This window comes from Mustelus asterias, chromosome 14, assembly GCF_964213995.1.
Source record: "Mustelus asterias chromosome 14, sMusAst1.hap1.1, whole genome shotgun sequence".
Taxonomy (NCBI): domain Eukaryota; kingdom Metazoa; phylum Chordata; class Chondrichthyes; order Carcharhiniformes; family Triakidae; genus Mustelus; species Mustelus asterias.
The window spans coordinates 9,761,055-9,905,233 of NC_135814.1; the positions used below are offsets into that span (position 1 = coordinate 9,761,055).

Below are 144,179 nucleotides of genomic sequence, written 5' to 3' on the forward strand. Positions count from 1 at the left end.
CGCCAACCCTCAGTATGCCTATGTGGCATATCCTGACGGGCGAGAGGACACTGTCTCCATTAGAGACCTGGCGCCCGCAGGGGACGTAGCAACCCCTGTCGCTCCTATTCCCCCAGTCACAAATCCACTACTCCTCATTACTTCCCCAGACGTGGCGCGGTCAGCACCGGGACCAGTGCATAACACTTTTACTCCCATGTACAGCTTGCCTGAGACTCGGAGATCGGCGCCACCATCATCATCACCACCACCACTACCACCAAACGTTGAAGGATCCCCTGCACCATCGCCTCACCAGGGCCGGCCGGCCCGGGAGTCCTTGAGGGGACAGCCAGACGTTACTTTAAGAGCGCCACCACAAGCACATGCTCCGTTTTCGCAACCGGTGTTGAAGAGATCGGCACCTGCTCCGGTTTCGCAACCGGTGTTGAGGAGATCGCAGCGTCGGTGCGGTCCTCCAGACCGTCTGGACTTGTGAATCCTGTGACTTTTCTGTTATTGTCTGTTATATGACCTGTTTTTCGTCCACCCCGCCACCTTTTGTTCTTAAAGGAGGGGTGAATGTGGTGAACCATCGTTGGTTCACCACTGGGGTTTGTTACCATGTTACTGTTGGGCTAGGGTGTTATTACTGTGGGGGTTGTACTATGTTGTTGGGTTAGGGTGTTTACCTGTTATGAGAGTTATCGTGGCACATTCCAGTGGGGTCCCGCCTCCGGTGGCAGGGTATAAGACCCCCTGCTCCGGCAGGACCCCTTCAGTCTGAACTGGTGTATTCGTGTTAGTAGTTCCCTTGTTACTTTATTAAAGCCTTCAATACCGAAGCCTTGATTCCATGTGCTTATTGACGCGCATCACAGAAGGAGGCCATTCGGCCCATTAAGCCTGCACTAACAATCTCAGTAAGAAGTCTCACAACACCAGGTTAACCAACAGATAACCACTCCATCCGACGAAGGAGCAGTGCTCCGAAAGCTTATGGTATTTGCTACTAAATAAACCTGTTGGACTTTAACCTGGTGTTGTGAGACTTCTTACTGCGCTTACCCCAGTCCAACGCCGGCATCTCCACATCATGACTAACAATCTCACCCAGGCCCTATCCTTGTAACCCCACATATTTACCCTGCTAATCCCCTTGTCACTAGGGTCAATTTAGCATGGCCAATCCACCTAACCTGCACATCTTTGGACTGTAGGAGAAAACTGGAGCACCTGGAGGAAACCCACGCAGACATGGAGAGAATGTGCAAACCCCACGCAGATAGCGACCCGAGGCGGAGTTGAACCCGGGTCCCTGGCGTTGTGAGGCAGCAGTGCTAACCGCTGTGCCACCGTGCCGCCCAAATGGCCTCCTCCTGCGCTGTCACAATTCTGCGACCCTGTGAAGTTTACACCAGTGTTCCTGCTTGCTTCTGCTACCCTGGTCCTCCTTGGTGCCAGAGGTTATGGGTTTGGAAGGTCCTGTCAAAGGTTTCTTCCTCCTTGCTTTTCAAGAGCCCCAGGAGAAGAGGGGAAGTAATTTGATGGAACCTTTCTGTAGAAGCCCTGGTTTATAGATTAATCTCTCAGAGCCCAGCTCCGAACCTGCGCTCAGCTGCTGCAACGGTTGGGAATCTGTGGGATATGAGATGCGATCTAATCCAACAAAGTTCATTTTATGTTTGATTAATGGTGGTTTGATATTCTTTTTCATAACTGCAGATGTTTTCTGTAACAGCTTCTGTCCTGAACTCCCAGAAGTGCCAGATTGGTATAATTAAGGAAGAAGTGAGACTACGCTCCAATTAGATCTGACTACAAGCCTGAAACAAAGGCAGGCATGTAATTAAAGTGGAGAGAAAGTCAAAGGGGAGAAAGACTCTGCTCAAAGAATTCTCTGTACTTTATTGAAAAGAAACAGCCAATCACTATTTTTGAAAAGGCTTGAAAGACCTGCATTTATATAGCACCTTCCACGAGCACAGGGCTTCCCACAGCCCTTCATAAGCTAAGCCTCAACCCACAAAACCGCAGCCCGACACTGGCTGGTGATGGGACCTTCCTGCCCGCCCCCCCCTCCGCAGTCAACGGGTTTGCTCACTGTTCACACACTCCATCGCTGGGGAACCCGCTATAGGGAATTCGGTGGGACTGGAAGATCCCGCCGCTGGGAACGGCTGGAAAATGTCGGCCAGAGTTAACATTCCGAGTTGAATCTGATTCTTCTGCAGAGTCCAATTCAGAAGAAGAGATATTTTCAATTCAAAACCTTAACTCTGTTTCTCCCTCCTCAGATGCAGTCAGACCTGCTGAGCTTTTCCAGCATTTTCTTTTTTTATTTCTCCCCTTTGACTTTCTTTCCACTTTAACTGCATGCCAGCCTAACACTATACCCTTTTGGACTGACCAGCTTGGTCTGCGGTGTTGCTACTGAGCTATTCATGGTGATGGACATTCTGCACCCTTGCCACCCTCAGAGCTTCCTCCAAGTGATCTTCAATATGGAGGAGCACTGATTCATCAGCTTTGCAAGTGGGGGGTTGGGATGTGGAGGTATGTGGTGAGCAACAGGAGATTTCCTTGTCCATGTTTGATCTGGTGCCATGAGACTTCATGGGGTCTGGAGCCAATGTTGAAGAGATTGAAGCTTGTCGCTCCTGACTGCATACCCACTGTGCCATTACCTCTGCTGGGTCCGTCCTGCTGAAGAGACAGGGCATGTCCAAGGATGGAGATGGCGATGGTGGTGTCTGGGACATTGTCGGTAAGGTGTGGTGAACCATCGTTGGTTCCCACTGGATAGTACTGAGCCAGGGGCTGGCCAGTACTACAAGGATGTACATATGTTACTGTTGGGTTGTGCTATTGTTGCTGTTGGGGTTAGGGTGGGGTTGTTACACCTTTGTACTGTAGTGTTGTGGCACATCCCAGTCGGGCTCCGCATCCTGGGAGAGGTATAAGAGTCCCTGCTCTGGCCGGGACTCCTTCAGTCTGGGATAGTGTATATAAGTACTGGCTGCTTCATTACAGTAAATAAAATTGATGCGCTACTCAAACACGAGGCCTGATGCTTGGTAAATGAAAGGCTTTTATTTACTGTAATGAAGCTGCCAGAACTTATGTACACTATCCCAGACTGAAGGGGTCCCGGCCAGAGCAGGGACTCTTATACCTCTCCCAGGAGGCGGAGCCCGACTGGGATGTGCCACAACACTACGGTACAAAGGTGTAACAACCCCACCCTAACCCCAACAGCAACAATAGCACAACCCAACAGTAACATATGTACATCCTTGTAGTACTGGCCAGCCCCTGGCTCAGTACTATCCAGTGGGAACCAACGATGGTTCACCACATAAGGTATGATTCCATCAAGCTGTTGTTTGGTTACTCTGTGCGATAGTTCCAAAAAAAGTTTTTTTAAAGATTAAAGGAAGCTGGTAAAAGAGGTGGAGGAGTAGCATTGTTCATCAAGGATAGTTTAACGGCAGCGGGGGGGATCTGCATACTGAGGTAATATGGGCTGAAGTTAGAAACAGGAAAGGAGCGGTCACGTTGTTAGGAGTTTACTATAGGCCCCCAAATAGTAATAGAGATGTGGAGGAAGAACTTGCTAAGCAGATTATGGATAGGTGTGAGGGTCACAGGGTAGTTGTCATGGGGGACTTTAACTTTCCAAATATTGATTGGAACCTTTGTAGGTCGAATAGTTCGGATGGGACAGTTTTTGTGCAGTGTGTGCAGGAGGGGTTCCTGACACAATATGTAGATAGGCCAACAAGAGGTGGGGCCACATTGGATTTGGTACTGGGAAATGAACCGGGCCAAGTGTTAGATTTGGTTGTGGGAGAGCACTTTGGAGATCGTGACCACAATTCAGTGTCTTTTGTTATAGCAATGGAGAGGGATAGGGCCGTACGGCAGGGCAAGGTTTATAATTGGGGGAGAGGTAATTATGATGCGATTAGGCAAGAATTAGGGAGCATAAGATGGGAACAGAAACTGTCAGGGAAAGGCACTAATGAAAAGTGGAACTTTTTCAAGGAACAAATACTGTGTGTCCTTGATAGGCATGTCTCTGTCAGGCAGGGAGGAAATGGCCAAGTGAGGGAACCATGGTTCACAAAAGAGGTGGAATGTCTTGTAAAAAGGAAGAGGGAAGCTTATGTAGGGATGAGGAAACAAGGTTCAGATGGCTCGATTGAGGGTTATAAGTTAGCAAGGAATGAGCTGACAAAGGGGCTTAGGAGAGCTAGGAGGGGGCATGAGAAGTCCTTGGCGGGTTGGATCAAGGAAAACCCCAAGGCTTTTTACTCTTATGTGAGGAATAAAAGAATGACCAGGGTGAGGTTAGGGCCGGTCAAGGACAGTAGTGGGAACTTGTGTATGGAGTCAGTAGAGATAGGAGAGGTGATGAATGAATACTTTTCTTCAGTGTTCACCAAGGAGAGGGGCCATGTTTTTGAGGAAGAGAAGGTGTTACAGGCTAATAGGCTGGAGGAAGTAGATGTTCGGAGGGAGGATGTACTAGCAGTTTTGAATAAACTGAAGGTCGATAAGTTCCCTGGGCCTGATGAAATATATCTTAGCATTCTTTGGGAGGCAAGGGATGAGATTGCAGAGCCTTTGGCTTTGATCTTTGGGTCCTCACCGTCCACGGGGATGCTGCCAGAGGACTGGAGAGTGGCAAATGTTGTTCCACTGTTTAAGAAAGGGAATAGAAATGACCCTGGTAATTATAGGCCAGTTAGTCTTACTTCGGTGGTTGGTAAGTTGATGGAAAAGGTCCTTAGGGATGGGATTTACGACCATTTAGAAAGATGCGGATTAATCCGGGATAGTCAGCATGGATTCGTGAAGGGCAAGTCGTGCCTCACAAATTTGATAGAATTTTTTGAGGAGGTAACTAAGTGTGTTGATGAAGGTTGGGCAGTTGATGTCATATACATGGATTTTAGTAAGGTGTTTGATAAGGTCCCCCATGCTCGGCTTATGATGAAAGTAAGGAGGTGTGGGATAGAGGGAAAGTTGGCCGATTGGATAGGTAACTGGCTATCTGATCGAAGACAGAGGGTGGTGGTGGATGGAAAATTCTCAGACTGGAGGCAGGTTGCTAGCGGAGTGCCACAGGGATCAGTGCTTGGTCCTCTGCTATTTGTGATTTTTATTAATGACTGAGAGGAGGGGCTGAAGGGTGGATCAGTAAATTTGCTGATGACACCAAGATTGGTGGAGTAGTGGATGAGGTGGAGGGCTGTTGTAGACTGCAAAGAGACATAGATAGGATGCAAAGCTGGGCTGAAAAATGGCAGATGGAGTTTAACCCTGATAAATGTGAGGTGATTCATTTTGGTAGAACAAATTTAAATGTGGATTACAGGGTCAAAGGTAGGGTTCTGAAGACTGTGGAGGAACAGAGAGATCTTGGGGTCCATATCCACAGATCTCTGAAGGTTGCCACTCAAGTGGATAGAGCTGTGAAGAAGGCCTATAGTGTGTTAGCTTTTATTAACAGGGGTTGGAGTTTAAGAGCCATGGGGTTATGCTGCAACTGTACAGGACCTTGGTGAGACCACATTTGGAATATTGTGTGCAGTTCTGGTCACCTCACTATAAGAAGGATGTGGAAGCGCTGGAAAGAGCGCAAAGGACATTTACCAGGATGCTGCCTGGTTTGGAGGGTAGGTCTTATGAGGAAAGGTTGAGGGAGCTCGGGCTGTTCTCTCTGGAGCGGAGGAGGTTGAGGGGAGACGTAATAGAGGTTTATAAAATGATGAAGGGGATAGATAGAGTGAACGTTCAAAGACTATTTCCTCGGGTGGATGGAGCTATTACAAGGGGGCATAACTATAGGGTTCATGGTGGGAGATATAGGAAGGATGTCCGAGGTAGGTTCTTTACTCAGAGAGTGGTTGGGGTGTGGAATGGACTGCCTGCTGTGATAGTGGAGTCAGACAATTTAGGAACATTTAAGCGGTTATTGGATAGGCACATGGAGCACACCAGGATGATAGGGAGTGGGATAGCTTGATCTTGGTTTCAGATAAAGCTCGGCACAACATCGTGGGCCGAAGGGCCTGTTCTGTGCTGTACTGTTCTAAGTCTAAGCCTTATTTATTAGTGTCACAAGTAGGCTTACATTAACACTGCAATTAAGTTACTGTGAAAATCCCCTAGTTGCCACTCTCCGGCGCCTGTTCGGGTACACTGAGGGAGAATTTTGCATGGCCAATGCACCTAACCAACACATCTTTAGGACTGTGGGAGGAAACCAGAGCACCCGGAGGAAACCCATGCAGACACGGGGAGAACGTGTAGACTCCGTACAGACAGTGTCCTGAGCTGGGAATCGAACCCGGGTCCCTGGCGCTGTGAGGCAGCGGTGTTAACCACTTTTGCCCAAATTTGGCGCAAGTACCCAGGTGATAATAAGGAGGACTTTGCAGGGTCGAAAGGGCGGAGGTTTCTGGTTGTCGTTTCCGGTGCTGAGGTCAATGCCGGGTAGTGCAACTAGATTCATTCCTTTTTCAGCAGATGGGAGCAGAGGCAAAGATTGTGACAGCCGTCATTGTAAACTTTCAGAGAATAGGAAGAAATTATGCAGTGGCCCTGAACACCATCAATGTGAGGATAAAATCAACACTTGTCTGGGAATGCAAAGTAAAGTGTACAGGCAAACTATTCTTGTTTGACAAAGGAAATGAATTTATAAGGAAAACTGAAGATACAAACAAAGACACGGTGGCACAGTGGTTGGCACTGCTGCCTCACAGCGCCAGGGTCCCAGGTTCAATTCCGGCCTCAGGCCACTGTCTGTGTGGAGTTTGCACGTTCTCCCCGTGTCTGCGTGTGTTTCCTCCGGGTGCTCCGGTTTCCTCCCACAGTCCAAAGACGTGTGGGTTAAGTTGATAGGCCATGCTAAAATTGACTCTAGTGTCAGGGGGATTAGTAGGGTAAGTGTGTGGGAATAGGGCCTGGGTGGGATTGTGGTCGGCGCAGACTCGATGGGCTGAATGGCCTCCTTCTGTACTGTAGGGATTCTATTTTTCTCCCCACCTTTGGCAGCACAGAAATAAGCAAAAGGACATAGCAAAGAGGCAGAGAGGGCAAGCGAAAATAAGAATGCTGTATTAAAATGGAATAACAAACAAATACTAAATGGGTACTGGCCTGGAGTCAGGAGAAGTACAAGCGACGGAAGATTGCTTTTGGGCTCAGTACCTCAGTGAAATCACAAGTGGCAGATCTCAGATCGACTTAGTAATGATAAGTGACCTTGGCAGTGTGCAGTAAATGGAAGTCATGGGGCTTCTGGATGATAGTAACGGCAAACTGATTAAATTTGATGTGATTTGGGACTTGACACTGCCAACGTCTAGTTACGCCATTTCCAGAGTCAGCCATAAGGGCACGACGGAAGAGTTACATTTGATTGACTGGTGAAAATTGTTTTAAGACCTCAGTTGAGGATGGACAGAATATCACCAAAGATATACTGAAGAGCACTGTGGGGAGATAACACAGAATTACGCAGAGTACACAGCGCAGAAACAGTCTCGGAGATTGTCTCTGTGGCTCACGCGGGCACCCAACAGCTGCCAAAATAAATTTGAAATTCAAGCTGGACATGGGCCTGAAATTGACGGAACTTGATGACTATCGCTGAGCCGCACTGCCGAACCACTTCCCCCACTTGACACCCATTTGGCACGAACACAAATTGTTGAGAGAAAGCTATGGGTTGGTGAGGAGACTGATGGTAGAGCGGCAGTGGCTGTGGGGAGGAACAACTGAACGATGGTCCACAAGTTTGGACAAGAGTTTCTGGCGTTAAATTCGGAATAGAATCACAGAATGATGCCGCACAGATGGAGGCCATTTGACCCATCGTGACTGTGCTGGCTCTTTGGTAGAGCGGTCCCACTGCTCTACACATCCCTCTGAATTTCTTTTCTCAAGCACCTATCCAATTCCTTTCCGAGGGTGGCATGGTGGCACAGTGGTTAGCACTGCTGCCTCACAACGCCAGGGATTGGGTTCAATTCTGGCCTCGCGTGACTGTCTGTGTAGAGTTTGCACGCTCTCCCCATGTTTGATTTGATTTGATTTATTATTGTCACATGTATTAACATACAGTGAAAAGTATTGTTTCTTTCGTGCTATACAGACAAAGCATACCGTTCAGAGAGAAGGAAATGACAGCGTGCAGAATGTAGTGGTACAGTCATAGCTAGGGTGTAGAGAAAAGTCAACTTAGTGCGAGGTAGGTCCATTCAAAAGTCTGATGGCAGCAAGGCGTGGGTTTCCTTCGGGCGCTCCCGTTTCCTCCCACAGTCAAAAGATGTGCGGGTTAGGTGCATTGGCCATGCTAAATTGCCCCTGAGTATCAGGGGGATTAGCGGGGTAATTACGTGGGGATAGGGCCTGGATGGGATTGCTGTTGGCGCAGACTTGATGGGCCAAATGGCCTCCTCCTGAACTGTAGGGATTCAATGAAAGTTACTATCCAATCTCCTTCCACCATTCTTTTCAGGCAGATCAGAACAACTTGTTGCGTTGAGAAAAAAAAAGGTTCCTCGCGTCACTGCTGGTTCTTTCGGTCATTACAAAGAACAAAGAACAAAGAACAATACAGCACAGGAACAGGCCCTTCGGCCCTCCAAGCCCGCGCCGCTCCCTGGTCCAAACTAGACCATTCTTTTGTATCCCTCCATTTCCACTCCGTTACCTTAAATCTGCCTCTTCTGGCTTCCTAATACTTCCACCACTGTCATTAAAAAATTGGATTCATCAAGGCTTTGCAAACTAATCAAATAGGTATCTGAAAATGGGGAGTGGCGTCCGTCCGGGTTTGGGACTGGAGTCACTTTTGGTCACCACATGTACAAATGACTCGAATGTCAGTCTAGAGGGAGTGGTGCCAACGTTAGCAGGTACTGAAATAAGAGGCACAGTTAATTTTGTTGGAAGATCAAAGCCAGCTGCAGAGAAATATTAATAAGATGGGGGAATTGGCTATGAAACTGCAAATGAAATTCAATGTCAGCGAGCGCGAGGTGTTGCATTTTGCTAAAAGAAATAGCAGAATTAATTAGATTGTGAATTAAGTAGATACGGTGTGGGTGTGAAAGAGGGATTCAGGGCTACAAGTTCACAGGACATCGAAGGTAACGCCTCAGGTTAGGCTACTAGAGAAAGAAAACTAATGGAATTTTAAATTTTATCACAGGAAGGATAGAGAATCAAAGGCAAGTGATAATGATGAACCAATATGAAGCTTAAATAAAACATCAGTTACCACACTGCGTGCTCCAGCTGGTTTAAGGTGATTGCCAACAGAACCAGCGGTGACAAGAGGAAGTGGTGGAAGGAGATTGAATAAACTTTTCATAGGATCCCTACAATGCAGAAGGAGGCCATTTGGCCCATCGAGCATGCACAGATCACAATCTCACCCAGGCCCTATCCCCGCAACCCCACATATCCACCCTGCTCGTCCCCCTGACAATCAGAGGCAATCTTCCATGGTCAATGAACCTAACCCGCACATCTTTGGAGTGTGGAAGAAAACCGGAGCATCCGAAGGAAACCCACGCAGACAACGGGGAGAATGTGCAAACTCCACACAGACAGTGACCCCCAGGCCGGAATTGAACCCGGGTCCCCGGTATTGTGAGGCAGCAGTGCTAACCACCGCACCGCCTCTTTTAAAAGAGAATTGGATAGGGCAATTGAGAAAAAACATAGAGGGCAAAGGAGGTAGAGCAGGGCAGTGGGGTAGCTGTGCCAAAGAGCCAGAACAAGCACAATGGGTCAAATGGCCTCCATCTGTGCTGTATATTTTGTTTATATTCATTCATGGGATGTGGGCGTCGCTGACTGGACCAGCATTTATTGCCCATCCCTGAGGGCATCTAAGATGCTGTGGCTCTGGAGTCACATAGAAACTAGAAGCAGGTGTGGGCCCTTCGAGCCTGCTCCGCCATTCATTTTGATCATGGCTGATCATCAAATTTAATATCCTGATCCCATTGAAACACACGTAGACCAGGACGGGTAAGGACGGCAGATTTCCGCCCCTAAAGGACATTTTTTTCGACAATCTACAATTGTTTCATGGTCATTTTTAATTCCCGATTTTTTATTGAATTCGAATTTCACCATCTGCCTTGGTGGGATTCGAACCTGGGTCTCCAGAGAATTACCCTGGGAATCTGGATTACTAGTCGAGTGACAATACCACTGTGCCACCACCTCCTCTCCCTCTTCAAGAAGTGAGAATCCAATGCAGTCTCACTCAAGTGATGCTCATTTGGAAGAAGTACAAGCGTGCAGAAGACCAGGCAATGTGCTTTCTGTTTGTTAGGGAAACATTTGTTACTGGGCAATTTCGAAGAAATTAAATTTATCTAACTCACTTTACAACTTCAGGAAGTTGCAAAGAACTTGTGCCAACTTTTGAACAATAACTAAAGTTGTAATGACTTTACTTTACCACGCACTGCAATGTGACAAAGACCAGACTATCTGCTTTGAAAGCAATGGAAATGTTTTCTTGTTTTTGATATCAGCCCCGGGACTCTGGAGGTAACCCTCCTGTTCTTCATTCAAATAATAACATGGGATCTATAAGATGGCACAATGGTTAGCACAATGGGTTCACGGAGGATAGTTGGAGGGAACGTAGTGCAAATTTGGACACAGGCTTCATGGATGACTTCAGGTCAATGGACGGTAGAATCATAGAATCCCTACAGTGCAGATGGAGGCCAGTCGGCCCATCAAACCTGCACTAACAATCTCACCCAGGTCCTATCCCTGTAACCCCACATATTTACCCTGCTAATCCCCCTGACACTAAGGGTTAATTTAGCATAGCCAATCAACCTAACCTGCACATCTTTGGACTGTGGGAGGAAACCGGAGCACCCGGAGGAAACCCACGCAGACACGGGGAGAACGTGCAAACCCAACACAGACAGTCGCCCAAGGCTGGACTCGAACTTGGGTCCCTGGTGCTAAGAGGCAGCAGTGCTAACCACTGTGCCACCGTGCCACCTTGAAGGAGAATGAAGTAGGGGCGGCACGGTGGCACAGTGGTTAGCATTGCTGCCTCGCAGAGCCAGGGATCTGGGTTCGGTTCCCGGCTTGGGTCACTGCCTGTACGGAGTTTGCACGTTCTCCCCGTGTCTGTGTGGGTTTCCTCCGGGTGCTCCGGTTTCCTCCCACAGAGCAAAGATGTGCAGGCTAGGTTGATTGGCCATGCTAAATTGACCCTTAGTGTCGGGGGGATTGCCTAGGGTAAATGCACGGGGTTATGGGGATAGGGCCTGGCTGGGATTGTGGTCAGTGCAGACCCGATGGGCGAAATGGCCTCCTTCTGCACTGTGGATTCAGCCAGGAGCGAGTTGCCATCGTCAAGTTTAGAGGCAACAAAGGCATGGATGTTTCGACAGCAAATGAGCTGAGGCAGGAGCAAAGGCGAACGGTACGGAGGTGGGAAAGGGCCCTCGAAGTGGCCCTCCCCCAAAGGTGTGGCTGCAAGTTAATCAAATACGACACTGAGATTGCAACAGCCCAGTCGGGCCTCAGACAGTTGCTAAGGTAACACCTTAAATCTCACTGAAACATCTCAAAATGTTTCGCCCAATAAGCTCAGTAAAATGGCCCAGAATATTACACCGAGAGATGAGAGGGAGTATATACTGTGAGCGCTCGGATGAACTGGAGGAGTAAAGGACAAGGGAGGAAAAAAAGAACATCCTTTTAAAATGAAAGATCTGGTTGAATGAATGTTGTCTGAAGCTCTTAGCGGTGTACCAAAGCTTTCGGCTAACCACAGCAGGTCACCACAAGCTGACTGCAGCTGAGTGTTAAATGTCCTTCAAACAATGGCTACCAGTTAACGGCAGAGCAGCAATCCAAGAAAAATATAAAAGACTTCCTCTGGAACGAGGCTCAAAATCAACATTTTTAAATTCTGCTCCTTGGGCACGTGAAGCTGGAATTACAGCCCGTGGAAAGCCGCTTTCTGACTGAAATTCATTTTTAAAAAAATCCTGACTTTTCAATCAGGAATTAGAAAGCGGCAATGAACTGGAATATCGCTTTTATTTAGGAGCTCATCGCGTTCCTTTACGATTATAGCCAAAACAGACCCAAAATATTTCTGGAGCCGGAGGCAGATTGTAGATGTTGAGAATGGGATGGCACGGTGGCACAGTGTTTAGCACCGCTGCCTCACAGCGCCCAGGGACCCCAGGTTCAATTCCAGCCTCGGGTCGCTGTCCGTGTGGAGTTTGCACATTCTCCCCGTGTCTGCGTGGGTTTCCTCCGGGTGCTCCGGTTTCCTCCCACAGTGCAAAGATGTGCGAGTTAGGTGGATTGGCTATGCTACATTAACCCTAGTGTCTGGAGGATTAACAAGGTAAATATGTGGGGTGACAGGAATAGGGCCTGGGTGGGATTGTGGTTGGTGCAGAATTGATGGGCTGAATGGCCTCCTTCTGTACTGTAGGGATTCTATGATTCTATGAATTGCCCTCTCAGGAGGTAGGCGCTACACCGATGCAGTCATTTTAAAATGCCTCGGCAAAATTACAGCACTCAGCTTGACCATGCATTCAGCTGTTACCCATATCTGCTATCAGAGACATAGAATCCCTACAGTGCAGAAGGAGGCCATTCAGCCCATCGAGTCTGCACCAACAACAATCCCACCCAGGCCCCATCCCCGTAACCCCCATGTGTTTACCCTAGCTAGTGCCCCTGACACTGAGGGGTAGTTTAGCATGGCCAATCCACCGCACATATTTGCACTGTGGGAGGAAACTGGAGCACCCGGAGGAAACCCACGCAGACATGAGGAGAACATGCGAATGCCACACAGACCCGAGGCCGGAATTGAACCCGGGTCCCTGACACTGTGAGGCAACAGTTTTAACCACTGTGCCACCGTGCCGTCCATGAGCTTTGTGAACACTGAATGATACTGACTGATGTCCTCTACATCACTAACCTATTATTAGTGTGGTCTGAGCTGTTGCTAATCAATGACACCTTTACGTTTACCTTGGGGGAGGATGAATTGTGTCTCGGGTGTACATCACTTCTACATTGGGCATTGCCTGCTCAGAGTGTAACCGCTAATTCATGAGTGGAGGTCCCTTCCACAGCTGGCACAAATGAATAACGGCTGATGTTTTTCAGGCGATCCCTCTTTCCTGCCACCTGGTCAATTCTTTTGCCCTCTGCTTTGTCCACGCCCTTCCTTCCTGTTTGTCCCCAGACACGCTAAGCAGCAGCAAGGACTTCCCATGCATCAACGGTGCGGCACGGTGGCACAGTGGTTAGCACTGCTGCCTTACAGCTCCAGGGACTTGGGTTCGATTCCCGGCTTGGGTCACTGTCTGAATGATGTTTGCACATTCTCCCCATGTCTGCGTGGGTTTCCTCCGGGTGCTCTGGTTTCCTCCCACAGTCCAAAGATGCTCAGGTTAGGTGCACTGGCCAAACTAAATTGCCCCTTAGTGTCCCGGGATGCATAGGTTAGCGGGATTAGCGGCGTAAATATTTGGGGTTAATGGGATAGGGCCTGGGTGGGATTGTTGTCGGTGCAGACTTGATGGGCCAAATGGCCTCCTTCTGCACTGTAAGGATTCTATGAACTCCCATCCTGGTCAACTGCAAGTCTCACTCCGGACAACCTTGTGTCACAGATGTGGGTAACCTGTTGGTCTTCTGCTGATAGCAAACCCACCTTAGAGTATGTCCTTGGGGACACAGGTGTCATCCATTTGGCTAATATGACCTGGACAACGGTGTGGCACCTGACTCAAAGATGGCAAACATGCTGCATGTGGATCCCTCCATGCTGTGAACCTCCACATTAAGCACCTTGTCACGCCAGGACATCATAGAATCCCTACAATACAGAAGGATGCCATTTGGCCCATCAAGCCTGCACTATCTGACAGAGCATCCCACCCAGCCCCTATCCCCGTAAACCACGTATTTGCCCCTTAACCCACACATCTTAAGACTTTAAGGGACAATTTAGCACAGCCAATCCACCTAACCTACACATTTTTGGACTGTGGGAGGAAACCGGTGCACCCGAAGGAAACCCACACAGACACGGGGAGAACGTGCAAACTCCACACAATTAACCAAGGTCGGAATTGAACCCGGGTCCCTGGCACTGTGAGGGAGCAGTGCTAACCACTGTGCCACCGTGCTGCCCAATATTCATCTGAGGTAGCTGAGGTGGAAGCTGTTCAGTTGCTTTTCTTGACTGGCATAAGTTGCCTCGCTACTGTAAAGGACGCTGTTGAGGACTCAAGGCTGGTACACACAGCGTTTGTACTTTTGGTTAGTTTACAGTTGGTCCATACTCAAATTCTCAACTCTGAGCTGACAGCTGTGGTCTTGGCAATCGTGTTGCTGATTTTGGCACCAAGGGGCAACTCGCTGGTAATATTGATCCAAGGTATGTGAAGCTGCCAATGACCTTCAATGTTGTCAATGTTGATGGATGGCGGAGCCTGTTTGTCCTGGCCCATAACTTTAGTCTTCCTGACACTGCTCGTCAACACAAACTCCTTACAGGCCGAAAGGAGCCGATCGACAAGCTGCTGAGACTGAGCCTCGGAATGGGATGGCAGCAACTTGTCATCAATGAATCCGTACAGTGCAGAAAAGGCCATTCGTCCATCGATTCGGCACTGACTCTCAGACAGAGACTCAGACTGCCAGACCTTACCCAGGCCCTAAGCTCACACATTTACCCCGCTAATTCCCCCTAACCTACACATCTTGGGACACTAAGGCACAGTGGTTAGCGCTGCTGCCCCACAGCGCCAAGGACCTGGATTCGATTCCTGGCTTGGGTCACTCTCTGCCTGGAGCTTGCACTTTCTCCCCATGTCTGCGTGGGTTTCCTCCGGGTGCTCCGGTTTCCTCCCACAGTCCGAAAGACGTGCTGATTAGGGTGCATTGGCCGTGCTAAATTCTCCCTCAGTGTACCCGAACAGGTGCCGGAGTGTGGCAAAGAGGGGAATTTCACAATAACTTCATTGCAATGTTAATGTAAGCCTTACTTGTGACTAATAAATAACCTTTACTTTAAGGAACAATTTAGCATGGCCAATCCACCTCACCGACACATTTTTGGAGTGTGGGAGGATACCGGGGCACCCGGAGGAAACACACGCAGTCACGGGGAGAACATGCAAACTCCACACAGTCACCCAAATTGAACCCAGGTCCCTGGTGCTGTGAGGCAGCAATGCAGACGACCGCCCATCACCCAACAGCAATTCATGGACTAGGACATTACACGCGTTGGTCTTGGCGCACAGTCTTGGAAATTTGAACAGCTTGCCATCAGCGCAGGAATCCAGGTAGACACCCTCAATGGCAGCGTGGAGAATAATATGCCGGAAAGAGAGTTGGTGCCAGGGCACAGACCTGCTTTACCCGCTGCTGATGTTAAAAGCCTCCAATGATGGTCCATTGTAAGTGCTGAAACCAGCTTCCCATCCATTGACTCTGTCTACACTTCCCGCTGCCTCGGCAAAGCAGCCAGCATAATTAAGGACCCCACGCACCCCGGACATTCTCTCTTCCACCTTCTTCCATCGGGAAAAAGATACAAAAGTCTGAGGTCACGTACCGACCGACTCAAGAACAGCTTCTTCCCTGCTGCTGTCAGACTTTTGAATGGACTTACCTTGCATTAAGTTGATCTTTCTCGACACCCTAGCTATGACTGTAACACTACATTCTGCACTCTCTCATTTCCTTCTCTATGAACGGTATGTTTTGTCTGTGTAGCACGCAAGAAACAATACTTTTCACTGTATGTTAATACATGTGACAATAATACATCAAATCAAAATCGAAACTGTGCATACTCTGGCAGAAGGAAGAATGAAGAGGTGATCAGATTGAAATAGAGGAATCTGAGGGGGCTCTACAGGTTAGATCCTGAAGGATGTTAGCCCTTGTGGGAAAATCTAGAACTGCCTAAAAATATAGAGTCTCCCATTTAAGACTGAGGAAGAATTTCTCCCCCAATGAGCAGTGGAGGTTGGGTCATTGAATCCATTCAAGACTGAGTTAGACAGATATTCTGATTGACATGAGTAAAGTAAAGTTTATTTATTAGTGTCACAAGTAAGGCTTACATTAACACAGCAAGGAAGTTACTGTGAAAATCCCCTAGATGCCACACTCCGGCACCTGTTCGGCTACACTGAGGTAGAATTCAGCATGGCCAATGCACCTAACCAGCACGTCTTTTGGACTGTGGGAGGAAACCGGAGTACCCGGAGGAAACCCACGCAGACACGGGGAGAACATGCAGACTCCGCACAGACAGCGACTCAAGCCGGGAATCGAACCCGGGTCCCTGGCGCTGTGAGGCAGCAGTGCTAACCACTATGCTACTGCAGGGAGTGGGCAAGAAAATGGAGTTGAGCCCAAGATCAGCCATGATCGTACTGAATGGAGGAGCAGGCCAGACGGACAATATGTTCTATTCCTGCATGGCACTGTGCCACCATGAGAGTCAAGGGTTATGGCAGACAGGCAGGAAAGTGGAGTCAAGTCCACAATCAGACCAGCCATTGCTGTATTGATTGGGGTGGGTGGGGCCGGGGTGGGGAGGGGTGGGGGGGGAAGGTGTTGTTGTGCAGGTTCGAGGGACCAAACTCTCCTAGTGTTCTGCTTTTTTGTCTTTATTCTTTCACGGGATGTGGGTGTCACTGGAAGGGCAGCAATTATTTCCCATCCCGAATTGCCCGTGTACTGGGTCACTTTGCTGTTTCTTACGGCAGTTAAAAGTGACAAGAGTGAATTACATTGCTGTGGGTCTGGAGTCACATGTAGGTCAGACCGGGTAAGGATGGCAGATTTCCTTTCTTAAAGGACATTAGTGAACCAGATGGGTTTTCACAATGATTTACTATAGTTTCATGGTCACCGAGATTAGCTTTCAATTCCAGGTTTTTAAAAAATTAATTGACTTGAATTCGACCAGCTGCCTGTGGTGAACCATCGTTGGTTCCCACTGGATAGTACTGAGCCAGGGTCTGGCCAGTACTACAAGTATGTATATATGTTGCTGTTGGGGTTAGGGATGGGTTGTTCTACTTGTTGCTGTTGGGGTTAGGGTTGGGCTGTTACACCTTTGTATTATAGTTATTGTGGTACATCCCAGTCGGGCTCCGCCTCCTGGGAGAGGTATAAAGGTCTCTGCTCTGTCTGGGACCCCTCATCTGGGATCGTGTATATAATTAGTAGCTGCCTTGTTACAGCAAATAAAAGCCTTTATTTCCTGAGCATCAAGCCTCGTGTGTGATAACGCGCATCAATTTTACTTGCTGTAAATAAACTCTCATCGAAGAAAAAAAAAGAGAGTATGGAGCAGATACTGAAGCCTGAACGCCTTACACTAGATCCACGTGCGGTGGGCGCCTCTAACACCTTCGACCACTGGTTGAAATGTTTTGAGGACTACCTGGCAGCCTTCGCAGCGGTCACCACAGATGATGACAGACTCCGGGTCCTCCATGCGAGGGTAAGCGACACTGTCTACCTCGCGATCCATGCGGCCACCGACTACACAAAGGCCCTCGAGCTTCTTAAGAAGCGTTATATTAAACCGCCCAACGAAATACACGCTCGTTACCTCTTAGCCACTTGACGACGGCAGTCCGGTGAAACGATGGAGGGATACGCGAACGAGCTCCTACAGCTAGCCAGGGGCTGTAACTGCAAAGCAGTGTCGGCAGAGCAGAATGTGAACGACTTCGCTCGAGATGCGTTTGTGGCGGGAGTCGGATCATCGTACATCCGACTCAAACTACTGGAGAAAGGTAACCTTGACCTCACCCAGGCAATAGAACTAGCGGAGATGCTGGAGACGGCCTCCAAAAGCCTAGTATTGTATCCTGAAGACCACGTGGAGACAACGTGGCAGGAGCAGTCGCCAATCCCTCCTCGTCCCTCGGGTTCGAAATGCTCCGTAATGGCGTGCTCACACTCGGGCCAGACGACGGCAGCAGCTCCGGGCGGCCCGCGGTGTTACTTCTGTGGGGGAGCGAAGCATACTCGGCAACGGTGTCCCGCTAAAGCTGTGTTGTGCTCCGCCTGCGGTAAGAAGGGGCACTATTCGAAAGTGTGCCGATCTAAATCTGCTTCTCGGAACAGCAGTGCGGCCTGCGATTCCTCAGAGCCCGGTTCTTTGTCGTCGACATCGTCGAGGGTTTTGTCCACGTGCGAGGCCAGGACGACGTCATTATGGTCGACGGAGTCGGAGATGTGTGACCACCAGGGGTCGCTGAGTTTGACGCCATCACCCACGTGCGACCTATGGGAGCGGCCATGTTGGTCGGCACCGACCGAGAACGACCAGCAGGGGTCATCCTCGTCGATTTCAGCTGCCTGCAGTGGCGCTCATGAACCAACGGTGGCGTCGATCATCCTAGACCAGGCCAAGCTTCATAGACTTGACAAGTCTATGATGGACATTCAGGTAAACGACCACTTGATTTATTGTCTGTTTGACAGCAGGAGCACTGAGAGTTTTATCCACCCAGACGCTGTGAAGCGGTGTGGACTCCGGATTCAACCTGTCAAACAGACAATTTCTATGGCATCAAGGTCCCGGTCTGTCACCGTGCTAGGGAGTTGCGTGGTAACTTTAATGGTGCAAGGCACAGTTTACGAGCGTTTCAAGCTCCTGGTGTTGCCGCACCTTTGCGCGCCAATACTTCTCGGACTAAACATCATGGTCCACTTGAGGAGTGTAACCCTACAGTACGGTGGGCCACTCCCTTCGCTTTCAGTGGGAGAACTGCAGCCTCCAAATTGCCTGTAGTCTCTCAACGGTGAAGATCACCACACCCTCCCTGTTCCAGAATCTTGTGCCAGGCTGCAAGCCCATTGCGACTAAGAGTAGGCGTTACAGCGCTGAGGATCGGATCTTCATTCGATCTGAAGTTCAGCGGCTACTCAAGGAAAGGATAATACAACCTCGCGCTAGTCCGTGGAGAGCGCAGGTCGTGGTGGTCAAGAGTGGGAACAAATCCCGGATGGTCATTGACTATAGTCAGACCATTAATAGATACACGCAGCTGGATGCGTATCCCCTCCCGCGCATATCTGACATGGTCAATCAGATTGCGCAGTACCGGGTGTTCTCCACCATAGACCTCAAGTCTGCCTACCACCAACTCCCCATTCGCCCAGAGGACCAACAATACACGGCTTTTGAGGCGGATGGTCGCTTGTATCACTTTCTCAGTGTTCCCTTTGTGTCACCAATGGGGTCTCGGTCTTCCAGCGTGCAATGGACCGAATGGTGGACCAAAACGGGCTGCGGGCTACCTTCCCGTACCTGGATAACGTCACCATCTGCGGCCATGACCAGCAGGACCACGACACAAATCTCCTGAATTTCCTACGCACTGCATCTCGCCTGAACCTGACCTACAACAGGGAGAAGTGTGTGTTTCGTACGCGCCGTTTAGCCATCCTCGGATACGTGGTGGAAAACGGGGTCATTGGCCCTGATCCAGACTGTATGCGCCCCCTCTCTGAACTTCCCCTGCCCACTAGTGCAAAAGCACTGAGAAGATGCTTAGGCTTCTTCTCTTATTATGCACAGTGGTTTCCCAATTACACGGACAAAGCCCGTCCGCTCATTAAGTCCACTTCTTTTCCCCTAACACCAGAGGCCCGATAGGCCTTTGATAAACTAAAAGCCGACATCGCGAAAGCTACAATGCACGCTGTTGATGAGTCCATCCCCTTTCAGGTGGAGAGCGATGCATCTGATTTCGCCCTGGCCGCCACACTTAACCAGGCGGGCAGGCCCGTCGCCTTTTTTTCCCGCACCCTCCAAGGCCCCGAAATTCGGCATTCAGCTGTGGAAAAGGAGGCCCAGGCCATTGTGGAGGCCGTCAGGCACTGGTGCCATTACTTGGTGGGAAAACGGTTCACCCTGATCACGGACCAGCGGTCCGTGGCGTTCATGTTTCATAACACGCTGAGGGGCAAGATCAGGAATGACAAGATCTTGCGGTGGAGAATTGAACTCTCCACCTATAACTATGACATCATGTATCGTCCAGGGAAACTCAATGAGCCCTCGGATGCCCTCTCACGTGGAACATGCACCAGTATACAGGAGGACCGTTTGCAGGCTCTCCATAATGACCTATGCCATCCTGGGGTCACTCGGCTCTACCACTTTATAAAAGCCCGCAATCTGCCCTACTCGGTGGAGGACGTCAGGTCCATAACAAGAAGCTGTCGGGTATGCGCGGAATGCAAACCGCACTTTTACCGACCTGACCGGGCACAATTAGTCAAGGCCACTTGTCCCTTCGAGAGACTGAGTGTCGATTTTAAGGGCCCCCTTCCCTCAACAGATCGGAATGTGTACTTACTCAACATCATTGACGAGTACTCTAGATTCCCTTTTGTTATTCCCTGCTCTGATACATCCGCTGCCACGGTTATCAAGGCATTCCGTGATCTTTTTACCCTGTTCGGGTACCCCAGCTACATTCACAGCGACAGGGGCTCGTCGTTCATGAGCGATGACTTGAGGGAATACCTGCTCTCATACGGGATTGCCTCTAGTAGAACCACGAGCTACAACCCTAGGGGTAACGGACAGGTGGAACGTGAGAGTGCTACAGTCTGGAAGGCTGTCTTACTGGCGTTGAAGTCAAAAAGCCTTCCAGTCTCCCGTTGGCAAGAGGTGCTCCCTGATGCGCTCCATTCCATATGCTCACTCCTGTGTACGGCAACCAACGCTACTCCCCATGAGAGGATGTTTTCATTCCCTCGGAAGTCTTCCTCTGGGACCTCATTACTGTCTTGGTTGACGTACTCAGGACCTGTCCTCCTGCGGCGACATGTAAGGGCCCGCAAGTCTGACCCGTTGGTCGAACAGGTCCATCTCCTCCACGCCAACCCTCAGTATGCCTATGTGGCATACCCTGACGGGCGAGAGGACACGGTCTCGATCCGAGACCTGGCGCCAGCAGGGGACGTGGAAACCCCTGTCGCTCCCATACCCCCTGCTACAAACCCCATAACTCTTGTTTCCCCTCCGGACACGGCGCGGGCAGCATCGGGACCATTACTTAACCCTTTTACTCCCGTGTACAGCTTGCCTGAGTCCAGAGGATGGTCGCCACTTCAGGGCGTGTCGGAACTCCATGGATTACCATCACCTCAGAGTCAACCGGCCCGTGAGTCTGTGGAGGAACAGTTGGACATCGCCTTGGGGAGAACGCCACCGCGAGTGCCTACTCCGGTGTCATCGCCGGTATTGAGGAGGTCACAACGACGGTGCGGTCCCCCTGACCGTCTGAACTTATAGACTGATGACAAATTATTCTGTTTTTTTTGTACCCCGCCGGCCTTTGTCTTCAAAGGAGGGGTGAATGTGGTGAACCATCGTTGGTTCCCAATAGATAGTACTGAGCCAGGGTCTGGCCAGTACTACAAGTATGTATATATGTTGCTGTTCGGGTTAGGGATGGGTTGTTCTACTTGTTGCTGTTGGGGTTAGGGTTGGGCTGTTACACCTTGTATTATAGTTATTGTGGTACATCCCAGTCGGGCTCCGCCTCCTGGGAGAGGTATAAAGGTCTCTGCTCTGTCTGGGACCCCTCAGTCTGGGATCGTGTATATAATTAGTAGCTGCCTTGTTACAGCAAATAAAAGCCTTTATTTCCTGAGCATCAAGCCTCGTGTGTGATAATGCACATCACTGCCACACTGGGAAAGGGATGCATTCTGTAAGGAGCTGAGACTGGCATAGATCAGCCATGATCGCATTGAATGGTGGGGCAGGCTTGAAGGGCCTGGTGGCCTCCTCCTGCTTCTATTTCTTGTGTTCTTGCATGTTCCCACAGCATTAGCCTGGGCCTCTGGCACTAACACAACACCACCATTGCCCAAGCTCTTCTGTTCTTTTAGCACACACCCCCACTCCCCCCCTCCCACCCCCACATCCCCACGCCCCCAGCTCCGCACTCCACGCTTCCACACCCCACACTCCACATCCCTACCCTCCCCCCCCCCACACCCCCAGCCTCCAGCCCCACACTCCCCATCCCCACAACAGCCACTCTTTAGAAAACACTCACCTATCCATAAAACAAGTGGCAACACAGGTGGCCAAGGTGATTAAGAAGGCATATGGCATGCTTGCCTTCATGTGGAGATGCTGGCGTTGGACTGGGGTAAGCACAGTGAGAAGTCTCGCAATACCAGGTTAAAGTCCAACAGGTTTATTTGGCAGCACTAGCTTTCAGAGCCTCAAGCTCCTTCTTCAGGTGAGTTCTTCACCTGAAGAAGGAGCTTGAGGCTCCGAAAGCTAGTGCTGCCAAATAAACCTGTTGATCTTTAACCTGGTGTTGTGAGGCTTCTCACTATGCTTGCCTTCACCAGCTGGAGCATTGAGTACAAGAGTTGGGAAATCGTGTTGCAGCTATATAAAACCCTGGTTAGGCCGCATTTGGAATATTACATGCACTTTTGGTCACCACACTACCAGAAGGACGTGGAAGCTTTGGAGTGAGTGCAAAGAAGGTTCGCCAGGATGTTGCCTGGTCTCGAGGGTGTTGGCTCTGAGGAGAGGTTGAATAAACTAGGATTGTTTTCACTGGAAAGACGGAGGCTGAGGGGAGACCTGATAGAGGTCGACAAAATTATGAGAGGCACAGACAGGTGGATAGTCAGGGGCTTTTTCCCAGGGTGGAAGTGTCAACTACAAGGGGGCACAGGTTCAAGGTGAGAGGGGGAAAGTTTAAGGGAGATGTGCGAAGGAATTTTTTCACGCAGAGAGTGGTGGGTGCCTGGAACGCGCTGCCAGAGGAGGTGGTGGAAGCAGCCACGTTAACAACATTTAAGAGGCACCTGAATGGCTACATGAATAGTGAGGGAACAGAGGGATATGGACCGAGTAAGGGCAGAAGGTTTTTTTTAGTGTTGTTAGGGCTTGGAGGGCTGAAAGGCCTGTTCCTGTACTTTTCTTTGTTCTAAAAAAGGCTATGTTGCATTAAACACAATACAAAGGAGTAAAAATGCTGTAGTTTTAACGTAAGAGGGCCCAAGTAATAGGACCGACTCCCTTTTCTCCCCAGTCACTATACGAGCCTAAAATCAAGAGTTTATGATATTAGCACATGATACGCTGTTGTGATGTTCCTCAGTCTGCTATTTGGGCAGATGCACAGTTGCATTAATCCATTATGAGTAAACAACCCTGTTAAAGCGGCAGCAGAGAGCTACCATTGGTATGTAAAGCAAAGACCACATACAGTAACTCGGAGGTTATATTCCTTTTTCTTTATGTTCTGCCAACAGATTAATAATAGCTATTCATAGCCATTAACTACAAGCACTTACACCATTCACAATGATAAAACAGCATAAAAGCTAAATACTGTGGGTGCTGGATACCTGGAATGAAAGCACAAAATGCTGGAAGAACTCAGCAGGTCTGGCAGCATCCGTGGAGTTTTGAGTCCAATTTGACTCTTCTTCAGAGTTGGAGAGGTAGAAATGTGAAGGGTTTTATACTGATAAAAGGGGGTGGAGCAGGTGGAGAGAATGGAAGGTCAGGGATAGGTCAGAAGTCAGGAGAGGTCAAATCAGAGAATCATAGAATCCGAATGTGCAGAACAGGCCCTTCGGCCCATCGAGTCTGCACCGATGCATGGAATGCCCTGACCTGCCCACCTAATCCCACTTGCCAGCACTTGGCCCATAGCCTGGAATGTTACAGCGTGCCAAGTACTCATCCAGGTACTTTTTAAAGGATGTGAGGCATCCCGCCTCCACCACCCTCCCACGCAGCGCATTCCAGACCCTCACCACCCTCTGGGTAAAAAGGTTTTGCCTCAAATCCTCTCTTAACCTCCTGCCCCTCATTTTTAACTTGCGTCCCCTCGTAACTGAACCTAAGGGGAACAGCTGCTCCCTATCCACCCTGTCCACGTCCCTCATAATCTTGAACACCTCAATCAGGTCACCCCTCAGTCATCTCTGCTCCAGAGGAAACAACCCAAGCCTATCCAACCTCTCTTTATAACTTAAATGTTCCATCCCAGGCAGCATCCTGGTGAATCTCCTCTGCACCCCGTCCAGTGCGTTCAAATGACAAAGTAGTCATGGACACAAGACAAAGGGATTGGCAATGATAGTATTAAAGACGCAATTGTTAAAACCGGCATAAAGGTCAGCCCTGTCTGAAAGCAAGATAGCAGAATGCATTAATAGCGGAATGAGAGTTAGCGCTTTCTGTAAACAAAGCATTAGGACAAGATACAGACTGGCACTTTGGGAGGTGGGAGTGGGGCGTGCTGTAAAAAAATCAGAATGGAGGATAGCATTCAGGGTCTGAAGTTGTTGAATTCGTGTTAAATCCAGAAGGCTGTAAAGTACCTAATCAGAAAAAGAGGCACGGTTCCTCCACTGTGCGTTAGGATTCACTGCAGCATTACAGGGTAATGAAGGGTAAAGTACAAGGGAGGACTCCAGTGGTGGTCTCTCAAAATAGGAAGGGCTTGGTGACAGGTGTGAGAGGGGAGGGGAGTGGACAGTTAGAAGAGGGGTCACCTGTGGTTGTCCCACTCCAAAACAGGTACATTGTTTTAGATAGTGTGGAGGAGTGTGCCTCTCCAGGGGTAAGACACAGTGACCAGGTCACTGGCACACAGTCAGGCTCTGTGGCCCGGAAAGGGAAGAGAGGGGTTAGGAGAGCGATAGTGGTGGGGGATGCATCAGTTAGAGGCACAGACAGGAGATTCTGTGGGGGCGAACGGGACTCCAGGATGGTAGTCTGCCTACCTGGTGCTGGGGTCACGGATGTCTCCGAGCGGATAGGGGGCATATTAAAAGGGGAAGATAAAGAAACGGATGTCATTATACACATTGGTGGAAATGACGTAGATAGGAAGAGTAGGGGGGTCCTAAGAGAGCAATTTAGGGAGTTGGGAAATAGTTAAAAGGTAGGGTCACTAGGGTGGCCATCTCTGGGCTGCTCCCAATGCCTCGTGCCAGTGAGGCTAAGAATAGGGAGTTGGTTCAAATGAATGCCTGGCTAAAGGACTGGTCCAGGAGGGAGGGCTTTATTTTCATAGACCAATGGGAGGTTTTCAGGAGAGGATGGCACCTGTACAAGAGGGAGGGGTCACAACTAAGTTGGAAGGGCACAAATATCCTGGCTGGGAGCTTTGCTAGTGCAGTTCGGGGGGGTTTAAACTAGTATGGCAGGGGGGTGGGGATCAAACTATTAGGTCTATAAGTGTGGTGGCTGGGGACGAGCTTGGGGCTGGGACAAGGCTGGCAAAGAAGAAGAGCACTCTGGGGGAGGACGACCTCACTGAGCCTGGGGGTCTGGAGTGCTTATACTTCAATGCAAGGAGTGTAGCAGGTAAAACAGACGAACTTGGGGCCTTAATGCGCACGAGGAATTTGGATGTGGTTGCGGTGACAGAGACTTGGTTGAAAGAGGGGCAGGACTGGCAGCTGAATATTCCAGGGTACAAGTGTTTTAGGCGAGACAGAGGAGGGGCCAAAAGAGGTGGGGGAGTAGCGGTATTGGTTGGAGAGCATATTACAGCGGTGCAGAGGGAGGACAATTCGGAGGAGTTGTGTAGCGAGTCACTCTGGGTGGAGCTTAGAAACAGGAAAGGCGCAGTCACTATGTTGGGGGTGTACTACAGGCCCCCCAACAGCCCAAGGGAAGTGGAAGAATGGATATGTCAGGAGATATTGGATAGGTGCAGGAAATATAGGGTTGTTGTAGTGGGAGACTTCAATTTCCCTGGTATAGACTGGAAATCGCTGAGGGCAGGGACTCTGGATGGGGAGGAATTTGTAAAATGTGTACAGGAGGGTTCGTTGGAACAATATGTGGACAGCCCAACTAGAGAGGGGGCTATACTGGACCTGGTACTGGGGAATGAGCCCGGTCAGGTCTTCAAAGTTTTGGTTGGGGAACATGTGGCAAATAGTGACCACAATTCTGTTAGCTTTAGGATAGTGATGGAAAAGGATGAGTGGTGTCCCAAGGGTAAGGTGTTGGATTGGGGGAAGGCTAACTTTATTGGGATCAGGCAGAAATTGGCAGCTCTTGATTGGGAGAGGTTGTTTGAGGGTAAATCCACATCTGGTATGTGGCAGTCTTTTAAGGAACGGTTGTTAGGGCTACAGGACAAGCATGTGCCTGTAAAAAAGAAGGATAGGAAGGGTAGGATTAGAGAACCGTGGATAACCAGGGAAATTGAGGGACTGGTCAAAAGGAAAAGAGAGGCGTATGTTAGGTCCAAGCAGCTAAAAACGGAGGGAGCTCTGGAGGAGTACAATGAAAGTAGGAAAATACTCAAACGGGGAATTAGAAGAGCAAAAAGGGGTCACGAAATGTTCTTGGCAGACAGGATTAAGGAGAATCCCAAGGCATTTTATTCATACGTTAGGAACAAAAGGGTTGTTAGGGAAAAAATTGGACCTCTCAGGGACAAAAGTGGGGAATTATGCTTGGAGCCCAAAGAAGTAGGGGAGATCCTAAATGAATACTTTGCGTCGGTATTCACAAAGGAGAGGGATGTGTTGACTGGGAGTGTCTCGGAGGGGAGTGTTGAACCGTTGGAGAAAATCTCCATTACAAAGGAGGAAGTGTTAGGTTTGTTAGAGAATATAAAGACTGACAAATCCCCAGGGCCTGATGGAATCTATCCAAGGCTGCTCAGGGAGACGAGAGGTGAAATCGTTGGGCCTCTGACGCAAATCTTTGTCTCGTCACTGGACACAGGTGAGGTCCCAGAGGATTGGAGGATAGCCAATGTGGTCCCGTTATTTAAGAAGGGTAGGAAGGATAACCCGGGTAATTATAGGCCGGTGAGCTTGACGTCCGTGGTGGGGAAGTTGTTGGAGAAGGTTCTTAGAGATAGGATGTATGTGCATTTAGAAAGGAATAAACTCATTAACGATAGTCAGCATGGTTTTGTGAGAGGGAGGTCATGCCTCACTAACCTGGTGGTGTTTTTTGAAGAAGTGACCAAAATGGTTGACGAAGGAAAGGCCGTGGATGTTGTCTATATGGACTTTAGTAAAGCGTTTGACAAAGTCCCTCATGGTAGGCTAGTGAAAAAGGTTGGATCCCATGGGATAAAGGGGGAGGTGGCTAGATGGGTGGAGAACTGGCTTGGTCATAGGAGACAGAGGGTGGTAGTGGAAGGGTCTTTTTCCGGCTGGAGGCCTGTGACTAGTGATGTACCGCAGGGCTCTGTATTGGGACCTCTGCTGTTTGTGATTTATATAAATGATCTGGAAGAAGGAGTAACTGGGGTGATCAGTAAGTTTGCGGACGACACAAAACTGGCAGGACTTGCAGATAGTGAGGAACATTGTCAGAGGCTACAGAAGGATATAGATAGGCTGGAAATTTGGGCAAGGAAATGGCAGATGGAGTTCAATCCTGATGAATGCGAAGTGATGCATTTTGGTGGGAATAATGTAGGGAGGAGCTACACGATAAATGGAAGAACCATAAAGGGTGTAGAGACGCAGAGGGACCTGGGTGTGCAAGTCCACAGATCTTTGAAGGTGACGTCACAGGTGGAGAAGGTGGTGAAGAAGGCATATGGCATGCTTGCCTTTATAGGACGGGGCATAGAGTATAAGAGTTGGGGTCTGATGTTGCAGATGTATAGAACGTTGGTTCGGCCACATTTGGAATACTGCGTCCAGTTCTGGTCGCCACACTACCAGAAGGACGTGGAGGCTTTGGAGAGAGTACAGAGGAGGTTTACCAGGATGTTGCCTGGTATGGAGGGGCTTGGTTATGAGGAGAGATTGGGGAAACTGGGGTTGTTCTCCTTGGAAAGACGGAGGATGAGGGGAGACTTAATAGAGGTGTATAAAATTATGAAAGGCATAGATAGGGTGAACGGTGGGAAGCTTTTCCCCGGGTCGGTGGTGACGTTCACGAGGGGTCATAGGTTCAAGGTGAAGGGGGGGAGGTTTAACACAGATATCAGAAGGACATATTTCACACAGAGGGTCGTGGGGGCCTGGAATGTGTTGCCGGGCAAGGTGGTGGAGGCGGACACACTGGGAACGTTTAAGACTTATCTAGACAGCTATATGAACGGAGTGGGAATGGAGGGATACAAAAGAGTGGTCTAGTCTGGACCAGGGAGCGGCGCGGGCTAATTGTTCCTTGTTTCTCGTTTCAAGGCTTCATTCTATGATCATCTTGCTGGTGCCAGTACAGAGCGAGACTGCGGATAGTTGGGAACCTGTCTCGGGGGCAGGGAATTCATATGGTGTTCGTGGAAGTGGAAATGACTAGGGTTGGGAAGCATTTCCCGATCAGGGCCATTGTGATCTCCTGGACTCGTTTCGATCGCCTCAGGGGGTCGGAGAGGAATTTCCCAGATTTTTTTTCCCCATATTGGCCCTGGGGTTTTTCACTCTGGGTTTTCGCCTCTCCCTGGAGATCACATGGTCTGGAATGGGGGGGTGGGGGTGAGTTAATAGGTTGTAATGAACAAAGCATCGCAGCTGTGAGGGACAGCTCGGTGGATAGGATATTGGTATGTAGATAGGCTGGAAAATTGGGCGGGGATCCTGGATTCAGGATTCAATCCTGGACCGGGGAGCGGCGCGGGCTTGGAGGGCCGAAGGGCCTGTTCCTGTGCTGTATTGTTCTTTGTTCTTTGTACAGCAGGTCAAGGACAAAAATGTGGGCGTGAGGGCAAGATTGTGAATTGAAATGGTGAGTAGCAGTAATGTCAGGGTCATGCTGTGGGTTTAGTGATTTATTATTGTCACATGTATTAGTATACAGTGAAAAGTATTGTTTCTTGCGCACTATACAGGCAAAGCATACCGTTCATAGAGAAGGAAAGAGAGAGTGCAGAATGTAATGTTACAGTCATAGCTAGGGTGCAGAGAAAGATCAACTCAATGCGAGGTAGGTTTCCTGCAAAGTGGCCACCAATGCCAGTCTGGCATTGTACCACAAAGCAGTCAGCTGGTCAGAATCTTTTTCCCAGTGTTGTAATGTCTAATACTAGGGGCATGCACTTAAGATGGGAGGGGAGAAAGTTCAAAGGAGATGTGAAGGGAAAGTTTTTTTTACACAGAGCGTGGTAGGCGTCTGGAATGCGCTGCCAGGGTCGGTGGTGCAGGCAGATACAATAGGGGCGTTTAAGGGGCTTTTAGATAAGCACATGAATATACAAAGAATAGAGGGATATGGACCAAGGGCAGGCAGATGGGATTAATTTAATTGGGTGTCATGAGCTGAACATAAGAGCATAAGAACTAGGAGCAGGAGTGGGCCATCTGACCCCTCGAGCCTGCTCCGCCATTCAATAAGATCATGGCTGATCTTTTAGTGGACTCAGCTCCACTTACCTGCCCACTAACCCTTAATTCCTTTACTGTTCAAAAACTTATCTATCCTTGCCTTAAAAACATTCAACGAGACCACCTCAACTGCTTCACTGGGCAGGGAATTCCACAGATCAGAACCCTTTGGGTGAAGAAGTTCCTCCTTAACTCAGTTCTAAATCTGTTCCCCCCGTATTTTGAGGCCACGCCCCCTAGTTCTAGCTTCACCCGCCAGTGGAAACAACTTCCCTGCTTCTATCTTATCTATTCCCTTCATAATCTTATATGTTTCTATAAGATCTCCCCTCAGTCTTCTGAATTCCAATGAGTATAGCCCCAGTCTACTCAGTCTCTCCTCATAAGCCAACCCTCTCAACCCCGGAATCAACCTAGTGAATCTCCTCTGCACCGCCCCCAGTGCTGAAGGACCTGTTCCTGTGCTGAACTGCTCTATGTTCTATGATCCATCGTGTGTGCCCCCACGTTCCTGAAGCCTATCGTATCACAACCAAACATTTCCTACACCCTTCAATTCCTCAGCCATGTAACTTCCTGGGAGGAGCAAGGAAAGAAAAAACACAGGACTAATAAGAGAGAACAAAAAAAGAACCTCGAAAATTCTTCCCTGAATCATTTCCGAAAGCAGTCCAGATTCCATTCACGGTGTGTTTGTTAACTGTTAATCCACTCACCAGTCTCTCCTGTGCCAGTTTGCATTTTAAAAGTGGCGATTATCTGCTTGCAATTTGCCTGCACTTAACTGAGCCTGATGCGTCATTCTCCATACTTGACTCCTTGAACTAACACATCTGACTGGAATATTCAACGGAAGTATACAGTCGTCTGCCAGGGATGAGCTTGTGAGGCGTGGCAATGGACAGGGTGGATAGGGAGCAGCTGTTCCCCTGAGTTGAAGGGCCAGTTCGGCAAAGCAGCCAGCATAATTAAGGACCCCACGCACCCCGGACATTCTCTCTTCCACCTTCTTCCGTCGGGAAAAAGAGACAAAAGTCTGAGGTCACATACCAACCGACTCAAGAACAGCTTCTTCCCTGCTGCCATCAGACTTTTGAATGGACTTACCTTGCATTAAGTTGATCTTTCTCTACACCCTAGCTATGACTGCAACCCTACATTCTGCACTCTCTCCTTTGCTTCTCTATGAACGGTATGCTTTGTCTGTATAGCACGCAAGAAGCAATACTTCTCACTATATACTAATACATGTGACAATAATAAATCAAATCAAATCAAAAAAGTTATGAGGGGACACAAGTTAAAAGGAGATTTAGAGGGGATTTGAGGAAAAACTGTTTTATTCAGAGGGTGGTGACGGTCTGGAATGCGCTGCCTGGGAGGGCGGTGGAGGCGGGATGCCTCACATCCTTTAAAAAGTACCTGGATGAGTACTTGGCATGCCATAACATTCAAGGCTATGGACCAAGTGCTGGCAAGTGGGATTAGGTGGGCAGGTCAGGGCCTTTCATGCGTTGGTGCAGACACGATGGGCTGACGGGCCTCTTCTGCACTGAAGAATTCTGTGATTCTGTGATGAGTTGTGGCTTAGTTGACAGGTGTGGCTTCAGGCCCCTCTCCACTTGGAGCACAGGAATCTAGGCTGACCCTCAAGTGCAGTACTGAGGGAGCGCTGCACTGGTGGAGCTACCAAATTTCAGAATAGGCTTTAAAAGGAGGCTCTTCACACCTGGATGTAAAAGATCCCTGGGTCAGGATTCGAAGGAGGGTGGTTAATGCCTCGATATCACAAAGGCAGACAACCTGGTCATTACCACGTTACTCCTGTGGGAGCTTGCTGTGCACAAATTCGCTGCTGCGTTGCAAATGACTACGCTTCAGATGTTTCAAATAGTTGTAATTCTTCATGTTCGAGTTCACAAGCATCCCCAACTTGACTGACAAAGCAAAAGGTGTCAGTGCCTGGAGAGCGATGAGAATGCCGGGTTCTGCATGTATCTGCTACATGGAGTGATTGAGGGAAACAGCATTCAAGGGAAAACCCTATAGGGGAGACAGGAATAGAAGGATGTGTTAATGGACTGAGGTGACGAGAGGTGGGAGGAAGTTCTGTTGGAGCATAAGCAATGACATTTTGGCTAGAGTGGCTTGTTTCTGTGCTGTAACCTCATGTAATTCTGAGTAAAACTTAGCAAAAACAGAAAATGCTGAAAAATCTCAGCGGGTCTGGCAGCATCTATGGAGAGAAAACAGAGCCAACATTTTGAATCTAGATGACTCTTCATCAGAGCTGGAGACAAGAAAAATCAGACAAGATTTACAATGTGAGGATGGGGGAAGGGGGTGTAATTGATAGGAAACAGTAAGTAGTCTCACAACACCAGGTTAAGGTCCAACAGGTTTATGTGGTATCACAAGCTTTCAGAGCACTGCTCCTTCATCAGGTGAATGGAGAGTTGGGTTCACAAATAGGGCATATATAGACAAAGATACAATTGCAAGATAATGGTTGGAATGCAAGTCTTTACAGGTACAGACAATGTGAGTGGAATCTCCACATCATTGATAGGAAAAGCACAGACAAAAAGACAAAGGGAATGTAAATGGTGATGATAAATGTAGGAATGGTGCTAACAGCGTCCATTAGGAGATCAGAATGTGTAAATGGCAGAACAAAGGTAGAATATAGGAATATGGCAGATGGCCCTAGTGGGGGTGGGGGGAGGGGGGTGGAACAAGATGGAAAGTGGGATAAAACTTAACAGTTAGTTGAAAGCAAAAGGATGTTTTTAAACACACTTTCAGTTAACACATTCAGCAAGGAAGGAAAAAAAGTGACCCATGAAAGGCTCAATGCATCGATTATGATAATCTGGCCACTCAAATGCAAAGAGTCACTTCAGAAAAATGCAATGAAGCATTTTTCCCTGATTAATTTCACTACTTGCACTTAGAATCAAAGAATTAGAAAATAGTAAGAAGTCTCACAACACCAGGTTAAAGTCCAATAGGTTTATTTGGTAGCATGAGCTTTCAGAGCGCTGCTCCACTCATCAGGTGAGTGGAGGTACAAATGTGTTAATGGACTGAGGTGACGAGAGGTGGGGGAAAGTTCAGTTGGAGCATAAGCAATGGCATTTTAGCTCGAGTGTACCTGTTAAGACTCGCATTTCAACCATTATCTTGCAATTGAATCTGTGTTTATATATGCTGTGTTTGTGAACCCAACGCTCCACTCACCTGATGAAGGAGCAGTGCTCCGAAAGCTCGTGATTCCAAATAAAACCAGTTGGACTTTAACCTGGTGTTGTGAGACTTCTTACTGTGTCCACCCCAGTCCAACACCGGCATCTCCACATCATGAATTAGAAAATAGTTTGACAGTCGATTAAAAGGTTAGTACATTACAAAAATTTGTATTAATGTAATAAAATTCTTTGTGGCAGATGCATCACTGAAATTTGACAGCCAAGGTACATAAGGATGTACATAATCATTTGGCAGCACAGAAATTGAATTCTGCTGGAAAAGAGACGTGCTATTGGAGATTTTCATCTTGCACTCATCAGATAGTTTGCAAAAGTGCCAATAGTAAAGGGAACATCAATTTATACTGCATGGGAAGACACTGCTGATTGGTTGTGTTATGGACAGGAGTGGGTTTAATTTAAGCCATCCGTTTTTCTCCTCTCACTATCTGTCATGATAAGCAGTCTCACAACACCAGGTTAAAGTCCAACAGGTTTATTTGGAATCGTGAGCTTTCGGAGCGCTGCTCCTTCATCTGGTGAGTGGAGAGGTAGGTTTCACGAACACGGCATCTATAGGCAAAGACCCAATTGCAAAATAAAGGTTGGAATGCAAGTCTTTCTGGGTAATCAGGTCTTTACAGATACAGACAGTGCGAGTGGAGAGAGGGATAATCACAGGTTAAAGAGGTGTGAATTGTCTCAAGCCAGGTTAGTTAGTAGGATTTTGCAAGCCCAGGCCAAATGGTGGGGTTACATGTACCAAGGAGTGGTACATTGGCAAGATCATGCAGATGCTACGACAATGGATGAATGGACAGCGCGTGACAATCGCCAGGCAGGAGTGTTCCATTCCAGTCGGGGAACACTTCAGCAGTCAAGGACATTCAGCCTCCGATATTCGGGTAAGTGTTCTCCAAGGTGGCATTCAAGAAACACAACAACACAGAATCGCCGAGCAGAAACTGATAGCCAAGTTCCGCACACATGAGGACGGCCTCAACCGGGATCTTGGGTTCATGTCACACTATGTGTAACCTCCACCATTTGGCCTGGGTTTGCAAAATCCTACTGACTGTCCTGGCTTGAGATAATTCACACCTCTTTAACCTTTGATTATCCCTCTCTCCACTCGCACTGTCTGCATCTGTAAAGACTTGATTACCTGAAAAGACGTGCATTCCAACGTGCAATTGTGTCTCTATTTATATATGTCCTGCTTGTGAAACCTACCTCTCCACTCACCTGATGAAGGAGCAGCGCTCCGAAAGCTCGTGATTCCAAATAAACCTGTTGGACTTTAACCTGGTGCTGTGAGATTTCTTGCTGTGCTCACCTCAGTCCAACGCCGGCATCTCCACATCATATTTGTCCATGAACCGAAAGGTATTTTTGATTTCCCACACAAGTGGTAACTTTCCCAACCCTTAAATTTGGAGGTTTCCAATTCTCTATGAAGAACGTGCGCAGTAAACTTGAGATAAGATGAAATTAAAGTGTTGGTTTATTTCACACACCCACAAAACGCGGGAAAAGGTTTTCACAATGTCCACCCCTAAGGGAGAGGAAGGGGTTCAGGTCCAGGCCCACTCAAAAAGTACAAGTGATGGTTTACGTGAACTTAGAATCAAAAGACTGATGGGGGTGGGTGGGTTTCCTCAAAGGGTAGGTTCCAGGGTGATCAGTCTTTCCAGACTTCCACAAGGCAAGAAGGCATGGAGAGTTGATTTAGTCTTGAAGGCACCAGTTCCAATGTTCCAGTAATTCACAGTATAAATGAGGGCCAGGTGATCGTACCTGACAGAGCTCTTTCTGCTGTTACCTGCTACATGGTAGGATGGAAACTGTGACAGGCTGTTTGCCTGGAGTTAGTTTTCTATTTGACTTCCAAAGAGAAAAGTGAGTATAGAAACATAGAAGATAGGAGCAGGAGGAGGCCATTTGGCCCTTCGAGCCTGCTCCACCATTCATTACAATCATGGCTGATCATCCAACTCAATAGCCTAATCCTGCTTTCTCCCCATAACCTTTGATCCCAAGTGCTATATCCAGCCGCCTCTTGAATACATTCAATGTTTTGGCATCAACTACTTCCTGTGGTAATAAATGCCACAGGTTTACCACTCTTTGGGTGATGAAATGTCTCCTCACCTCTATCCTAAATCATCTACTCTGAATCCTCAGACCGTGACTTCTGGTTCTGGACTCCCCCACCATCGGGAACATCCTCCCTCCATCTACCCTGTCGGGAACATCCTCCCTCCATCTACCCTGTCTAGTCCTGTTAGAATTTTATAAGTCTCTATGAGATCCCCCCCTCATTCGTCTGAACTTCAGTGAAAACAACCCTAACCTAGTCAATCTCTCCTCATACATCAGTCCCGCCATCCTCAGAATCAGCCTGGTAAACCTTCGCTGCACTCCCTCGAGAGCAAGAACATCCTTCCTCAGAAAAGGAGATCAAAACTGCACACAATATTCTAGGTGTGGCCTTACCAAGGCTCTGCATAACTGCAATGGTACATCCCTGCTCCTGTACTCTAAACCTCTCGCAATGAAGGCCAACATTCAATTTTTATAAAATCCAACAGCATATTAATTTAAAGGTATTCAGATCGCACAATTCTCAGTCATGTGATAGTGTGGTTTTGTGGTGACTAGCAAGGCCCCTGATTGAAACTCATTGTGTTTTGGATCAGGTAATGGTTGGGCCAATAACACCACATTGGATATTAAGGGTCACAAATAGCTGTCTTTGTCCATAGCAGGGATCCACATCTTGTCTGCTAAACCATTGTTTTAGCTTAGCTGTGTTTATGCAATGCAAGAAGGAGTGCGACATTTCAGGAGGTGTTAGCTTTTGTTCACTTGCAAATTGCTCAGAAACTTCCAGAAGCTAGCATCTGATCAGCTGGAGCCATTTTATCAGCCCAGCAATTGTCCATTTTTGAAAATAATTTTATAACATTGTATATATACTGTTTCTTTCCCATTGCAACCAGTTGACAAGTAGACTCTGATTGGTAAAGGTATTGCTATGGAGAATACATCAGGGAACAGTTAACTGTCAAGCTTTTGTTCAAATTTAAACCAGGCAGGTATGAATTTCTTTCTGAAATAAACTGTTGGATTTTATAGTCAGTTTTCTGTTTGACCTCTGAAGAGGCTGCTTTGCAATTGAACGAAAGCTTGGCAGTTAACGGTTCCCTGCTGCATTCTCAATGGCAACACCGTTGCCAGAGTCCATTTGCCAACCAATCAGTATTCTCTTCTTATGCAGTATAAATTATTGTTGCCTTTACTATAGGTATTCTTGCAAACTGTCCTGATGAGTACAAAGTGAAAAGTTTAAACAGCGTGTCTCGTATTTCAGCAACAGGCAAGGATACCTTAGGGCAACTGGCCAAAAACCTGGTCAGTTGTAGGTTTCAGGAGTGTCTTAAAAGGAGAGGCAGAATGGTGGAGGTGAAGGGAGGGAGTTCCAGAACTTGGGGCCCAGGCAACTGATTACATAGCCGCTGATAGTGAAATGATTAAACCCAGGAGTGCACATGAGACCAGATTTGGAGGACAGCAGATACGTCCGTGGAGTTTTAGAACTACAGGAGGTTATAGACAGGGAGAGGCTAGGCTATCGAGGGATTTTAAAAAGAACAAGAATGTGAATTTTAATATCAAGGCTTTGCTTGAGCAGGAACCAACACAGGTCAGTCACAAACCGATGGGTGAACTAAACTTAATGTGACCTAGGATACAGCCAGCAGTTTTGGATGGCCGCCACATTATGAAAGGTGAAAACTGGGCTTAGAACACATAGAACAGTCAAGACTAGTGCTAACATGGATAAAGGGTTAAGCAACAGATGAGCGAAATGAGCTAGGTGAGGCAATGTTGGAGGTTTGATTTGATTTGATTGATTATTGTCACATGTATTAACATACAGTGAAAAGTATTGTTTCTTGCGCTATACAGACAAAGCATACCATTCATAGAGAAGGAAATGAGTGAGTGCAGAATGTAGTGTTGCAGTCATAGCTAGGGTGTAGAGAAAGATCAACTTAATGCAAGGTAGGTCTATTCAAAAGTCTGACAGCAGCAGGGAAGAAGCTGTTCTTGAGTCGGTTGGAAGAAGGTGAAAGAGAGAATGTCCAGGGTGCGTGGAGTCCTTAATTAGGCTGGCTATTTTTCTGAGGCAACAGGAAGTGTAGACAGAGTCAATGGATGGGAGGCTGGTTTGCGTGATGGATTGGGCTACATTCATGACCTTGTGTAGTTTCTTGCGATCTTGGGCAGAGCAGGAGCCATACCAAGCTGTGATCCAACCAGAAAGAATGCTTTCTATGGTGCATCTGTAAAAGTTAGTGAGAATTGTCGCTGACATGTCTAATTTCCTTAGTCTTCTGAGAAAGTAGAGGCATTGGTGAAAAGAGGCAGTCTTATTGATACTACAGATATCCAGTTGGAATCGCAGCCCAGGGTCAAAGAGAAGACTATAGGTGCAACTATTTGTCGAAGCTCAAGACAATTGCCAGGATGGAGTCGGTGAATAGATAATAGCTTAGGTCTTCCCAACATTTCGTTTGGAAACATTTCTGCTCATGCAATATTGAAATATGCAGTATTTCTTAAATAATAATTTGAGAGCTGTGAGCCTCATTCACTACCCTTCCCTTAATTTCTTTTCTAAATTTTTTAGTCCATCCTTAAAGTTACAAAGCCAATGCTCAGAGTGGATTGGGCAGACCCAAGCCCACCCCTTGCTGGCTCCCAAAAACCAAGTTCAAAATCCAATTGAATCCAAGAAAGTTCCGGCCAATTGCAGAGTTGAGTGGCACTGCGGTGAGGTAGATCTGGGTGTCGTAGCCTACAGGTGAAAGCTGATGCTGTTTTCCAATGACGGTACCAAGGGTCACTATGTAAATAAGCAGGTGGGGCGCGGACAGAAGGGGTATAGGAGCAGAAGAATCCATTGCAAATGATTCACTGGTTAGGATTGGATAGGCATAAATCGAACCAGATGAGTGCAGTCGCACTCAACTGGACAATGGTGGAAGGGCATTGGATAAAGATGGAGTGGTCAACCATGTCAAAAGTCCAACAGGTTTATTTGGAATCACGAGCTTTTGGAGTGCTGCTCCTTTATCAGGTGAGTGGAGGGATAGGTTTCACAAACAAGCATATATAGACAGAGACACAATTGCAAGATAATGGTTGGAATGCAAGTCTTTACAGCTACAGACAGTGCGAGTGGAGAGAGGGATAATCACAGGTTAAAGAGGTGTGAATTTTCTCAAGCTAGGACAGTTAGTCGGATTTTGCAAGCCCAGGCCAAATGGAGGGGAGTACATGTAGTGTGACATGAACCCAAGATTCCAATTGAGCCATCCTCAAGGATCTTGGGCTCGTGTCACACTACATGTAACCCCCCACATTTGGCCTGGGCTTGTAAAATCCTACTAACTGTCCTGATTGGAGACAATTCATACCTCTTTAACCTGTGATTATCCCTCTCTCCATTCATACTGTCTGCCCCTGTAAAGATTTGATTACCTGAAAAGACTCGCATTCCAACCATTATCTTGCAACTATATATGCCGTGTTTGTGAACCCAACTCTCCACTCACCTGTTGAAGGAGCAGCACTCTGAAAGCTCGTACTGCCAAATATACCTGTTGGACTTTTGACATGTGTTGTGAGATTTCTTACTGTGCCCACCCCAGTCGAACGCCGGCATCTCCACGTCATGTCAAAAGTCTGCAGACAGATGAAGATGAGGAAGGATAATTTACTACTACCATAGTTACATCCGATGCCATTTGTGACTGATGTGCCATTTTAATACCCTGACAGGAGCAGGCTGGAGGAATTCAAACATGGGAGAAGAGATTGTCGGTCTTTGCGGAAGAAAGGGTGGTTGGAGATGGGCCAGGACTTTGCAAGGACAGTGAGTTTAAGGTTTTTTTTAAAAAAAGGGTGACGATGGCAGATTTGAAGAAGGTAACCAATCAGCTACATTGGAGCCAGGAAAGGCAAGTCAAGGAGAAAATGAAAGATCAGTGAAACTAGAAATGCAATTTTAGGACTAGGACAGAGAGGAACCTTAAGACCGGAAGATTGGGCCAATGGGCTAGGAGAAAGGGAAGAAAGCAGCAGAGACCACTGAATGGCTAATCTCAATCTTAGTGACAAAGTAGTTCTGGAGATCTTCACACCTATTGGAAGTGAAAGTGGATGAGGTGGGGAAAGGGGTTTAAGAACATCTTGCTCAATATACAGGTGAGTATTGAAAGCACTGTATCAATGAGTTGGAGGTGGGATGGGGTTTACAGTCAATTAAAAGTTCCCTGAAACACTACAGCAAACACAACTCATGACTGAAAGTACAGCAAAGTCTCCCAGTAAAAGTAGGATTACTTCTCCATCAAAATGCAATCAGTGGAAGGAAGTTATATCATGCAAATTGTGTGTGCAATATCAATCCCAGTCACTTAATGCACTAATCAACAGGATAATTACATCTCCATTCTGGCCAAGAGTTGTGGTGTCACTATCTAAAGAAAACTTACTTGATTGTTTGTAATAGGCAGGGTATGGACCATACCCAACCAGCTTGTCCTTACAAAACCCAAACAAAACTCTACTATTCGATGACAATGCTGAACAACCTCGAGTGAATCATAGAATCCCGACAGTGCAGAAGGAGGCCATTTAGCCCATTGAGCCTGCACCAACAACAATCCCACCCACGTTCTATCCCTGTAACCCCACGTATTAACCCTGCTAATCCCCTTGATACTCAGGGGCAATTTAGCATGGCCAATCCACCTAATTCACACATCTTTGGACTGTGGGAGCACCCGGAGGAAACCCACGCAGACACGGAAATTTATACAAACTCCACACAGTCACCCGAGGCCACTGTGCCACTAATAGCTACACGGAATTCCAATTTAAGAGATTCAGTTAAGCTCGTAAAGTGGCTCACTTACTGTTGCTGGTAGGGACATACATTCATAGGCAGGGATTTGTTCTCTGCACACTAAATAAATCCGTTCAAGCTTTGTGCCTTTTTTAAATTACCCAGTAGCGTGGATGTCCATAGTTTCCCTGCTGCTTTCTCCGTGCAATGCTTCAGCCAATCAGTGCTAACTTGCCAATGAACGAGCACCCTTTCGCCCGCACTATAAATTGTGATCATTTGAAATTTGACATTCTTGCGTTTGTCCTGACGAATGCAAGATGAAAAGCTTCAGCGGCATCTTCCTTTTCAGTAATATACATGTTCATGGATTTTTCCATTCAGATTGGATATAAGTGATTCAGAAACATTGTGCATTTGATAGAGGTGTGAAGTCATAAGGCTTACATCAACACTGCAATGAAGTTGCTGTGAAATTCCCCTCGTTGCCACACTCTGGCACCTTTTTGGGTAAAACTACCTAACCAGCACGTCTTTCGAACTGTGGGAGGAACCGGAGCACCCGGAGGAAACCCACGCAGACACGGGGAGAATTTGCAAACTCCACACAGACAGTGAGCCAAGTCGGGAATCAAACCCAGGTCCCTGGCGCTGTGAGGCAGCAGTGCTAACCACTGTGTCACCCTAATTCATATGTATATGGCACATTAGTTGCAAAACTACCATGATCTGGTAAACGTGAAGCTGTGATTTAAGAACCCTCACAAGTCCATAACAAGATAGCCAGCCAGTGTAAAATTCTATTATTGGGAACTTCTGTGCAGTGGGATTTGTTGTTCCACCCAAAAGAGATTAAAATGTCCTTCGTAAAGCATAATTTTTCCACTGCTTCCGTGGTAACAAACATCTGCTCATCTTTACTTGTATCGACTCCCAGTCCATGACTTTCTCCCTAATTTCTGCATCATCAACCAGCATCATAGTCTCCATGAACACTGCATTCATCCAACATGGCTTTTTGTGCATCCCTCACTTCCTTTGCTCCAGCACTGGCTGTCAGCTAAGCCCAAAGCTCTGGGGTTCCCTCCCCAAAGCTCTTAGAATCACGACAGTACAGAAAGAGGCAACGTGGCCCATCGCGTCTCCACCAACAACAATCCCACCCAGGCCCTATCCCCGTAACCCCACTTATTTACACAGCTAATCACTCTAACCTATGCATCCCGGGACACTAAGGGGCAGTTTAGCATGGCCAATGCACCTAACCCGCACATCTTTGGAGTGTGGGAGGAAACCAGAGCACCCGGAGGAAACCCACGCAGACATGGGGAGAACGTGCAAATTCCACACAGACAGTGGCCCAAGCCAGGAATTGAAGCCGGGACCCTGGAACTGTGAGGCAGCAGTGCTAACCACTGTGCCACTGTTTAGCTTCGCGAAGCACATTTCAGATGCTGCATAAAACCTAATTCTTTGACTAAGCTTTGGTTACCTGCCCAAATGCTTTCTCCTTTTGTTCAATGTCAATTTTCTTCCTGATTTTGCTCCAGTGCGGGTGCTTTAAGATGATTACTTTTCTTTTAATATTCTTTTAAATAGAATATTAGTTGGATACAAGGTTGGAAAACAAGTACAGCGATGACTCATTCATGCAACAAAATACTGGACTGTGTTGGCACAAGACCCCACCTATAGCAATCCTCCCTGGTTTATGATCTAATTATATATCCCAAACGGCCTGATCCTTCAGCTGCTCAGAACAATAAACATGAACAAAGATAATATTTCACCCACCTGCCTCCTGTGCACTTGAGACAATGTCAGTGATTAGTAAGACTGTAATGTCGAAGTCTACACTAGAACTGCGTTTTGTGCATGGGATCCCTTGAATTAAAGTGAGGGGAAGGCGTGGATACATCTTCCCTACCGAAGGGGCTAATCAGAGAATCCCTTCGTTGCAGAGGGAAGCCATTTGGCACACAGAGTCTACAATGACTCTCCGACACACCCAGGTCCCTTTCCTGTAATCCCACATATTTATCCCGTTAATCCCCCAAACATACACATCTTTGGACACTATGGGACAATAAAGCATGACTAATACCCCTAACCTACACATCTTTGGACTGTGGGAAGAAACTGGAGCATCCAGAGGAAACCCATACAGACACTGGGAGAATGTGCAGACTCCACACAGCTCCACCCAAGCCCAGACTTGAACCTGGGTCCCTGGCGCTGACCACAGTGCTAACCACTGTGCCACCATGCTGCCCTTAATGATAAAGCAAAGACCAGGGGATTTTGCCCTGAACCACATATCCTTGACAGTGGAGTGGCGAGAGGGAAGTAGCTTAATCTGCAAAGAGGGTGACAAAATGGTGAGTCTTGAAATTTATAATTACAACTTCCACGAGTTTCTTCCTGTTTCCAAACACTTTATTTACATTTCTATACATTTTGAAAACTTTAGTACGACGTGTCTGGCAGAACACAAATACATTTAACCATATACTGTAATTCATCAAGTTCAATTAAATGTACAGATCCTTGTGCACAGGGTTAAATCCACTCATCTGTCAAGTCACTTTACAAATATTACAACTCAAGATGGTGAATATTAAACCTGCTCTAAACAACAAATGTTAGAATATTCAATGCAACTTCATTTTCAAGACACGACCATAAAAACCTGCTAAAATTGTAATTTAGTAACAAATTACAAAATAGAAACATCTGCATAGAGGAAGAACAGAAATACAAAGGCTACTTCCAATCACATCTGTAAATTCTTCAACATTTGATTAGGAAAGGCTAGAATTTTCATACTTACAAATTTTTACACTTTACAAAGCTGACCCATTCCCCAAATAATGCACATCCCGGTGTCGTGGAAGGGATCGACAGCTCTGGTGGCCGACATTTCAATGCAGGACAAAATAAGAGCTGCAGTTGCCACCAGATTTCTCCAGCTCACTCGAAACACCTACACTGGACTTAACAACAAAACGCTGTTGTCTAAAGTTTCTGCTCACTCTCCAGGCTTGGTGGCCAATTTCCCAGCTTTGCAACGAGTAACCAACATTCAGGAATACAACCCAGTTTAGATTTCTCACCTTACACTCAAGCACTATTTGACATTATTTCCCCAGGATTTGCCACTGATCTGCAACACACATAGAATAAACCTACAGTGCAGAAGGAAGCCATTCGGCCCATCGAGTCTGCACCGACCACAATCCCACCCAGACCCTATTCCCGTAACCCCACATATTTACCCTACTAATCCCCCTGACACTAGGGTCAATTTAGCATGGCCAATCAACCTAAGCCGCACATCTTTGGAGTGTGGGAGGAAACCGGAGCACCCGGAGGAAACCCACGCAGACACGGGGAGAACGTGCAAACTCCACACAGCGACCCGAGGCCGGAATTTGAACCCGGGTCCCTGACGCTGTGAGGCAGCAGTGCTAACCACTGTGTCACCGTATAAACTGTAATCTAATTCTGCGTACAAAGAAAAACTTTCAACCTTCTGTCCAACATCAATATGCAGTTCCAGATGGTGCCCTGTTGGACTAACTTTGATAGGAAAGAACTGCACTCTCTGGGACACTTGAGCTGTGACTGAAGAAAATATTCAAGTTAAATTTACTTCTACCATGTTGGGACAGATAGGAATTATTTTTTAAATGGGGAGGGGGGTGGAAAGAGGGATAACAAGACAGAATTATTGGGGCGAAACTCTAGCAAAACATCGACTGCAGAAAAATGGTACTGGAGAAAGGATTCTTAGACTTGATATCAGCACTCCACTGGTGGGAATGTGCAGTAGATCAAGAGTGGTTATGGATCCATTTGCTAAAGGTTTTACAAACACCAAACCCTGACACAACTATAAGCACTAAATTATTTTGCAAACGAACGCAGAATCTCTATAGTAAGTGACGTGAGTGAACAAGAGTAGGCTGTCAGTCTGTGTATTAACGTGTCCCTTGGTATCAGTGCACCTGGGATGCCCTTGTGTTGAGGCAATTCTTTCCATCACAATAGTTTAAGGACATCAAACACTTGTGATTATTCGTCAGTGACAACTACATCAGATTGTGCCAGGGAAAAAAAATCTAATGGAAAGCACAGATGACTGAGGAAATAAAGATCCACATTAGGCGCGGCAAGACGCACCAGTGAGGACTGGCTAGATACTGAGATATCTCAGGAGATAATTATCAGTGTAAGCAGCATACAATATCCTAACCCATTTCCAAGAGAAACTGTTGATTTGTATTCAGTCCATTACTAACATCTGCTATTGGCAGTTTCAGTGCAATGCAAACTGCAGTAACCACCTGTCTGTACTGCCTAACTAATAGACAGGGTCAAGACAATAACTCAGACTTGAACCAGTTTTGGCAAGTTCCCACTGGTGCTTCTTATATCCAAACGGGAAGCGAGCACATGAAATCACCAATATGTACTTCACTCGGTTTTCCTCCTCAGAACACAATCATTCACTATTAGTCTGTCCAGTTTGTAGAGTGGTGTTTATCACAATGAGATTGAGGGAATAGCTGTGGGTGCCGCCTGGATTTTACCAGCCTGGATTCTGTACTGAGCTTTTAAACTGAAGCACCACCTTTCCAATGTCTTCATCGATTGTGCACATAGCATCAGACAGAAACCACCTTCAAAACAGCTCGTCCATTCAGAGTTCTTCCGTTCCGAGAACACACAAGCCAACCTTCACAAAGTATTAATTAGCAATTCCAAGTTTTGAATGTAGTGAGTTTGAATTTAACAAAACAAACACTCTTCTTTAATATATAAAAAAATGTGCAATTCCAAGCAAGTGTGCATTGCTATTCAACAAGGAGTTTCCCAGTCTTCTCAAAATTCGTCTGTTCGCTCCGTCTATACAACATCAGACAGAGACCAACACATCGAGGTAGAGTCTATCATAGGATTCCTTGAATAGCAGAATAAGGAGAAGGCTGAACAGACACGATGCAGTCAGGCACCAATTCAACCAGTAAACATCTGAAAAGCAAACGGAGAAATGTCAGTGAAGAATGTCATGGGAAAGCACTGTCCAGCTCTTACATGGCTATGTATTGATCTACATTTGTCTGGGACACCTGCTCTTTAGACACTCAGTGACCATTTCCAGAAAGAATGATGAAAGCAGGATTAGTTCCCTGGACGTCATTCTCAGCACTCACTGTACACACCTTGAGAATAAATAGTCTCCACATCGTAAGTGGAGCTATACCAAGACAGAGTCACCAACTACATGAGAAAGTAAGCAAGGAGAGAAAATTGAGGAAAGCTAACACTCAGCCCATAATACAGGGGGCTAAAGACAACCAGCCTTAAACATGAACTCTTTCTCTCTCTCTCTCTCCACATTGCCAGACCTGCTGATGGATGGAGCACCCTATTAAAAGCAGTGGTGGAAGTAGAATCCCTAATAGCTTTTCATTGGATTAACGTGTGAAAAACAAACACAAAGGAAAGATTTTTTTTTTATTCGTGGGACACGGGCATCACTGGCTGGGCCAGCATTTATTACCCACCCTTAGTTGCCCTTGGAGGGCAGTTGAGAGTCAACCACATTGCTGTGGCTCTGGAGTCACATGTAGGCCAGACCCAAGGATGGCAGATTCCCTTCCCTGAAGGACATTATTGAACCAGATGGGTTTTTCTGACAATCGACAGTCATCAGTAGATTATTAATTCCAGACATTTTTTTTATTGAATTCAAATTCCACCATCTGCCGTGGCAGGATTTGAACCCGGGTCCCCCAGAACATTATCGGAGTTTCTGGATTAGCGATAATACTACTAGGCCATCGCCTCCCCTAAATGACTAAATGGTAGTGCTTTCAGACCGCTAGCATACAACATGATGGGCTGAGTAGCCTCCAGTGTTATAGAATGTTATTATTTTTTATTCATTCATGGACATGGGCATCACTGCTGGCCCATTCCTTGGAGGGCACTTGCACTCCATTTGCCAGGTCTTTGCCCATTCACTTAACCTATCCATGTCTTTTTGTAGCCTATGTTCTTTTCATAGCTTACTTTCCTACCTATCCTTGTGTCATCAGCAAATTTGGCAACCATCCCATCCATCCAAGTCACTTATACAAGTTGCAAACAGTTGAGGTCCCAGCTCTGATCCCTGTGGCACACCACTCATCACATCCTGCCCACCTAAAGAATACCCTTTTTTAATTATTCATTCGTGTGACATGGGCATCGCTGGCAGCATTTATTTACTGCCCATCCCTTGGAGGGCAGTTGAGAGTCAATCACATTGCTGTGGCTCTGGAGTCGCATGTAGGCTAGAGCAGGTAAGGACTGCAGATTTCCTTCCCTAAAGGGCATTGGTGAACCAGATGGGTTTTCCCGACAATTGGTTTCATGGTTATCAGTAGATTCTTAATTCCAGATTTTTAAAAAAAAATGGAATTCAAATTCCACCATCTGCCATGGCGGGATTCGAACCCGGTTCCCCAGAATATTAGCCAAGTTTCTGGATTAATAGGCTTGCGATATCAAGAAGCCATTGTCTCCCCAGGATCTGGTAGCATCACATCAGAAAAATGGTGATAGAATAGTTGCAACATTCTAGAATAAATTAATGCTACAATCAAGAAATCATCCAAATCCAACTCATGAACCACGAGGGCATAAAAGCTCAATTTTCTTGAAAGAAGTAGCCAGAGTCAAAGATGTAACCTCCCTTTCAGCTTTTTTGCTCTTTTTATTTTGCATACCATCCTAACTGCAGTACGGCACAAACCAGCTCAATCGCTCAGCTGTACGCTCATTACTCTTACGGAAAAGGTTAACTCTCCTCCAATTTGCTCAGCAGTAGGGGGATTTGCAGAACCGAGCACTCGGGTGAGATTGTAAAGGTGTAGGAGGAGGAAAAGCAAGCACGAATACCAGAACGTACTGAGCCACTGAGATCTTTAGACCAGACGCTTATACACTGAGGATGCCTGGGAGGTTTGGAACCGCAATGGACGATGACTGCAGGAAGAATTAGGATCAAATCAAAAGATTGAGGCCTCAATGCAAAGAATTAGTTGGAACCCTCTGAGAACTGTCCACTCTGTGATTAAAACCCTAATGAAGCTTACCCTGGAACACTTGCTTTCCAATTATACTTGTTTCAGCTCAAGTCATGATAAATGCTTTTACTCAGAGGAACAGACACTAGAAGAATTGCTCAATTTACGAAGATTGTAATTTATAAAGGGGCCAATTCCTTGCAGCATTTAAACTAAGAGTTTTCTGTGAGGTTGTGCTGAACCTGTCACGTTCCAGCGTATTATGAGCTTTCATAAATATGTTAAAATTTTGAATATGGACATACCTGTAAAATGGCCACCGCAAATCATGTGACCTTTGAAGCTGCAGACAACTCCGAGTTTCAAGCAAATACCTAATTAAATATGGACATGCACAGCCATCTGAGGATTTCACGCATCCCCTTAAGGATGCACAATCAACAAGAGAATAACAACATTCCAGCTGGCCTGTCTTTGTTTCACTGTGGACATAAGAAACATCGAAAGGGTGGCATGGTAGCACAGTGATTAGCAACGCTGCCTCACAGCGCCAGGGACCCGGGTTCAATTCCGACCTTGGACGACTGTCAATGTGGAGTTTGCACATTCTCCCCATGTCTGCGTGGGTTTCCTCCGGGTGCTCCAGTTTCCTTCCACTGTCCAAAGATACGCCGGCTAGGTGCATTGGCCACTGTAAATTCCCCCCCAGTTTCACAAGGTGTGTAGGGTAGATGGATTAGCTTTGGAAAATGTGTGGGGTTACGGGGATAGATGGGGGAAGAGGGGATGGGGGAAGAGGGCTTGGGTAAGATACTCTGTTAGACAGTTAATGCAGGAGCGATGGGCTGAATGGCCTCTTTCTGCACTGCAGGGATTCTATGAAACCCAATGTGTGCAAGATAAATGTGAATGGATCTATTGCATTATGCTGGTCACTCTTCCAAACTAGGCTGGGTGAATTCTAAGGTGTTAAACAACACAGGAGGTGCAATCAATACACTACTCCTTTTTTGAAAAATGACTTTGAACTTGTACAAGTCACATGCTGAGGAAGCAATGTTGCTGCCTGCTTTTGATCAAGAAGCTGGCCTGCAGACAGTTCCACCAAAACGCCATGAAACCAACTGCAGGTTCTAAATAACCAAGATAACAAACAGCAATACCCTGAAAGCAGGAGGGTTCCCCCAATCTATTCTAATCATGTTCACCCGAGAACCAACTTCCTGGGAGTTCAACTACAAGAAGCCTTGTAGCTTGCTGAGAATACTCTGCTCCACAACACTTCACTTCAACTAAAACATCATTTCATTTAAGAACTACAGGCCTGCTACAAAAGATTGAGAGACAATTATAAATTGTAACGGCATTGCTTTACCTTTACCTGTATCTAATCTGTGCACGTGAGAGATAGTGTGAGTGAGGCCAGAGAGTGAGACAGCTTGTTTAAATCTCTGGAGGAGGTGAGATAATAAGTAACTTTTCTTAAAAGACTCACAAAAAGCTGGCTGCTGGGATTATGTAAATTGGGACAATCACTCTGAAGGTAAGAAACCACACACATTTTTACCTACAAACATAATGACCCTGGGGAATAAAACGTAACAGATTCAGTCCATGAAAAACCTCAGACAGAAACAGAAAAACTCTTATTTTTCATTCATAATGTCCTCAACCATAAAAAACTGGCAGTCAACCTTTATCAAACACGTATGCTTCAGTTGCCTCTCCTGAATTTGCCTGGGCACAGGCATGGATATAGGTCTAGCCACTCCCACCGTCACTACCCATATGCAAGATTAATTTGCGCTCTTTAGGCTCTATACAAACTGTGCAACTATCCGTTACTGCTGCAGCATACAGACTGTCCAGCAGATGTGCACATTTCGGTTTTAAAATGTTACGCTCACAAAGTTGCTGGCAATGCAGGCTGGTAACGTAGCACTGAGAACAACAGAGAAACCGGGACATTGGTGGACAATGGGACAAATGGTACCTCCTTCTACCGGGGATTGATGGATTGAGACATAAACAGATGAATCAAGAAGCAGGGCAATTTAGAATGGCTGAATTCAACATCAAATCAAGTACAAACAAAGCTATAAAGAGGAAGTAAGAAAGATTAGATTAAGAGTGTAGGAGGAAGTCGGGGGGGGGGGGGGGGGGGTGGGGGGAGAGAGAAAAGGGCAAGTATTTAAAATTTGCAATGACTTCTTTCTACTGACTCAAAAGATGTAAAACTTGCTCATCAACGAGAGGAGATTTGTGCCTGCTAATCTTCTTATTGATTCTATTGATTCTCACAGGTGGAGAAGGTGGTGAAGAAGGCATATGGCATGCTTGCCTTTATAGGACGGGGCATAGAGTATAAAAGTTGGGGTCTGATGTTGCAGATGTATAGAACGTTGGTTCGGCCGCATTTGGAATACTGCGTCCAGTTCTGGTCGCCACACTACCAGAAGGACGTGGAGGCTTTGGAGAGAGTACAGAGGAGGTTTACCAGGATGTTGCCTGGTATGGAGGGGCTTAGTTATGAGGAGAGATTGGGTAAACTGGGGTTGTTCTCACTGGAAAGACGGAGGATGAGGGGAGACTTAATAGAGGTGTATAAAATTATGAAAGGCATAGATAGGGTGAACGGTGGGAAGCTTTTCCCCAGGTCGGTGGTGACGTTCACGAGGGGTCATAGGTTCAAGGTGAAGGGGGGGGAGGTTTAACACAGATATCAGAAGGACATATTTTACACAGAGGGTGGTGGGGGCCTGGAATGCGCTGCCAGGCAAGGTGGTGGAGACGGACACACTGGGAACGTTTAAGACTTATCTAGACAGCTATATGAACGGAGTGGAAATGGAGGGATACAAAAGAATGGTCTAGTTTGGACCAGGGAGCGGCACGGGCTTGGAGGGCCGAAGGGCCTGTTCCCGTGCTGTATTGTTCTTTGTTCTATTATGGGATGTGGGTGTAACTGGCAAGGCCAGCATTTGCTGCTCAGCCCCAATTGCCCTTTGAGGGTAGTTAAGAGTCAACCACATTGCTGCGGGTCTGGAGTCAGATGTAGGCCAGACCGGCTAAAGACGCCAGGTTTCTGTCCCAAAGGATGTTAGTGACTCTGATGGGATTTTATGACAAATGATTATAGCTTCATGGTCACCACTACTGAGACAAGCTTCCAATTACAGAATATTTTTGATTAAGTAACTGAATTTGTTAACTGAACTAAAGTTCCACCAGCTACCATGGTTTGCTTTGAACCCATGCCCCCAGACCATTGGCCTGGGCCTCTGGATTACTAGGTCAGTGACATTACCACCACATCACCCTCTCAACCACATTACACAACCATGCCAATGTGTTGTTCGGCTGCTGTTGATTTTTCAGCAAATTCTGGCCGAAGTATTAAAAAAAAATTCCTTCCATTTAGTCACTGTAAATAATGTAGTCCATTAACACATCATTTCATTCTACCTTTTGAAATGTGGAGTGCTGTTTACTTTAATGCTTTATCTTTGCCATACATTGAGCGAAAGAATCTCAATTTATTCAGACTTGGACATGACCTGCGTGAGCATTACTCGTGCATGTTAAACACCTTCCTTCATGCCTTAATGATCAGGCAGAAAAGTTTCAATGTTGCCTTGGGGAATCCATAATTCATGAAACTGAAGTCGAAAGTTTCTGTCTGTAGTTTAGTAGGGGAGCGAGGAAAAGGTCATGACACAAGTAGACAACCTGCAAATTAATCTTATGGGTTTAACTCTTTCATACTACACAGTCAAACAAATCAAATTATCTCCAAATACCTCAATGCATTATTAAGATGATCTCCAAAAGCAGCTAATGGTGAATCAAAAATGAATGGGAGTTTTAGGATCTATAGGATCTCATGCATGCATGCATTGGAGTATTGCCCAATACGGATTCACTGGAATTGGAACAAAGACCACATTCTGCGCAGAGGAATAGGAGGTACATTGAAAAAAAACACAAGCTTAGATAGCCTGCATGCTATAATGTGCCAGAACATTATATAGATGGCAGATTAACAGGTGCACACCCTCATGTTATTTGGCAGGCTAATTCATCAGTATATCATTAATCTTCACAACAGTAAATCTGGGTCAAAGAGATTCAAATGCATGCCAACCACATTAACATAGCAAAAGCTATGAGCTATTTCAAGACTACATTGCCAATCAGAATAACCTATACTTACAACACATTCGCAAGGTTAAAGGAGTTGACCCCACCACCCTCCATACCCTGCCATGGTGAGGTACAGCACTAATGAGATTCAGTGCTGAGCAAACCAAGTAGGTTCTTGTATTCAAATGCCAGTAGGCAACCAGAGTCAAACAGAAAAAAGCCTGAAAATATAGTCATTGCTTCTTACAATTGCACTGTTCCAAGATGTCAGGTGCAGGAGCACAGGCAGAATTTTTCAGTTGAGAAATGATTAATAAACAAGGTTTGGAGCAATGGTTCCCAACACTTTAGTTTTTTAAATGTCATGAAACACCTTTATAATATAAAAACATGAGGTACACCTGTTTTCTCCAACTGCCCTCTAGCAAAACATTTTATCTCTAAAACCTCCTAAAACCACCTCAATCCACCATTTAATGCAAGTTTGTAATGATTATCTTATCAGTTACATGTCAAAAATACAATATTTCTATTGAAAATATACATAATTTAAAAATGTTTCCCATTAAAGATTCCAATTGTTTTCACCTTTTAAAGTCTGCATTTCTCATTTAAGTTCATATAAATGACGGACGTGCTGTGAGCAGCATCTTACCGATAATGTGACCCCTGGACTTGCCTCTGTGAGCAGTCTCCTGCTGTGGGAGGAACTGATGACGAGGCAACTCACAGGTCTTGCTTCACTGGCAGGTCTTTTGTTGTTTGACATAAGCCAGCACTGAGAATGCCAACTCGCACAGCCAGGCTGTGGGAATCGGTAAGGGTTTGGCTGTAGTGCAATTTGAAATAGATGGATAGTCTTGTCCCACAAGCAACCAAAATTTATCCACAGGCATCTCTGCAAACTTCATTTCCAGTGCTCAATCCATCCTGACCTCTGCAAATACCTCGTTCTTTTAATGACAATTTCTTTGACAATTCAAGAGAAAGTGAACTAAAGGGATCACGTACCCAAAGTCTTATTTACTCGTGGAGGTGAAATAGCATTCAAACCTCTCTTGTCATGTTTTAAGGTGTGTAGAAATGAGGTTGAGTGTGGTTTTGCCAGCAGGATTTGCTGATGCCAGCTTGAATATCTCACATTTGCTACTTTTTCTCACCAAGGGGCCAGTTTTGATCTGAAGTCTTGCAGCTTATCTGTGGCAATGTTCTAGCTTTCCCCCTGCATCCTAACATTCAGCTCATTCACACGGCTGAATATATCTGAAAAGAATACAAGTTTAGCACACCAAGAATCCTCACATTTTCATCTTTGTGTGGCAATTCATGCAGAGCCGAAAACTCTCCCTGTGCGTTGCAGAGCTCATAAACATGAGAGGAGCTTTCCCCGAGACAGCCACCACATTCATGTATGCACGAGTAAACCCTGGTACTGTGCTCTCATCTCATCACACAAAATAAACAAGCCCGATTTCAAAGGATGTAATGATTTTACCCAATTCATATTTTCACCGTTTGGTCTAATTTGGGCAGCACAGTGGCACAGCGGTTAGCACTGCTGCCTCACAGGTTCGATTCCTGGCTTGGGTCACTGACTGTGTGGAGTTTGCACGTTCTCCCCGTGCCTGCGTGGGTTTCCTCCGGGTGCTCTGGTTTCCTCCCACATTCTGAAAGATGTGCTGGTTAGGTGCATTGACCCGAACAGCTGCCGGAGTGTGGCGACTCGGGGAATTTCACAGTAACTTCATTGCAGTGTTGCAGCCTTACTTGTGACTAATAAACCTTTTACTTTAATTTGGGACTGATCAGAAATGAGGAAGGGAACTTTTGTGTGTATGCAGAGGCGGTAGGTAGGGCTTTGAAATGAATATTTTGTCTCAGTGTTTACAAAGAAAAAGGATAATGCAGATATCGTAGTCCAGGAGAAACACTGAGATTTTGGACGGGATAATCATGAGAGGAAGTACTTGAAGGGTTGGAATCCTTGGAAGGATTCCAGAGCCAGATGGATTGATTCTGAGGCTGCTGAAGGAGGTCAGGGAGGAGACAGCAGATGCTCTGAAGATGATTTTCCAATCCTCACTAGATATAGAAGAGGTACCCAAGAATTGGAGAAATGCAAATGTTTGCAATGTTAAAAAAAGGGACAGAAGGAAATGCCAAACAATTATAGGCTAGTTAGTCTCAGCCTATTTGATGGGCAAATTAGTAGATAGGATTAACTGTCACACAGAAAGGCATTGACTAGTCAGGGATGGTCAGCATGCATTTGTTAAAGGATTATCTTGCCTCAACTTTGATTGAATTGTTGAGTAAGTACAAGGTGAGTTGATGAAGGTAGTGTTGTGCCTGTTGTGTACGTGGATTTTAGCGAGGCGTTTGACAAGGTCCCACATGGCAGATTGGTTAAGGAAAGTAAGAGCCAATGGGTTACAGGGTAATGTGGCAAACTGGATAAAAAGTTGGTTCAGTAACAGGAAACAAAGGGTAATGGTCAAAAGATGTTCTTGCGAATGGAAAGTTCCACAGGGCTTGATGTTGGGACACTTACAGTTATATATTAACGATTTGGACGTGAACGTGGGGGGCAATTTGCAGATGACACAAAGATTGGCCGAGTGGTGGATAATGTAAAGGATAGCTATAATCTCCAAAACGATATCGATGGTTTGGTGGAGTGAGTATTAAAGTGGCAGATGGATTTTAACAGAGAAAAGTGTGTGGTCATGCATTTAGGGAGGCCAAACACGATAAATGGGAATATACTAAGAGGGGTAGATAAAGTGAGAGATCTTGGTGTACAAGTACACAGGTCCCTAAACGTAGCAGTTCAAGTAAACAAGGTTACAAAGAAGGCATATGGAATGCTCTCCTTCATTGGCAGAGGTATAGAATATAAGGTTATAATTTTGGAATTGTACAAAACACTGGTGAGACCACAACTGGAGTGTTGTGTGCAGTTCTAGTCACATTACAGGAAGGACATAATTACTCTGGAGAGAGTACAGAGGGGTTTACAAGGATGTAACCAAGGCTAGAAGAGGAGAGATTGGATAGGTTGGGGTTATTTTCCTTGGAACAAACATGGCTGAGGGGTGATTTGATCGAGGTGTACTAAACAATGAGGGGAAGGGATAGATTGGACATGATAAAATTGTTTCCTTTGGCAGAGAATTCAAGATGTGGAGATGCTGGTGTTGGACTGGGGTAAACACAGTAAGAGTTTTAACAACACCGGGTTAAAGTCCAACAGGTTTATTTGGTAGCAAATGCCATTAGCTTTCGGAGCCCTGCTCCTTCGTCAGATGGAGTGGATATCCATCCCATCTGACGAAGGAGCAGGGCTCCGAAAGCTAATGGCATTTACTACCAAATAAACCTGTTGGACTTTAACCTGGTGTTGTTAAAACTCTTAGAGAATTCAAGAACCAGGGACACAGATTGAAGGTGAGTGGCACAAGGCGTAAAGGGGACATGAGGAAGATTGTTTTTGTTTTATGCAGGGTGTAGTTGGTACCTGGAATTCACTGCCCGAGTTGGTGGCGGAGGCAGAGACCCTAAATTCTTTTCAAACATACCTGGATCTGCTGGGCTGTACTGTATGGGCTGGGTGCAGGAAGGTGGGATTCGAAAGAGCACCTGGGTGTCCTCAGGCTGGCATGGACAAAATGGCCTCCTTCTTGCTGTAACCTTTCCATGGTTCTACAGAACTCAGAAGGCACTGTCTTGGCAACAAGGTTTTCACTGCGTAGGATACAGTGGTTGACCTGGATGTCAGGATTCTGTTACCTCACCTTACTCATGAATCCTTTGACTTTTCCAGTCATGGGAGCTGTTCCATTAGTGCAGCTGCTATTGCACACGATCCAATTAAGATTGATTCCCTCCAGCTGTGACACTAAAGATTTCTTCTTTGGTCATAATTCTTTCCTGGAGAGGATCCCTGCCAACATACCTCACATTGGCTAAGAGCTGGCAGTGTCCGCTAATACCTGAGGAATCATCAATCTGTAGGGAAAGTTTTCCACTCATTTCTAATTTCTCTTGAAGCACCTGTTCAATATCAGTTCAATATCAGCTGACATTTTGTCGATGTGCTGTTTGATTGTATTATAAGAGGAACTTTGTTGATTTCTTTGGCGACATCAGCTCCCAATGTTACTCTCAATATTTCGCACGTTGGCAGAATTGGCGTTTCGGCAATGGTGTGCAATGGTGCACGGCATCTTCAATTCCGTTAGGAGCTCAGCCACCAGGTAATTCGCCTCCTGCACATTATCTACACTCTCCCCATCATACCTGGATTTTGCTTTACATTTTGTTCTCTCAGGCACTTAAAGCACTGTATATTCTTGCTGGAGAGAGAATGATGTTTTGCATTCAAATAGTGTTTCAATTCACTTGGTACCATTGCAGCATTTGAGAGCTTCTCCCTTCAAATTCGGCATTCTGGGACAGGACAAGAGGCATCACCGCTCCACGAAAACCCAAAGGCCAAGAATCTGTCACTGCACTGCGTGTATAAACCTCGCTTTATTCTCCTGATTGTCTGTTCTTTCGCCTACCTCTGAATCAGAGCGGGATTCTTCACTTCTCTTTAAAAGCTTATCCGTGGCAAACGATGGTCAAACACACCACACTGCACAATAAATGCCCTCAAGCATCAACTTAAATGGCACAATTTCAGCTCTTAAGCTGTGCCAAGCAGAACACGGCCGCTCCGAGTGTATACCCCTGACCCAACCCCCCGCAACAGGGTTGCCAACTTTCAGTTGCCTTTTGGGTCTTCTTTTGAGATCTCTGACTCAGGTTTCTCTCGAGCCCACTTCACTCAAGGTCTCCTCCCACAGCCCTTTCTCTGATTGCAGCCCATTTCTCAACTTTATTGGTTCCTGTTTTACCCATCTGCTTCCATTCATAGAATCCCTACAGTACCATTTGGTCCATGTGCAAACAGTCAGTGCTGGCGCTCCAGTGCAGTACCATGGGAGTGGTGCCAGTTTTTGGATGAGATGTCAACTTGAAACCCTCTCGGTTCCCGTAAAAGATTCCCGCGATGTTATTTTGAAGAGGAGCAAGGGAGTTTTCATAGAATTGCTACAGCGCACAAGGAGGCCATTCGGCCCATCGAGTCTACACCGACTCTCCGGCACAACATCTTATTCAGGCCCACTGCCCACCCTATTTCCTTAACCCCACGCACCCACTCCATTAATCCCCCTAACCTACACATCTTCGGACACTAAGGGACATCATTTACCCTGGTCAATCCACCTAATCTGCACATCTGGGGGGTAGGTACAGAGGAGATGTCAGGGGTAAGTTTTTCACTCAGAGGGTGGTGGGTGAGTGGAATCGGCTGACGTCGGTGGTGGTGGAGGCAAACTCGTTGGGGTCTTTTAAGAGACTTCTGGATGAGTACATGGGATTTAATGGGATTGAGGGCTATAGATAGGCCTAGAGGTAGGGATATGATCGGCGCAACTTGTGGGCCGAAGGGCCTGTTTGTGCTGTGGCTTTCTATGTTCTATGTTCTATCTTTGGGCTGTGGGAGGAAACTGGAGCACCTGGAGGAAACCCATGCAGACAACATGTGAACTTCACATAGCAAGCTGAGGCCGGAATCGAACCTGGGTCCCTGGTGCTGAGGTAGCAGCACTGGCCACTGTCACTGTGCCACTCCAGTTTTACTTGCAACTTTGTTTTTTTTTTAAACCTCTCCCTAAATTCTCTCTCCTGGGTGTTCGACCTCTCCCTCACTTCTCCCCAGCTGTTCGTGCTCATTTCTGCGGTTTCGCCCTTTATGCAGGTGTGTGGATCTGACGAATGCAAAGAACTCCAACTGCATGAGTGTGGCCTGTCCCCAAGATTCATCTAGATTTGGTGTTGCCAATCTTGGAGCTGAAGACAAAGGTTACTTAGGATTTGAATCTCATTTCAGGCCACACTTGGGGGATCATCACTTGCTGTGGTACACCGGTTGGACACCGTTACACTGGAGAATCACTGAACCACTAAAAACATTCTTGGCAAGTTAGCTCTTCTGAAATACAATCTTAATTGAAAATGAGCAGATTTGTGCTTCAGTATGAACACATCTAAAGTTTAGGCTGTTTTCTTTTGTAACAGCATTCTAATGCACTGTCAACAAGACAATCAAAGGCAGATTTCTATCACTTCATACCACTCAACACTATAAAAATCAGGTTAATACTATTGACAAGTACCTACCAACTATCAATCGACCAGCAGTGGTGAGGAAGGAATACTTACTGACCGATTAGTTTCTCACAAGGTCAGATATTGAACAACTTAAAATTAAAAACCCAGAAAATGCTGGAAATGAACAGGTCTGCCAATCTGTGACAGAGCTAATGTAGGGTGGCATGGCCTCACAGCGCCAGGGACCTGGGTTCAATTCCAGCCTCAGGTGACTGTGTGGAATTTGCACATTCTCCCCGTGTCTGCGTGGATTTCCTCCGGTTTCCTCCCACAGTCCAAAGATATGCAGGTTCGGTTGATTGGCCATACTAAATTGGTCCTTAATGTCAGGGGGACTAGCAGGGTAAATAAGTGGAATTATCGGGATAGAACCTGGGTGGGATTGTGGGCAATGCAGACTCGATGGGCCAAATGGCCTCCTCCTGCTGTGTAGGGATTCTATGTTTCAAGTCTGTGACCTTCAGCTTTTTTGCTTCTCTCTTTACAGATGCTGCCATACCGGCCAGGCTTTTCAGGTTTCCAGCATCTGCAGTACTTTGGTTTTGAGCTAATTAACCAGAGATGGACTGTAACTGATGCTATTTAAATGGCCTTTACAGTGATAAGTGATAGCATTGTACGATCTGAAGTGGGAAGTTTTCCGAAACAGCAGCTAGGTGTTAGAAGAAAAATAGAAGACCCAAGAATTATTTAAATTGACCATGCCTCCTTTCACTTCTTTATGAATTCTATCATTCGATTGCACAACGAATCTATCTCAGATTTGCTGCTGTGTTGAGACGCCTTCAAATCTGTTGTCAGCAACATCCCCTCTAATCTTTTTGTTGTGCATTTAAGTGCACAGGATTTTGAAATTGCTGCTGTGCGCGTGTGATAATTTAAAAGGGACTTACTCGTGCTCGGCTTGCGTAGGAACATAGGTCTACAGCCACGACCAAACATCAAAACTGTGTTCAAAAACTCTCAGCTCATCCTGACAAATTCCAACTTCGTTCTTTACCAACACAAGCACAACAATGCCACCCGTAATGAAAGGTCATAGTAAAGTATATTTATTAGTCACGAGTAAGGCTTACATTAACACTGCAATGGAGTTGTTGTGAAAGTCCCCTAGTTGCCACACTCCGGCGCCTGTTTGGATTAATGCACCCTAACCAGCACATCTTTCAGAACGTGGGAGGAAACCCACGCAGACACGGGGAGAACGCGTAGAGAGTGACCCAAGCTGGGAATTGAACCCGGGTCCCTGGCACTGTGAAGCAGCGGTGCTAACCATTATGTTACTGTGCCGCACGGATCTGAAACGTTAACTCAACTTCTCTTACCACAGATGCCAGACTTGTTGAGAATTTTCAGCATTCTCTTTTTTTTAAATTTCAGATTTCCAGTACCTGCAGTTTCTTTGCTTTGGTGTTAGAAAACTTGCTCCTGAGTTTGGGTCAATGTTACCGAGGGTGCAGTTAATGATAGGCAATGCAAAGAAAAGATGTTTGGTTTCTCACCGCTACCCTGTGGCAATGCCGCGAAACGGCAAAGGTGTGTTGGTTTAACTCCCATCAACGCTAACTGCTTACCCATCTTCATCCAGGATAAACGTAGCAGCAGCACACAAGTTATCAACCATAATGGGACATAAATAGAAGCAGTAGGCTAAACGGCCACTTGAGTCTGCTCAGCTAATCAATAAGATATTAGTACTATATTATAGTGTTGTTACAATATTCTGGTGTATTAGAGTGTGCCACTTACTTCCACAATCAATAGCAGAGGAAAACACCCTCTATTCTGAACCAACTGAAGCTTTTCCCCAGGGTGGAAGAGTCAATTACTAGGGGGCACAGGTTTAAGGTGCGAGGGGCAAGGTTTAAAGGGAATGTACGAGGCAGATTTTTTTACACAGCGGGTGGTGGGTGCCTGGAACTCGTTGCCAGGGGAGGTAGTGGAAGCGGATATGGTGGTGACCTTTAAGGGGCGCCTTGACAAATACATGAATAGGATGGGAATAGAGGGATGTGGTCCCTGGAAGGATAGGGGGTTTTAGTTAAGTCAGGCAGCCTGGTCAGTGCAGGCTTGGAGGGCCGAAGGGCCTGTTCCTGTGCTGTAATTTTCTTTGTTCTTTGTTCTAACTGGCTCAAACCCTCAACTTCCACAGATGTGAGTCAGCTTCCAATTGTTGCGTGATGGACCAGTCAAGTTTTCACAGCACACCCATGGTACAGAAAAATGCTCAGATCCGGGGGCATGAGGCTATTGAGGATTCAGTCAGTACATTCTGTAACAAATGTCATCTTGTCATGACCTCCAAGTCAATATACTGGATTTTGAAAAAAAAAAATCACTGGAGGGCTAGCGATCATAACTTTGCAAATAAACGACAGGATGCAAAAGAAACCTTATGGAATTAAGAACAAAGAACAATACAGCACAGGAACAGGCCCTTCGGCCCTCCAAGCCCGCGCCGCTCCCCGGTCCAGGATTGAATCCTGAATCCAGGATCCCCGCCCAATTTTCCAGCCTATCTACATACCAATATCCTATCCACCGAGCTGTCCCTCACAGCTACGATGCTTTGTTCATTACAACCTATTAACTTACCCCCACCCCCCCATTCCAGACCATGTGATCTCCAGGGAGAGGCGAAAACCCAGAGTGAAAAACCCCAGGGCCAATATGGGGAAAAAAAAATCAGGGAAATTCCTCTCCGACCCCCTGAGGCGATCGAAACGAGTCCAGGAGATCACAATGGCCCCGATCGGAAAATGCTTCCCAACCCTAGTCATTTCCACTTCCACGAACACCATATGAATTCCCTGCCCCCGAGACAGGTTCCCAACTATCCGCAGTCTCACTCTGTACTGGCACCAGCAAGATGATCATAGAATGAAGCCTTGAAACGAGAAACCAGGAACAATTAGCCCGCGCCGCTCCCTGGTCCAAACTAGACCACTCTTTTGTATCCCTCCATTCCCACTCCGTTCATATAGCTGTCTAGATAAGTCTTAAACGTTCCCAGTGTGTCCGCCTCCACCACCTTGCCCGGCAACACATTCCAGGCCCCCACGACCCTCTGTGTGAAATATGTCCTTCTGATATCTGTGTTAAACCTCCCCCCCTTCACCTTGAACCTATGACCCCTCGTGAACGTCACCACCGACCCGGGGAAAAGCTTCCCACCGTTCACCCTATCTATGCCTTTCATAATTTTATACACCTCCATTAAGTCTCCCCTCATCCTCCGTCTTTCCAAGGAGAACAACCCCAGTTTCCCCAATCTCTCCTCATAACCAAGCCCCTCCATACCAGGCAACATCCTGGTAAACCTCCTCTGTACTCTCTCCAAAGCCTCCACGTCCTTCTGGTAGTGTGGCGACCAGAACTGGACGCAGTATTCCAAATGTGGCCGAACCAACGTTCTATACATCTGCAACATCAGACCCCAACTTTTATACTCTATGCCCCGTCCTATAAAGGCAAGCATGCCATATGCCTTCTTCACCACCTTCTCCACCTGTGACGTCACCTTCAAAGATCTGTGGACTTGCACACCCAGGTCCCTCTGCGTCTCTACACCCTTTATGGTTCTTCCATTTATCGTGTAGCTCCTCCCTACATTATTCCCACCAAAATGCATCACTTCGCATTTATCAGGATTGAACTCCATCTGCCATTTCCTTGCCCAAATTTCCAGCCTATCTATATCCTTCTGTAGCCTCTGACAATGTTCCTCACTATCTGCAAGTCCTGCCAGTTTTGTGTCGTCCGCAAACTTACTGATCACCCCAGTTACTCCTTCTTTCAGATCATTTATATAAATCACAAACAGCAGAGGTCCCAATACAGAGCCCTGCGGTACACCACTAGTCACAGGCCTCCAGCCGGAAAAAGACCCTTCCACTACCACCCTCTGTCTTCTATGACCAAGATGTGGAGATGCCGGCGTTGGACTGGGGTAAACACAGTAAGAAGTTTAACAACACCAGGTTAAAGTCCAACAGGTTTATTTGGTAGCAAAAGCCACACAAGCTTTCGAGGCTCTGAGCCCCTTCTTCAGGATGAGGGGAGACTCACCTGAAGAAGGGGCTCAGAGCCTCGAAAGCTTGTGTGGCTTTTGCTACCAAATAAACCTGTTGGACTTTAACCTGGTGTTGTTAAACTTCTTTCTATGACCAAGCCAGTTCTCCACCCATCTAGCCACCTCCCCCTTTATCCCATGGGATCCAACCTTTTTCACTAGCCTACCATGAGGGACTTTGTCAAATGCTTTACTAAAGTCCATATAGACAACATCCACGGCCCTTCCTTCGTCAACCATTTTGGTCACTTCTTCAAAAAACACCACCAGGTTCGTGAGGCATGACCTCCCTCTCACAAAACCATGTTGACTATCGTTAATGAGTTTATTCCTTTCTAAATGCGCATACATCCTATCTTTAAGAATCTTCTCCAACAACTTCCCCACCACGGACGTCAAGCTCACCGGCCTATAATTACCCGGGTTATCCTTCCTACCCTTCTTAAATAACGGGACCACATTGGCTATCCTCCAATCCTCTGGGACCTCACCTGTGTCCAGTGACGAGACAAAGATTTGCGTCAGAGGCCCAACTATTTCACCTCTCGTCTCCCTGAGCAGCCTTGGATAGATTCCATCAGGCCCTGGGGATTTGTCAGTCTTTATATTCTCTAACAAATCTAACACTTCCTCCTTTGTAATGGAGATTTTCTCCAACGGTTCAACACTCCCCTCCGAGACACTCCCAGTCAACACATCCCTCTCCTTAGTGAATACCGACGCAAAGTATTCATTTAGGATCTCCCCTACCTCTTTGGGCTCCAAGCATAAGTCCCCACTTTTGTCCCTGAGAGGTCCGATTTTTTCCCTTACAACCCTTTTGTTCCTAACGTATGAATAAAATGCCTTGGGATTCTCCTTAATCCTGTCTGCCAAGAACATTTCGTGACCCCTTTTTGCTCTTCTAATTCCCCGTTTGAGTATTTTCCTACTTTCATTATACTCCTCCAGAGCTCCCTCCGTTTTTAGCTGCTTGGACCTAACATACGCCTCTCTTTTCCTTTTGACCAGTCCCTCAATTTCCCTGGTTATCCACGGTTCTCTAATCCTACCCTTCCTATCCTTCTTTTTTACAGGCACATGCTTGTCCTGTAGCCCTAACAACCGTTCCTTAAAAGACTGCCACATACCAGATGTGGATTTACCCTCAAACAGCCTCTCCCAATCAAGAGCTGCCAATTTCTGCCTGATCCCAATAAAGTTAGCCTTCCCCCAATCCAACACCTTACCCTTGGGACACCACTCATCCTTTTCCATCACTATCCTAAAGCTAACAGAATTGTGGTCACTATTTGCCACATGTTCCCCGACCAAAACTTTGAAGACCTGACCGGGCTCATTCCCCAGTACCAGGTCCAGTATAGCCCCCTCTCTAGTTGGGCTGTCCACATATTGTTCCAACGAACCCTCCTGTACACATTTTACAAATGCCTCACCATCCAGAGTCCCTGCCCTCAGCGATTTCCAGTCTATACCAGGGAAATTGAAGTCTCCCACTACAACAACCCTATTTTTCCTGCACCTATCCAGTATCTCCTGACATATCCATTCTTCCACTTCCCTTGGGCTGTTGGGGGGCCTGTAGTACACCCCCAACATAGTGACTGCGCCTTTTCTGTTTCTAAGCTCCACCCAGAGTGACTCGCTACACGACTCCTCCGAATTGTAGAAGCTTCCTACTTTTGATGTGAATATATTATGCAATTCAGGATGTTGGAGCTGCAGCACAGTGATATAGCATTACCAGGTGCGAGATTAGGTTCATTCTTGGATAAGTATATGTACATACACCAACATGTCCTGCAGTCTCCTGATACAGTTCGGCAATTAGAATAGAATCGAATCATAGAATCCCTACAGTGCAGAAGGGGGCCATTTGATCCATCGAGCCTGCACCGACAACAATCCCACCCAGGCTCCAGCCCCATAACCCCACATATTTACCCCGCTAATCCCCCTGACACTTCAGTCCATTTAATCTTGCCCTACCAGAATATCAATCCTGCAGTCTTCCAGTAATCCAGCCATGTTTAAATCAAATTCAGAGTTCTGGTGTTGATTACTCCCCTTCCAACTACTAATCTTCCCTCTCGCCACATCCCTACACTTGTGCTTTCTTGCATTGCCACGGTTTTTGAAAAGTATTAAATAATGCTTTATGCTCTGTACCAAGTTAACCATCTACTATGCCACAGGAGTCCCCTGCGGTGTCTCATTTCAAAGCTGAAGTACCCCCCAATCATTCCTTATATGCTCTCTTCTGTACTGCCTTTGTGGATTGGACAGTCCCTTATGTTGTAGTAACAAGTATTCAAGTGTTCTCTGACCACAGCACTGCACATCTTTAGCACAATCTTCAACTGAATGATTGCGGCAGTACATCCCAGCTTCCTGTTTGTCTTATTCCCATCACGTATGGAAATTGAAAGTGACACATTAATTAAAATACTTTGATCTCTCAAACATCCTCTCTGGCAAGTTGTGTCCTGAGTATCCAAACCTCCTATTTTAAATTCCATATGCAATGCTTTTACATTTGTCTACAATGTGACTTTTTTTTTTGCACTGATATACCCAGAAGCAAATCCCATTTAGCTCTTTAAGATTTTGACTGCTTCCCAAAGTACAGGGAGCTGAAATGCTTTGTCACCTTCATGCTTTGAATTGATCCACTTCCAATTAGTGCAGATACTGAACAACTGGAGCTGCAACACCACCTACGCAAATCATCCAGTTCAAAATGGATTCAAATTACTTTGCAGTCATGTGTACATTTACTTACCCATGAAGGGAAAACAATTTAAATATTTGCTGATCGTATTGTAGGATGCATACATTTTCAATCAAGATTTGAAATAAATTCATTGGTTACAGCAGCAGAGGCTATGCTACTGGACTAGCAATCTGGATTACGAAGGGCGGCACGGTGGCACAGTGGCTAGCACTGCTGCCCCACAGCACCAGGGACTCAGGTTCAACTCCAGCCTTGGATGATTGACTATGTGGAGTTTGCACATTCTCCCCATGTCTGTGTGGGTTTCCTGCAGGTGCTCCGGTTTCCTCCCACAGTCCAAAGATGTGCAGGTTCGGTGGATTGGCCATGCTAAATTACCCCTCAGTGTCCCAAGATGTGTAGGGTGGATGGGAAATGTGTGGGGTAGAGGAGAGGGCCTGGTAAGGTGCTCTGTTGGAGAGTTGGTGCAGACCTGATGGGCCAAATGACCTCTTCTGTACTGTAGGATTTCTATGATTCAAAGTTACCAATTTACTAACTCTACAGTGACATGAGTTCCAATGTCACCATGGCAGCTGGGGTGTTTAAATTAAATATATCTGGAATAAAAAGCTAATATGAAACTACTGGATTATTGTAAAACCCCACCTGGTTCACTGTTAGCCTTTAGGGAAGGAAATCTGCTGTCCTTAGCCAGTCTAGCCTATACATGGGAATGGAGGGATACAAAAGAGTGGTCTAGTTTGGACCAGGGAGCGGCGCGGGCTAATTGTTCCTGGTTTCTCGTTTCAAGGCTTCATTCTATGATCATCTTGCTGGTGCCAGTACAGAGTGAGACTGCGGATAGTTGGGAACCTGTCTCGGGGGCAGGGAATTCATATGGTGTTCGTGGAAGTGGAAATGAATAGGGTTGGGAAGCATTTTCCGATCGGGGCCATTGTGATCTCCTGGACTCGTTTCGATCGCCTCAGGGGGTCGGAGAGGAATTTCCCAGATTTTTTTTTCCCCATATTGGCCCTGGGGTTTTTCACTCTGGGTTTTCGCCTCTCCCTGGAGATCACATGGTCTGGAATGGGGGGGTGGGGGTAAGTTAATAGGTTGTAATGAACAAAGCATCGTAGCTGTGAGGGACAGCTCGGTGGATAGGATATTGGTATGTAGATAGGCTGGAAAATTGGGCGGGGATCCTGGATTCAGGATTCAATCCTGGGCCGGGGAGCGGCGCGGGCTTGGAGGGCCGAAGGGCCTGTTCCTGTGCTGTATTGTTCTTTGTACATGACTTCAAACCCACAGCAAGGGGGCATCAACCTTTTTTTACATTAAACATAAAAGATGATCTCAGTGCCCCCACTCATTTTCCTAAAACCTCAAAATTGTGAAATTCTGCAACTTCCTCAGTATTCCCCACAAGCTGCAGATGTTAAAATTCAATCTTAGCGTCATATTACCACATGGTCCTTTGCTTCATACCTTCGGTACTATTTCAATCTTTAGAGACCTATGTGAAGACCTTTCCTCATCACATCAACAGAAGGGGGAAGAAAAAAGACTTCTACTTAGAAGAAAAATAGCAGCTTAAAACCCAATCAGGCGAGATTCATGTCGACACAAAAAGAGATGCACAACTTTCAACTGTTCCACATTTAGACCCGCTTCAAAAACTCCAATAATTGAAATACAGCTTGATTTTTGTAACTGTTACAATCAGCATTTTGGACTTGGAAATCTAAATAACCGGGTTAATCACACACAAAAGCACACAACACTGTAATGTTCTAATCATTCCACACCTTCAGTCCTGACAGCATTAACTCTTGCTGTGCTAACAGTTTCACGGGAGCTGGGAGCTAACCCTTTCTCTTTGTAAAGTCTTGGTCATCCACCCCGATGTGCTGTCCCCCCAGTTCAAGCAACCTCGTCCTGATCTTGCTTGTATTTACCTACTGCTTCCGAGTTGCAGGGAGCGGGTGCTTGCAAAGGGCTATTCTTAATGTGGATAAGTTCCAAATCAGAACACCAGGCTCTGTTTGGACGAGGAACTTGAGATACGCGCAAGTTGAGAACTAAGTATTAATTTTTATACGTGGCTCCTCATGTCCCATTGAATGCGTGTATGTAATCCACAAAGGCAAAAGATTGCAGAACTCTGCCTAGACAGTGAATTTGGGTACAGTCAGACTTTGGGGACCCCTAACATTTTCATAAAATTTACTAGCATGTTAACGTTTTTCAGTAAATCACTTCCACAAAATAAAAACAACAAAATCAGCTGAGCCACACTTTCAACCTACAGCTTAGTGTCTAGGAGTGTATTTATGTAAAAGGCACTGTATAAAAGCAGATCTTGATTCAGTGCCTTTACAAGACAGGAACAGCAGCATAGTGACTAAGTTGCTAGACTAGTAACCCAGACACCTAGGCTTATGATCCAGGGCACAAGTTCAATTTCCACTATGGCAGCTGGGCCATTCAATTCAAATTAAATTAAATCGGAAATAAAAAGCTAGCAGCAGTAACGGTGACCATGAAACTACTGAATTATTGCCAGGACCCATCTGGTGCACTTGTGTCCTTTAGGGAACACAATCTGGCATCCTTACCTGGTCTGGCTCTAGAGTCTAGACAATACAATAGTATGTTTGACACTTAGTTGCCCTCTGAAATGGTTCATGACCACCTTGTCAGGCGCAATAAATGTAGGCCTTGCCAGCGTCATCCATATTCTGTGAATTAATAGTTAAATAAGTGTGGCAGTGGTGCACTGCAGTTAACAGTGCAGATGTAACCTGACTCCAGAGGCAAGGTCCCCGCCTGACATGAGATTGAGTGTTAGAATATCTGCAGCAGGAAGTCTTTCCTCCTCTTTGCATGGGAGTCAGTTCTAGCCTTTAATAGAACATAGAACATAGAACATTACAGCGCAGAACAGGCCCTTCGGCCCACGATGTTGCACCGACCAGTTAAAAAAAAACTGTGACCCTCCAACCTAAACCAATTTCTTTTCGTCCATGAACCTATCTACGGATCTCTTAAACGCCCCCAAACTAGGCGCATTTACTACTGATGCTGGCAGGGCATTCCAATCCCTCACCACCCTCTGGGTAAAGAACCTACCCCTGACATCGGTTCTAAAACTACCCCCCCTCAATTTAAAGCCATGCCCCCTCGTGCTGGATTTCTCCATCAGAGGAAAAAGGCTATCGCTATCCACCCTATCTAAACCTCTAATCATCTTATATGTTTCAATAAGATCCCCTCTTAGCCGCCGCCTTTCCAGCGAAAACAATCCCAAATCCCTCAGCCTCTCCTCATAGGATCTCCCCTCCATACCAGGCAACATCCTGGTAAACCTCCTCTGCACCCTCTCCAAAGCCTCCACATCCTTCCTGTAATGTGGGGACCAGAACTGCACACAGTACTCCAAGTGCGGCCGCACCAGAGTTGTGTACAGTTGCAACATAACGCTACGACTCCTAAATTCAATCCCCCTACCAATAAACGCCAAGACACCATATGCCTTCTTAACAACCTTATCTACTTGATTCCCAACTTTCAGGGATCTATGCACACATACACCTAGATCCCTCTGCTCCTCCACACTATTCAAAGTCCTCCCGTTAGCCCTATACTCAACACATCTGTTATTCCTACCAAAGTGAATTACCTCACACTTCTCCGCATTAAACTCCATCCGCCACCTCTCGGCCCAACTTTGCAACCTGTCTAAGTCTTCCTGCAAACTACGACACCCTTCCTCACTGTCTACCACACCACCGACTTTGGTGTCATCAGCAAATTTGCTAATCCACCCAACTATACCCTCATCCAGATCATTAATAAATATTACAAACAGCAGTGGCCCCAAAACAGATCCCTGAGGTACACCACTTGTAACCGCACTCCATGATGAATATTTACTATCAACCACCACCCTCTGTTTCCTATCCGCTAGCCAATTCCTGATCCAATTTCCTAGATCACCCCCAATCCCATACATCTGCATTTTCTGCAGAAGCCTACCATGGTGAACCTTATCAAACGCCTTACTAAAATCCATATATACCACGTCCACTGCCTTGCCCCCATCCACCTCCTTGGTCACTTTCTCAAAAAACTCAATAAGGTTAGTAAGGCACGACCTACCTGCCACAAAACCATGCTGACTATCACCTATCAATTCATTACTCTCCAAATAACTATAAATCCTATCCCTTATAATTTTTTCCAACATCTTGCCGACAACAGAAGTGAGACTCACCGGTCTATAATTCCCGGGGAAGTCTCTGTTCCCCTTCTTAAACAATGGGACAACATTCGCTAACCTCCAATCTTCTGGTACTATACCAGAGGCCAACGACGACCTGAAGATCAGAGCCAGAGGCTCTGCAATCACTTCTCTTGCCTCCCAGAGAATCCTTGGATAAATCCCATCCGGACCAGGGGATTTATCTATTTTCAGACCCTCCAGAATATCCTGCACATCCTCCTTATCAACTGTAATACTGTCTATTCTACTCCCTTGCAACCCAGTGTCCTCCTCAGCTATATTCATGTCCCCTTGCGTGAACACCGAAGAGAAATATTGGTTCAATGCTTCACCAATCTCCTCCGGTTCCACACATAACTTCCCTCTGCCATCTATAACTGGCCCTAAACTTGCCCTAACCAACCTTCTGTTCTTGACATACCTATAGAACGCCTTAGGATTCTCTTTAACCCTATCCGCCAAAGTCTTCTCATGTCCCCTTTTAGCCCTTCTAAGCTCGCTCTTCAACTCCCTCTTAGCCAATCTAAAGCTTTCTAGTGCACTACCCGAGTGCTCACGTCTCATCCGAACATAAGCCTCCTTTTTCTTTTTAACCAACAAAGAAACTTTTTTGGTGCACCACGGTTCCCTAGCCCTACCAATTCCTCCTTGCCTGACAGGGACATACCTATCACAGACTCGCAGTAGCTGCTCCTTGAAAAAACTCCACATGTCGGACGTTCCCAGTCCCTGTAATCTCCTAGTCCAACCTATGTTTCCTAATTCTCTCCTAATAGCCTCATAATTACCCTTCCCCCAGCTAAAACCACTGGCCCGAGGTTCATGCCTATCCCTTTCCATCACTAAGGTGAACGTAACCGAATTGTGGTCACTATCACCAAAATGCACACCAACTTCCAAGTCTAGCACCTGGTCTGGCTCATTTCCCAGCACCAGATCCAATATAGCCTCACCTCTAGTTAATATCTGACTAAACTTTACAAAATTTTTATGCACACTATATCACAGCAACATTGAACTTGCATGAGAAATTCGTATTAAATTAAGTAATTTCCCACCTATCCAGCTATTTCAATAGGTCTCGGGGATAGGTGGATGGCAGATGAAGTGGATCATTTCCACAAAGAAGGAAAAGCCTGTTTCTGCATTAAATGAAAATCAGGTAACGTAAATGGTGCATTCACATGGGGTTCCAAAGCCGAGTGCAGAAATAAGATGATTTCACAAGAATACAAGCAACCAAAAGGTGGCACAGTGGTTAGCACACCCAGCACCAGGGACCAGAGTTCAATTCCGGCCTTGGGTCACTGTGTGGAGTTTGCACATTCTCCCCGTGTCTGCGTGGGTTTCCCCAGGTGATCCGGTTTCCTCCCACAATCCAAAGATGTGCAGGCTAGGTGGATTGGCCATGCTAAATTGACCCTAGTGTCAGGGGGATTAGCAGAGTAAACATGTGTGGTTACGGGAATAAGGCCTGGGTGGGATTGTGGTTGGTGTAGATTCGAAGGGCCGAATGGCTTCCTTCTGTACTGTAGGGATTCTACATAGAAGTCTTTAACAACCTGGTCTCCCACTCTGCATCAAACCTCCCATTCCAATCACATTGCTGCTACCATAGAAAATGCTGGAAAGCGCTCAGGCACTAATGCAGAGCAAGAAATAGAGTTAGTGTTTCAGGGCAATCTTTCATAAAAACCGCATAGACAAATATTTTATTTGCTTCCTAAATAAGCATTGGTTATAATGCGCTGGGGGAGCAGAGCAACAGGCACATGTAAATACAGATGGTTATAATCAGCACAAAAGCTGGCCCTCAAGTTGTTGCTCCAAGTTCAGAGAGAGTTGGAAGAATGAAATGAGATACTAATGGGTAATTAAATTTCTAATAACCTTGCACACCAGCAACTTTAGTTCAGCAAATAATGGCCAACACTGCTTTCAAACAGCAGAGTTCTCATCTGTTGAGTGTTCCCGGGTGGCTTTGTGAAGCTTGCTCATCATGAACCTTCCACCTGGGTTTTAGTTTAATGCAGAACAGAATTTAGCAGCAGCTCACATCTACTTGCAGCTACCAAGGAGTCCAGCCTTCAGTTCAAAGCCTCTTTGGAGGACTGAATGTTCAGTTTTCTCTCAATGGGGCATCAAAAGCTAGAGGGCATAATTCAAGTGCTTTTAAGTTTCACAGAAACCTTTGATTACACTTCTGAATGGTATTCAAAAAACATCGATTCTAATCTCAACCTTAACTCCATTAACGCTGTATTATATATGAGCACAGTAAGAAGTCTCACAACACCAGGTTAAAGTCCAACAGGTTTATTTGGTAGCAAATACCATAAGCTTTCGGAGCACTGCTCCTTCGTCAGATGGAGTGGATATTTGCTCCTTCGTCGCTCCGAAAGCTTATGGTGTTTGCTACCAAATAAACCTGTTGGACTTTAACCTGGTGTTGTGAGACTTCTTACTGTGCTTACCCCAGTCCAACGCCGGCATCTCCACATCATTATATATGAGCACCAGGATGGTAGAAGGCAAGCCAAACTAGATGGACCATGGTTTATCTTCACTTGGTAATTCCTGTTGTTATGCAATTAGTAGAGGTAAAGTACACAGGTGGAGGTAGTGGCTTAGTGGTATTGTTACGTAGTGGTATTGTCACTGGACTAGCAATTCAGAGACCCAGGGTAATGCGCTGCGGATCCAGGTTCGAAACCCATCATGGCAGATGGTGACATTTGAATTCACTAAATAAATCTGGAATTAAAAATCTAATGATGACCACCATGAAACCATTGTCAATTGATCAGAATCATAGAATCCTACAGTGCAGAAAGAGGCCATTCGGCCCATCGAGTCTGCACCAACCACAATCCCACCCAGGCCCTATCCACATATCCCTACAATTTTCCCCACTAACCCCTCTAACCTATGCATCCCGGGACACTAAGGGGCAATTTAGAATGGCCAATCAACAGGGACCCAAGCCGGGATTCGAACCCAGGTCCCTGGAGCTGTGAAGCAGCAGTGCTAACCACTGTGCTACTGTGCCATAATCGTCATAAAAGCCCATCTGGTTCACTAATGTCCTTTAGGGAAGGAAATCTGTTGTCTTTACCTGGTCTGGACTAGGCTGACTCCAGGCCCACAGCAATGTGGTTGACTCTTAAAATGCCCTCAGGGATGAGGCAACAAACGCTGACCCAGCCAGGGATGCCCACATCCATGAATGAATAAGAACAAAAATTCAGTTGGAATCAGAGATCTGCACTATCAAAAGTACATAACCCAGCTAGGATTAGTGCATGAGACTGGAAGGAATTGAAATTTCACCCTTGGCTCAGTGGCAGCTTCTTGTCTCCAAGTCTGATGGTTGTGCATTCAGGTTCAGGTCCCCAGAATCTGGACAGTCATTCTGTGCTGGACCATTTTCAGTTGCTTCATTAATGATGTTCCCTCAAGTGTAGAGTCAGAAGTGGGGATGTTTGATGATTCCAGCCCAATTCGTGACGACTCAGATATAGAAGCAGTCTACACCTATGTAGCAAGACCTGGGCAACACTCAGGTTTGGGCTGATAGTTGACAGGTCACATTTACGGTACATAAGTGCCAGAAAATGACCATCTCTAAAAAGCGAATCCAACCATTTCGCCATGACATTCAATGGCATTATCATTGCTGAATCCCCTATCATCAATTGCCTGGGAGCTCATCATTGGTCAGAAACTGAAATGGACCAGCCATATAAATGCTGTGGTTACAAGAGCAGGCCAGAGGCTGGGGATTCTGCAGTGAGAAGCTCGATTCCTGACTACCCAAAGCCTGTCCACCATTTACAAGGCACAAGTCAAGAGTGTGATCATATATTTTCCACTTGCCTGGATGAGTGCAACTCCATCAACACTCAAGAAGCTCGACACCATCCAGGACGAAGCAGCCTGCTTAAATGGCACCCCATCCACCACCTTCAATATTTACTCCCACTACCAATGACACACAGGGAAGCAGTGTGTATCATCTACGAAATGCACTGTAGCAACTCACCAAGGCTCTTTCGACAGCACCTTCCAAACCCACAACCTCTACACCTGGAAGGACAAGGGGAGAAGATGCATGGGGAACACCACCGGCTGCAAGTTCCTCTCCAAGCCACAGTGTTCTGATTTGGAACCACACTGCCATTTCTTCACTAAAGCAGAGTCAAAATCCTGAACCCCTGTCCAGCCAGCACTGTGGGTGGTCCTACAAAACATTGCCTACAGCAGTTCAAGGCGGCAGCTCACCACCACATTCTCAAGGGCAATGAGAAAGGGGCAATAAATGCTGTTCCAGCCAGTGATGCCCACGTCCCATGAACAAATGTAAAAAAGGTATCTGACTCACTGAACCTGACCAGTTCAACCATGACTTCAATGTAACTGGCTTGTGCTAGATAATCTTTTGAGATTGTGTATACCTCTTATGGAATCTTTCCTGGATTTTTAAATGCCAATAAGCATAAAAATGTAGAGTGTGCAATTGTGCATACGCAGTCATGATTGAATAACAGCACAATTGTCTGTACACTGCACTGGCCACTGATACAGGTGGTTCCTGCACAGCTCTCATAGCAGTTTACTTCCCAATACAAGGTGGTTTATGGAGCTCGTGGACAGTATCGTTGAACAATTATAATGTCCGATGTGCACACATAGGGGGTTTCAGTCGAAATTGCATCGTCTTCATGCTAGGAAACTGGGTCGGTATGTTAGAGATCTTCAATGTACATTGCAATTTGACAGGAAACCTGAAATAGCACAGCATGTCACTTGTACAGAGCCTTAATGCAGAATCCTGTGATACAAATAACTTATTCACCAGCAGGACTAAATTCCCTTCATCCATAGTACTCTTACTCGTGGGAGAATCTTACATAGAATCCTTACAGTACAGGAGGCCGCCATTTGGACCATCGAGTCCACACCAACTCTCTGACAGAGCATCTTATTAAACCCCCCACCCTGCTCTGTCCCCATAACCCTGCACATTTACTCTGCTAATCCCCCTAACCTGCACACTTGTGACACTAAGGGGCAATTTAGCATGCCCAATCCACTTAACTTGCGCATTATAGGACTGTGGTAGGAAACCAGAACACCTGGAGGAAACCCACACAGACACGAGGGAGAATGTGCAAATTCCACACAGACGGTCACCCAAGGTTGGAGTCAAACCCGGGTTCCTGGCGCTATGAGGCAGCAGCGCTAACCACTGTGCCACCAACATGACACAAAAATAACTGAATACACATTTATTCACATCACAGATCACATTTTAAAGTCTAAAAAGAATGAATGCATGTGAAAATAAATTATTCATGAAAAGAAAAGGTTCCAAATTACCTGTATGATAAAATGCCAGGAACATTAATAATAATCCCATGAAGACATTACTCAAGAAGGTCACAAATCCACAGGTTATCCCCTCAGGCACTGGATACACAGTCTCCACAAGCAGTTCAAAGAAGAAGGGAATACTGCTGGTTATGAATACTCCAACTAATATGCACGATGTATATAATGTTGCTGCAATTACAAATAAAACCAGTTTTTTTTTTAGAAAAGTGATCCAACAGCTACACTTACACGAGAGTGACATGAGCATGCTATCAGAGGCAAGCACAAAGGTACGCAGTAGGAATGCACTAATCATTTCTGGTCCTCCCCAATGAAGAGCTGGTTGCAAATCAAAGAGGTTGGAAGGGGAAGAGAAAGAAAGTGCGCAAACAGGAGCAGGAAGAGAGCATGAAAGAAAAAGGCGAAAAATGAGAGAGAGAGAATGGGGGCTTTAACATTGACTTGATCCATTTTAAATGGGTGGTTTCTTCTCCCACTCCCTTATTCTGTTTCTTAATAAATGCTGTTCATCTTATAATAACTTCCAATCCTGAGGATCAACCTTTGGACTTGGAAACTTGGATTTGCTTCATTAATTTTGGTCTCTGATACCAGGTTGTTACAAATTGAAATCAGCAATGAGAGATTTCACAAGTTGAGAAAGGTGCACCTAATTGTATTCAAAACAGAAAGCAGAAACACCTACCATCACTGCCACTTAAAGTAGTACAGAATAAAATGAGGAGGTGGTTCCCAGAGTGATAAATATTTTATTGTGTACTTCTCCGTGACCTAGCAAGGGAAGCAAACTGAAGGCATAATCAACATGCTCTTTGCATTGAAAACACTTAATAGGATTTGGATACAACAAGCAGAAACCCCTTTAAGCTTAAAATAGGCAGAATTAACATCTGGAAACATAAAGCACAGTTTACACAAACTAATATAAGGAAGCTTGTTTTCCAAAGATATCCGAATTGGGATTTATTTGCATGCATTAAATACCTGGTGTTACAGGCAGGTGAGTGACACCATTGAAGCAGGTGAGGGCAACCCATGCAGATGACAGTGTGGCTCCAGAGAATAGCAGGAGCAGGATGAGCTTAAGCATTCCCCTGAAGAAGTCTGCAAATCTGCAACAACAAAACATACAAGATGAGTCTCTCTAGCGTTGTTGAGTTCAACTGGGCACAAGGGAAATGTTAAAAAGGAACACTCGTAGTATAACCATGCATCTATAATAGCGTCTCATCATGTCTTCATAGTCAATGGATTGCTTTTGAAGTGTAATCATTGTTATATACAGGGAAACATGGCACCCAATCTGCATATAGCTAGGAACAAACAAACAAATGATCAGTTTGAACAGCAAGTTTGGAATGCTGACCGTAACACAGAAGAATTCCAAATACATGAAGCAAAGTAAACAACTAGAGAGAGGATGTCGTGCATAAGGCCATAAGACACAGGAGCAGAATTAGGCCACTCGGCCCGTCGAGTCTGCTCCGCCATTCAATCTTGGCTGATATTTTTCTCATCCCATTCTCCTGCCTTTTCCTCACAACCCCTGATCCCCTTATTGATCAAGAATCTATCTATCTCTGTCTTAAAGACATTCAATGACCTGGCCTCCACAGCCTTCTGTGGCCAAGAGTTCCACAGATTCACCACTCTTTGGCGGAAGAAATTCCTCCTCATCCCAGTTTTAAAGGATCGTCCCTTTAGCCTGAGGTTGTGCCCTCTGGTTCTATTTTTTCCCCACTAGTGGAAACATCCTCTCTACGTCCATTCTATCCAGGCATCGCAGTATCCTGTAAGTTTCAATAAGATCCCTCCTCATCCTTTTAAACTCCAACGAGTACAGACCCAGAGCCCCCAACCTCATGTTGGAAAAAACATTGGAGGAGACTGGAATTCCATCCAAAATCTTATCCCTGTCTTTATAAAATTCCATGACTTTGCGCTCTTTTTGGAAATTTCCGTGACTTTACCCTGGCTAGAAAAGAAAAGTATTGTTTCTTGCGTGCTTTACAGACAAAACATACCATTCATAGAGAAGGAAACAAGAGAGTGTCGAATGTAGTGTTACAGTCATAGCTAGGGTGTAGAGAATAATCAACTTAATGCAAGGTAAGTCCATTCAAAGGTCTGATGGGCAGCAGGGAAGAAGCTGTTCTTGAGTCGGTTGATATGTGACCTCAGACTGTTGTATCTTTTTCCTGACTGAAGAAGGTGGAAGAGAGAATGCCCGGGGTGCGTGGGGTCCTTAATTATGCTGGCTGCTTTGCCGAGGCAGCAGGAAGTGTAGACAGAGTCAATGGATGGGAGGCTAGTTTGCGTGATGGATTGGGCTACATTCATGACCTTTTGTAGTTCCTTGCAGTCTTGGGCAGTGCAGGAGCCATACCAAGCTGGGATATAACCAGAAAGAATGCTTTCTACGGTACATCTGTAAAAATTGGAGAGAGTCGTCGCTGACATGCCAAATTTCCTTAGTCTTGTGAGAAAGTAGAGGCGTACTTATGTGTTCCATGATGCTTCGAGGGTTTCTATGACCTGCAAGAATTCAGATCCACCCCCCCCCCTCCCCCCCCCTCCCCCACCTTGAGTAAGCAGGGAAACTGGTCAACATCAGCTGAATGTTTCATTTGAAAGATGGTACCTTCATCAACAAACCCTCAGTATTGCACTGAGGTCAGATTGTGTACTGAAGTCTGCCTTAGAGACAAGCGTCAACCTCTGCCTTAGCAGTCACAGCTCTGCCAAGTGAACCCAGCTGTCAGCAGTCCAGGGCTATTATTCGCCCTTTCCTCTTCATTCATAGAAAAATGCTTCAACTATGAAACAAAGAACTCGGATTGGAAGAAAATCTTTCGTGGAGGGCAACTAACACGTGGAATTCTCCACCACAGACCACTGTTCATGCACAGCCTATAAAGTAAAATCCCAGGGTTATACAGCACAGAAGGAAGCCATTCAGTTGATGTCATATACATGAATTTTAGTAAGGCGTTTGATAAGGTCCCCCATGGTCGGCTTATGATGAAAGTGAGGAGGTGTGGGATAGAGGGAAAGTTGGCCGATTGGATAGGTAACTGGCTGTCTGACCGAAGACAGAGGGTGGTGGTCGATGGAAAATTTTCGGATTGGAGGCAGGTTGCTAGCGGTGTGCCGCAGGGATCAGTGCTTGGTCCTCTGCTCTTTGTGATTTTTATTAATGACTTAGAGGAGGGGGCTGAAGGGTGGATCAGTAAATTTGCTGATGACACCAAGATTGGTGGAGTAGTGGATGAGGTGGAGGGCTGTTGTAGGCTGCAAAGAGACATAGATAGGATGCAAAGCTGGGCTGAAAAATGGCAAATGGAGTTTAACCCTGATAAATGTGAGGTGATTCATTTTGGTAGGACAAATTTAAATGTGGATTACAGGGTCAAAGGTAGGGTTCTGAAGACTGTGGAGGAACAGAGAGATCTTGGGGTCCATATCCACAGATCTCTAAAGGTTGCCAGTCAAGTGGATAGAGCTGTGAAGAAGGCCTATAGTGTGTTAGCTTTTATTAACAGGGGGTTGGAGTTTAAAAGCCGTGGGGTTATGCTGCAACTGTACAGGACCTTGGTGAGACCACATTTGGAATATTGTGTGCAGTTCTGGTCACCTCACTATAAGAAGGATGTGGAAGCGCTGGAGAGAGTGCAGAGGAGATTTACCAGGATGCTGCCTGGTTTGGAGGGTAGGTCTTATGAGGAAAGGTTGAGGGAGCTAGGGCTGTTCTCTCTGGAGCGGAGGAGGCTGAGGGGAGACTTAATAGAGGTGTATAAAATGATGAAGGGGATAGATAGAGTGAACGTTCAAAGACTATTTCCTCGGGTGGATGGAGCTATTACAAGGGGGCATAACTATAGGGTTCGTGTGGGAGATACAGGACGGATATCAGAGGTAGGTTCTTTACGCAGAGAGTGGTTGGGGTGTGGAATGGACTGCCTGCAGTGATAGTGGAGTCAGACACTTTAGAAACATTTAAGCGGTTATTGGATAGGCACATGGAGCACACCAGGATGTTAGGGAGTGGGATAGCTTGATCTTGGTTTCAGATAAAGCTCGGCACAACATCGTGGGCCGAAGGGCCTGTTCTGTGCTGTACTGTTCTATCTATGTTCATTCGGCAAATTGTGCCAGTGCTGACTCTGAAAGAGCTATCCAAATTAGCCCCATTCCCCTTGCTCTTTCCAAATAGTTCACAAATTTTTCCCTGCAAGCATATAAATCAGAACATGGAGATAAACAGAACAGACATTCAAGCACTTCCTCATCAGCTGATGATATGATCTCATTCGTTGTCCACCCACCATCTCTAGCCAAGCAATGAACTCTACAGGAAGTGTTTACAAGAAGTGTATATCCAATTTAAATATTTTGTTCCCTCAGACTCCCCAAGGCAAGCAAACTCCAAGACACTGGGCTAGCCCATAACTCATTTCAAGTTCAAATTGCAACACACTTCCAATGCCTAGAAACGTCCTCCTCATTTAGGAGCTTATAGTTATACAGGCAGTAAGAGGACATTCGACCCTAAATATCTGTGCTGGCTCTTTGACAGAGCTAACCAATTAGGCCCACTTCCTATGCTCCTTCCCCAAAACTCTGCAAATCTGTTTGTTTTCAAGTATATCTCCAACTTTTGCTCCTTTAGAGAGCCAACATAGACCCAATGGGCTGAATGGCCTCCTTCTGCGCTGTAACCAAACTGTGATTTTTTTTGGAATTACTTTTGAGAGAGAATTCGGCAAGGGGGTTCAAAGAATATTGGTGTGCATTTGCACCATAACTATTGTGTAACCATCAATTGTTCAGATGTCGTCAGTGCACTTGGATCTGGTATCGGAGTCTAAGCCGATGGTAGAATGATGCAGAGCGAGACTATCGAGAAAGAAACCTCAATTTGCTTTGCTTTAGACACAGGTTGGATATCAACCACCAATTTACCAAATGTCATTGGAAGTTCCTAGATGGGATATCAGGGTTCCTAAATGGAGAAAACATTGATAAAGTGAATAACCTTTTTCTGAGCCATTCTATGATGGCAACAGAATTGGAACATATTTCGACTACCCCTACTACATGCATTAAGAGAGCAGCACTTTTAATGTAATAAAACATTCCAAAGAGCTTCACACTGCAGACAACAAACCAAGTGGTAGTAACAGAATTAGGAAAGTTGATCAAGGTCAGTTTTAGTGAGGCTTTTAAAGGATTGGGAGTGAAGTAGCAAGTTTTAGGAAGAGAATTCCAGCAAATTGGATGTAGACAGCAAGATGTACTGGCAAGTTCAGGATTACAATATGAGCGAGGTTGGATAGGCTTGGGTTGTTTTCATTGGAGCAGAGAGATTGAGGGGTAACCTGATTGTGTACAAGATTATGAGGGGCATGGACAGAGTGGACAAAGAGTAGCTGTTCCCCTTAGTTGAAGGTCTGCCAGGAGGGGACATAGGTTTAAGGTGAGGGGCAGGAGGTTCGGGGGGGGGGGGGGGGGGAGAGAGAGAGAGAGAGAGAGAGAGAGAGAGAGAGAGAGATGTGAGGAAAAACGTTTTTACCCAGTGAGGGGCGACGGTCTGGAATGCGTTGCCTGGGAGGGTGGCAGAGGCGGATTACCTCACATCCTTTTAAAAAATACCTGGATGAACACTTGGCACGTCATAACATTCAAGACTAAAGGCCAAGTCCTGGTAAATGGGATTAGGTGGGAGGTCAGGTGTTTCTCGCATGTCAGTGCAGACCCGATGGGCTGAAGGGCCTCTTCTGCACTGGATGATTCTATGATAATGGCACCAACTTGTATTTATATAGTGCATTTATGAGTGTGAAATATCCCAAAGCACTTCACCACACACAGTGTTATCCAACAAACTTAGCCAGAGATATTAGGGCAACTCAATATTAGTCACTGAACAAAATTAATGTATTTGAAGAGGCAGCAGAGAAAAACAACAAGATTGATCCCAAGTGCATGGAGGATTAGATATGAGAAAGATTAAGAGAAACTTGAGTTTTACAGTCAGGAAAGAAAAGAGTTCATCAAAATATTAAATTTTAAAAATAAAAGATGCACAGGTTATTAGTTCAAAGGCAGAAAACTAGGACCAGATAAATTGAAATTAATTTATGTCATTTGATTATGGACAAATAAAAATATTTCAGTGGTAATTTGCACATTAATATTTAAATGGAAAACTATCACAAATCACAGCCATGCCATGAAACGCATCAATATGCTTCTCCCAAACGTGCAATGTAATTTAAACATACTCTAATATAAGAATTTGAAAATACAATTAAAAATCATACCCTTTTCAAACAGAAAATTAACACAAAGATACCAACTGAAGCCACAAGAGGAGACTTAGCTTCTTGCTTTTAACAAGTTCATCCAACATGTGTGAACATAAGTGTGACCTCTTGGCTGGGGAGTGAGGTAGCAAGAAGCTCTGCAGAAGTGATCTACAATTGTCACCAATAATAGAAAGAAACATAGAGTAGGTTTCCTACATTAGAACAATGTCTGCGTCGCTAAAGTTCTTAATTGCCTGTAAAGCACTTTGGGACATCCTGAGGTCATGAAAGGCACTATGTAAATACAAGTAAACACAGATAATTCTCGAATTACTCAGCAGGTCTGGCAACAATTGTGGAGAGAAAAATAGTTAATGTTTCAGATCAAAACTGTCACCATCCAAACCCACAACCTTTGTAAATGGGACACCTTTGCTAACAGCACTGTGGGTGTATCTAGACCTGTTGGACTGCAGCAATTGAAGGCAGCTCACCATTCTTTCGTGGACAATTGGAGATTGGTAATTGACGCTGGCCTCGTTAGCAAAATCCACATCCTGTGAACAATTTTTTAAAAAAATACCGAGACCCAAAGGTTCTTGCATCTGGATAATTATATATTTTGCCCTTCCAAATATGGAGCATGTTTCAAGTCCAGCAGGACAATTATCACATAATGATAATCATAAAATGGGACATAAAAACATGGCACTCCAGAAAACTACATTCATGCCAACCTTTGATCATATGTGCCTTAAAAATGAAATCTGAAAGAAGAACCCATGCTTGGATGCATTACTAAAATATGCACGTCAAAAAATAAATTTCTTGGATGGAAAAATGTAAATAGGACTAACCGTGCAATCAGTATCCCAACAACACAACCACCAATTGTTGACCAAAACCCAATCCAGCCAGCATCAACCTGAAAAAAGAATTTAAAGGATCAATGAACGCAAAGTCCTGGGTTGCTTCCTATTACCTCTTCCAAAACAAGATATTATATGGACATCTAAACCTGTTGCTTAGGAAGTATAAAGCAAGCTTAGTGTTCTTTAGTAGATTTATCCAATTTGTCCCACCCACTGCTTTTCCCCCATAGCTCTAACTTTTTTCCCTTCACGTTTTTGTTTGAAACATGGGATAGAACTCTATTTTTAAGGCCTTCTTTAAACTCAAGGCCACAGACCATCCCAACATTGAACAGCATATTTATTGCTCGCTCTCCGGTTTCTGAAAATGTAGTTCTCAATTAATAAATCCACAGTGACTGACTACTAAATTTGATCTTGTTCGCAAAGTTTTCTGTACTTCTATAGGTTTGGAGCACACAGCACCAAAGATTTTCTTTCATTTATCTCTTTGCTATTCTTTAAGCAACTAACTGCAAAAATCAAAACCCTTGAATTCAGATGTCCACGTGAAACAAGAGAACAATGAAGTAGTAACAAACTCGATCATTACAACTGGACCCGGGCACATCGTGCTCCGGGGCAGTACCTGCACTCTCCGAAGCAGTCTGTTATATTAGAACTGTCTTAGGCAATGAACTTTTGAGTGAAGGACAAATGAGGAAGATCCCAGTTTCTTACCTGGCTCACCTTGAGTGGTGTTAGAATTACGTCCAGTACTCCTGACCAGCCTCCAAATATTCCCAGAGGCATAGAAAAAGCCAATGCAACCATCAGAAACCTGAAATTGCTATGGTGGCAAAATAGAAGATTTAAAGCGTTACTTTCACAAGTCAGGCCTCTGGTTCCAAATCAACTTTTATGCAACAATTGTCTCATGTTGCACAAGCGTGCCTGGGGTTTAACATTTTTATCATATTTTAGAAGCTTGAAGCACACAGTACTCCAGATGTGGTCTCACCAATGCCCTGCATAACTGAAGCAAAACAACCCTACCTTCCTATTCCATTTCCCCCGCAATAAATGACAACATTCAATTTGGATTCCTAATTACTCGTTATACCTAAAAATTAACTTTGTGATTCATGTACTAGGACACCCACATCCTGCTGTACCACCGAGTTCTGCAATCTGTCTCCAATTAAATATATTGCTTTTCTATTCTTCCTGCTAAAGTGGACAAGTTCACATTTTCTCACGTTATACTCCAGCTGCCAATCTTTTGCCCACTCACTTATCTTTATCCCTTTGCAGGCTCTTTATGTCCTATTCACAAGTTATTGTGCGACCCATCTTTGTATCATCAGCAAGTTTAGCAACTATATATTCAATTCCTTCATCCAGGTCACTGTTATAAATTGTAAATAGTTGAGGCTCCAGCACTGATCCATGTGGACTCCACTTGCCAACCTGAAAATAACCCATTTATGCCTACTTGTTTCCTGTTAGCTAACCAATCCTCTATCCATTTGAACATGTTACCCCTTACACCATGATAACCTTTGATGTAGCACCTTATCAAATGCCTACTGGAAATTGAGCAGCACATCCACAGGTTCCCCTTTATCCATATTGTTTGTTACTTCCTCAAGTTATTCCAATAAGTTAGTCAAACCTGGTTCCCCTTTCACCACACTGACTCTGCTAGATTGCATTAAGATTTTCTAAGTGCCCTGCTATAACTGCCTTAATAATAGATGCTCACATTTTCCCTATGACAGTGTTAAGTGGCCTGTAGTTTCTTGTTTTCTGCCTCTCTCCATTCTACTCTACTACCAGGTGACAATTTGGATGCTCATCTGAAGGTCAGCAATATTCCCCAAGTGCTGTACTTAGAAATCAGATTAGATTATGTTATCAAGTCCTTGAGTGGCCAACCTACAGTCTCCGAAGAGACAAGAGCTCTAATAACTGGCAGTAAGAGGTTCTTGATCTGTACTAGTAAATAAATAAAAGGATTAAAATCAGCAAGAACATTATGATGGTTTTTCTGAATGCCATATTCAGCATTTTCTAATGTCGTACTTAATACATGGAGATTAAGGAATTCAATTCATAAATCGCGTTCTTCCAAGGTCACTCAAAGGAAAAGTAAACATTGGAAATACTTTTATGCTGTTTGGTGCAGTACAAAATAAAATCAAATTTGAAATCGATAGAGATTCACGAACAAAAACCCTAGGTAGGGAGTTACAAAGAAACTCATATCCAGCTTTAACTCAGTGATTCTTGATTCAATAACTGATGTGCAGGAATAGGTTTCAATTTAATTATTTAATTATATGATCTTCAAGACTGATGAACAGTGTAGTCACAGTAGCAAATTCAGGATAAATCTAACCTGACAGCATCAAGGGATACCTCAGAGATTTTCATTGGCGCTTGAAGGACAGTTTTTCTTAGCCACCAGTTCTGGCTCATGGATAAAGTTACTCTACATTTCAACAATGGCACAAGGCTCTCGTCAATCACAGATCACCTGGCACTACAAAAGCTCTGCTTGGCATCAAGATCTGGCAATGACAATTCTCAGCACAACAGACTTCTCTGCTGGAATATAAATTACCTGACATTATGCGGGGCAAACCTACCCAAGAAGTCTGCAGATGCTGCTTCTGTAATTGAGCCTCTGGCTTGCAGCAGCTATACTGGGTGGAAGAGGTGGATGCGATGGGAAGTACACTGTCACAACAACCAGCAGCAAAGCAGTCACACCAAATTCTGGAAGAGGAAAAAAGGTCAGAGTGACAAGACGCACACTGGCACTGATCATTCTCTGGAATGAACGACTCTGTGATCAAATCTAATGCAGACTAAGAATTGTGGCGTCTACACGTTGGCCACACTGTTGGCATCACCCTGCCTCAGAAAATATTCTCTGGACTTGCCCTTTTTTCTTGTTAAAAATAAAGTGCCAGTGGAAAATTAAGCTGAAAAAGTAGCATAAACGCATAGTAACTAACTATCTAAACTAGAGTCGCAAAACTGGCCAAAGCATTTGTAAAAGGTCACCCTGTATTACATCAAAACAGTAAGAAGTCTCACAACACCAGGTTAAAGTCCAACAGGTTTATTTGGTGGCTTGTGCTACCAAATAAACCTGTTGGACTTTAACCTGTTGTTGTGAGACTTCTTACTGTGCTTACCTCAGCCCAACGCCAGCATCTCCACATCATTACATTAAAAGCCAGGATACCCTTGTGGATTTATTTTCTCAAGTATACCAACTCTTCTACACACTCTCCACAACCACTTTCATCTCCTCCTGCAACTCAAGTAGTAAGAATTCTTACACCAAAAGAGAAAATGCTGGAAAATCTCAGCAGGTCTGGCAGCATCTATAAGGAGAGAAAAGAGCTGACGTTTCGAGTCCAGACGACCCTTTGTCAAAGCTGGTTTCTTTTGGTTTCAGATTCCAGCATCCGCAGTAATTTGCTTTTATTTATTAAGCAAGAATTCTTCATCGTTAAAACAGAGGGGAGATCTCAACATAAATGGCAGCAAATTAAGTTGATAATAACAAGTTTGAGACTATTATAGAAAACTATGGACCATACCAATTTAGATAGAGCCAATAGCGCAAGCTGCCTTAGAAGTATGCCCCTCTCTTTGAGGGCAAGAAAATAAGTTTGAATCTGCTGTAAAAGCTTTTCAGCTCATCTCCCCACTAATTTAGTTTGGTGAGCCAAAGTGTCAAAAGACAGCTGTAGTGTAGGGATGGTGAGGAACTTACTGAAATAGAAACTAACTCAGGGTGCCACAACAAGCATTTCATTTAAGCCGCATTCATTACTTCAGCAACCCTGTGCAATTAGTCTTGGCAACAAGTGTTGTATTTAGCACTTTCCCTTTAAGCAAGATAGATATTCAGAAGGAGAATGGCACTGGCTCTTTAGAATGACTCAATTTAAATTAATGACATTTCAGCTGTGATTCTCTCGCTCTGCAGAAGTGGACGTTTAAGAACTGCATGTTAATCACTCGCTTAATTTCCCCATTAGGATTTCAGTGGCAGTGCACCACTTTTGGCATCATGTGAACTACTGGACCTTGCTCAAAACTGTGGCAGTTTTAGTAGAACTGTAATTTCGGAATAGACAACACAAAAGAGTATTTTAACATTTGAGAGAGCATAGTGCAATCAGTGTTTACCACAATCAGTTGAAAAGTAAAGAGAGATGTGGTTGTTAGGCTGAGTACATGATTCTTTCCAGAACGGCAGCACATTCAAACGCTAACTGTATAAGTTGTACAAAATGTCTTGAATAACTGTGCAAATAACGATCTTAGTAAAAATGGGCTTTAAAAAGAAAACATTTGGTCAGAGGGATAGATTGGCAAAATCCATTACAGGGCCACAAAAGATACAACCGAGGTGAGATTGAAATAAATTGTAGTAGAAGTATATAATGGAGGAAGCAAATTTAACCAAAACGGCTTCTGTTGTGTAGCCCTTGAGTCAGTTATTGGCAGTCGCGAGCTCCATTAATGGCATTAGTCTGGAGCATTCAGAACTGCAAATGGATAATAGCATTAGCTTAATACTGCCTCAGCTGTCAACAAAGGAGGCATAAGTGCGGTGAACTTGATAGAGCACAGAAAGGAAATATTTCTTCTGGTTGGGGGGAAATCCAAAACAAAGGGGCACAACAAGAGCTCGGTTTTTCGGTGGTGAAATCAGAAAGTACATCTGCACACAAAAATGTGGACTTCTCTTTCCCAAAATGCCAGATCGATTGAAATTTCCAAAATGGAGAAAGACAGATTTTCTTTTCATTAGGTAAAGCGATCAAAGGAGGATAAGTGGAGCCAAGTTACAGAAAGGCCACAAGTAGTTGAATTGAAAGACAGACTCGAGGAGCTGCATGACCCTTCCTGTCCCTAAAATGAGATAATGGTTTAAATACAAAGACAGAATTCCATGGTACAGTAATCGTGGATGAACTCTGGATGGGGCAAGCTTTTTGTGACGAATGGTGTCAACTAAACGTTCTGTCTTGTACTCCAATAACTTGGGAGAGCAACTCTGTGCACAAATTTATATCTATTGCACCTCACAAGAGCCTAAATTTTATCCAGCAAACTGCATCTCGTGAGATCTGGAAATGTGCAGTCAGTTCTTGTCAACAAAAAAATCTGTGCATAAAACAGCTGCATTGAACTATTAGGCAGGTCGTTAATAAAAATAAAGTGCTGGAAAATCTCAGCGGGTCTGGCAGCTCCTGTGGTGAGGAGAAAGGGAGTTAATGTTTCGACTCCAATATGATTCTTCTTCAGTACCCCAGCTGCTGAGCTTTTCCAGCACTTTAGGTTTTCATGTCAGAGCTCCAGCATCTGCAGTATTTTGCTTTTATCATAGGCAGGCTATTAATTGGTTTCCAGAGCCCTGGCCTGCAGCAAATTATTTAGCACACTTGCAGATGAGACAAGGCGAGGCAATAACTTTCAAAATACTAAAACTTACAGAAAGAGGCAGAGAAAAGAAAAAGCAACAGAAGCATTCACGAACTAAAGACCTAAGTAATTGGAGCAGGTACAGGCCATATGTACTTTTGAACCTACTCTGAATTGCAGATTCATTAGCCTCAGGGAAGAAATTTATCCTCAAGTCAATTCTAAATGACTGACCCCTTATCCGGGGACTAATACACCCCTCCCCCCTCCATCCCCCTGCCTTAGTCCACAGCCAAGGAAAACAACTTCTCAATGCCTACCAGCCTATCATGTCAAACCTTCTAAGAAAATGTAGCTGGTCTGAGTAGCAAGTTTGCGGTTGATACTAAGATTGGCGGAGTTGCGGATAATGAAGAAGATTGTCAGGGAATACAGCAGGATATGGATAGGCTGGAAAATTGGGTGGAGAAATGCAGATGGAATTTAATCCGGACAAATGAGAGGTGATGCATTTTGGTAGATCCAGTTCAGGTAGGAGCTATAAAATAAATGGCAAAACTATCAGGAGCATAGACACACAGAGAGATCTGGGAGTACAGGTCCACAGATCCTTAAAAATGGCAGCAAAGGTGGAAAAGAAAGCACATGGCATTGCTTGCCTTCATTGGACGGGGCATCAAGTATAAAAATTGGCAAATTATGTTACAGTTGTGTAAAACGTTGGTTAGGCCACATTTGGAATATTGTGCCCAATTCTGGTCACACCACCACCAGAAGGACATGAAAGCATTGGAGAGAGTACAGAAAAGGGTTTACCAGGATGTTGCCTGGTATGGAGGGTCTTAGCTATGAGGAGAGATTAAATAAACAGGGATTATTCTTCCTGGAAAGACGGAGGCTGAGGGGTGACTTGATAAAAGTTGATAAGATTTTGAGAGGTATATATAGATAGGGTGAACAGTTGGAAGCTTTTTCCCAGGGCAGAAATGACAACTACAATGGGGCACAAGTTCAAGATAAGGGGGAAAAGGTTCAGTGGAAATATGCAGGGGAAGTTTTCTTTTTTACACAGAGGGTGGTGGGGGCCTGGAATGCACTGCAAGTGGTTGAGGCAGTTACGTTAGCCACAGTTATGACTTATCTTGATGGACATATGAAAAACAGGGAATAGAAGGATATAAGTGGTTGGTCTAGATAGGTAAACGTGATCGGCGCAGGCTTGGAGGGCCGAAGGGCCTGTTCCTGTGCTGTACTGTTCTTTGCTCTTAATTGTCTATATATGCTTCATAAGATCACTTTGGATTCTTCCAAACTCTAGAGAATATAGGTTATCGATCTCCTCATCCCAGGAATTTCACTTCCTCTAAGGCAAGCACAGCTTTTATCAGGTATGGCCTCACCAAAGCCCTGTAGAACTGTAGCAAGGCTTTCTTACCCTTATACTTCAAGTCCCTTGCTTAAAGGCTACAACTGACTTCTTCATTGTCTACCATATACACATTAACATTATTTTTCAATTTATTAATTTACTGTGCCATTTCTTTATATATCCTGGAGACACATTTTGTATATCAAAAGTGGCAAGGAGCAGAAGAGATTCACAAGATTGGCCCTCTCTTCTGTACCTTTTGGTCAAGGGGAAAAATAAATTTAGTTTGCGCACTCTCCCCAAAACAGCTGTTCTGTAAGCGATTCCGAGGTTTCTTTGCACATTTGAAGCATAGCATGGCTATAAAGCAGGAGGAAACCATTTGGCCTGTAATGCCCATGCCAGCTCATCGCAAGAGCAATTCTAGTTATTTTCACTCCCTGTGTTTTCTCTGCAGCTTGGCAATTTTCTCTTTTCAGATGCTTATTCAATTCCCTTTTGAAGCCACGATTTAATCTTCTTCCACCACACTCTTGGGTGGTGCGCTCTAGGACTCAACAACTTGCTGCTTTTCCTCATGTCCCTCTTGGTTTTTTCAGCAATCACCTTAAAGCAGTGTCACTGATTTTCGACCCTTCCACTAATGAGCTACGATTTATTTCTATTTATTCTATCTACTCCTCTCAACCTTCTCTTCTCCAATGAGAACAACCCCGGCTAGTTTAATCATGCAAGGAATTGAATAACTGCATAAACTACTTCTCAACCACAAGCTGTTCAAACCTGTACCCTTTCTTTGTCATGGTTTAACTCTAAGTAGTGCTCCAGTTAAACTTAGACAGTTAATTCTTTAAGAGACATCTTTTAGGTGTCTTCTTTCGAGACTTCTACCATTTTAGCACAATCTCCATCAGGCTTGCACGGGAAAGCAAGAGTAAAGGATCTGTCTTCTGATAAGAATATCAGGTGTAGCACATACACTTCCAGATACTGAGGCAAGCACAGACAAACAAGGAAATAGAGGGGTTTTTCTTAATATCTAATATTACTCACCTGCGTATAACAGAGCTTGAATACGATCCTTCATAAAGTCAACGTGATGGTTGGAGGCTGTTAGCAGAGGCGTGGTACCATTGGGTGCTGGAACTATTAAAGGGCCCAGCAAAAATGCACAAGCTGCACCAAAGTAGTTGAACAGCGATGCAATGGCAGTGGCTGTGGCCCTCTGATCTGGAGGGAACCAGGTTGTTGAGAGAAATGGAGGTGCGTTTATAATGACAGGACCAGCGAAACCATTGAGCAGCTGTCCAGTGTGGATCAACCTAAAAGCACAGAATAAAAATTACAACAGTGAAGAGATGCCAACATTTCTTACGTGCTCAATGACAATGAAACATTACTCAGAATAATTTAAGAATCAGATTTTGAACAAAGCAAATGAAAAGCAACATGAAATTAAAACAAAGACAAGTGAATAAAGTCAGCTATGAAGCGAACTTTGGAATCAGCAGCTCTACAGAAGCAATGAATAATTTGTAGACTCATGCCAGAAGGTTTTCCAGTCTAATTCAGTCAGGACTAGCTATTCATCAAAGAGATTTAGTGTCCTTATATAGTGTGTTCATGTTTTCAATAGTAAAGAGAACTGTCCAATAAAGATATGTTGCATTGAAGTACGAAAGCCCATTTGTTGAAACTACCTTCACCAAGCCAACTAGTTAAAATAGTCTTTCTGGAAACATTTCATCTTGAATAGCGCCAAGAGCTTTCAAAAGGCTTTGCAGACGTTCTTGGTTGGACAGGACAATCACAGCTTTGTCAGTTCCAACAAAACGGCAATTCAATAATGCTCTAAATCCCTTGACAAAACGGTGAAAAATCATTAATTACTTCAGCAGTCATCAAAACAAAGCTGATAGAACATGTACCACTACAGTATGGCATTGCTGAGGGATGCACGCAACGCCAGGTACCACTGGCATTTCTTTTCAAACTCCTGCTCACAAAAAGAAATGGAACCCTGGTATTGCAACGAGAACATCACAATAAATTCATTGACAAAAACATGTTAGTATCCCTGAAAGAGAAGCAAAATTCCTTGCTTTGAGTTTGAAGTACAGTTTGTAATCTGAAATGGAATCTATTCCAGGATCGCCAACGGAGTAAGCCATTCAGCTCATTGGACCTGCTCTTTGAAAGAACTATTCCACCAGTCCTATTCTCCCCGTTCTTTCACTGGCAGGTCTGTAAATGTTTTCATAGAATCATCATAGAATCCCTACAGTGTGGGAAGAAGCCATTTGGCCCATTGAATATGCACCGACAACAATCCCACCCAGGCCCTGTCCTCGTAACCCCACTTATTTACCCTGCTAGTCCCCCTGACATTAAGGGGCAATTTAGCACGGCCAATCAACCTAACCCGCACATCGTTAGACTGCGGAAGGAAACCGAAGAACTCGGAGGAAACCCATGCAGACACGCGGAGAATGTGCAAACTCCACGCAGTAAGAAGTCTCACAACACCAAGTTAAAGTCCAACAGATTTATTTGGCAGCAAATAAACCTGTTGGATTTTAACCTGGTGTTGTGAGACTTCTTACCGTGTTTACCCCAGTCCAACGCCGGCATCTCCACATCAAAACTCCACACAGACAGACACTCAAGGCTGGAATTGAACCTGGGTCTCTGGCACTGCGAGGCAGCAATGCTAACCACTGTGCCACCGTGCCACTCTTTTCAATTATTTTTCCCCAAACCCTTCTGAAAGTTACTGTTGAATCGTCTTTGACCATCTTTCCAGGTGGTGCATTCCAGATCATAACACATGATGTGGAGTTGCCTGCGTTGGACTGAAGTAGGCACAGTAATTAGTCTCACAACACCAGGTTAAAGTCCTACCAAATAAACCTGTTGGACTTTAACCTGGTGTTATCAGATCATAATACAGTGCAAAACACAGAAGGAATCTTCATCCTCCTTTGGTTCTTTTACCAATTAACTTAAATTTGTATTCTCCAATTACCTGCTGGTGGAAACGGGTCTCCATGACAGACATCCAATTCCAAACAACATCTCCATCCCTCTCCGGGCAACTGTCTTAGTCCGAATAATTCTATATGCAACCTTGGTGTCATATCTGACCCCGGTAACGAGTTTCCAGTCAAATATCCAAAATAAATATCAAGACCATCTATTATCACACCATATCATTGTTGGACTCAGCCCCTGTCTCAGCTCATTTGCTGCTGAAACTATCATCCATGTCAGCATTATTTCTAGAATTGACTATTCCAACACGCGCCTGGCTAGTTTCCCATGTTCAATCCTCCATTATCTCAGGTTCATCCAACACTGCGACTCAGCTCTTAACTTGAACTAAGTCCCATTCACCCATTGTCCCTGTGCTCGATGACCGGCATTGGCTGCTAGTTAAATGACACCATGCAATTGAAATTCCCACTCTCGTTCTCTCCTTCCCTAGTTGTGCAATCCACTCTTAATTTCCATAATCTCCTCTAGCCTTACAATCCGCGCAGAGAGATATACTCTGATTCTGGACTCGAGAACCCCTGATTTAGATGGCCTCATCGCTGGCAGTCACACCTTCAGCAGTGCAGCCCCTGAGCTCTGAAATTTCCTCTCCTTTTTTTTTCCTTTAAGATGTACATTTAAAATCTAGCACTTTGGTTAACTAGGTTATCTGCCCTAATGTGTAGCTTAGTGTCCACGTTTTGCTTCATAACAGTCCTGTGAAACATCTTGGATATTTGATTACATTGAATATGCTACATAAACGCAAGCTGTTGCTGTTGTACTCTAACAAAGCTCCTCAAGTTTTAAAAACTCGAATTAGATGACCGTCTTAAACTTCTGTCTCAAGGAGAACATTCCCAGCTTCGCCAGTCTCTCGCACATAACTGAGTCCCCCATCCCTGTTACCATTCAAGTAGGGATGGCACGGTGCCCGGCTTGGGTCACTGTGTGGCGTTTGCACGTTCTCCCCGTGTCTGTGTGGGTTTCCTCCGGGTGCTCCGGTTTCCTCCCACAGTCTGAAAGACGTGCTGGTTAGGTGCGTTGGCCCGAACAGGCGCTGGACTGTGGCGACTAGGGGATTTTCACAGTAACTTAATTGCAGTGTTAATGTAAGCCTTACTTGTGACTAATAAATAAACTTTAAACTTTAAAAAAACTTCAGATAACCAGCATTTCACAACAGGGCCCCCTGGAGAAAGCAACATTCACAATACTGCTGAGGATTTACCAGAAATATGAATGGAAAAATAATTCCGTCAAGCACAATTTTGATGGAATTTCTCAAAAAGCAGCAAGTGCACGTGTAAATATAAAACGTGTCACCAAAACTGAAACTTGCCAATGCAACTTAGTGAATGGTGTTAATTCCTTTATACACTTGAAATTTTAGTTCACGTCACAAGTTGCCAATAGGATTAGAGAAGCAGCATGAGTTCAGACAGCAGTAGGCAAGTGTCTCATTATTGCAAAATGTCATATAGATTTACCAAGTGCAGTATAATTGTTGACCATATCCATGTGGCAGTGAAAATGCTGACATTTGAATGCATTTGTGCAATAAATGATCACTTGCCACTGCAGATCATTTCTAATAAAATCAGGTGTTAATTAAAATGAGTACTTATATTGTAATGCTTTAGGCACTAACTTGTTCAGCCAGGTGTCTGGCACACCATTATGGTGTTCAAAATCTTTGAGAAAAGATCAGTAGGGTTCCTGTTTCTTTCCGGTGTACATACTTTAGATGTAAATCCACACTCCAAAATTTCAGGGTAGCTAACTACACAGGTAACTCACCAGCTAAAGTCACCTTGCTTAACAACAAGTTACATTTAGCTAGCACCTTATTAAATACTCAAAGAAACTTCACAGGAGTATATCAAACAAAATTTGACACTGCCACATGAGGAGACATTCGGACAGATGACCTAAAGCTTGGTTAAGGAGGGAAAGAGGCTTAAGGAGGGAATTTCAGAGCTCAGGGCCTAAGGACCTGAAGGCATGGGCAACTGAAGGTATTGTAAGCAGCAATTTAAACCAGGGGTGCCCAAGCTGTCAGAGTCGAGGAGGATTACAGCACATAAAATATTTCAAATGTATTCCGCAGCATGAACAATTTAGACTTTATCACAGAGTTTCCAGGAATGGAAGTGAGAAGAATCCCAGTCTGCTGAAACAGGCCTTTCCTTGTCAATCTGTTGATGAGACACGTTATGTGGTAAATCCCAACATTTAGTGCAATCTGTGACTCAGCTGGCAGCGCACTCACACTCAGCTAGAAGGTTGTGGACACAGGTTCCACTCTAGGACATGAGTGCGCAAAACAAAGTGAGCCACGCAGTGCAGCACTGAGGTATGCTGCAGTGTTGGACATGCTGAATTTTGGATCAAGTATTGAGCTGAAGTCCCATCTGGCACCACGGTGGATGAAAAATATCCTGTGGCACCATTCTGAAGAATAGCAGGGAAGTTTTTCCAACATCCTGAGTAATATCTATCCCTCCGTTAACACCATGCTGAACAACAGACAGAAGAATGACTTGGTTCCAATCTTAGAAATTATTACTGATGAATCCTCTTTTTGAAATACGCAAGGATGAAAAGATATCAATACAAATATCTAACTTCCATTTATTCCATCACATGGGAGACAAAGTTATTTTTCTGAGCGTGTAAGGGATAAACTTTGCACTCATTCAGCCTTAGAATTGTGGTCCAGATGCCGTGAGTTTCAGGGTAAAGGGAAATCATTTGGAGTGTACCTTCTAACTCAAAATTCTGCCCCATTCTATTGAAGATAATAGTAGCCATAGATTAATTTTGGTAAATCTCTGGAGTGTCCAACCTTTGCTAGGTCACTTTGGCCGCTGGGAGGTTCATTCACAGAAGTGTTCCTTATGAAATTTAAAGCTCTTTACCATTTTCAATTTAGGGGAGGCGATGGCCGAGTGGTATTATCGCTCGACTATTAATCCAGAAATTCAGCTAATGTTCTGGGGACTTGGGTTCGAATCCCACCATGGTAGAAGGTGGAACTTGAATTGAATTTTTAAAATCTGGAATTAAGAATCTACTGATGACCATGAAACCATTGTTGATTGTCAGAAAAGCCCATCTGGTTCACTAATGTCCTTTAGGGAAGAAAATCTGCCGTCCTTATCTAGTCTGGCCTATATGTGACGCCAGAGCCACAACAATGTGGTTGACTCGCAACTGCCCTCTGAAATGGCCTAGCAAGCCACTCAGTAAGGACAACTAGGGATGGGCAATAAATGCTGGCCAGCCAGTGACATCCAAGTCCCATGAATGAATAAAGAAAAATGAATGAATGAAGAATTTGTCTAGAAGCCATAAAGTCTTGGATTCACGTCTTCGTGTTACAGTTACTTAAGCACTAGCAGAATTCATTATTTAAGAGAATTGGAGGGCCTTAAAAGAAAATCTAATCTTTTCCTTCCCTTTACGGGCAGATATTCCTTTGCTACAGCAGTGGCACTGGACAGAAAATGAGGCAGGGAGTCCTCTACAGCATGTATACCTCAGAAGCAGGGGCAGAAGTTTCTCAATCCTCCAACCCAATCCTCGACTGTCTGGCCACATTAAATTGAAAGCATGGAAACTAAGGAAACATGCCAAATTCCTTGATTTTCTCATGAGATACTGCTGACACCAGGCTCCACCAGCAAAGGGATGCCAGAAAATACTGAGGTGGCAGCAGTAAGATAACAGATGGCCTAGATAGTGGAGGGGGGGGGGGGGGGGGGGTATGGTCATGACCACCTCTCCCTCCTCCTCTTTTCCTCTACCTGGTTCAACAGTGGCCACAGCTCGTTCAGAGCCGTTTGTTCAGCTGGCGATTAAAACCTTTTGGGCTCTTTAGTTAATATTCCAGTGGGTCTTCCACTGCAGTCGTGGGTTACTTATGCTTGGAGAATACACCGTGAGATCACTCTGCATGGGTCATCAAGTTTGGACCAGGAAACGGATCAGGTCCGCAACAGCTGAAAGTTCTGCCTCAATCAATTCTTCACCAGAGGGAAGTCCAGGCCATGATGTGATATTTGAACTCTCTTCTGAACTGTTGGCGCTATTCCCCTCAACTCACCATCCAGCCTAACAACATAATTTTAAAATTTCAGTGTGCTCCAGGGGACTGCCGTTACTGCTGTCCCATTTAACCTCATTAAGATTTTTCTTAATGCAGTAATCCTCCAATTTAAGCACAGTACTAATCCTTAGATGTTTGACAGATCTTCCTGCCATTGCTTTCATATGCACAGTAGTCAGCATTTTCCCAATTCTCCCTCGTGCTTCTTAAAGGAGGAAATGCAATGTAGTTGGTTTCAATTACATTTTTTTAAAAACTCAAACATAGTAACAGCTAGGTTCATTAGGCAAGTCATAAAATCAATCACGTCTGGTCTTAAGATTACACAAGCCTTTAAATGGGCAAAATGTAGTACTTAAATCTTTAATGATTTTGGTCAAATCCAAGAAGTAGTTTTGTCTTATACGACAGATTTGCTTTCTTTATACATTTAAATATCAATAATCCTATAGATTGAACATTGACAGCAATCTACGACTACGTTCAAATTGATGTAATTAAAAGGCATATTATTGGTTCCCATTAAAAATCCAATGAAATTTAGTTCAATACCCTTCACAGAGGCAAACAGGTTTTGGTTTTAATATGCAAGTTTTATCATTGTTGTTCAATTACAGCAAGGTATAATTATGTTTTAAAATCCATTCACATTAAAATATAAATGCTCGGCACTCAGCTCAAGGTTTGCAAGTCAAATTTGAACTACATCAGCAGCAATATAAAACCACATTTTTATCTCCCTAAACCCCAGGATGGACCAGCTTTTGACTCAGCATCTTTTTTACATTCTTGGTATTTTACATTCTCCCGGTGCTTCAGATTCCCGGTGCTTCAGATTCCCGGTGCTTCAGATTTTCTTTGTGTTTTAATTTCTTTGTATTTTCTATGTGGTTTTAAGTAATTTCTGTTTTAAAAAGTCTTGTCTTGCACTCAACTTACAATGCTTCAATGTTGCTAATTCTAAGGCATCTGAATGGGCATTAAGCACCCCAAAGTTCACTCGGTACTTTTGATAAAATGCTACATTATGTTGATAAAGTCACTGTGAACTCTCAGGGATTTCACTTCAGCACTGAATTATTCAAAATATCGATCGACTTTGAGGGGTCTAAGTGTTCGAGGATCCTACACTCTCCCCTCGCATTAAGTTGGTAACTTAGGAAAAGGTATCTGGGGAGGACCCAGAAGAGATCATTCTGGATCTATTGTGGAAAGCTCTGTGCAGAGAACCAAGGCTACAAAGTAATAAGTCTTGGACCATGCTCCCTAGCTGGAGATGAGGTTGTATCAGGTTACTACGCAACAAAGCTTTGCACAAATTTTCCATAAAGACATTCATAGAATTAATGAGACCACATCTGGAGTACTTTCGGTCTCCTTATTTGAAATGGGATACAATTGTGTTCAAAGCACCTCAGAGAATGTTCACGCGACTCATTCCTGGGATGAGGGGCTTATTTTATGAGGAAAGGTTGAACAGGTTGGGCCTGTACCAATTGGAGCTTAGAAGAATGAGGGGTGATCTTATTGAAACATACGAGATCCTGAGGGGACTTGATAGTGGGGATACCAGGAGGATGGTTCCTTTTGTAGGGAAGACGAGAATAAGGGAGGTTTAAGAACAAGACAGATGAAAATTATTTTCCTGAGGGTTGTTAGTCTGTGAAATTCTCTTCCACAGAAAGCAGTGGAGGTTGAATCATTGAATTTATTCAAGATCAAGTTAGATAGATTTTTGAGTCAAGAGAGTCAAGGATTACAGGATGTAATGGAGATGAGATCACAACCAGATCAACCATTGTCTTATTGAATGGCAGAGTAGCTCGAATGGCCCAGTCCTGCAAAATCCTATGTTCCTAATAGACCATTTGGATGAATGATCCCAAATACACAAAAAAACCAATCATATATCATTCAGCATCAATTTGCCCAACCAGCAATACCTACCATTTCTTGACTGTTTGGTCATCTATGGGAATACACCTCAGCAAGGCGCCAGTCATCATCAGTAAGGCAGTGAGAACCACGGATAGTCGCAGGCCTGTGGAGAAAACAAAAAACTGAATCTCACTCACAAAACTTTTTTAAAAAACAGAAAGGAGAGCACTTGCTTAGTGGGGGTGGGAGGAAGGGATTTCCAAATAAAGGAATCCATTATTGTCAAGTCTTCTCCCTGTACCCCTCCATCCCTGGTGGGAGCAAAGAAAAAACTGCACAAACTTTCTACCTTCAAGGCCTGGGAGAAAAACAGAATAAACCTTGGGGAAATGTCAACAGCCAATTGCAGCTCATGAACTATAGCTCGCGAATGACCTCCGCAGTATATAGTGGCAGACGATCAGTTTCCCCACAAATGTTGCACTGAGAAGCAGTTCCATCTACTATATCTATTAGTAGATTCCTGAAAAGTCTAGATACAGGTGAAGGTCTCCATAAAGGGAAAATGGAAGGAGAATCAGCACTTTCCATTTATATTTAGAATTTGATTTATTGTCACATATATTGGAATGCAGTGAAAAGTATTGTTTCTTGCTCACTATACAGACAAAACATAACCGTTCATACATGAATATAGTGTTACAGTCACAGCTAGGATGTGGAGAAAGATCAGTTTAATATAAGATAGATCCATTCAAAAGTCTGATGGCAGCAGTGAAGAAGCTGTTTGAGTTGGTTTGTACGTGATCTCAGACTTCTGTATCTTTTTCCCAACGGATGAAGGTGGGAGAAAGTATGTCCGGGGCGCATGGGGTCCTTGATTATGCTGGCTGCTTTTCCGAGGCAGCGGGAAGTGTAGACAGAGTCAATGGATGGGAGGAGAGTTTGCGTGATGGACTGGGCTACGTTCATAACCCTTTGTAGTTTCTTGCGGTCTTGGTCAGAGCAGGAGCCATACCAAGCTATGATACATCAGGAAAGGATGCTTTCTATGGTGCATCTGTAAATATTAGTGAGAGTCGTAGCGGACATGCCGATTTTCCAAAGCTTCCTGAGAAAGTAGAGGCACTGATGGGCTTTCTTAACTATAGCATCAGTGTGGAGGGATCAGGACAGGTTGTTGATGATCTGGACACTGAGGAACTTGAAGTTCTTGACCATTTCTACTTCACCACCATTGACGTAGACAGGGGTATGTTCTCTACTACACTTTCTGAAGTCGATAATTTAACTAAATCACAAGACAATTTCTGTATTCAGTGCAGATAAGAATTATTCAATTTTCTGTCCAGAAGGAGGTCAATATGGCCCATTGTGCAATCTGTATCTTGAGTCCAATTTTCAGCCCTTCCTCGTAACCTTCAACACTTTCTTCATTCGTTTCATTCCTCCCTAAAAGCAGTGATTGCCTCAGCTTAAACAATCATGCACGTCTATAAGGGACAACTAACATAGCAATACATCTAAAAGACACTTCACAAGAGGTAAAAACGCACATGAACAGTATTGGGAGCGACTGAAGGCAAGATCAAAAGAGTTGGTTTTGAGCAGAATTTTTGAGTTAAGGAGGAAATTAGTGAAGCAACAGTTTTTAGTGCATGCCAGAGAGGCCTTTAGAGAGGCCAAATAATTAAAGGGATCAAAATATTTCAATAATACACAGCACATTCGCTGCATTATAAGTTCATAAGTTTGTAAGATATAGGAACAGAATTAGGCCATTCGGCCCATCAGGTCCACTCTGCCATTCGATCATGGCTGATATGCTCCTCATCCCCATTTTCCTGCCTTCTCCCCATAACCTTTCAACCCATTACCAATCAAAAATCTGTCATAAGAACATAAATAGGAGCAGGAGTAGGCCATCTAGCCCCTCGAGCCTGCCCCGCCATTCAATAAGATCATGGCTGATCTGATAATGGTTTAGTTCCACTTACCCGCCCGCTCCCCATAACCCTTAATTCCCTTATTGATCAGAAATCTATCTACCTGTGACTTAAACATATTTAACGAGGTAGCCTCCACTGCTTCAATGGGCAGAGAATTCCAGAGATTCACTACCCTCTGAGAGAAGAAGTTCCTCCTCAACTCTGTCCTAAACTGACTCCCCCTTATTTTGAGGCTGTGTCCTCGAGTTCTTGTTTCCTTTCTAAGTGGAATCTCTCTGCCTCTACCCTGTCTAGCCCCTTCATTATCTTATATGTCTCTATAAGATCTCCCCTCAGCCTTCTAAACTCCAACGAGTACAGGCCCAATCTACTCAATCTCTCCTCATAAGCTAACCCCCTCATCTCCGGTATCAACCTGGTGAACCTTCTCTGTACTCCCTCCAAGGCCAATACATCCTTCCGCAAATAAGGGGACCAAAATTGCACACAGTACTCCAGTTGCGGCCTCACCAGTACCTTGTATAATTGCAGCAAGACCTCCCTGCTTTTATACTCCATCTCCTTCGCGATAAAGGCCAACATTCCATTTGCCTTCTTGATCACCTGCTGCACCTGCAAACTGAGTTTTTGCGATTCATGCACAAGGACTCCCAGGTCCCTCTGCACAGTAGCATGTTGTAATTTTTCACCATTTAAATAATAGTCCATTTTACTATTATTCCTTCCAAAGTGGATAACCTCACACTTGTCAACATTATACTCCATCTGCCAGATCCTCGCCCACTCACTTAGCCTATCCAAATCTCTCTGCAGACTTTCCGCATCCTCCACGCAATTCGCTTTCCCACTCATCTTTGTATCATCCGCAAACTTTGTTACCCTACACTTGGTCCCCTCCTCCAGATCGTCTATGTATATGCTCTAACTCCTCCTTAAATTTACTCACTGTCCCAGCATCTACCGCACTTCAGGGTAGTGAATTCAACAAAGCTGCGGCTCAGAGGATAGCGGTCTCACCTCAAATCAGAAAGTTGTGACTTACACTTCAATATTAGATTGAAACTCCAATGTAGCATCAAGAGAGTGCTGCACTATGATGCCATCTTGCAAATGAAATATTAAACCGAGGCCCTGTCTGCTTGCCCACATGGGAAGAGTTTTAACAACACCAGGTTAAAGTCCAACAGGTTTATTTGGTAGCAAATGCCATTTAACCTGGTGTTGTTAAAACTCTTACTGTGTTTACCCTAGTCCAACGCCAGCATCTCCACATCATGCCCACATGGGTGCAAACAAAAGATCCCTTGGCAGTATCTTGAAGGACAGATGTACTCCCCATTGTCCTGACCAATATTTATTCCTCAACAAACATCACTTAAATAGAACTATTCATTTATCTCAATGCTGTGGGACATTGCCGTGTGCAAACTGACTATCGCATCTCACGACACTGGAGTAGCGGCTGCATTTAAAGAACATAAGAAATAGGAGCAGGAGTAGGCCATCTAGCCCCTCGAGCCTGCCCCGCCATTCAATAAGATCATGGCTGATCTGAAGTGGATCATTTCCACTTACCCGCCTGATCCCCATAACCCCTAATTCCCTTACCGATCAGGAATCCATCTATCCGTGATTTAAACATATTCAACGAGGTAGCCTCCACCACTTCAGTGGGCAGAGAATTCCAGAGATTCACCACCCTCTGAGAGAAGAAGTTCCTCCTCAACTCTGTCCTAAATTGACCCCCCTCTATTTTGAGGCTGTGCCCTCTAGTTCTAGCTTCCTTTCTAAGTGGAAAGAATCTCTCCACCTCTACCCTATCCAGCCCCTTCATTATCTTATAGGTCTCTATAAGATCGCCCCTCAGCCTTCTAAACTCCAACGAGTACAAACCCAATCTGCTCAGTCTCTCCTCATAATCAACACCCCTCATCTCTGGTATCAACCTGGTGAACCTTCTCTGCACTCCCTCCAAGGCCAATATATCCTTCCGCAAATAAGGGGACCAATACTGCACACAGTATTCCAGCTGCGGCCTCACCAATGCCCTGTACAGATGCAGCAAGACATCTCTGCTTTTATATTCTATCCCCCTTGCGATATAGGCCAGCATCCCATTTGCCTTCTTGATCACCTGTTGCACCTGCAGACTGGGTTTTTGCGTCTCATGCCCAAGGACCCCCAGGTCCCTTTGCACAGTAGCATGTTGTAATTTTTTTCCATTTAGATAATAATCCAATTTGCTATTATTTCCTCCAAAGTGAATAACCTCGCATTTGTCAACGTTATACTCCATCTGCCAGATCTTCGCCCACTCACTCAGCCTGTCCAAATCTCTCTGTAGACCTTCTACACCCTCCACACGATTCACTTTTCCACTTATCTTTGTGTTGTTTGCAAACTTTGTTACCCTACACTCAGTCCCCTCCTCCAGATCGTCTATATAAATGGTAAATAGTTGAGGCCCCAGTACTGATCCCTGCGGCACGCCACTAGTTACCACCCGCCAACCAGAAAAGCACCCATGTATTCCGACTCTCTGCTTCCTGTCGGATAGCCAATCCACGCTAACACCCTACCCCCAACTCCGTGTGACCCAATCTTCTTCAGCAACCTTTTGTGAGGCACCTTATCAAACGCCTTTTGGAAATCCAAAAACACCACATCCACCGGTTCCCCGCCGTCAACCGCACTAGTCACATCTTCATAAAAATCCAACAAGTTCGTCAAGCACGACTTTCCCCTCATGAATCCATGCTGCGTCTGCTTAATCGAACCATTCTTATCCAGATGGCCTGCTATTTCTTCTTTAATGATGGATTCCAGCATTTTCCCAACTACAGACGTTAAGCTAACCGGCCTGTAGTTACCTGCCTTTTGTCTATTTCCTTTTTTAAACAGCGGCGTAACATTAGCCGTTTTCCAATCCGCCGGCACTACGCCAGAATCCAACGAATTTTGATAAATAACCACTAACGCATCCGCTATTACCTCTGACATTTCTTTCAGTACCCTGGGATGCATTCCATCCCGGGGACTTGTCCACCTTCAGTCCCGTTAAAGTCTACCAAGCACTGCCTCCCTGGTAACATTAATTGTATTGAGTACCTCTCCTCCTACCAACCCTCTATCGTTAATATTCAGTAAACTATTTGTGTCTTCCACCGTGAAGACCTACACAAAAAACTTATTTAAAGTTTCAGCCATTTCCTCATTTTCCAGGGTGCTTCACTGGCTGTAAAGCACTGCTGGACACCCCAAGGTGGTGAATGGCACCATTTAAATCCAAGAACTTTCTCAAGGCAGCTCAGGATGATAATAATCCACTGTCTGAAAAAAAAAACACCTTTCCTCCCTTACACTCACCTAGATTTATGCCTTTCATCACTGATTCATGGACCAATAATTCACTAGCATTTTGAACACTTCCATTAAACTCCTGTGCTCCTGTAAATATGATGACAGATTTTTCAATTACCTAGTGGTTACATCATCTCAATCCCATTATCCTAGTGGATTGGCATGGATAGAATATTGATTAATAATAACTAAATCATCACATTTAGGCAGGTTTGATTTAGAAAGTATTTTTGTTGAGGAAAAGCATTATAAAGTGAGGCTTGTCGAAGGCCAATGAGAGTCAAATGAATATTGCCATCACAAGATTTAACAGGATACATGAAGCTTGAAGAAATTGCCTGCAATTGGTCAGTTTCCATTTACACCCTCACATGCTTTTGATGTCTCGTTAAGTGTTACAAAACAGGAAAAGGCAGACAGTTACATGGTTTCACAATTACAAGTGATCCATTGGAAAAAGAGATGGGGGTAAGAAAGAAGCATATCCTTTTCAGTACACGAGCAGAGCTATTGCAAACAGAAATTTCCAGTATCCATCAATTTCAAGAAAAATTTTAGGTAGGCTTCAACTACTTATGTAAAAATATTACCTAGAAAAAAAAAACCCATAATCCCCAATTTTCGTTGAATAAAAACCAAAACCAGTCAAATCCTTCCAGACACTTCCTCCCCGTTAATACTTTGGGTTCTGAAAGTTCTATTTTAGGCACTCAAAAGCAAGAGCTCCTTTAATGAACAATCAGCACAAGGTACAGTGTACCATACCCACCCATTGCAAGGTCACCCAAGGCTTGGATACCAATGGTCTCTTGTCAATTCTCACTATGCATCTAACCCACCCTGAAATCCACCTTCCCCCAGCCAAGAAGCCGTATTTTTCTCAAACAGCTTCACACTTTTCCAGGTAAGCTTGGAAAATTCCAGCTTTAGACAAGGACGGAATTAATATAACAGGCTTGTTATAAGACTAATCTTGAACAGCCAATTAAAGTGACAGCAAACTCTATGCACTTCAGTAATTTGTTGCATTCAGCCCCCCTACTGGCCCCTTAATTATAGGTCCTGCTCAGCCAATGGCACCAAAATTCACTACCCAGATCTTAAGGCCAAAGGTTGGGAACCCACTTCCATTACTAGGGTCTTCAAATCTAATGTTCAGCTAAAGAAAATGGATTGGACAGCCAAAGAACCCAAATTTAAACAGCATTATAAAACACCCAATAACAATATTAAAGAGTAAAGATAGGTTGAGCATGTTGGTCACCAGTTCTGATAAAGGGTTACAGACAAATCACAAATCTAACTTGCTCTTCGTAACGTTTGTTGGCCTCCTGTGTGCACTGTCAGCTTTTGTTTCATTTAAACCTATAATATCAGAGCCATTTTCATCTTCCAGATTGGGTTAAACCTTTCAACACATTTAACAATGTAACTCCAAAGCAGTACATCACTGTCCCGAGCTGATGTATTACGTGATACCAGCAAATGATTTTTCTCTGCTCCCAGTAAACTCAGAATGCAAAATGATATGTATTGTAGGACATAAACTTCCTACCCCTTAGGAAACACAAGATTACTAGTCGGAAAGGCAGGATGTACACAGGTACATTGGAGGTCTATAAAAATCCACAGCTGCTACTGTGGTCCTGTAACAAAAGAGCTGGAGTCAGAATCTACACTATTCACCATATCTATTAACAACTAAGGTGATGGGATAGAAAGCCACAGATCCAAGTTTGCTGATGACAATGTACTATAAAAATCAAACCCATCACTGCTGCCAGCTATGACAACGTTCTCGAGTTACTCGCACACCTTGGTCCATGTGCCCATTGCTAGTTGGCTCAATTCCTCAAGGATTATCTGTGAAAGACAACTGGATAAAGCCTGGCACATGTCCAAAGTCACCTCTCAAAGTCACCAGGCAAAGAGTCAAACTTATCTTCAAGCTCCTGACCAATATCTCTGCTTTCTTGTACTGCAAGGTCTTAGAGTGTCTCACCTTAAAGCGAATAGAGGTGAACAAGCTGGCTTTCAGCAAAGTTGAAGCACCTGCGACCAGGTCCTTGCCCTAATCACCTTCATTGAAAATGGCTTTGAAAGTAACCTCAAAACAGACACTGTCTTTCTCAATCTCACGGCAGCATACGACATGCTCTGGCAAGAGTCTACCCTCTGAGTTACCGACGCTATTGAACTACTACTCAGATAGGTGGTTCGGGGTATTGAGACAATCGCCTGGAGGAAACAGTCCAATGGGCTTCCCGAGGGATCCGTTCAGCCCCAACCCTTTTCAATCTCTATAATTAATGATTAGTCTCGGAAGTCAGCAGTTCGGAAGGCAAATACAATGTTAGCATTCATGTCGAGAGGGCCAGAATACAAGAGTAGGGATGTACTTCTGAGGCTGTATAAGGCTCGGGTCAGCTCCATTTGGACTAGTGTGAGCAGTTTTGGGCCCCATATCTAAGGAAGGATGTGCTGGCCTTGAAAAGGGTTCAGAGGAGGTTCACAAGAATGATCCCTGGAATGAAGAGCTTGTCGTATGAGGAACAGTTGAGGACTCTGGGTCTGTACTCGTTGGAGTTTAGAAGGATGAGGGGGGATCTTATTGAAACTTACAGGATACTGCGAGGCCTGGATAGAGTGGATGTGGAGAGGATGTTTCCACTAGTAGGAAAAACTAGAACCAGAGGGCACAACCTCAGGCTAAAGGGACGATCCTTTAGAACAGAGATGAGGGGGAATTTCTTCAGCCAGAGAGTGGTGAATCTGTGGAACTCTTTGCCGCAGAAGGCTGTGGAGGTCAGGTCACTGAATGTCTTTAAGACAGAGATAGATAGGTTCTTGATTAATAAAGTGATCAGGAGTTATGGGGAAAAGGCAGGAGAAATGGGATGAGAAAAATATCAGCCGAGTGGCCTAATTCTGCTCCTATGTCTTATGGAAGTTCATCTACGCTGACGATATCTGCTGCGCCTCACAGACTCTGACATTTTCTAAAGCAGAACTAAACAACAAAGTTGCAAAGCTGGCCAAAAACTGTAAGATATGGCGCCTTCAGTGCAGCAGCAACAAAACAGTTTCAAGTATATGAGAGGGCTGCACAGTGGCACAGCAGTTAGCACTGCTGCCTCGCAGCTCCAGGGACCCAGGTTCGATTCCAACCTTGGGTGATTGTCTGTGTGGAGTTTGCATGTTCTCCCTGTGTCTTGCATGGGTTTCCTCCCACAGTCCAAAGATCCGCAGGTCAAGTGGATTGGCCATGCTAAATTGCCCCTTCGTGTCCAAAGATGTGTAAGTTAAGGGATTAGGCATGGTAAATGCGTGGGGTTACGGCAATAGGGTGGGAAGGGTTGGGCCTGAGTAAGAGGGTCTTCGGAGAGTTGGTGCAGATTCAATGGGCCTCCTTCTGCACTGTATTCCATATTGTATAATCTACCTCCACAATGCCAGTGCCAAGAAGGAAGTCAACATCTCCTTGAATCGCAAGAGACTGAATCACAAACAACATCCCATTTACCTTGGTGTTTAAGCATGTTGCTCAGGACAGGAAGCCAGGGAGTTGGGTTGATCATAGAGTACCCAAGATGATACACATTTTTGCGTTGATCTGGGTGTGGGATGAGTTGTACCATCTTGGTGCATAGTACTCTGCTGTTAAATAGAAAATGGCAAGCGCTGAGGTCATTAAAATGTAATGCTGGCCTTCATATTCAATGGACTGTAAGTCATTGGCATGGGGTAAACTTGCTTAAATTATTCACAGTACAAAACGTATACTAGATTAATCAGAATCACATGCAAACTCTTGCATCCACTTTGCCAATTGACAAGTTCATGCTATTTACGCCACGGCATTGTTCCGTAGTCCACCACAATAGGTAAAGCTACCATTCAATTCCCTCAGATCTCAAGCAGTGGGTTTCTCCTGATTAATGTGCACAAAGGGGTGTAACAACTCAATAAAAGGGAGGGCATCCCCAGACCACTCATTGCAAATATCTGGGGCCAGATTGCGTGTCAACCCTCGCTTACGTTGGAAGGAAAAAGATTAAAATTAAAGGCATAAAATCAATTTGAGCAAGTTACTGCCAGAATGTTTAATATGATTTAAAAAATCAAATTATACTGTTATTTTAACAATGATGACAAATCACTTAAAATCAACAGGGTAATCACGTCATTATAATAACTCAGATAGAAATTTGATACGAGTCTGAGCGATGTCACGAGTCATTTCTAAGCACAAGAATTTTCACTGTTAATTGTGTCACTCTTGTTTTGGTATGAGATGGATATCATTGCCAAGTTTCTGCAAGTGCTGTTTTGTCATGCTACTGATTCAAGACCAGCAGCTGCAGAGAACAGGCTGTGGCAAAAGATGGAACAACTCTTCCTGTCTTTCCCTTCACTGGCTTCAAGTTTTAACTGGGGTCAGTTGGCCAGACATCTACTTTGGAATGAGAAGGTTGCACATTCAAGCTCTAATTCAGACAGATATTCCAGTATAACGCTGAACAAGCATTGCATGGTTGGAAGTGCAGTCCTTTGGCAGTACAGTGGTAGTGGTTAGCACTGCTGCCTCACGGTGCCAGGGACCAGTGTTCAAATCTGGCCTTGGGTGACCGTCTGTGTGGAGTTTGCACATTTTCCCTGTGTTGTGATGGATATTGGAGACAGAGCAGCTGAAAGATTGAGGATTTCTAGTGCTATGGGTGTAGGCAGCTCAAGGCTTAGCCACTGGTAGTGGAGCAATAAACATTGGGAATGTACAAGAGCCCAGAACTGGATGAGTGGAGAGATCTTGGGAGTGTTGGAGGGCTGGAGAAGGTTACAGATGTGGAGATGCCGGCGTTGGACTGGGGTAAACACAATAAGAAGTCTAACAACACCAGGTTAAAGTCCAACAGGTTTATGTGGTAGCAAAAGCCACTAGCTTTCGGAACAGGCTGTCCCTTCGTCAGGTGGGTGGGAATCCTGACGAAGGGACAGCCTGGTCCGAAAGCTAGTGGCTTTTGCTATCAAATAAACCTGTTGGACTTTAACCTGGTGTTTTTAGATTTCTTACTGAAAGTTACAGAGACAGGGAGGTTAGAGCCCTCAATAGCCTGGCGAATATTGCAGGTTCAAACTCCAAAAATACATTAACTAATCATTCAATCCACGGACATTTACGCAACCTTATGTGGAACATGGCTGCCGAATAATGTGTGTTGCCATTATAACAAAGCATTTGAAGTGTTTGAAAATGATGTTCAGGCACCATGCGTTCATTCTCAAGCTTGAAAAGTATTAACTCAACAATGGAGTCAAGCCAATTTCATTCACGCAATCCAGTTTATGAACTTAAACAGACATGTTTGTTTTTCTTTTAAAAATGGTTCAAATCCACAAATGCTTCCATCTACCTACTCAAAGGATGTGACACTTGTTTGTCAGCAAGGGGAGCTCTGTATGTGACTTGGTGTGAAATTTTGTTTAATCAGTCCTGTGAAGCATATTGGAAGCATTTACTATTTTAAAGACGTTATAGAACTGCATTTGATTTGATTTATTATTGTCACATGTATTAGTATACAGTGAAAAGTATTGTTTCTTGCGCACTATACAAAGTATACCGTTCATAGAGAAGGAAAGGAGCGAGTGCAGAATGTAGTGTTACAGTCATAGCTAGGGTGTAGAGAAAGATCAACTTAATGCAAGGTAATTCCACTCAAAAGTCTGATGGCAGCAGGGAAGAAGCTGTACTTGAGTCGGTTGGTACGTGCCCTCAGGCTTTTGCATCTTTTTCCCGACGGAACCGAGAATGCCCAGGATGCATGGTGTCCTTAATTATGCTGGCTGCTTTGCCGAGGCAGCGGGAAGTGTAGACAGAGTCAATGGACGGGAGGCTGGTTTGCGTGATGGATTGAGCAAGTTGTTGTGCAAATGATGCTGGAAGCACAATTCACAAGCAGAACGCAGCAGTAGAACAGCGGTCTTACCAGCTTTAAATAACTCTCTAGCTCAGACCAACACATCATAACCAGAAAGTCATCAACTTGACAACTGAAATCAAGCTTCCTAAAATGTCAACATGTGCACACAAACAAGAGGTGTCGTGAGGGAACCAGTCACATTATAATTAGTCACATACACACTGCTCCACAGCACTTATATATGCAAACTTCATTCTCGTTCCTGTTCCCAACAGTAAATTTTATCTTTAGGTTGCCACATATTTACATATTTCTGGTTAAGCAAACAAACTATTTAAACTGCTCAGAATTGAAGTTCAGCCTAGCGTGGTAACATACCCAATACAACAAACAGCTTTTAGCTGGGGATTGGGGGAGAAGCTAATTGAATATTTATATAAATCTAGCATTCACTGCAATGTTCAATTTAAAGTGAGCCAGTTGAAAAATTATAGGACTAAGCAGATATAAAATTCTACTTTCCACAGAAATCCCCCGTAAAGGTGCTTCGAGCAATTATCAAAGAACTATTATCACAGGATTATTACCCTTTATCACAGAAAACGATAGAAATACTCAGTACTGTTGGAGAGGAGCTAAGTTCAGGCTTCAGGCCAATAAGTTATCAAAACTGGAAAAGGTTGAGATATAACAGGTTTTAAACAGGTACAGAGATAGGGGAAAGGAGATTGAAGAAAAGAACCAAAGATCTGTGCTAGGGTGAAAGGCAGGAGAGAGTAAATGACAAAAGGGGCGATGATACAAGGAAATGGTAATGGGACAAAGTAAAGAAACAAAAGACAGATCTAGAAGAGGTATAACAATGAAATAATTGACAGCTGTCATCTGAATCCTCAACCCAGGGTGTGTCCACCATTTTCCACAAGTGCTCTCACCCCTTAGTCTCTGTTTCAGAAATACAATAGGATTCTCTTGCCCTCACTCTACCTTGCACTAAGTTGATCTTTCTCTACACCCTAGCTATGACTGTAACACTACATTCTGCACTCTCTCCTTTCCTTCTCTACAAACGGTATGCTTTGTCTGTATAGCACACAAGAAACAATACTTTTCACTGTATACTAATACGTGTGACAAAAATAAAATAAAATCAAGCATTTATCTCTTCCCTGCCAAACCAATTATTTACTTTATTTAGCCAGTTGAGTCAATTGAGAACCAATACCCATTTACAATAACAACCTGGTAAAGAGGCGAACATTACATCAACAAAACTTAGACAACAATATATTTCATAAAAACAATCAAATATAAATTAACAGCAAAGAGAATTGACAGTTTAGCATGTAAATACACCCAATTGTAATAAAAGTTAGTAGCTTTATCTTTAGTTGTACCTGGTTCCAGTCACTGGCAGCTGCAAACTGAAATGAGTTACTACAGAAAACTGTGCTCACTCTTGGAGTAACCATGTTGATCAAGTCACATGACCTCACATCATAAGAAACAATAAAACGTAACAAACTTTTGAATAGGCAGGTGTTTTCCCCAGCAAGGTCTGATAAATTAACCGAAGGCAGTGGTGTTGGCACCTTGTGTGCAATGCGGGCCAGTTAATCAGGGAGTACGGGTCGCAGTGATGGGTGTGAAAAGGGGCACCAGTCACAAATCCAATTGCAGCATTAAAGAGGACACCTGACTGACCAAGAGGGGTTTTGCAGGCTATTTTATAAATGATGTCACTGCAATCGAAAACTGGCAGGATAGACATCTGAACTATGGTGTATGGGCAGCACAGGGGTTAGCACTGCTGCCTCACAGCTCCAGGGACCCGGGTTCAATTCAGGCCTTGGGTGATTGTGTGGAGTTTGCACGTTCTTCCAGTGTCTGCATGGATTTCCTCCAGGTGCTCCGGTTCTCTCCCACAGTCCAAAGACGTGCAGGTTAGATGGATTAACCATGGTAAATGTGTGGGGTTACAGGGACAGAGTGGGGGAAGAGGGCCTGGGGTAAGACCCTGTGTCAGAGAGTCGGTGTAGACTCGACAGGCTGAATGGCCTCTTGTGCACTGTAGGGATTCTATGAATCTATGATCTGGCAGAGCAAAGTAAATCAGGCCTTATTGCTTTACAGAAAACCAAGTCTAACCTTAGCTTGTAAAATGTCAATGTAGAAATTAAAAGTCAAAATCTGGTCCAGCTGTAACTGCGAAGGAAAGCAAAATCGCATCAATGAACAGCAAACCTCAGCAACTCCTGATTATTCTGTTTGTATAGACTGCTCCAAGACCAGCAAGATAGGACTGACATTATTTTAAATCAGAAGCTTAAGGGGAGCCTGAGTCACTCCATTTTAAAAGGAGCACCATCCTGCATTTATATGGTGTCTTTAACTCAGTAAATTATTCCAAGGTGCTTTACAGGACTGTTAAAATGTCAGGACTGAGCCATGCAAGATTATATTAGTCATGATGTGGAGATGCCGGCGTTGGACTGGGTGAACACAGTAAGAAGTCTCACAACACCAGGTTAAAGTCCAACAGGTTTATTTGGTAGCAAATACCATAAGCTTTCGGAGCGCTGCTCCTTCGTCGCTCCGAAAGCTTATGGTATTAGCTACCAAATAAACCTGTTGGACTTTAACCTGGTGTTGTGAGACTTCTTACCAGATTATATTAGGACAGAGGACACAGACACTGGTCAGAAATGTTGGTTTAAAAAATTCTCTTCATTTCATTCTCATTTTATTTAACTTTTATTTAGCCAGTCAAGTCAATTGAGAACCAATACCCATTTACAATCACAACCTGGTCAAAAGAGGCAGAGAGAATGAAATTAAGAGAGTTTTTTTCTATCAAAGGGTTGGAATTCGCTTCCCCAATAAGTAGTGAAGATTGGATCATTGAATATATTTAAGGCTGAGATAGATAGGACCTGATTGACAAGGGAATCAAGGAGGGCAGACAGGAAAGTAGAGCCGAGGCCACAATCAGATTAGCCATGATCTTATCGAATGGCAGAGTAGGCTCAAAGGGGCCGAATGCCCTACTCCTGCTCTTAATTCTTGTGTTCTTGTAGAGACGTTTAGGGACAGAATTCCAAGTTCGGGCCAGTGGAGCAAGTAACATTCACTCCACACCAATGACCATTGGTTCTGCCAACCAATGACCATCTCCAACAAGAGAGGATCTGACCATCACCCCTCGACATTCAGTGGCATTATCATCACTGAATACCCCACTATCAACACCCGAGGGCTTACCATTGACCAGAAACTGAACTGGACTACCCATATAAATACTGTGGCTACCAGAGCAGGTCGAAGGTTAGGAATCCTGCAGGAGTCACCTCCTGACTCCCCAAAGCCTGTCCACCATCTGCAAGGCATAAGCCAGGGGTGTGATGGAATACTCTCCACTTACCTGGATGAGTGCAGCTCCAACAACATTCAAGAAGCTCTACGCCATCCAGGACAAAGCAGCCTGCTTGATTGCTACCCCTTCCAAACATTCAATCCCTCCGCCAGCGGTGAACAGAGACAGCAGTGTGTATCACCTACAAGGTGCAATGCAGCACCAAGGTTCCTTAGACAGCACTTCCAAACTCACGACCACAGCCATCTAAAAGGACAAGAGCAGCAGATAACTGGGCACACCACCACCTGGAGGTTCTCCTCCAAGTCACTCACCACCCTGACCTGGAAATATATTGCCGTTCCTTCACTGTCGCTGGGTCAAAATCCTGGAACTCCCTCAGCAGCAGCACTATGGGTGTATCTACACCTCAGAAACTGCAGTGGTTCAAGAAGGCAGGTCACCACCAACTTCTGAAGGGCAACTAGTGATGGGCAATAGATGCTGGCCCAACTTACATCCCATAAATGAAATTTAAAATTAATTTAGCCCAACGGTGGAGTAAATAAAATTAGGGATCTGCAAGAGGCCAGAATTGGAGCAACAGAGCTCTGAAGGCTGGAGGAGATGACAGAGATAGGGAGGAACAACAAATCTGTAAACAAGGATGAGAATTAGAAAATAGATGTGTTGCTTTGATTTTGACTTTATTTATTATTGCCACATGTATTCGTATACAATGAAAAGTATTGTTTCTTGCGCACTATACAGACAAAGCATACCATTCATAGTATACATAGGGGAGAAGGAAAGGAGACAGTGCAGAATATAGTGTTACAGTCGTAGCTAGGGTGTAGAAAGATCAACTTAATGCAAGGTAGGTCCATTCAAAAGTCTGGTGGCAGCAGGGAAGAAACTGTTCTTGAGTCGGTTGGTACGTCCTCAGACATTTGTATCTTTTTCCTAATGGAAGAGAGTATGTCCGGGTGCGTGGGGTCCTTGATCATGCTGACTGCTTTGCCAAGGCAGCGGGAAATGTAGACAGAGTCAATGGATGAGAGGCTGGTTTGCGTGAGGGACTGGGCTTCGTTCACGACCCTTTGCAGTTTCTTGCCATCTTGGCAGAGCAAGAACCATATCAAGCTGTGATACAACCATAAAGAATGCTTTCTATGGTGCATCTGGACAAATTGGTGAGCGTTGTTGCGGACAAGTGAAATTTCCTCAGCCTCCTGAGAAAGTCGAGCAGTGGTGAGCTTTCTTAACAAGAGCGTCGGCGTGGAGGGACCAGGACAGATTGTTGGTGATCTGTATATCTAGAAACTTGAAGCTCTTGACCATTTCCACTTCATCCCCGTTGATGTACACAGGGGCATGTCCTCCACTACGCTTCCTGATAACTATCACCTTCGTTTTGCTGACATTGAAGGAAAGATTGTCATTGCACCACTTCAACAGATTCTCTATCTCTTTCCTGTACTCTGTCTCATCATTGTTTGAGATCTGATCCATTACGGTGGTGCCATCGGCAAACTTGAAAATCGGGTTGGAGCAGAATTTGGCCGCACAGTCATAGGTGTATAAGGAGTATAGTAAGGGGCTGAGGACACAGCCTTGCAAGGCACCGGTGCTGGGCCAGGAGCCAATGTAAGTCAGTGAGCAGAGAGGGCGATAGGCGAAGAGGACTTGACGCAAACTGATATAGGAAACAGAGATTTGGATGAACTCGTGCTCACATAGGGTGGAAGATGTTTATCGTGATGCAAGTGTTTGCAAACTTGTTAAACACATTCTAAAAAGACAACCCACAAAAACACATCAGCTGCACGACATCTCCAAGATGTCTCACATTCTTCCCACTCGACAGCACACTTGAACAGCTTCTCAAAGCTCCCGTCCTCTCTGTCTGTATGATACTTGCTGACTTCCTCTCCCTCCTTCTTTCCCCAAAGCACAGGAATTAGAAATATGTACCAAACCTTTGAATGTGAACACGCAGCAATAGAGGCAGCAATACATGATATAGAAAGATTACTTTGACTTTCATGTACTATTTAAATTAAAAACCCATGGTTAGTGTCAGGCTAAGTTGGGGAATTGCATTTGGCTTACGATTTCCTGGGTTGATTTTTACAAGTAAACTACACATTACATTCGAGTAACTCGGCTAAAAACCTTTTCATTTATATAGCGCCTTTCACAGCCTCAGAACGTCCCAAAGTTTACAGCCAGTAAAGTGCAGTTGAAGTAAACTCACTGCTATAATGCAGGAAACACAACAATCAATTTACACAAATGAATCTCCCACAAATGAAAAATGACATTATCTTTTTTAGTGGTGTCGCCTGCGGGATGGTATCGATCAGGACACTGGGGATGAATTTTCCACCTTGCATTAAACAAAGCACCCAGCAGCCTGCCTCCAGCCCCTCAGCCTCCTCGCCGCCACTCCACATTCACCAAAATTCCCACAAATCCCTAATACTGCTTCCTTGACACTTTCTCCCGCCACATGCTTCCAGCCACCAAGCCTCATCTTTCAACACCCATTCCAACACCTCCATCCCGGTACCCTTCATTCCCCCCTGCCCTCCAAGTCAAAGTCTTTAAAGTTAATTTATTAGTCACAAGTATATGAACGCTGCAATGAAGTTACTGTGAAATTCCCCTAGTCAGCACAGTCCACAGCCTGTTTGGGTCGATGCACCTAACCCGCACATCTTCCGGACTGCGGGAGGAAACCGGAGCTCCCGGAGAAAACCCACGCAGACACAGGAAGAAGGTGCAAACTCCACACAGACAGTGGCCCAAACCGGGAATCAAACCTGGGTCCCTGGTGTGAACACAGTAAGAAGTTTAACAACACCAGGTTAAAGTCCAACAGGTTTATTTGGTAGCAAATGCCACTAGCTTTCAGAGCGCTGCCCTTTCGTCAGGTGGAGTGGAAATCTGCTCACAAACAGGACAGTCATGATGTGGAGATGCAAACTCAATTTACAGAATAATGATTGGAATGCAGTTTTTACAGATAATCAAGACTTGATTATCTGTAAAGACTGCATTCCAATCATTATTCTGTAAATTGAGTTTGTGTCTCTGTATGCTCTGTTTGTGAGCAGATCTCCCACTCCACCTGACGAAGGGGCAGCACTCTGAAAGCTAGTGGCATTTGCTACCAAATAAACCTGTTGGACTTTAACCTGGTGTTGTTAAACTTCTTACTGTGTTTACCCCAGTCCAACGCCGGCATCTCCACATCATCCCTGGTGTGAAGCAGCAGGGCTAACCACTGTGTTACCGTGCCACCCTTCTCCCCTCCCTTCCTTAGCTCAATTCCTTGTCTCCCTATCCCCAATATCACCCTCTATTCCCCTCCCTAAACTCTCCTCCAGCATTGCCCCTCTTGCCTTCCTCTACCCCATCTTCTCCTCCCTCCTTCCCACAGCTCCACCCTACTTCCCTCCCTGCCACCCTCCTCTTCCCTGTCCCTTTCCCCCCTCCCTCACCATCCCTCCCCTCTTACCACCCTACTCCCCCAACATCCCCCCCTCCTTACCACCCTGCCCCCTCACATCCCTCCTGCTCCCATCTCTCCCCCTACCCCTTCATTCCCCCCCTTACCTTTCTTGTCCATCAGCCACATGAAGAGGAAGCAGGGCAAGAAGCCGATGGGGCCCCACAGGACCAGCAGTGTGATGTCCAGGGTGCTGAAGCCCAGGGCCTGCTTGGCCGAGTTCTGGATGGGGCCCCAGGAGTTCCACAGGAGGCCCTGCATGAAGCCGAGCAGCGAGAAGGCGGTCAGGATCAGCCAGCGGCGCCGGTAGAGGCGGCTGGCCGCACAGGCAGCGGGAGACGGGCCCAGCAGCGGCTGGCCTTCCTCCTCGCTGCCCCACATCGCTCCCGCTCCGGTTCCAGCCGGATCGTTGCCCCCGGTTACCGGCCGGCCACTCTCCCCAATCCAAACACGGTCCAGACCTCCTCTGCGCGCATGCGCGCCACTGACACTCGGGCTGCCCTGACGTAATGACGTCATTCGCGCTCCACGCCGTTGCGTCATTGCGTCACTCGCGCTGCGGCGACATCTATTGCGTTCCATCCACGACGTATTACGTCATTGGCGCCCGCACCAGGCCAGGCGTGGCTACGTCACTCACCCGTGGCTCAGCTACGCGCATGCGCGCTGCCGACTTTCTTCTCAGCCATGCACTTGTTGCTCAGGGTTTGTGTCTGTGACTGGGTTGGGATTCTTGGCAGCAAGTACTCCAGGGCACCAGTGCAAATCCCACCACACAAACTGGGCATTTCACGTTCAATTATTCAAATTAAAAATGTTGGAAAAGCACAGCAGGGTTGGCAGCATCTGTGGAGAGAATCATAAAATTCCTAAAGTGCAGAAGGAGGTCATTCAGCCCATCGAGCCTGCACTGACAACAATCCCACCCAGGCCTTATCCCCGTAACTGTACAAAACTCTGGTGCAGCCGCATTTGGAGTATTGCGTACAGTTCTGGTCGCCGTATTATAGGAAAGATGTGGAAGTGTTGGAAAGGGTGCAGAGGAGATTTACCAGGATGTTGCCTGGTATGGTGGGAAAATCGTATGAGGAAAGGCTGAGGGACTTGAGGTTGTTTTTGTTAGAAGAAGGTTAAGAGGTGACTTAATAGAGGCATACAAGATGATCAGAGGATTAGATAGGGTGGATAGTGAGAGTCTTTTTCCTCGGATGGTGATGGCTAGCACGAGGGGACATAGCTTTAAATTGAGGGGTGAGAGATATAGGACAGATGCTAGAGGTAGGTTCTTTACTCAGAGAGTAGTAAGGGCGTGGAATGCCCTGCCTGCAGCAGTAGTGGACTCGTCAACATTAAGAGCATTCAAATGGTTATTGGATAAACAAATGGATGATATTGGAATGGTGTAGATTAGAGGGGCTTTAGATTGGTTCCACTGGTCGGCGCAACATCGAGGACCGAAGGGCCTGTACTGCGCTGTAATGTTCTATGTAATCCCACCCCATCCTGCAAATCCCCCTAAGGTGCAATTTAGTATGGCCAATCAACCTAACCTACACATTATTGGAGTGTGGGAGGAAACTGGAGCACCTAGGGGAGGCAATGGCCTCATGGTATTATTGCTAGACTATTAATCCAGAAACTCAGCAGATGTTCTGGGGACATGGGTTCGAATCCTGCCATGGTAGATGCTTGAATTTAAATTTGATAAAAAATATCTGGGATTAAGAATCTGCTGATGACTGTGAAGCAATTGTCAGAAAAACACATCTGGTTCACTAGTGTTTTTGGGGCGGCACGGTAGCACTGCTGCTTCACAGCTCCAGGGACCTGGGTTCGATTCCCGGCTTGGGTCACTGTGTGGAGTTTGCACATTCTCCTCGTGTCTGTGTGGGTTTCCTCCGGGTGCTCCGTTTTCCTCCCACAGTCCAAAGATGTGCGGGTTAGGTTGATTGGCCATGCTAAAAATTGTCCTTCGTGTCCTGAGATGCGTAGGTTAGAGGGATCAGTGGGTAAATATGTAGGGATATGGGGGTAGGGCATGGGTGGGATTGTGGTCAGTGCAGACTCGATGGGCTGAATGGCCTCTTTCTGTACTGTAGTGTTTCTATGATTCTATAACCTGGAGGAAACCCACGCAGACACAAGGAGAACGTGCAAACTCTGCACAGTCACCCCAGGCCAGGATTGAACCCTGGTCCCTGACATTGTAAGGTAGCAGTGTTAACATGACTCTTCTTTGGGACCGAAATAAAATAAATCTTGCATTAAAATGTTGGTAGCAGTTGCTACTGCCTCTCGCTACTGCGAGCAAGAGATCTACTATCATGATGTGTCACACTCGTCTGTTATCTGCTGTGGTCACACAACCACTGTAACTTGTCTGCAACCACTCTGTGATGTCTATCATCCAGCTACGCTGAGGTCAACCCCTCTTTCTGCTACCCTCCATTTTGCTCACTGGCAGAGATCTCAGTAGCTTTTCAGCTCGGATCAAATGAGAAAAATACTATGTTTTCTTTTCAAATATCACTCTTGCAATTTCAAGTATCTCTTCATTTTCCTTATGGTCTTAGAAGCTACATCTTTAGCATTTCAAAGACCTTTATTTTCTTCCACAGATCCTTATTTATTGTCCAGGTTTCTGAGGCATATAGGAAAGAGGATAGGGCAGGTAGCATCTTATGAACTTTTCCCTGGTTGCAAGTATGAGTTTTCTTAATGCTGCTGTGGAGATGCTACCGTTGGACTGGGGCAGGCACAGTAAGAAGTCTCACAACACAGGTTAAAGTCCAACAGGTTTATTTGGAATCACGAGCTTTTGGAGCGCTGCTCCTTCATCAGGTGAGTCTTCTTAATGGTAACACATCCTTCATCTTCACCAAATTACTTCTGACAATTTCTATCCTTCTGACGTCAGCATCGTATCGACCATCTTCTGTTATCATTTGTCCGCAATAGACAAGCTTATCTACTTGTATCAGTAAGCACCGGATACTCATAACTCATTCAATCCACGAATGTCCTTTAGGGAAGGAAATCTGCCATCCTTACTTGGTCTGGCCTACATGTGATTCCAGACCCACAGCAGCATGGTTAACTCTTAACTGCCCTCAGGAATGGCCTAGCAAGCTCTGAGTTGTACTGAAGAAGACCAGCATCCCCTCAAGGGCAATTAAGGATGTCCTGTAAATGCTCGTTAGTGATGCCCACATCCCATGTATGAATTAAAATAAACGTCTGTCTAGGGATGGAATTATCAGGATGTGTTGAATGATTTTCTCCCCCGTAACCTCTGAATAAAACATTTCCCTTAAAGTAATGCAATGCTTTCTGCTGCATCCAGTCCTTGTGGCAAAGCATTCCATGCTTGAACAACCCTCTGCATAAAAGGTTTCTCTTAACTTCTGGCTTTCAGTAAGGATTTAAATTGATGTAACTTGTCACAGATTGCCCAAGCAGAGGAAATAGTTTGAGTTTCTTCATTCTATCAAAATCCTTTGTAATTACAAATAAAACTCTCCTTCAATTCTGCTGTCGACAACCTCTCCTCAGAGCTAATCCCTGTCACCCTCCTGTATATCCTCGATGGTTTTAATGTCCACATACATTGAGTCATGACATCTTAATGCTGAGACAGAGCAGCAACAGAGAAGGGAAGAAAAAGGAAGAGAATCCTGCACTCCACGTCCCACTTCCTCGTGGGACGCTCTATCCCCCCCCCCTCCCCTCCCCCCACCATGTGTCGAAAGATCTATGGGTTGAAAATCGGCCTGTTCAGTCACATGATGACCCATGGCTGGAACCTGTGACCCTGAGTAGATGTCATCCTCGAATAGAGGAAGTCAGCGATGACTATCCCATGATATTCCGTTATGCAAAGAATGTTACCGGAGTTTATTTCTTGGTACACAAGAGTGTATAGTAATAAAACACATCACAAATCAAATGCATCCATATTACACACAAATCTTTTTCACTTCTCAGATATCCATTAAAAATTATTCCACAGTAATTTGTATCAATTTGTTCAAAGTTTGAGTGAAAAAATGATGAATCACTTGTGAATGGCTCAAATTTCCCAGGAATCAAGAAGCACCATTCACTTAACTTCTCTTTGTCTTACCACATCTCCCACAAATTCCCACTGAATCCTTCTAAAGTAAAAATTTATTTATTAGTCATAAATAAGGCTTACATTAACACTTCAATGAAATTACTGTGAAATTCCCCTAGTCACCACACTCTGGTGCCTGTTTGTGTCAATGCACTTAACCCGCACATCTTTGGACTGTGGGAGGAAACCGGAGCACCCGGAGGAAACCATGCAGACACAGGGAGAATGTACAAACTCCAAATAGACAGTGGCCCAAGCCGGGAATTGAACCCGGGTCCCTGGCAGTGTGAGGCAGCAGTGCTAACCACTATGCCACCATGCCGCCCAAAACAATGGCATACACAGAATAATAGAATGATACAAGTTAGAAGGAGAGTGTGTCATCCATGCTGTCTGTGCTGGCTGTTTGGTAGAGCTATTCAATCAGTCCCACAGACACCAACACACACTCCCCATGGTCTGTTTTCCACCCTCCCATTCCCCCAACCCCCATCCCCCATCCTTCAAGTGTTTATCCAATTCTTTTTTTGAATGTTTAGTATTGAGCCTGCTTTCATCACAGTGGCATAATGGTTAGCACTGCTGTCTCACAGCGCCAGAGACCCGGGTTCAATCCCCGGCTTGGTCGCTATCTGTGCAAAGTTTGCACCTTCTCCCTGTGTCTGCGTGGGTTTCCTCCGGGTGCTCCAGTTTCCTCCCACAGTCCGAAAGACATGCTGGTTAAGTGCATCGGCCATGCTAAATTCTCCCTCAGTGTACCCAAACAGGCAGCGGTGGAGTGTAGCGACTAGGGAATTTTCACGATAACTTCATTGCAGTGTTAATGTTAGCCTACTTGTGACGACTAATAAAAAAACTTCAAACTTCAGACAGTGCAGTCCAATCCAGGTCCCAATGACTCATTGTGTTAAAATATGTCTCCTTGCATCTATTCGGACTTTTGAATGGGCGTACCTTGCATTAAGTTGATCTTTCTCCACACCCTAGCTATGACTGTAACACTACATTCTGCACTCTCTCCTCTCCTTCTCTATAAACGGTACACTTCGTCTGTATAGCACGCAAGAAACAACATTTTTCACTGTATACTAATACATGTGACAATAATAAATCAAATGAAATGAAACTAAATAAAATCTTTTTTTTTGCCAGGCTTCTTAAATCAGTGTACCTTGGTTACTGGCCTGCCAGTAGATACAATTTCTTCTCTTTCAAAGAGCATTCATGATTTTGGATGCTCTCTGTGAAATCTCCTCCTAACTTCCTTTGCTCTTAGGATAACGTTTAAAGTTTATTAGTCACAAGTAGACTTTCATTAACACTGCAATGAAGTTACTGTGAAATTCCCCTCATCGCCACAGTCCGGCACCTGTTCGGGTCAATGCACCTAACCAGCACGTCTTTCAGACTGTGGGAGAAAACTGGAGCACCCGGAGGAAACCCACGCAGACACGGGGAGAACGTGTAGTCTCCGCACAGACAGTGACCCAAGCCGGGAATCGAACCCAGGTCCCTGGCGCTGTGAGGCAGCAGTGCTAACCACTGTGCCACCGTATTAGCATGGCCAATCAACCTAACTTGCACATCTTTGCAGTGTGGGAGGAAACACACGCAGACACAGGGAGAACGTGCAGACTCTGCACAGACAGTCACCCAAGCCTGGAATTGAACCCGGTCCCGGGTGCTGTGAAGCATCAGTGCTAACCACTGTGCCACCGTGCCGCCCAATAAGATAATATATGAGTCATAATTCACATGATTTTAGCTGAAGCTGATTTATTAGTTTTTCAGTTCCGACTTCATTGTGCTGTGTCAGCTCTGTCTAAGGAGACAGCATTCTTGTCTCTGAGTCAGAGGTTCGTGATGCCACTCCAAGGCTCGAGCATTAAAATCTGGGCAGTGTAGTACTGAGGGAATGCCGCACTGTCACAGATGTGGGCCGGAATTCTCAGGCCGTTCGTGCCGAAGGGATTCTCCGGTCTCGCCAGCACCACACCCCCGCCCACAGGTTTCCTGCCGGTGTGGGGTGACGTTCATGGGAATTCCCACTGACAGCGGTGAGACCAAAGAATCCCGCCGTTAGCAAACAAAGCGCCATCTCCCGCTGGTGGGAAATGTGTGGCTGGGAGGCCGGAGAACCTTGCCCTTCATCTTTCCAATGAGTTATTAAACTGAGGTCCTGTCTACCCTCTCAGGCAGACGTCAAAGATCAAATAACATCAGTATTTATCTGCCAATCAAGGGTTGTTGTCAGTTTGCTGTGTATAAATTGTCCGTCATATTTCCTACAGTACAATGATGAATCCTCTTCAAAAGCACTTAATTGGTGGTACAATATTTTGGAGTGTCAGTGAGGTTTGTCCATGAGCAGCGGGAGAGAACACAATTCTGAGTGACACACAGCCAGAGTGAGTGTGGGTATTGGCAAATTGGAGCACTGGGAATTGATTTTATGCGTCTTCCAAAGGTTTAATTTAAAGGGGTAAGTCATGGCAGGAGAGCTCAAAGCAGTGGTGTGCTCCTTGTGCTCCATGTGGGAAGCTGGGACCAGCATGAGTGCAGGAAGTGTTGCCCAGCTGCAGCTTCTGGAAGCCTGGTTTTCAGAACTGGAGCGGTGACTAGGGATGCTATGGAGCATCTGTGAGGCTGAAAGTATCGTGGATAGCACATATAGAGAGGTGGTCACGCTGCAAGCTAAGACTCCAGAGGCAGGAAAGGAATGGGTGACCACCGGACAGAGCAAGAGGACTAGGCAGGCAGTGCAGGAATCTCCTGTGGCTATTCCCCTGCAAAACAGAAATACCTTTTTGGATACTATTGAGGGGAATGGGCTCTCAGGGGAAAGCAGAAATAGCCAAATTCATTGAGCCACGGTTGGCTCTGCTGCACAGGGGAGAAGTAAAAATTGTGGGAATGCAACGTCTATAGGGGATTCAACTGTAAGGGGAATAGATAGGTATTTCTGCAGCTGCAAATGAGACTCCAGGATGCTATGTTGCCTCCCTGGTGCGAAGGTCAAGGAAGTCTCTGAGCAATTACACGACAGTCTGAAGGGGGAGGATGAACATCCAACGGTTGTGGTGCACATTGGTACAAACAAAATAGTTAAAAAAAGGGATGAGGTCCTAAAATGTGAGGTCCAGAATATGGGGAGTTAGGAAGTAAGTTGAGAAGTCAGACCTTAAAGGTAATCATCTCAGGATTACTACCAGTGGCAAGTGCTAGTCAGAGCAGAAATAGCAGGATATGTTGGATGAAGGGCAGCATGGACAAGTTGGGCCTAAGGGTCTGTTTCCATGCTGTAAACCTCTGTAACTCTATGATTCTATGCATATATGGCTGGGTAAGAAGTCTCATAACACCAGGTTAAAATCCAACAGGTTTATTTGGTAGCATGAGCTTTCGGAGCGCTGCCCCTTCATCAGGTGAGGGGCAGCGCTCCAAAAGCTTGTGCTACCAAATAAACTCCACTCCAGCGGGGTTTACTATAGCTCCCCACTTGCAGGGAGCTGGCAGCCTGACCCTGCTGGAGTAAGAGGGGGGGCCTCCAGAAAGTCAGGCATCCCTGGACATTGCCACCTTGGCAGTGCCAGCCTGGGACCCCTGGTACTGCCCAAGGGGCAAAGTGGCAATGCCCAAGGGGCCTCCCCAGACTATTCCTTGCTCATTACACATCTAGAATGGCCTGTTCCCTAGTTGGTTCCTCAAACTGTGGTGGCGATGTTGAGAATAGCATTAAACAGGAAATTAGAGACACATCATAGAATCATAGAAACCCTACAGTGTAGAAGGAGGCCATTCGGCCCATCGAGTCTGCACCGACCACAATCCCACCCAGGCCCTACCCCCGCATATTTACCTGCTAATCCCTCTAACCTACGCATTTTAGGATTCTAAGGGGCAATTTTTAATCTGGTCAATCAACCTGACCCGCACATCTTTGGACTGTGGGAGGAAACCGGAGCACCCGGAGGAAACCCACGCAGACACGAGGAGAATGTGCAAACTCCACACAGACAGTGACCCGAGCCGGGAATCGAACCCGGGACCCTGGAGCTGTGAAGCAGCAGTGCTAACCACTGCGCTACCGTGCCGCCCTAATATGCGATAAAGGAACATCTGTAATTATTATAAGTGACTTTAATCTGCATATAGATTGGGCAAATCAAATTAGTTACAATACGGTAGAGGAGGAATTCCTGGAGTGTATCAGGGATAGTTTCCTGGAACAATAAATTGAGGAACCAATTAAAGGACAGGCCATTCTAGATTGGGTATTGTTTAATGAGAAAGGAATAATTGACAATCTGGATGTGTGAGGCCCCTTGGGGATGAGTGACTACAATATGATAGAATTCTTAATAAAAATGGAGAGTGATGTAAGTGAATCTGAGACTAGGCTTCTGATTCATAGAAATCATAGAAACCCTACAGTGCAGAAAGAGGCCATTCGGCCCATCGAGTCTGCACCGACCACGATCCCACCCAGGCCCTATCCCCATATCCCTACATATTTACCCGCTAATCCACGCATCCCGGGACACTAAGGGGCAATTTAGCATGGCCAATTAACCTAACCCGCACATCTTTGGACTGTGGGAGGAAACCGGAGCACCCGGAGGAAACCCACGCAGACACAGGAAGAATGTGCAAACTCCACACAGACAGTGACCCAAGCCGGGAATCGAACCCAGGTCCCTGGAGCTGTGAAGCAGCAGTGCTCACCACTGTGCTACCGTGCCGTGATTCTTAATAAAGGAAAGTATGATGGTGTGAGGCGTAAGTTAGCAATGCTGAATTGAGAAAGTTACGTGAAGGGGTGATAGGCAATGGCAAACATTCAAAGCACACATGGGTGAACTGCAACAATTGTTTGTTCCTGTGGTGCAAAAGTAAAATGGGAAGGGTGGCCAAACCATGGCTTATTAAAGATAGTATTAGATCCAAGGAGTGGCAGTTATACAGAATTTTGGTGAGGCCACATCTGGGATATTGTGTGCAGTTTTGGCCTTCTTATCTGAGGAAGGATGTTCTTGCTATAAAGGAAGTGCAGCAAAGATTTACCAGACTGATACCTGGGATGGCAGGACTGATGTATGAGGAGAGATAGAGTCGGTTAGGATTATGTTCGCTGAAGTTCAGAAGAATGAGGAGGGAGCTCATTGAAACCCATAAAATTCTAACAGGCCTAAACAGTGTAGATACAAGAAGGGTCTTCCTGATGGTGGGGGTGTCCAGAACCAGGGGACTCTGGGCTGGATTTTCCGGACATTCATGTCAGTCGGATTTTCCCATCCCGTTGCAGTGAACGAAGATTTGGCTGTGTGGCAAATTCTCCGTTCTCTCTGGCAGGGGTGGGGTGTGACTTTGGACTGGAAAATTCCGGCCATAGTCTAAGAGCACAGGATAAACCTTTTAGGACCGAGATGAGGAGAAATCTCTTCACCCAGAGAGTGGTCAGCCTGTGGAATTCGCTACCACAGAAAGCAGTTGAGGCTAAAACAAAGAAGCAGTTAGGGGCAAAAGGGGATAAAAGGATATGGAGAGAAGGCGGGATTAGTCTATTGAGTTAGATGACCAGCCATGGTCATAATGAATGGCAGAGCGGGCTTGAAGGGCCAATTGGCCTATTCCTGGTCCTATTTCTTTTTATTCATTTGCTGGCCAGCACGTATTGCCCATCCCTGGCTGAAAGTCAACCACATTTCTGTGGCTCTGGAGTCACATGTAGACCAGACCAGGTAAGCCATGATGTGGAGGTGCCGGCGTTGGACTGGAGTGGGCACAGTAAGAAGTCTCACAACATCAGGTTAAAGCTCGTGCTACCATATAAACCTGTTGGACTTTAACCTGGTATTGTGAGAATTCTTACTGAGATCAGGTAAGAACTGCAGATTTTCTTCCGTAAAGGACATTAGTGAACCAGATGGGTTTTTCCAACAATCGACAATGGTTTCATGGTCATCAGTAGATTCTTAACTCCAGATTTATTTTTTATTGAATTAAAATTCCACTGTCTGCCATGGCGGGATTCGAACCCAGGTCCCCAGAATATTAGTTGAGTTTCTGGATTAATAGTCTAGCGAAAGTATCACTAGGCCATTGTCACCCCTAGTTTTTTTCTATGTCTTTATGTTTCTCTATGAAAAGTGGTATATAAATGCAGATCTTTATTGTCTAGACAGAAATGGTAATCCATGGGTACAGCAGTGTGATGGAAGTCTGGTCATATTTTGCAATGAGTTTTACATTATGTTACACATTGCTTTCACTGAAAGAGCAAAATGGAATTGTGAAGGAGACAAATGTTTCATATTATTCTTCAGCTCATGAAGTGAAGTTCATCAAATAGTTCCTCAGACAGAAGAATCATTTTTGCATGACTCAAACGATGTCACATAACCAAGAAATGCAAACTGAAACATGGACTACAACAGTGAAAATAATTCCATAATGTTGTCTGTTTGGCAAGCGGCAGAAAACTGATTCACAACCTCAAAATGTGAGGTAAGGAGGAAGGTCAACCTCAGTGCTTAAAGGTGTCAATCACATGGAAATGTCTAAACCTTGCAGAAACCTCAGTGCCATAGGGCTGGAGGAACATGAAGGGTTTTAACATTGTAGGAACAACAGGAGGAGGCCATTCAGCTCCTCAAGCCTGTTCCGCCGCCATTCAATGAGGTCAGGTTGAACTAGAACTAGGGGGCGTAGCCTCAAAATAATGGGGAGCAGATTTAGGACTGAGTTGGGGAGGAACTTCTTCACACAAAGGGTTGTGAATCTGTGGAATTCCCTGCCCAGTGAAGCAGTTGAAGCTACCTCGCTGGTTGTTTTTAAGGCAAAGATAGGTAGATTTTTGAACAGTAAAAGAATTAAGGGTTATGGTAAGTGGAGCTGGGGTTGGGGAAGGTTGGAGGGGGCGCTTGGGCGAGGTTGGAGGTGAGTTGGGGGGAGGTTAGGAGGGCGGTTGGAAGGGAGGTTTGAGGGGACATTGGGGGGAAGGTTGGAGGGAGGTTGGGGGACAATTTGGGAGTTTGGGGAGAAGTTTGGGGGGAAAGTTGGGGGAATAGGGGTCAGGTTGGAGGGGGTTAGGGAGAAGGTTGGGGAGTGTTGCGGGGAGATTAGCTGCTGATTTAAATTGTTTTGCAAATATACCTTTGATAAGGTACCGTATGGTTGGTTGTTGCATAAAGTTAAATCTCACGGGATCCAGGGTGAGGTATCTAAATGGATACAAAATTGGTTTCTTGACAGAAGGTGGTTGTAGAGTTGTTTTTCAAATTGGAGGCCTGTGACCAACGGTGTGCCTCAGGGATCAGTGCTGGGCCCACTGTTATTTGTCATTTATATTAATGATTTGGATGAGAATATAGGGGGCATGGTTAGTAAATTTGCAGATGACACCAAGATTGGTGGCATAATGGACAGTGAAGAAAGTTATCTCCAATTGCAATGGGATCTTGATCAATTGGGCCAGTGGGCTGATGAATGGCAGATGGAGTTTATTTTAGACAAATGTGAGGTGATGCATTTTGGTAGATTGAAGCAGACTTACTCAGTTAATGTTGGGGAGAGTTACAGAACAAAGAGATCTAGGGGTACATGTTCATAGCTCCTTGAAAGTGGAGTCACAGGTGGACAGAGTTGTGAAGAAGGCATTCGGCACGCTTGGTTTCATCGGTCAGAACATTGAATACAGGAGTTGGGACGTCTTGTTGAAGTTGTACAAGACATTGGTAAGGCCACACTTGGAATACTGCGTGCAATTCTGGTCACCCTATTATAGAAGGGATATTATTAAACTAGAAAGAGTGCAGAAAAGATTTACTAGGATGCTACCGGGACTTGATGGATTGAGTTATAAGGAGAGGCTGAATAGACTGGGACTTTTTTCTCTGGGGCGTAGGAGGCTGAGGGGTGATCTTATAGAGGTCTATAAAATAATGAGGGGCATAGACAAGGTAGATAGTCAATATCTTTTCCCAAAGGTAGGGGAGTCTAAAACTAGAGGGCATAGGTTTAAGGTGAGAGGGGAGAGATACAAAAGTGCCCAGAGGGGCAATTTTTTCACACAGAGGGTGGTGAGTGTCTGGAATAAGCTGCCAGAGGTAGTAGTAGAGGCGGGTACAATTTTATCTTTTAAAAAGCATTTAGATAGTTACATGGGTACGATGGGTATAGAGGGATATGGGCCAAATGCAGGCAATTGGGATTAGCTTAGGGGTTTAAAAAAAAAGGGCGGCATGGACAAGTTGGGCCGAAGCGCCTGTTTCCATGCTGTGAACCTCTATGACTCTATGTAGTGATTGCTTTGCATTCACTTTCCTGCAATCAGTAGATTGCTCTGTGATGAATAATCCTTCGAGAAGCAGCTTTGGGCCTTCAATTTCACGACAGTCACTCTGCTGTCTGTATGCAGGGAATGTTATCAAATGCAGAGCAAGTCCATGGGGCTGAATGGCCTACTCCTGTTTGTTTTCTTTGCTGGCTTTGCCAGTGATGCCCAGATCCCATGGTGAGATTATTAGACACCAAACTTCTCAATTACAAGATATTGGAGGAACTCTGCATAAGTAACTCACCTCCTGACTTCATGAAGCCTGTCCACTATGGTTGGTATAAGGGATTACAATCGGAGACTCGGGGGAGACGTAAGGGTTAATTCTAACAGTATGCTAATGAGACATCACCAAAGGAGCTAATGCCATGTGTCATGACCTTGTTCTCTCTTGTAGCCTTTGGCAAGTAAGATGTTTCTTACTAAAGTTAATGTTGTCCTTACCTCAGCAGACTCTGAATATTCTGTGTCAACATAATGAGACCATGAATATTATATTATAGAATCTCTACAGTGCAGAAGGGGCCACTCGGCCCATCGAGACTGCACCGACTCTCTGACATAGCACCTTACACAGGCCCTCTTCCCTGCCCTATTCCCGTAACCCCATACATTTCTCCTGACTAATCCACCTAACCTGCACATCTTTGGACTGTGGGAGGAAACCGGAGCACCCGGAGGAAACCCACACAGACACGGGGAGAACGTGCAAACTCCACACAAGCAGTCACCTAAGGTTGGAATTGAACCCGGGTCCCTGGCACTGTGAGGGTGCAGTGCTAAGCACTGCGCCACCATGCCGTGAGTGAAAGAACAGATAGAAACTTGATGAATTGGTGCTGAAGATTTGCCAGATATCACACCATGCGCTGCATCAGGCCACGCAGTGAAGGCAGCACACAGATGAAAAGCATGTTTTTGTATGTGATGGGTGGCAGTGCAGATGGTATTCTAGTCAGACAAGGGATCAATGTTGGAAGTTATGTTTGATGAAATAATAAAAACACTTCATGCCTGCTTCAATCTGCAAATGAATGCTATTGCAGAGTGTGCAAAATTTCACAAGCGTACCTAAAGACAAGGGGAAGTATTGATACATTTATAAACAATCTGTATAGCGCTGGAGAGAACTGTGGAGATGGCAGCTTGAAAGATAAATGAATCAAGCAGAGATTTGCTGTCAGAATCTTGGAAGAAACATTGTCTGATCACTTTTGTTAAGAGATGAGTTAACCTCAGCAAAGGCAATTCGACAGAGCAACCAAACTGCATCCAGGGAGCTAAATCGATTCAACGTGCCAGGGTGAACCACATCCTGTTCTCATATCATGAGAACCCCATGTACAAAAGCAGGGGAGGCAGGAGGAGCATTCATCGACCGCTCCTGCCAACTATATAATCGGTGCGGCGGGCAAAAACATAAGTGTGAAAATTGTCCCTTCAAAGGGGCTGAATGCAATTTTTGCAGAAAGAATGGTGACTTCTGGGCAAAAACTCTGTACAGAATAAGCTGAAATAAAAGCCTTTGAAAGATGGCAAGTTCCACGAAATAGATGATGTCAATGATATTGAGAGGTCTTTGGAAAGATCCAGGAACCAAACGGAAGCTACTGGAGTGCTGATATCCTTGTAGAGGGAAACAAGACGCACTTTAGGTTAGACACAGGAGCAGCAGTTTCAGTTCTTTCTGGCGCTGAGCCGTGGTTGGAGAAACGTTCTCTTCAGACCTCATTCCAAATACTGCACGGGTCAGGAGAGATTGAACTCAATGTCATAGGACAACTGAATGTAATTCTTAAATATCAAGAGAGAAAAATCACTGAAACCATTTATATGATCATGAACCAGATATGTTCACTGTTAAGCAGGAAGTTCTGGACCGACTTATATCTGATTTGCAAAGTTGAGAAGCCGAGAAGATCAGCCTAAAACCTTCAGAACTGAATTCCCACAGCTGTTCGCATGACTAGGAAAGCTGAAGAAAGCATTCTACACCAGTCTACGTCTTGAAATGAAGTCAGCGTGTCTTTTTACACCTGGAGAAGTTCCTCATTCACTCTTGCCAAAGGTAAATAAGGAAGTTGATTCTCTTGAAGCAAGGGATTATTTCATCTGTGACAGAACCAACAAGTTGGAGCTTGGGGAGGGTCTGGATGCCAAAACCCAATGGATTTATCAGAATGTGTGAATGCAAAATTCATCTGATGTTGTCTGTGGATGGGACCTTAGCAAAATTGGAAAAGAGTTCAATTTTCACACAGCTGCAATTAGTTTTTGGCACCTATCCCTCGCTGAAGAGCCTAAGTTTCTCACAACCTTTATTAAACCTTTTGGGAAGTTTTGTTTCATCAGACTACCTTTGGCATTACATCAGCACCCCATATCTTCCAGAGGGTAATGTCAAGTATCCTAGAAAGACTGGATGGAGTCGTACACCACATGGATCGTGTCCTGATCCATTTATTCACTCAGACAGAACATGAGTTTGAGCCGTGCTCCCATGCCTGCAGAAAGTTGGACTTAGACTGAGCAATGAATGCAAATTCTTGCAGCCAACTGGTAATTCCTTGGGCACAGAGTGGATACATCCAGTGTCAGAAGACAAAGGCATCAAGGAGTTTCCAGCCCCTGACAATATGACTGAGCTGCGGCGATTCATGGGCAGGATAAACCAAGTCAGAATGTTTGTGTCTAATTGAGCTGTTGTCAATGAGCCACTGTGTTCGTTGTAGCCACAGAGCAATGCATGGAGCTGGGCAGTAGCACAGCAGAGAGCCGGAATATTACCACGGTTCATGCCGGTGGGATTTTCCCATCCTGCTGGGCGCCAAATTCTCCGACCTCACTGCAGCGAGAGCATGGAGTGAACGGCCGGTAAGATCACACCCGAGGTCTTTTGCGAAAACCAAAGAGATCTCCAGATATGTTAGCTCTCTGTGACCCAGAACTACCCACTATCATTGTAGCAGATGCATCTTCTCCAAGTTTGGGCGATGTACACTTTCAGATACAGACAAATGGAAAGTGTAGACCAGTTTACTACAGATCTCATTCATTGACAGAGTCCCTACACAGATACACAGTGATAGAGGAAGAAGTATTTGCTGCTACATGGAAAGTTTGCAGATTATATTCTTGATCGTCACTTCAAGATAGAGACAAACCACAAACCCTTAGTGATGCTCTTAAATTCTAAAGAGGTAGCAAAAATGCCTCTGTGGGTACAATGATTCAGAGCAAGATATTTTGCTGGTCACATCTCTCAAAGTCCTTGGGAGAAATGCTATCAATCTGTCTGACTTATTTAAAGTTTATTTATTGTCACAAGTAAGGCTTCCATTAACACTGCAATGAAGTTACTGTGAAATTCCCCTAGTCGCCACACTCCGGGGCCTGTTCCGAGGGAGAATTTAGCACGGCCAATGCACCCTAACCAGCACGTCTTTCTGACTGTAGGAGGAAACTGGAGCACCCGGAGGAAACCCACGCAGACACAAGTGCCGGAATCTGCCACCCCGCCTACCACCGAATTGGAGTGAGTGAGGGGTGGACAATGGAAATGTCCATCGACCTCAGGCAGGAATTTCTGGTCTCGCATGAGCGAGGCCGTAAAATCTGGCCCATGAAGAACGTGCAAACTCCACACAGACAGTGACCCAAGCCGGGAATCGAAGCCAGCACTCTGGCGCTGTGAGGCAGCAGTGCTAACCACTGTGCTACCATGCCGTGTTCACTGTCAGGAGACGAGAAAACAATTGATATCAACTTCCTTTCCATAGCACATGGGATTGCAGATAATGTCTTGAGATGGATAGAAAGCTGGTTAGCAGATAAGAAGCAAAGAATTGGCGTAAATGGGTCTTTTTCTGATTGGCAGGTGATGACTAGTGGGGTTCTGCGGGCATCTGTGCTAGGACCCCAACTGTTCACATTATGTATTAATGATTTGGAGGGGGGAACTGAATGTATTATCTCCAAATTTGCACATTATATACAAAGTTGGGTAGGAGGGTGAGCTATGAGGAGGATGCAAAGATGCTTCAATGTGATTTGAACAGACTAAGTGTGTGGGCATCTGCATGACAGATGCAATATAATGTGGATAAATGTGAGGTTATCCAATTTGGTAGCAATAAAAGGAAGACAGATTATTACTTGAATGGGTGCAAATTGAGAGGTGGATACTCAGTGAGACCTTGGTGTCCTTGTGCATCAGTCGCTGAAAGTAAGCGTGCAGGTACAGAAGGCAGTAAAGAAGGCAAATGGTATGTTGGCCTTCATAGCAAGAGGATTTGAGTCTAGGAATAGGGGTGTTTTGCTGCAAAATTATAGGACGTTAGTGAGGTCACATCTGGAGTATTGTGTGCAGTTTTGGTGTCCTTATCTGAGGAAGGCTGTCCTTGCTATCGAGAGAGTGCAGTGAAGATTTACCAGGCTGATCCCTGGAATGGCAGGTCCATCACATGAGGAGAGACTAAGTCGGTTAGGATTCTGTTCACTAGAGTTTAGAAGAGTGAGAGGGGATTTCATAGAAACTTATAAAATTCTAACAGGGTTAGACAGGGTAGATTCAGAAAGAATGTTCCCAATGGTGGGGCAGTCCAGAACTAGGGTTCATAGTTTGAGGATAATGGGTAAACCCTTTAGAATTGAGGTGAGAAGAAATTTCTTCACCCAGAGGGTGGAATTCACGACAACAGAAAGTAGTTGAGGCCAAAACTCTTTGAAGAGATAACAAATAGGTTAGACCAAGGAGAGCCAATGGATGTTATCTATCTTGACTTCCAAAAGGCCTTTGACAAGGTGCCTCACGGGAGACTGCTGAGTAAAATAAGGGCCCATGGTATTCGAGGCAAGGTACTAACATGGATTGACGATTGGCTGTCAGACAGAAGGCAGAGAGTTGGGATAAAAGGTTCTTTCTCAGAATGGCAACCGGTGACAAGTGGTGTCCCGCAGGGTTCAGTGTTGGGGCCACAGCTGTTCTCTTTATATATTAACGATCTAGATGACGGGACTGGGAGCATTCTGGCCAAGTTTGCCGATGATACAAAGATAGGTGGAGGGGCAGGTAGTATTGAGGAGGTGGGGAGGCTGCAGAAAGATTTAGACAGTTTAGGAGAGTGGTCCAAGAAGTGGCTGATGAAATTCAACGTGGGCAAGTGCGAGGTTGTACACTTTGGAAAAAAGAATAGAGGCATGGACTATTTTCTAAACGGTGACAAAATTCATAATGCTAAAGTGCAAAGGGACTTGGGAGTCCTAGTCCAGGATTCTCTAAAGGTAAACTTGCAGGTTGAGTCCGTAATTAAGAAAGCAAATGTAATGTTGTCATTTATCTCAAGAGGCTTGGAATACAAAAGCAGGGATGTACTTCTGAGGCTTTATAAAGCACTGGTTAGGCCCCATTTGGAGTACTGTGAGCAATTTTGGGCCCCACACCTCAGGAAGGACATACTGGCACTGGAGCGGGTCCAGCGGAGATTCACACGGATGATCCCAGGAATGGTAGGCCTGACATACGATGAACGTCTGAGGATCGTGGGATTATATTCATTGGAGTTTAGGAGGTTGAGGGGAGATCTGATAGAAACTGACAAGATAATGAACGGCTTAGATAGGATGGACGTAGGGAAGTTGTTTCCATTAACAGGGGAGACTAGGACGCGGGGGCACAGCCTTAGAATAAAAGGGAGTCACTTTAGAACAGAGATGAGGAGAAATTTCTTCAGCCAGAGAGTGGTGGGTCTGTGGAATTCATTGCCACAGAGGGCTGTGGAGGCCGAGACGTTGAGCGTCTTCAAGACAGAAATTGATAAATTCTTGATTTCTCGAGGAATTAAGGGCTATGGGGAGAGAGCGGGTAAATGGAGTTGAAATCAACCATGATTGAATGGTGGAGTGGACTCGATGGGCCGAATGGCCTTACTTCCGCTCCTATGTCTTATGGTCTTATGGTCTTAAAACATCTGATTTCAAGAAGAAGTTCGATAAAACTCTTGGGGCTAAAGGGATCAAGGGATTTGGGAAGAAGGGGGGATCAGGATATTGAATTTGATGATCAGCCATGATCAAAATGAATGGCGGAGCAGGCGTGAAGGGCCGAATGGCCTACTCCTGCTACAGATTTCTATCAAGACTATGGGAATGTCTTGGGATGGACCTCATTGAACATGGAGCTAAGATGTTGTTATTCATGGTGGATGGAAAGGAGTCAAGCAGCCATCATGTCATACCCCTGAAGCAGTGATTGCATGATTGAAGCAGATATTAGCAATACATGGAATCACAGACCTTGTAATGCCAGACAATCGACCACAATTTAAATCTTTTAAAGAGTTCACAACGTCATTTGGATTTGTCCATAGTACCAGCTCACCAAATTACCCTCAAACTGATGGTGAAGCTGACAGAGGAGTGTGTACGGTGAAAGCATTACTAAAGAAAACATCCGCTCGCACTTCTGAGTTCATAGGGGGCATGGTTAGTAAGTTTGCAGGTGACACCAAGATTGGTGGCATGATGCACAGTGAGAAAGGTTATCTCCAATTGCAGCGGGATCTTGATCAATTGGGCCAGTGGGCTGACGAATGGCAGATGGAGTTTAATTTAGACAAATGCAAGGTAATGCATTTTGGTGGATTGAACCAGGGCAGGACTTACTCAGTTAATGGTAGGGCGTTGGGGAGAGTTACAGAACAAAGAGATCTACGGGTACATGTTCATAGCTCCTTGAAAGTGGAGTCACAGCTGGACAGAGTGGTGAAGAAGGCATTCGGCATGCTTGCTTTCATCAGTCAGAACATTGAATACAGGAGTTGGGACGTCTTATTGAAGTTATACAAGACATTGGTAAGGCCACACTTGGAATACTGTGTGCAATTCTGGTCACCCTATTATAGAAAGGATATTATTAAACAAGAAAGAGTGCAGAAAAGATTTATTAGGATGCTACCGGAACTTGATGGATTGAGTTATAAGGAGAGGCTGAATAGGCTGGGACTTTCTTCTCTGGAGCGTAGGAGGCTGAGGGGGTGACCTTGTAGAGGTCTATAAAATAATGAGGGGCTTAGACAAGGTAGATAGTCAATATCTTTTCCCAAAGGTAGGGGAGTCTAAAACTACAGGGCATAGGTCTAAGGTGAGAGGGGAGAGATACAAAAGTGTCCAGAGGGGCAATTGTTTCACACAGAGGGTGGTGAGTGACTGGAACAAGCTGCCAGAGGTAGTAGTAGAGGCGGGTACAATTTTATCTTTTAAAAAGCATTTAGATAGTTACATGGGTACGATGGGTATAGAGGGATATGGGCCAAATGCGAGCAATTGGGATTAGCTTAGGGGTTTAAAAAAAAAAAATAAGGGCGGCATGAACAAGTTGGGCCGAAGGACCTGTCTCCATGCTGCAAACCTCTATGACTCTATGACTCTATTCAACTCCATGCTGAAGAAGAGTCTTCTGGACTCAAAGTATTAACTCTGTTTCTCTCTCCACAGATGCTGCCAGAACTGCTGAGCCTATCCAGCATTTTCTGTTTTTAAATGTATTTCCTTCACTTAAGGAACATTAATGAACCAGGTGGGTTTTTCCGAAAAACAGCAATGGTCATCAGTAGATTCTTAATTCCAGATTTTTAAAAAACCGAATTCAAATTCCGCCATATGCTGTGGCAGGACTCAAACCCGGGTCCCTGGAACATTGGCTGAGTTTCTGGATTAATAGTCTTGCGATAATACCACTAGGCCATCGCCTCTAGTCACTGATATCATCTCCCTCAAAGTGGAACATGGCAGCTTTCAAATGTTGAAATGCTTCAGCTGTTAAGACTATATGAGGAGAAACCTCCTCAATGGTGACTACATTGTCTTTGTCTTCCTCTGCTACTGTTTGTTGTTCCAATTCAATGAGAGTGTGCTCCAGTTCTACATGATGTACTGTTCAACTCTTGGATGATAGGATACTTGGAAAATTCATCAGTGACAATTAGGAAATCATCCCATGAACATGGAAAAGTTTGGAAGCAATCTTGGCTCAAGGGTGAGGATGTGCCTCGTATTTCTTGACTGTGAGTTCAATGCTATCATCCATACCTGGCTAATAGATTGTCCCTCTCTCTCGTGAGTCTATTCGAATGCTTTATGCCCGTGTGTGTCTGATGAAGTTGCTGGAATATATCATGTCACAATCATTGCAGTATGGTGACCTGCTTGTGTCGGTGCTCGAAAGATACTCGGACACAAATGGTGGATCTTTTATTGCCTTCTTATCGACAAGGAGAGGAGAACTGGAGAATCCCTAAGGCTTCTTCAGTCTGCTCTGATCAATTGTGTACAGTTAGCCTTTTTTTATAGGGCATATCTTACAACTTCTAGTAAAGATAATTGTTTCTAGTCACTCACACTGATAAATTATTTACATATGATACAAAGAGGTAGGCCCGAGACAATAGCTGTTTAATTGCATCCTATCGGTAATGTCATAATCTTTCGTGGAATGTCTGTTCAGACAATGGTCACTTAATCACGTCTTTATTCCAGTTTCGGTGCTGTTAGCAAGGACATTCCTGTTGATGGATTTAGTGAAATATCCACCTTTGTCTGCACTGTCTATTATAGTAAGAGTTTTAACAACACCAGGTTAAAGTCCAACAGGTTTATTTGGTAGCAAATGCCATTAGCTTTCGGAGCGCTGCTCCTTCGTCAGATGAAGTGGAAATCTGCTCTCAAACAGGGCACAAACAGGTCTCTGTGCCCTGTTTAAGAGCAGATTTCCACTCCATCTGACGAAGGAGCAGCGCTCCAAAAGCTAATGGCATTTGCTACCAAATAAACCAGTTGGACTTTAACCTGGTGTTGTTAAAACTCTTACTGTGTTTATCCCAGTCCAACGCCGGCATCTCCACATCCTGTCTATTATATGCAGAGATAACCAGTGTAGAGTAAGGATGCTGCTGCTGATGTGCTCATTTTCCTGGCCCCCTTGGCTGACCCCCCTGCTGAGCTCAGTCTGCTCTCCCACACTTGCCCTTTGAAGATGACTCCCCAGGATTTTCTTAGTTCGTCCCTGTGGTGAACCACTGTTACTACATGTATGTGCCTGGACACACCCATGCTGCACCTGGCCCGAGACTCCTCCCTTTCCACCTGAGACTCCTCCCTTTCCACCCAGAGTGGGGTATGAAGGTGATGGTCCCTCCTCCTCGCCTCAGTCTAGACCAGGTCAGCTACAAGGGTGTGCTCCTGTTCTCTGTCAATAAAAGCCTATTAGTTTCCCTCACTCACTGGAGTCTTCGTGTCATAATTGATAGTGCATCAGTCCCAAAATACCCAAAACTCTCAGCAGTTTGCAGACATCCTGGCTATGTTTCAATAATCATTTTCCAGAGTTCCTGCAGCATTGAATCTTTTGCTGTCTCCTCCTGTAGATGCAGTCAGTACTGCTTTGTGAAATTCATCAGGTCAGATAACAGAACATCGTCATTTAACTTGTGTGATGAATCAATCGATGGTGTGACATCCCCTCTCAAGTGTAACAGTGTAATATCTCCCTGAAAACTGCCGATCCGATTGAAACATTTAGAAGAATCCCCACAGGTGAATGCCGACGGTGCAGAAGGAGGCCATTTGGCCCATCGAGCCTGCACCGACAACAAACACGCCCAGGCCCTATCCCCATAACCCGAGGGATTTTCACAGTAACTTCACTGCAATGTTAATGTAAGCCTACTTGTGACACTAATAATTAAACTTTAAAACTATATGTGTTTACACTGTTAATTTCCATTACACTAACTATATGTGTTTACCCTGCTAATTTCCATTACACTAAAGGGCAATTTAACATGGCCAATCAATCTAACCTGCACATCTTTTGAATGTGGGAGGAAACCAGAGCACCCGGAGGAAACTAACACAGACACAGGGAGATGTGCAAACTCCACACAGACTGGCACCGAAGGCCAGAATTAAACTGAGTCCCTGGGTTGAACAGGAGCTGGAGCGTGGCGACTAGGGGATTTTCACAGTAACTTCATGGCAGTGTGAATGTAAGCCTACTTGTGATTAACAAATAATAAATAAATAAAGGGGGGTAAAAATCTGATTACAACAAGGTCGTAGCCATAACAGCAGGTGTGGATGTTTGGATGGTGTCACCATGGAGACCTCATTAGTAATTAATCATTATAATTAGCCAAGCAGAAAAAGGCTGTAACTGGTTAATTATATTCACCTGACATAAACAAAGTAATCAGAACTGTTAGTTGTAATCAGAAATCAATGACTTCAGAACAAATGAATTCTGGCAAATTACTTGTAAGATAAGCAAAGTTATAATTGCCTTGTGGAAGGCAGAGTTCCTCGCTATAGTGTGAATAAAGGCCAATTAAAAACTCCGAAAGCTTGGTCTAGTCTATCGAGAGTGAGAAGTACGTGCTTGCTGGGTAGTGGTGAAATTCCGTATCAGTGGTTACCAAGTGAAATTGCGATACGTTGGTAAACTTGCAACTGTTGGGCCTTTGGTTTCTGCTATGTGAGCTGTGTGTCATGTCTAAGCCAACTGATTGTATTTGCACTCCAGTACAATGGATGCTAAACATACGATTATTGATCCATTGTAAGCTGAAAGTTTCACGGTATTGAGTATCGCCAGGAGCCTTCCACATCTGTGGGTAAGTTAGAACCATAGAACCATAGAACATTACAGCACAGAAACAGGCCTTTTGGCCCTTCTTCCCTGTGCTGAACCATTTTTCTGCCTAGTCCCACTGACCTGCACCTGGACCATATCCCTCCACACCCCTCTCATCCATGTACCTGTCCAAGTTTTTCTTAAATGTTAAGAGTGAGCCCGCATTCACCATTTCATCTAGCAGCTCATTCCACACTCCCACCACTCTCTGCGTGAAGAAGCCCCCCCTAATATTCCCTTTAAACTTTTCCCCCTTCACCCTTAACCCATGCCCTCTAGTTTTTTTCTCCCCTCGCCTCAGTGGAAAAAGCCTGCTTGCATTCACTCTATCTATAATTTTATACACCTCTATCAAATCTCCCCTCATTCTTCTACGCTCCAGGGAATAAAGTCCTAACCTATTCAACCTTTCTCTGTAACTCAGTTTCTCAAGTCCCAGCAACATCCTTGGAAACCTTCTCTGCACTCTTTCAACCTTATTAATATCCTTCCTGTAATTAGGTGACCAAAACTGCACACAATACTCTAAATTCGGCCTCACCAATGTCTTATACAACCTCACCATAACATTCCAACTCCTATACTCAATACTTTGATTTATAAAGGCCAATGTACCAAAAGCACTCTTTATGACCCTATCTACCTGTGACGCCACTTTTAGGGATTTATGTATCTGTATTCCCAGATCCCTCTGTTCTACTGCACTCTTCAGTGTCCTACCATTTACCTTGTATGTTCTACCTTGGTTTGTCCTTCCGAAGTGCAATACCTCGCACTTGTCTGCATTAAACTCCATCTGCCATTTTTCAGCCCATTTTTCTAGCTGGTCCAAATCCCTCTGCAAGCTTTGAAAACCTTCCTCACTGTTAGTTGCTTGCACAATTCTCAGAGACAGTATGTTGTTACTTGTCCTGTGTCCATTTTTGATAATAGTGAATGTTTATCAACTTCTTGTGAATTGATGGTCTGAATTGTGGCCAAAGGAATGGAAATTTTTCACAGTTCCTTTGTAGTTGCTGGGTCAAAATCCTGGAATTCCCTCCCTAACGGCATTGTGGATCAACCCTCAGCACGTGGATTGCAGCGATTCAAGAAGGCAGCTCAACACCACCTTGTTGAAGGCAACTAGGGATGGGCAATAAATGCTGGCCAGCCAGTGACACCCATGTCCCATGAATGAATAAATGTTTTCAGTGACATGGTCAGTGTGGAATGTATGGTCACTGTGTTTCACAAATTCTTGATCATCATTGCCGCAGCCCATTTTATCTGGCACCTCGTGGTATGCTTTTGCTGTGGGATTCGCTATGGTCTTTGTTGCTGTTTGCAGGTATTGCCTGTTTATGGTTCGCTTAAGCCTTTGCACTAATTCTTGTAGCTCCTTCAGCATTTGCTTTTCGCCATTGTTAGTGCCAGTGACCTTTTGTTCCATGTGCCCTTGCAGAAATCAATGAGATGGTGGACAACTCTTTGGTGTGTGTGGAGGCCTGCACTTGCCAGATGTCTTCCCAGGTTTGATTAACCTGATTGCTGTGGCGACGGTTGGGGTTGCACACACTGCCAGCATTGTCGACCGGCAATGATCGCTATATACTTTTGTCCCTCCTTGAATAACTCACCAACCTTCTTCTTTTTCCAGCAGATCTTTTCGGAACGTGTCTATTTGAGAGGATGCCTAAAGTTAAAACAAAGTTTATTTATTAGTCACAAGTAAGGCTTACATTAACACTGCAATGATATAACTGTGAAATTCCCCTAGTCGCTGCACTCCGGCGCCTGTTCAGGTCAATGCACCTAACCAGCACGTCTTTCAGACTAATCACTAATTCGTCGTTTCTCCCTGCCCGCTCTGCTTCCGAAAAATCACTGTGGGTGCCACTTTCTCTGCATTGACTAATAAAATAATCAATGGATTTCTTGAGCTGTTGACAATTCAACATAGGCTCCAGGCGATGATATGGAAACTCACTTTGACCCTGAACTGATCTCCCAAAGTTATCCAAGTCATTTTGGGATCCTTTTAGTCAACTCCAGAGAGCTTGGATGTGTTGAGCCAATGCAAAACTTCATTTTGCTAATGTAACTTTATGAACATAGAACATAGAACATAGAACAGTACAGCACAGAACAGGCCCTTCGGCCCACGATGTTGTGCCGAGCTTTATCTGAAACCAAGATCAAGCTATCCCACTCCCTATCATCCTGGTGTGCTCCATGTGCCTATCCAATAACCGCTTAAATGTTCCTAAAGTGTCTGACTCCACTATCACTGCAGGCAGTCCATTCCACACCCCAACCACTCTCTGCGTAAAGAACCTATCTCTGATATCCGTCCTGTATCTCCCACCACGAACCCTATAGTTATGCCCCCTTGTAATAGCTCCATCCACCCGAGGAAATAGTCTTTGAACGTTCACTCTATCTATCCCCTTCATCATTTTATACACCTCTATCAAGTCTCCCCTCAGCCGCCTCCGCTCCAGAGAGAATAGCCCTAGCTCCCTCAACCTTTCCTCATATGACCTACCCTCCAAACCAGGCAGCATCCTGGTAAATCTCCTCTGCACTCCTTCCAGCGCTTCCACATCCTTCCTATAGTGAGGTGACCAGAACTGCACACAATATTCCAAATGTGGTCTCACCAAGGTCCTGTACAGTTGCAGCATAACCCCACGGCTCTTAAACTCCAACCCCCTGTTAATAAAAGCTAACACACTACAGGCCTTCTTCACAGCTCTATCCACTTGAGTGGCAACCTTTAGAGATCTGTGGATATGGACCCCAAGATCTCTCTGTTCCTCCACAGTCTTCAGAACCCTACCTTTGACCCTGTAATCCACATTTAAATTTGTCCTACCAAAATGAATCACCTCACATTTATCAGGGTTAAACTCCATTTGCCATTTTTCAGCCCAGCTTTGCATCCTATCTATGTCTCTTTGCAGCCTACAACAGCCCTCCACCTCATCCACTACTCCACCAATCTTGGTGTCATCAGCAAATTTACTGATCCACCCTTCAGCCCCCTCCTCTAAGTCATTAATAAAAATCACAAAGAGCAGAGGACCAAGCACTGATCCCTGCGGCACACCGCTAGCAACCTGCCTCCAATCCGAAAATTTTCCATCGACCACCACCCTCTGTCTTCGGTCAGACAGCCAGTTGCCTATCCAATCGGCCAACTTTCCCTCTATCCCACACCTCCTCACTTTCATCATAAGCCGACCATGGGGGACCTTATCAAACGCCTTACTAAAATCCATGTATATGACATCAACTGCCCTACCTTCATCAACACACTTAGTTACCTCCTCAAAAAATTCTATCAAATTTGTGAGGCACGACTTGCCCTTCACGAATCCGTGCTGACTATCTCGGATTAATCCGCATCTTTCTAAATGGTCGTAAATCCCATCCCTAAGGACCCTTTCCATCAATTTACCAACCACCGAAGTAAGACTAACCGGTCTATAATTACCAGGGTCATTTCTATTCCCTTTCTTAAACAGAGGAACAACATTCGCCATTCTCCAGTCCTCTGGCACCATCCCCGTGGACAGCGAGGACCCAAAGATCAACGCCAAAGGCTCTGCAATCTCATCCCTTGCCTTCCAAAGAATCCTAGGATACATTTCATCAGGCCCAGGGGACTTATCGACCTTCAGTTTATTCAAAACTGCCAAGACATCCTCCCTCCGAACATCTATTTCCTCCAGCCTATTAGCCTGTAACACCTTCTCTTCCTCAAAAACATGGCCCCTCTCCTTGGTGAACACTGAAGAAAAGTATTCATTCATCACCTCGCCTATCTCTACTGACTCCATACACAAGTTCCCACTACTGTCCTTGACCGGCCCTAACCTCACCCTGGTCATTCTTTTATTCCTCACATAAGAGTAAAAAGCCTTGGGGTTTTCCTTGATCCGACCCGCCAAGGACTTCTCATGTCCCCTCCTAGCTCTCCTAAGCCCCTTTTTCAGCTCATTCCTTGCTAACTTGTAACCCTTAATCGAGCCATCTGAACCTTGTTTCCTCATCCCTACATAAGCTTCCCTCTTCCTTTTCACAAGACATTCCACCTCTTTTGTGAACCATGGTTCCCTCACTCGGCCATTTCCTCCCTGCCTGACAGGAACATACCTATCAAGGACATCCAGTATTTGTTCCTTGAAAAAATTCCACTTTTCATTAGTTCCTTTCTCTGACAGTTTCTGTTCCCAACTTATGCCCCCTAATTCTTGCCTTTATGGCTTGCTTGTCTGGTTCAGACACACCCAAGCCAACGAACCATAGTTCTCTGTTAAATTTTTTAAACTCAGAGTAGATCAGCCACCTTCTAATTTAAGTTTGAGAATTTTGTGGACACAAAGAACAAAGAACAAAGGAAATTACAGCACAGGAACAGGCCCTTCGGCCCTCCAAGCCTGCACTGACCATGCTGCCCGACTGAACTAAAATCCCCTACCCTTCCGGGGACCGTATCCTTCTATTCCCATCCTATTCATGTATTTGTCAAGACGCCCCTTAAATGTCACTATCATATCTGTTTCCACTACTTCCCCTGGCAGTGAGTTCCAGGCACCCACCACCCTCTGTGTAAAAAAACTTGCCTCGTACATCTCCTTTAAACCTTGCCCCTCGCACCTTAAACCATGTTTGCAAGACTCCCCAGATCTTATTTTCTGTCAACTAAATGAATAATCTCGCTGTCTTACTCATCAGGGTTCGAGCACTGTGCAGTTGTCCACAGTTCCCCTATCTACCACAGCTTCAGTCCACTGCTTCTACAACACTTGGGATGACTGGCAATGTTGCCGCTTGCATGTGTGTTCCTGAAGCTCTTCCCGTCAAGCTGAGTTGCGGAAGGAACCCGCCACATTGCTCCACAAAAGGAATAATGGCGTTGAAGCCTACGGCCATACTAGTCTGAGCCTATTGCAATACTAGTCTGAAGATGCCCAATTAATCTGATCTTGTGAAGCTAAGCCGATTCAAGCCTGGTTAGTACTTGGATGGGAGACTGCCTTGGAATACCAGGTGCAATAGGTATTTTATTGGGCGGCATGGTGGTTAGCACTGCTGCCTCACATCTCCAGGGACCCGGGTTCGATTCCCGGCTTGGGTCACTATCTTATGGAGTTTGCCCGTGTCTGCGTGGGTTTTCTCTGGGTGCTCCGGTTCCCTCCCACAGTCCAAAGATGTGTGTGATAGGATTGGCCATGATAAATTGACACTTACTATCCCGGGATACGTAGGTTAAATATTTACGCAGGGTATATATGCGGGGTTACTTAGATAAGGCCTAGGTGGGATTGTTGTCGGTGCAGACTCAATGGGCCGAATGGTCTCCTTCTTCACTGTAGGGTTTCTACGAAGACTTTCCCAGCCTTCTTCAACGCTTGGTTGCATCTGCCAATTTCACAACGTTAATTCGCCCAATTTCCGTGATGATTCTTGGTTCTCAGTTCTCCTTCGCCCCACAATCAGTGCGGTGGCCCACTTTCCTGTTCCTCACCTTCCCTGACTGAATAATGCCCAAAGCACTACACGTTTCGATGCGCTGTTCCTGCCTATTAAACTCACAGACCGTGCCCTGTGATCTCCAGTTAGGAACCACACATTCCGTATTGGCTGAATGGTTTGATTCCTCAGATTCTCGTTCTCTGCTCACTATCTTCTTCCATCAGCGTTGACACCATGTTGTGCATAAAAATGTAAAAATCATCTTGCCCTGGCATTGGGCCATGCCATCTTTCTCTCTGTGTTTACTAACAAATCGACATCAAGGCACTGACCACACATCAGGGATTGATCAGCACACAGATGTGTGGGTTCAGTTATTAAGGAGCGACAACAAAGTTGGAGAATCATAGAATCCCTGCAGTGCAGAAGGAGGCCATTTGGCCCATTGAACAGGCACTGACAACAATCCCACCCGGGCCCTATCCCCGTATCCACATAGAATCATAGAATTCCTACAGTGCAGAAAGACGCCATTCGGTCCATCAATTCTGCACCGACCACAATGCCTCCCAGCCCCGATCCCCGTAACCCCACATATCTACTCTGCTAGTCCCCCTGATACTAAGTGGCAATTTAGCATGGCCAATCCACCTAACCCGCACATCTTTGGACTGTGGGAGGAAACTGGGGCACCCGGAGGAAACCCACGCAGACACGGGGAGAACGTGCAGACTCCACACAGACAGTGACCTAAGCTAGGAATCAATTTACCCCACATATTTACGCTGGCTAGTCCCCCCTGACACTAAGTGGCAATTTAGCATGGCCAATCAATCTAACCCACGCATCTTTGGACTGTGGGAGGAAACCAGAGCACCTGAAGGAAACCCACTCAGACTCGGGGAGAATGTGCAAACTCCACACAGTCAGTCACCCAAGGCTGGAATTGAACCTGGGTCCCTGGCGCTGTGAGGCAGCAATGCTAACCATCCTGACATGTGCACTGGCCTG

At 45.2% G+C, this 144,179-nt stretch overlaps 1 protein-coding gene across 2 annotated transcripts; it reads right to left on the minus strand.

Annotated features, from left to right (window-relative positions):
* Window positions 1-41,977: 41,977 nt before the first annotated feature.
* Window positions 41,978-115,046, minus strand: slc49a4 (solute carrier family 49 member 4). 2 transcript variants are annotated; one of them, XM_078227889.1, is made up of 9 exons: window positions 114,674-115,046; window positions 96,540-96,633; window positions 88,502-88,770; window positions 83,277-83,406; window positions 81,367-81,475; window positions 80,632-80,699; window positions 74,451-74,578; window positions 73,452-73,634; window positions 41,978-44,592 (listed from the first exon to the last, which is right to left on the minus strand). In XM_078227889.1, exons 1-9 carry the CDS (start codon window positions 114,945-114,947, stop codon window positions 44,477-44,479), a joined length of 1,371 nt encoding a protein of 456 aa, XP_078084015.1. In that variant the 5' UTR covers window positions 114,948-115,046; the 3' UTR covers window positions 41,978-44,476. The 2 variants fall into 2 exon arrangements, with proteins under 2 accessions (XP_078084015.1, XP_078084017.1); XM_078227891.1 differs by having other exon boundaries at window positions 81,376-81,475; window positions 114,674-115,042.
* Window positions 115,047-144,179: the final 29,133 nt, after the last annotated feature.

Bases quoted from the DNA above. Each gene is read 5' to 3' on its own strand.
- slc49a4 (XM_078227889.1), bottom strand. From the start codon at position 114,947: ATGTGGGGCAGCGAGGAGGAAGGCCAGCCGCTGCTGGGCCCGTCTCCC. The intron at 96,634-114,673 runs GTAAGGGGGGGA...TTTTCTCCACAG, and splicing joins GTGGCTGATGGACAAGAAAG to GCCTGCGACTATCCGTGGTT. The intron at 81,476-83,276 runs GTAGGTTTGCCC...TTGCCACCATAG, and splicing joins AGCATCTGCAGACTTCTTGG to CAATTTCAGGTTTCTGATGG.